At 38.9% G+C, this 121922-nt stretch overlaps 10 protein-coding genes, 3 long non-coding RNA genes and 1 other non-coding gene across 17 annotated transcripts; 8 read left to right on the top strand and 6 right to left on the bottom strand.

Annotated features, from left to right (window-relative positions):
- Positions 1 to 6447: 6447 nt before the first annotated feature.
- Positions 6448 to 18563, top strand: LOC103718418 (uncharacterized). The gene is made up of 16 exons (XM_008807232.6): positions 6448 to 6762; positions 6990 to 7146; positions 7742 to 7846; positions 7953 to 8024; positions 8110 to 8181; positions 8266 to 8502; positions 9507 to 9617; positions 9705 to 9818; positions 9955 to 10074; positions 13196 to 13264; positions 13459 to 13565; positions 15067 to 15150; positions 15248 to 15344; positions 16335 to 16454; positions 17247 to 17431; positions 17885 to 18563. Exons 2-16 carry the CDS (start codon positions 7030 to 7032, stop codon positions 18153 to 18155), a joined length of 1881 nt encoding a protein of 626 aa, XP_008805454.2. The 5' UTR covers positions 6448 to 6762; positions 6990 to 7029; the 3' UTR covers positions 18156 to 18563.
- A 1707-nt stretch (positions 18564 to 20270) lies between these two features.
- On the top strand, positions 20271 to 22374 carry EXPA20 (expansin A20). 2 transcript variants are annotated; one of them, XM_026809008.4, is made up of 3 exons: positions 20271 to 20448; positions 20775 to 21093; positions 21688 to 22374. In XM_026809008.4, the coding sequence occupies exons 1-3, from the start codon at positions 20271 to 20273 to the stop codon at positions 21995 to 21997; spliced, it is 807 nt and encodes a 268-aa protein (XP_026664809.3). In that variant the 3' UTR covers positions 21998 to 22374. The 2 variants fall into 2 exon arrangements, with proteins under 2 accessions (XP_026664809.3, XP_038984003.2); XM_039128075.3 differs by having other exon boundaries at positions 20613 to 21093.
- On the bottom strand, positions 20938 to 22616 carry LOC148714788 (uncharacterized). Its single transcript, XR_015975464.2, has 4 exons — positions 22512 to 22616; positions 22298 to 22406; positions 21828 to 21988; positions 20938 to 21077 (listed from the first exon to the last, which is right to left on the bottom strand). It is a non-coding gene; the product is annotated as an uncharacterized LOC148714788 (long non-coding RNA).
- Positions 22617 to 26686: 4070 nt separating this feature from the next.
- On the bottom strand, positions 26687 to 33927 carry SWI3B (switch subunit 3). The gene is made up of 6 exons (XM_008807261.6): positions 33667 to 33927; positions 33173 to 33549; positions 29104 to 29511; positions 27580 to 27715; positions 27034 to 27161; positions 26687 to 26916 (listed from the first exon to the last, which is right to left on the bottom strand). Exons 1-6 carry the CDS (start codon positions 33887 to 33889, stop codon positions 26722 to 26724), a joined length of 1467 nt encoding a protein of 488 aa, XP_008805483.2. The 5' UTR covers positions 33890 to 33927; the 3' UTR covers positions 26687 to 26721.
- A 1123-nt stretch (positions 33928 to 35050) lies between these two features.
- Positions 35051 to 38442, top strand: LOC103718417 (cyclin-dependent kinase B2-2-like). The gene is made up of 8 exons (XM_039128085.3): positions 35051 to 35422; positions 36490 to 36631; positions 36940 to 37001; positions 37091 to 37202; positions 37356 to 37449; positions 37580 to 37649; positions 37738 to 37876; positions 38095 to 38442. Exons 1-8 carry the CDS (start codon positions 35211 to 35213, stop codon positions 38185 to 38187), a joined length of 924 nt encoding a protein of 307 aa, XP_038984013.1. The 5' UTR covers positions 35051 to 35210; the 3' UTR covers positions 38188 to 38442.
- A 1232-nt stretch (positions 38443 to 39674) lies between these two features.
- LOC103718434 (protein PIN-LIKES 3-like) lies at positions 39675 to 50482 on the bottom strand. Its single transcript, XM_088714674.2, has 10 exons — positions 49735 to 50482; positions 47621 to 47792; positions 45968 to 46047; positions 45607 to 45731; positions 44636 to 44757; positions 44018 to 44416; positions 41255 to 41355; positions 40456 to 40508; positions 40188 to 40373; positions 39675 to 40063 (listed from the first exon to the last, which is right to left on the bottom strand). Exons 2-10 carry the CDS (start codon positions 47753 to 47755, stop codon positions 39939 to 39941), a joined length of 1326 nt encoding a protein of 441 aa, XP_088570800.2. The 5' UTR covers positions 47756 to 47792; positions 49735 to 50482; the 3' UTR covers positions 39675 to 39938.
- Positions 50483 to 53201: 2719 nt separating this feature from the next.
- On the top strand, positions 53202 to 69224 carry LOC103718415 (AT-rich interactive domain-containing protein 6-like). 3 transcript variants are annotated; one of them, XM_026809001.4, is made up of 12 exons: positions 53202 to 54892; positions 54986 to 55025; positions 57094 to 57146; positions 58401 to 58446; positions 60696 to 60788; positions 64488 to 64610; positions 64706 to 64898; positions 67888 to 67954; positions 68142 to 68192; positions 68384 to 68476; positions 68558 to 68775; positions 68856 to 69224. In XM_026809001.4, exons 1-7 carry the CDS (start codon positions 53925 to 53927, stop codon positions 64820 to 64822), a joined length of 1440 nt encoding a protein of 479 aa, XP_026664802.2. In that variant the 5' UTR covers positions 53202 to 53924; the 3' UTR covers positions 64823 to 64898; positions 67888 to 67954; positions 68142 to 68192; positions 68384 to 68476; positions 68558 to 68775; positions 68856 to 69224. The 3 variants fall into 3 exon arrangements, with proteins under 3 accessions (XP_026664802.2, XP_088572413.2, XP_026664801.2); XM_088716287.2 differs by having other exon boundaries at positions 64488 to 64611; positions 64823 to 64898; positions 68558 to 68746; XM_026809000.4 differs by having other exon boundaries at positions 64488 to 64611; positions 64823 to 64898.
- LOC113463482 (small nucleolar RNA R71) lies at positions 56639 to 56744 on the bottom strand. Its single transcript, XR_003387771.1, has one exon. It is a non-coding gene; the product is annotated as a small nucleolar RNA R71 (small nucleolar RNA).
- A 1653-nt stretch (positions 69225 to 70877) lies between the features above and the next one.
- Positions 70878 to 74919, bottom strand: CSLD4 (cellulose synthase like D4). The gene is made up of 6 exons (XM_026808997.4): positions 74444 to 74919; positions 73921 to 74334; positions 72970 to 73774; positions 72484 to 72891; positions 72015 to 72391; positions 70878 to 71949 (listed from the first exon to the last, which is right to left on the bottom strand). Exons 1-6 carry the CDS (start codon positions 74917 to 74919, stop codon positions 70986 to 70988), a joined length of 3444 nt encoding a protein of 1147 aa, XP_026664798.1. The 3' UTR covers positions 70878 to 70985.
- Positions 74920 to 80795: 5876 nt separating this feature from the next.
- LOC113463481 (uncharacterized) lies at positions 80796 to 81246 on the top strand. Its single transcript, XR_003387770.3, has 2 exons — positions 80796 to 80926; positions 81052 to 81246. It is a non-coding gene; the product is annotated as an uncharacterized LOC113463481 (long non-coding RNA).
- Positions 81247 to 82984: 1738 nt separating this feature from the next.
- Positions 82985 to 100862, bottom strand: HBT (CDC27 family protein). Its single transcript, XM_039128113.2, has 16 exons — positions 100574 to 100862; positions 99991 to 100063; positions 99444 to 99553; positions 98049 to 98095; positions 93559 to 93656; positions 92673 to 92971; positions 90833 to 90979; positions 89497 to 89737; positions 88667 to 88851; positions 88517 to 88582; positions 87597 to 87716; positions 85941 to 86017; positions 84536 to 84655; positions 84165 to 84384; positions 83671 to 83952; positions 82985 to 83456 (listed from the first exon to the last, which is right to left on the bottom strand). Exons 1-16 carry the CDS (start codon positions 100676 to 100678, stop codon positions 83406 to 83408), a joined length of 2241 nt encoding a protein of 746 aa, XP_038984041.1. The 5' UTR covers positions 100679 to 100862; the 3' UTR covers positions 82985 to 83405.
- On the top strand, positions 95775 to 96117 carry LOC149768305 (uncharacterized). Its single transcript, XR_016399315.1, has 2 exons — positions 95775 to 95913; positions 96009 to 96117. It is a non-coding gene; the product is annotated as an uncharacterized LOC149768305 (long non-coding RNA).
- Positions 100863 to 105847: 4985 nt separating the features above from the next.
- Positions 105848 to 108064, top strand: BZIP60 (basic region/leucine zipper motif 60). Its single transcript, XM_008777258.4, has 3 exons — positions 105848 to 106393; positions 106746 to 106966; positions 107723 to 108064. Exons 1-3 carry the CDS (start codon positions 105915 to 105917, stop codon positions 107986 to 107988), a joined length of 966 nt encoding a protein of 321 aa, XP_008775480.1. The 5' UTR covers positions 105848 to 105914; the 3' UTR covers positions 107989 to 108064.
- Positions 108065 to 114448: 6384 nt separating this feature from the next.
- Positions 114449 to 121573, top strand: LOC148714787 (protein SPA1-RELATED 3-like). The gene is made up of 2 exons (XM_088714673.2): positions 114449 to 114472; positions 115552 to 121573. Exons 1-2 carry the CDS (start codon positions 114449 to 114451, stop codon positions 116149 to 116151), a joined length of 624 nt encoding a protein of 207 aa, XP_088570799.1. The 3' UTR covers positions 116152 to 121573.
- Positions 121574 to 121922: the final 349 nt, after the last annotated feature.

Genomic DNA, 121922 nt, shown 5'->3' with positions numbered 1-121922 from the left:
GAGCAGAGTGTGGATGGCGGTTGAATTTCTTTTAACAAGGTGTTCTTGGCAATTTGAGAGATAACAGAGGCAGCTGGATGTCCAAGACGAAGATGCCATGAGGGGATAGGAGAAGAGAGCAGCGCTTTGGTTGTTGAAGTGGAGAGCGAACCATGTTGAACAAAGGTGAAGGGAATTCTATAGAGCCCCTCAGTGCAACGCCCCTGAAAAAGGATCTGATTGCTTTGTTTGTCCTTTATAACACAGCCATCAGAATCAAATATCAGAATACAGTTATCATCAGTAGCAAGTTTGTGTACAGATAGGAGATTATGTGAGATGTGAGGTACATGAAGGATTTGAGAGAGATGAAAAGAATGAGCTGAAGTGTGAAGGGTACCGTCCCCTATATGACTGATGGGGATAGAATCCCCATTACCAATGGTAACCAGTTCATTTCCCCGATATGAAGTTGAGTTTTGAATGGCGGAGGAATCAGCTGTTAGATGAGTGGTCGCTCCGCTATCAACAATCCATTCATTCGAGGGAGGAGGCATGGAAGAAGCTGTGAGGTAAGCTTGATGACCAGAAGAAGACTGCTGAATTTCCGTATAATTGGTGTCCAGTCGATACCAACAAGTTGCTGCAGAGTGTCCTCGCTTGCCACATATTTAACATTCGATGAAGCCTTTGTTCGATCCCCCGCATCCAGAATTGCGCCAGACGTCTGGTCGAGAGTCAGATCTCACCCGACCTCTGCCTCTATGTGGAGAGAAGAGGCGACCACCTCGTCCCCTCCCACGTATGGCAGATAAAGCGAAGGAGGAGTCAGTAGCTAAATTTTGCCTTTCTTTGGTAGATAAGATGATTTCCTCACTGCATAGAAGGGCATACAGTTCATCCAAACAGAGTATGGAGGGACGTGTCCAAATTGCTGTGGCAAATGAATCATAGGAAGCGGGTAGTCCATTAAGAACATGAAGTATAACATCCTCTGGATCAATTAAATAACCAGCAGCTGCCAGAGCATCAACTTTGATACGAATGTCATGTAGATATTGTGACATTGATAATCCCTGTTTCTTGATATTGTGAAGCTCATTTTTGAGCTGAATAATATGAGTTCTTGTTGCAGAATTTAATCTGCAATCCAAGGCTGTCCATATTTGATGGCAGTGCTCTAGACTAATGACATAAGGTAGGATGGTGGGGGAGATAGTAGAGTTTAGAGCTGTGGCCAGATATTGATCTGTTAGTAGCCAAGCATCATATGCAGAGGAGTCTGAAGTATCAGACGACTGGGTGTAGGTGGTTGAACCATCCAGGAAACCCAGATAGCCACTGGCTTTGAAAATTCTTGTGATTTGAGCTCTCCATGTGAGAAAGTTATCGGGTGTAAGTTGAGTTGTTACCAGGGATTGAACTCGATTTATCAAGAATTTCAGCTTAGGTGAAATGCTGTGATCTTCCGCTGCCTGTATAGCTTCATTGGATCTGGTAGCATTCACCGATCCTGGGGAAGTCATGGTAGTCGAGTTTCTAAATCAATCAGATGATCACTCATGGGATGCTGAACCACTATATTCGAAGGAGAATGGAATTCAAAGTATCAGGCAGGATCTCCTGCTCTGATACCATAAAGAAGTTACCATGAAAATAGAGGAAGAATGATAGAGAAGAAAGTTGTATATATTTTCCACACAGATGACTCTCAGACGATAGCTTTATATAGAGCTATGTCTGAGAGATTGTTGAATTTGTTAGAGTCTAACAGACTCTGTTATAAACCCCGTTACATTACTAGGAATCAGTTGTGATTGTTATAGTTGGTTTGAAGCGTTTCAACTGAAACGTTCTGAAATGGTATCCGATGGTATGGTAGAGCGCCTGGAAGATTCATCTGATGATATTTCTTTTGAGGCTCCGACGCTATGCTTCGAGACTGGTGAGCTAATACTAATATCTAATATTATTCTTATCCAAGGAATCTAAATTCCAATGTCCAAGGTCTAGTCTCTAATCAATCAAACTATAGGGTGATTCTCATAATCAAAGAGTCCCTAGTTTATGGATGATAAATGATAATTAAAAATGTCAAAACTAGTAAAACACTTCTTCGGGCCAAAGACTACATATTGTTAGAAGAAGATTATGAGCATTCTCAACACATTGAACACAAATAACAGACATGAACACTAATTGTAATACCCCAGAAAGAAAAAGAAAAAAAAATCTCTTGGGCACGTGGGCCGGCCCGGAGTGGTCAGGCCCAATCTGACCCATGACCAGCCTAGTCCCGTGGGCTTGTGGGCCGGCTCGAAAGGGGCCAGGCCCAGCCCAACTATGCCTACGACACGATGAAGCGGAGAAGAAGACTTCGAGGATGCCTAGGCAGTCCGAGTTCGAATCGAACTCAAGGACCTTGCCTATTTAAGGCTCATTCCTCCTCCTAGTTCCATCGACGAAAACCCAAGATATCGCTGCCGATTCTCAAGCTCTTCTTTTGAGTCTCCTCCTTGAATCATCGCCAGAAAGTCATCGAATCTTCGTCGGGATGAGGTAATACCCAATCCAATCCTCCTCTCTTCTTCTTCGGGTCATCTAGCTATGTTTTCACCTTGAATAAAGTCGGCAAGTCACCAGATTTCTGTCTGAAATAGGGGTGCCCTGTTTTGCCTTCTTCTTCCGAGCCTCGCCGCCACCAGCCGTCGTGTTTGGCTGAGCTTCACCACCTCCCGAGAGCTTTGAGTTCATGTGGCCATCAGTCGGAGAGATCGGCCATGATCAGGCTAAGTTTGATTGGTTCTTTAATGGTCTTCTTCCTCTTTTATTCCCTTCTTCTCGCTAGACGACCACCTTTGCCGGTGGTGCCGTGGTTGAAGGCCACCGTCGCCGAAGCTCTACCACCTTGGGCTGCCACCCTTCGTGATCTGAGGAATAGAGGGAGAGAACAGCTCTCCTCTATTTTGGAAGAAGAAGATAGCCCTCTCTTCTCTCTCTTGGTTTTCGCTCTCTTATTTATCTCTCTATCTGGATTGTCTCTCTCTAGGATTATTGGACCTAGTAAGGGTGTCTCTCAATGACTTTTTGTCGGCCTTGGTGAAGGGCCCCGGTCTATAGTCGTCGGGCAATGTACCAGTCTCCCACCATGGCACTTACTGAGCACATTTGAATTTCATCAACATTAATCTTTGTTGAGCTATATATTGTAACCCGACTCTTGTTATTGAGTTGACTTGTTAGATTACCCGAATCTGATCAATCCGAGTACCCAGATGTTACTACGTAGTTGACCTTAATAAAGGGTCTTAGACTAGTGTCGTTGCGACTATCCGTCGTGCTAGTCTTACCTCGACTATTGTCGAGTACTATTGGACACCAGTATCATTAGTTTTTATTATATTATCTATATCGTAGTTTGATTCTTGTTTCATGAGTTGAGTTAACTAATTTGATTAGCCAGAATGGACCAACTTGGATTGTCGAACACTGCTACCTAGTCGATCCTATTTGTCCTATACTAGATTGTTGTCAGCCACTATTGGACCCATAATTAATAATTTTTGATCTATTCTCTTGATTTGATATATGGTTCTTGATCAGATGAATTGGATTATGTTGATCATTGTTATCTAGTTGGTCTCGTATATCTTTCTATACGAATCTATTGTCATAGTCAAGCCCTGATTTTATATAGGGATACAGTAATCTGGGTAGGAAGAAGCCCAATGAGATCTTATACTCGAGTTTCTCTTTCTTTCCGATTCCTTCTCTTAGTACTTTCTCTCTCTAGCTTGATCTAGGGAAATCTTTGGTTGAGAGGGCTGCTGGATAGTTCTGGGTTGCTACGTAATAGTGGATCTCTTTAGAGGATGGTTCTCAGTTGTCGGACACCTCGGATAATTTTTGATATTGATTGATCGTATGATGGATGCATGTATGAGCATAACTTACACTTGCATAAGCGGACTAATAGATGTGGTGCTTTGGACTAACCATGTTATTATTGATTGCCCTGTCACGGGTCAGAAACATGATCGTAGTTAGTCTAAAGTTGAAAATAAATAGAAATTGATTTGTGGTTGTGAACTTGATTGAATAATCAAGGACTTTCAGCTTATCTCGTTATTATGGCAGGCCTCGTCACAGGCTGGAAATGTAACACTTTGGCAGGCTCCATCATAGGCTAGAAATGTGAAACTATAGTTGGCAGGCTCCATCACAGGCTAAAAATATGATACTTTGGCAAACTCCATCACAGGCTGGAAAATATGTCCGAGATTTGGCCCAAAGTCGATAAGATAATTGATCCAGATCAAATTAAAAAGGAATGGAATGAAAAGCATTGAAAACACTAATAAAGATGTATAATTTATCATATGATATATCACTCTTGAGTGACTGGATTTCTATTGATATTTGATGTATATATTTATACTGATTAGTCAAGCATTATTGATAGCCAATTTGTGATTTCATCGTGTGTGCAACGATTTCTTGCTGTTTTTAAAGTTATATTATTATTGTATTGGTGTGGATGTGTGGAAATTCTTACTGGGTTGTAAAGCTCACAACCCCTTCCTCTTTCTCTTTTTCAAAGTTGCAGGTTGCATAGTACATAGCTATGGTTGAGATCACAGGTGAAGAGGATGATTAGATAGAGCATTACTAATACTAGTTGGATGATCAAATCTTGTAATTAGACCAACTTTGTTGTTTAGTATAAATTGAAATCATTGTTGATTACGAATATTGAGGTTGTAATATATTTTTAGGCCTTGCATATTTTCTAAGGCTCTGCCCTAGGAAATGTGTGGCCGTGTTGCGTGACGGACCCGAATGTGGGTTCAGGGCGTGACACTAATAATATTAAAGGATCTAAAAGAGAGGGTCCTTCTTCTATATTAATGTTGGATTCAATATCAAATACAAACCAGAACAGAAAAACTATCCATCCAAATATGCAAAATACTAGCTTGTGTAGAATATTATGAACGAGTTTGCATTTGATAATATTCTTGCTTTAAAAGCACTTTAAAGTAACGTCCCTAAAATGCTATACGATATACTACAGCTATAGAAATTATGTTGTGAAATTTCATTTATTATATAACACTTTTTTTTAAATAATATATATATATATATATGTGTGTGTGTGTGTGTGTGTTTCATACACCCAATGATATCTGGATGGGTGCATTACGCTACATTCTCTCAAATATATATATATATATATATATATATATATATATATATATATATATATATATATATATATATTAAAATCAAGATATAAAAGAGGTCTTGATATGTTGAGCTATTGAAGCATTTTGTTTGGAAGCAAACAGAAGGAAAAGTTCGATAAAAAACTTACACTTAGGATTTGTTTGGTTCGTAGGAAAAATTTTCTCTCACTAAAATATTTTTTCTTGGAAACTGATGCCTAGATATACAATACCTAAGAAAACAGTTTTTGCATGTTTAGTCGATCATAGTTAAATGGCACATTTTAGAGTGGTTTATGTTTGGTTGAGCATCTACTTTTATGAAAAAAATTATGCAAAATACATATTATGCCCTTAATAAAAAAAAAGATCTTACCGCATTCTATCTAAAAATGTACGTATATCTTTGGAAAAAAAATATCCTATTTTTCAGTCAATGGGAATTGGATTTTTTTTATCCACATGGGTTTTTTTTCTTATAAAATATGAAAATCTTATTCCCACATAAAAGTTACTTTTTCCATCTTTCTTTTTTTTTTAAACTCTAATCAAACATAATGTGTTTCTCTATTTTTATGTTGACTCTATTTTTCTTCTCCTCTTTCTGTGAATGAAACAAGTCCTTAATATTTTGCATAGCAGGAAGGCCAAATTTAAATGAATAGGTTTTATTTGGGGAGAAGATGATACTGGAACCTAGTATGGGTCTTTGTAGACTAGATGCTGCAGCCTCGATATGAACTGTAGGAATTGTACATGGTTATCCTCCTGGTAAATTTCTGATGATTTTGTAGAACTCATTTGATTCACGGAAAAAAAAAAGTTTGTCATCAGAATATTTTTTCTGACAAGCTAATTCTTGAGAACATGATTAATGAAAAAATGGTTTTGGATGTTTGGTTGATGGTACATTATATAGTGGCTTATGTTTGGTCGAACATCTACTTTTTATATTTTTAATTAAAAAAAAAATCTTATCCATAAATTTTGATGGCTTAAAAGTAGTTTTGAAAAAAAAAATTATAATTTCCAACTGCTAAAAAAAATAACTTTCTCATTTTTCTCATAATTTTTTTTCATAAAATTTAAAAATTTTATTTCTATAAAAATACTACTTTTTCATCATCCGTGTGAAAACTCAAGCTAAATAAATATTCTTTTCGTTCCCCGCAGACCAAACGAGTCTACCTCATAGCAAAGATATTGCCATATTTTAAAGTTCTCTGGACCCAAATAATCCGGTATCAGCGTACCGCAGTTCATCTCGGCGTTTCCACCCGTGCGATCCAGACCGGCGGCCGGATTCGGGTTAATGGACTCGTATCGGGCTTGAGGGGTTTTGTTGACCCGATCCGAAACCTCGTGCATCCCGAAGTCATCCCTGCTGCTGCTACTACTAAAACCCTAATCGCCTTCCTTGCTCGCCCCCTCTTTCGCGCTTCCCAGGCGGCGGTAACTCCTCTCCCTTCCGTCTGTGGAGGCCGAATTAGGGCGGAGACGGGCGGCTTTTATTCATCCAGTAGCGATTTGCTTCGCCGCCACCATCTTAGTCTTCCAAGTATTTCGCCCTGCTTTGCCAATTTTTCCTTCTTATAAGCTTTAATTCGCTTCCTAATAAGCTCTTCTTTTTATCTTTGCAAATACCTGAAAGAGTCTCAATTTTTCTTGTGATTCTTCTAATATTTGGAAGTTTGGGAATTTCTTGTTCTTGTGGGAATAATTATAGGGTTTTGTGGGTTATTTTTTTGGACGAATTCTTGTTGCTAAACCTCTGCGCAAAAGCAGGAAGGATTAAAGAAACTCCAGCGAATTCGGGGGAGAGAATATGGGGGTGGAATTGATGAGTAACAACGACATGGCTATTTATGAGATGGAGGACGGCTACCTCAGCGACACCGAGGCGTTTTACTCTGTTGTACAAGTCCTCGACGGTGTTCGGATGGTAAGAGGTTTGGGGAAACTTGAAAGCTGTGAAATTGATCATAAGTCATGCCTTAATTTGTTTTAATAATATTGTATTGCACTTTTATGCACTTATCGATTCCAAGAAAGGGACAAAATCAAATTATCAGTTTTGATCCTTTTTAAAGCGAGATGTTGAATATCCCACAATGTAATAATTCACCTTCAGGAACGAATTTCCAGCTACATTGAACATGGAAACATATTTCAGCCTCTGTGTGCATTAAAGATATAGCTTTGTTACCTTTGTAGTTCCATGCGATCCTTTTTATTCCAATTCCCTCTCCCATTTGAGAACACCCTTGTAGCAAGCAGATGCAGCATATCTATGCCTGATTCATGTAGTTATGGAGAATGATTGCCTGATTTATGTATTTTGCTAACAATGATTCATCTGTGTATATTGTTTACTTGTAGTACTCTTTGATATAGTTCTGAATCCACATCATTGATATGTTGGATCAATCATTTTTTATGCAAGCAGATTAGCTTCTGCTCGCATAGCAGCTTTATAATCCTTGAATTGCATCTGTAAAGTACTTAGTAACTGTGCATGGATTTTTTCCCCCCTCAAGGCTCCAAATTTGATAGCTGAAAGTGATAGAGATCAGTATGCCAACCTGCTTAGCATTGTTGATCCGGGCAAGAAAATGGGTCCTGATGAGGAAGCCTTGCTAGTGGTAGGTCATTTATGTCTGATAATTCTTTTCAGATTCATCTGAAATTTGTTTGCTTGTTGGTTTATTTGTTTTTGGTGTCTGACTTTCTTCCCTGGTGATTTTCCAGACGGCTTTGAAGGCACTTTCAGGAGCTGTCTCCAAGATAGACACTGTATTCCATGGCTCTCTATTGAATAATGTATGTGTTGGCATGTCCAACTGTAGATCCTGTTTCTTCCGCCCCTTGATAGTGAACCTGTAAACTCATAAAAGATGTTTTCCAGATATTCTCCATGTCCGTTTGGAACTATGGCTTGGATGCTAGAAATGCAATGTTAGAACTAATCACTACCTTGGTATGCACCTTGATGACTGAGATTTCTTTTCTATTGGCCTGATTGAATGTTCATTTATTTATTTATTTATTTTGTTAATATCAGGCTGCTGTACCTGACAAGTTCCTTGATGGTTGTCTGCACATGCTTGTTAGCAATTTTCTTCCGCCTCGAAGGCTACGAGAATCAATAAGCCAGTCACGGTGGCTCACAAGAAAGAAAGAAGTTCATAGTCAGCTGCACCTGGCTTTGCATTATATTGCTGATTTGGTGCCTCTTGCTCCAATGAAGCTGAAGGATGTCATTGATAAAAGAATGCCAAGATGTACTGATCCCAAAGATGTAAGATATGAAACTGTTGGAACTTCAACTTCTGCTTTTACTACACCTTGATTACTATAAGATTAATAAAATAGATTTTTGAGTATAATTTTGGCTAAGATAAAATAAAGTTTTAGAAGTAATATTAACTTGGTCAAACTTAAAGCTAGTTAGAGTGTATGAACTTGCGATACTATTAGCTGGTGGTGTGGACATGAGAAAGTTTGTAAATGTCCTGATAATGAAACTAGAGTTGTATTGACACTCCAACAAGAATGTTCTCACTGCTAAAATTTATACTAACGACTATGTTGTATTTGCAAGATGTTTGAGGAATGAAAGTTGCATGAAACTTATCTATCAGAAACCATATGATGTCTGTGGAATGTGGCCTAAGAAAAGAAAGTACTTATAAACGGAAGTACTTAAATGCACAGAGTGTTCGATCTCTTTTGTATAGATGAGGTAAGTCAATATGATCCAATCAGGTGCACTTATCTGTCCATACATTTTTCAGATGCACATAAACTTGTCATTCACAAGTCACTGCTTGACCCATGACATGACATTTCCCAATTTGACCAAGGTGTTTAGGTTGTAGGTACCCTTGACATCTAGTGAAATGCTGATTGTTTACTTATTATTTCTGAGGTCAGCACCTCCTACCGAGCTGCCTAGTTTGCTTGCATTTAGGTGCTTCTATTCCTCATTGCTTATGTCTGGTTAGCTTGGCCGTGTGGCATGGACTGTTCTTGTCACAAATAGTATTAGTCTTTGCTATATTTGATGTATTTAAGTCTATTTAATAAAGATGTAATGTTTACTCGTTTAATTGAAGAAGCTTTTTGTCCATCTGAACACGTGACTTTTATCAGAAGTTATACCCTACTATCATTACCTTCTGACTATTTTAGGATCAGCGTTAAATTTTGTTCATATACTTGTGCAACCAAGGTGCTACAAGATAATATTTTTAGCTAATCTTTGTTAGACAAGCTCATGACGTTGTGAATTACTGCCTGCAGGTGATTGTGGTGTTTGTAGAATGCATGCTGGGACTGGAGAGAGATGAAATTGGAGAATTCCTTGGAAACATATTGTTTGCAAAGGTGGTGGACCTGCTTACAGACATAGATGTAAGTTATGATCTTGTTGGTACTTACATTAGAATGATTATCTTGCAATAACTTATTGATCTTACAGATTCATCTTCAATGTTGCAGGTAAACATAAGCTGGGAAGACATTTTACAGGAAGACCATAACAAAGGCATATTTGACATGGAACTTGAAGAGAGGGAGGAGAATACAGATAGCATTGGGAAAGATAGCACAAAGGTCTGCATTATCATAAAATAGCTTGCAGAATGTAGTCTACTTTTTTTTTTTGAGGGCAAAAAATAGCCTACTAGTTGAGATATGTTAATTTGTTTTCTGAACTTTAATGTTCTGAGTTGACATAGTCCATTTTCAGAACCTGGAAGAAGCTAACAGAGTTCTCAATGGCAATGTATTTGCTGAGAAATTGGACAGTCTGATGGTGATTATGTGTGAGCATCTCAAATCATGTGCAGATGGTGGCCATTTGTTAAAGGTGAGTTTACTGGGAATATTTCTTTTTTCTTAAGTAAAAAGGATTAACATGATATGCAGTAAATTTTGCATGATCTCTCTCTCTCTCTCTCTCTCTCTCTCCCCCTCCCCCCCCCCCCCCCCCCTCTTCCGTCTCTATGTGTGTGCCTTAGAAACAGGATCTGAGGTTATCAGAAGTTTCAAGAAAAAAAGCTCAAAGATTTGAGCCTTTCTAGGACAAGATGTAGATCTATGTAGTTTGGGTATGTATATCAGACTTTGTTATTGTTGTTAAAATGATACTGAAAAAGGCTTGTATTGATTATAGCCTAAGGGTGGGAATAGAGAAGGGTGGGAATAGAGAAAAAAGGCTTGTGATTAGACAAGCTTATTAAGAGCTAGAGAAATGTGTGTGTATAACTTTATCTTGTCACATTCCTTTCATGGGTTAAAATTTAAATCGTGGTTGGGTCAGGCCAAGTCAACTTTCTATGTAGGCAGACTTAGACTTGGCCCAAACCCAATATGACCTACAAGCAAGGTTCGTCGTTTTAGTATCGGACTCCGTATCGTTACCATCCTATTATAGTGTCAATATAGCTGGTATGGAGGCCGGTTCGGCATACTAAATGTCAGTACGCCTTCCATACTTTATACTGATTCGATTACGGTATGGTACAATCAGAATCGATCGATGCAGCAAACCTTGCCTGCAAGTATGTTACTGTCCTGTATTATGTACTGCCTGCACTTTGATTTTACTTGATCCAAAATGACCCAACAAAATGTAGCTACTGCAGCTCTGTAAATGATGGGACTGCATCCAATTTGAAGCAAGTTAAATTGAAGTGTTCCAATGATCATTTACAAAAAAAGAATAAAAGTTGTCTTGGCAATTTTGTTCCCAATCCCCTTCCAAGGTGCAGAGATATTGTTGAGGAGCACTGGAGAATGGTGGTACAAAAAAGTGGACCATTATCGAGTTTTTTTAGGATGTATTTTCTCAATGTGATTTGGATATTCAACCTAAAATGTTCTAGGCATTCTATCTACCTTTATGTGTAGTGAGTAGATTGAATTTCTTTGGGGAGCATTTAGTGTCACGATTAACCATTTAATGGCATTCCTCTTTTAAATCTGATACAAAGAAATTTGCTTCCTTTAGGTGCTGTTTGGTTTCTGCATATTTGTATATTTGTTACTGGCATAAGTGGAGAAAGTGGAGTTCAAAATTGAGGGATAGATCTGAGCTAACTATTCAACCATTTTGGTTAAGTTTTATTGAGTCCGAATAATACTATTCAACCATTTGGGTTAGTGGGTCAAGAGAATTAAGTGAATTCAATTACTACTAATAGTGGGTTCCAAGATTTCTTATTGGCATAGTTATCTCAGGTAGTTTAGTCTTATAGTTTTCCATTATCCGCATATGGTCTTTTTTTATCTCATGTGCTCATTTTATCTAGGCTTTCAGTTTAATGATTCTATTCAGTGGCCACGGTTAGAAAGTAGGCTGTCAGCTTTTCCCAACTTACGCTTCTTTTTTTTTTTGCTTAAACAAAAGGAAAGAGGGGGGTGAGGAGAACCTCACCCGCATAGCAACCCCCATTGGGCTCCCTTTCCGCTGGAGAGTGTTCGATACGGGTAGAACATTTTTTACTCATACCCTCCCCACTCGTGGCGGAGCCCCACCAGCGCGGCAGCCCCTTCCACGTGTGAGTACGTCACACCAGCACCACCTAAGTACCGGCGAACTAGATGGCGACTTCATCGGGCAAACTAAGCGGAGGGCATCCGATCCTCGCATTTAATCGACACCCGCACGTTTCGAACCTGGGCCACTCCGGTGGAATCTTTGCCCCGTTTCAACCGTGCTACCACCTCGGTGGTTACTTACGCTTCCTTTGATATGCTTTATTCTGGTGCTGAATTGGTTGTTCAGATGAATAAATCTAGATAAGTGGAAAAGTTCATGCCAAAATGGAGGGATAGGTCTGAATAGGACTAGTTGACCATTTTGGTCGAACTGTATGAGTCTGAATAAACTCAACCATTTGGGTTATTGGGTCAAGAGGAGTAAGTGAGTAAAAAGTAGCCTGAGCTTTTCTGAGTTCATATTTACGTAAACCTGCTTTATTCAGGTTCCGATTTGGTTGTCTGGATGAATAAATCTAGATAAGTGACTTTTGTTCTGGTTTTGTTCCGGATTACTTGTGGGTGAAATGGGCCTTTTGCAAATTAGCAATAGCATTGCCTTGAATTGGGGCATATTACTTACCCAAACCCATTACAACTTTGAATAGGATGATTCTGTTTGAACTTTGACTTGAACTTAAAGCATGTTATAATGGTTATGACCTACAGACAGCAAAATTGGGTCAGGCTAAATTAGGTTGTCTAGGGGGAGTAAAATTGCCACCCTTGGAGAAAGTTCCATTACTGTCTGTTTATAGCTCAAGCAGCCCCTGTTTGTAGCTCAAGTAGCCCCCACACTTCAGTTGTCATCCCGCTGAAAGCAAGTAAAATACAGATGAATGGATCTGTCGTAAAAATAACAAGCTGTTGCAAATAGCTGGTCGTAAATGGTTTGCGCATGCATTCCTCACTCTTAATACCACAAATTGGTAATCCTAGTTCATGTTGGCATTTATGGAGATGTTTTATAGATTCTTACTGTAGCGGTAATAGTCAAATGTGAAATTAATCAGATGTTAGATTAGCCCACTCGAGCATACCATCTGCTAAAACATGCATTTGTTGCTTTCTGGTAATTATTCTTTTAATAAACGAGCACTCATCGGGAAGGAGATTGACTAATTTTCATTTTGTGTACAATGCAAAGTGGCAGTAGTCAAGCTGCCCTCAAGCTCCTTGTTGTAAATTTTAAAAAGGAATTACTCACAAACACTTTTGATGGTAGAAGCCCTACAATATCCCATCTCATGCTTTAGGGATTAAAATCTTTCTTGCATAGGCATAGCCAACTCTTTTTTTTTCCGTACTACATGTTTTTTCTTGCTGAAGAAAGTAACTGATCAATGACCTGCTTGCTGGCTTTTGCTTAATGTGCTAAAGCGAATTATTCTTATACTTAATTTTTCAACTCATATATCCTTCAACCTATTTTTTCTTTGGTGAAATAGGTATTTGAAACACTTACGGAGATCTTTCGGAGAACTGTAATGAACGCTCACAAGTCAAAGTTTTCTCAGGTTATCATGATTTTACTTACCATTTCCTTTTATAGATGATAGTATCTGTAAACCCTTTTACTTCCCCTGTTTTGACTGCAATTATGAGTTCTTACTTTTGCCATGACACAATCAGTGGCTTGCCATCTGCTATATCTATCTGATACAACATATGGTTATTTCCCCTTATACTTTGACTTGGTGGTTGCATGCAGTTTGTGATGTTCTATGCCTGTTCATTGGATCCTGAAATCTGTGGTCTGAAGTTTGCTGTTCTGCTGACAGATATTTTTGTTTCAAAAACAGAGAGTCCACTTTCCAGGTAATCGAGAATAACTATAAGATTGTTACTTTGAGCTATCAAATTGATTTTATAGCTTCTTATATATCCTCCCTCTTAAATAAGTTGAATCACCTCCATCTGTTGTTTACAGCTAATTTGATGGTAGATGTTAATGTTAATTACTGATCCATTAAAATGGCGTACACTAGAACTTGATTTACCTTTTTTAGTAGCTAAAACGAACATATATTTTTTCATGTAGAACAACCACATCTATCTATTGATGACTTCCATTGGTTTGTACTTCTGTGGTCAAGTTGGTCCTTCTAAGCTTTAACACTTAGTTTTATTGGCTTCTGTTATCAGACTTATTAAGAGAAACTGGAGCAAGGTTGGAAGGTTTAACTCGATGTAGTAACTTGTATTCTGCAAATTGATGGAAAAAAAATTAAATACATGGTGCTTTCAGGAATGAGCCTCTTCACTAAGTACTATCAGGCTTCATAAAACATGTGGATGGGTTGTCAGTCCTTGATCTCTATACTTTTCAACCTCTGATGCCTTATAGGCAATTGTTCAAAGGCTCCTTTCTTGCCAAAGGTGCCAAGGATTGCTTATTTGGACTCCACAAGTGTGTCTGTGCTAATTACTATCTATTCATTCCTTGACCTTGTTTTACATGCACGTTTCCATTAATTGCATCTTTGTGCTTATGATTGTCTTCTTGTTGAACTACTGACAATCTATGCTTATTACCATCTATTCATTCCTTGACCTTGTTTTACATGCATGTTTCCATTAATTCCATCTTTGTGCTTATGATTGTCTTCTTGTTGAATTATCGACAATCTATTATGTAAATACTATTTCATGAACTTCTCATACAAATATTTGTGTACCAATAATTTTTTTTTGAGTTTATGCTTGCTTGCTAGATAATGTTTGACGTTGCGTAGATTGTTGGGTTACCACTCTTACATGGATCTATCTATCAGCTTGCCCTACCAGTGTCAGACATGTATCAGTACGTGACTCTTTCGGAACGAATCAGAATTTTCACTGAGCATGTATTTAGAAATAAAACTTATAACTCTGTATCTGTCAGCTTCTTCCAGCTGCTTTCCATGTGAATGTCGGTATGTGCCTGTCCAACATAACAAGAGTAAGACATTTAGAGTATCCTATTGATCCTTTTTGCACATGCATTTCTGCAAGTCATACATGCATCTGTATTTGCGGAAGCCAATTGGCTGAAATGGACACCTCAGTATATTATTAAATCAAGCAGTCTTATAAGTGGTGCATAACATAGATATTTGAGTATCAGAGAGCTGGATATTGCTGTAAATGTATTTGCTTAGTTTTTTTTCCTCCTGTATATATTCAAAACCTTAAGTTTCATGTACCGTTCACTTGCTTTGATAAGTGCAAATATCAGTGCATCTTAAAATCATCACTGATACATGCGGGTTCATATTTTCACTTCTATCATTATTATACCAAGAAAGCACTGTGCATGATTTTTTGTCTGTCAATGCAGAATGAGTGCTGTTTCATATCTTGCGAGTTATCTGTCCCGAGCTAAGTTTATTTCATCTTCCCTGGTCACAAGTATACTTAAAAGGTTAGTAGGTATACTATTCAACCTCCTTTTTGCATCTTTTTCTGTTCATTCAATTTTATTTTTATCTGATTCATGATATTGTATCTTCTTTTCCCAGATTAGTGGACTGGTGTTTTGAGTATTGCCAGCTGCACGGCATTCAGGAGAAAATGGTAAAGCCTGAAGCTCATCGAGTCTTTTATTCTGGATGTCAGGTAAATTATGTATCTCCTAAGATATTATTTGTAAATTTACAGCATTCTAGATGAGTTCAGGATCTGTGCTTAGCTTGGAATTCATCACATAGCTGCACTAAAAACAAATCATGAGGTCTTATTGTTGATGATCTTGACATTTTGGGGTTATAGGATGCCTGGTTGTGATACCTGATGAAACCCCGTACATAGATGGGAGTAATAGCTGGTAACTGCACTGGGGTAATACTCTGGTATTTGAGTAGGAGTTACTCTCCAACTACATCCATGTCTGAAATATCACAATCCTTCAGAAAGGCGACATACAATTTTTTGAAGAATTGTGGATATTTCTCAGCGCCTGTTAAATCTTTTCAACCTTTCCCAGGTTATTTACGAAATGGAAGGCTTTGTGTTATATTTTCCCTCTACTAGATATTGTGTTACGGTCCAAGGGAGTTTGTGTGCTCTCTTTAAGGCCATTTGTAGCAGTTGATTTTTCAACTTCTGTGAATATGAATTGAACAAGATCCTTGGTTGTCAAAGCACAAAGATTTGTACTATATCCTATAAAATAACTTGATTAAGGGCAGAGAGAAGGTTAAAATAGTGGCTGCCATTTTTCTAATGGCCGTTGTAATAGTCATAGGGCACCTCTCTTGCACCATTAAGATTCATAAAACCCTTTCAGCAACAGTATACATGCATGATGACCATTATAATGCCATTACATGACAATTATGATGGCATTATTTGAAATTTTTGCTGTTTCTAGAATTTCATACTAATTTTTATACTAAATAACATTATTACTAAAATATAAAGTACTTTCCAAATAAACAAAATAGTCATTTCTTAGTCATTTTGCTGTGATGTATATGTATTGTCTTATTCTCCCTCACTTCTGTAAATATGCTGATAGCTTTATGAATCTGGTTTATCTGTTTGCCATCAGGTTCCAGTGCTTCCTAGTCCTCCTAAAATCTCTCCTGTTTGTTTTTCCTACTGTAGGCTGTGATGTATGTCCTCTGCTTTCGCATGAGGTCAATAATGGATGTTCCCCATCTCAAATCACTGCTTTTTCATATGCCTCTAAGTTCTATCTTGTGTCATCCCTTGGATCCTCTAAAGGTGAGTGAAAGTTTGGACCTATTAACTTGCTATTTAAGTTATCATTATAGTATCTGTACATGTTTCTATGAAATTCACAAGTAACTGAAATATGTCGACTCTGTGAATGCTCAAGGAATGAAGTTTCTGATAACATAGTTTGTAACTTAATGATATAGGGTCGGATGATATTGATAAGATCACATAAATATTTTCTGGACCTGCACTAGGGTTCAGAAAGTTTAGTCTTCTCTTTACCACCCAAGGACTGCTGTGCCGGAACCGGGGCTCAAACCGGTTGCCCGGCGGCATGGTGTCGTTCCATGTCAGGCCTGTACCGATATAGTAGTGGGGGCGGGAGAGAGGGAGAACGGAAGAGGGGAAAGAAAGAGAAAGAGAGGGAGAGAGGAGGGTGGCAGAGGCCGGTAGAGGGTCGGGGAGCCACACGAAGAAGGCGGAGGAGAGGCTCCGCTGCCCTCCACCAGCTGGCCTCCACCTCTCTCTCTCTCTCTCTCTCTCTGCCTTCCTCGCCTTCACCCCCTCCCCCCCTCTCTCTCTCTCTCTCTCTCTTCTTCTATCTCCTTCTCCTTCTCCCCCTCCATGGCAAGTTTCTCATTTTGGTTGCTGGACCCGTTCCGGTCTACCGCCGGTACGGCTCGGTATGCTCCGAACCAGATGGTTCGGGATGGTTCTGCCGACCATGCTACCACCTTTGTCAACAAAAAATTGGTGCAATCCTACAAAATTTTCTGTATCAACAACATAATTTACTTCTGGTCAATCTGGAGGTCATTCTGAATCCTTTGCCTACAGGTGTGCTTGCCTTCGATAGTGCAGGAGTTCCTGAGGCAGGCAAAGGCTGCTAGATTGTTCAACAAGTCAGTGCCTTCCCTCTGTGACAACTTGCTCGAGTCTGATTTCTCGAAGGCTTTTGGGGGGATTGAGAGGTTGGACATGTTCTTCCCATTTGATCCATATTTGCTAAAAGAATCTGACAGGTTTGTTCTCTCCTCCTTCCAATTATTAGACAATGTGCAAGTATCTTTGAAAAACACAGTGGTCCAATGGTTTTGACAGAAATTATTGTAATTACCTTGCAAAAAAGTATGCATGTTTTAACAATTATAGTTGATCGTAATGCCCCTCTCAACTGAAGTTAAATAAGTTTTAAGGTCTACATTTGCCTTGATTTATTGTTTTATGGGACTGACATTATTTTGAGTATCTCAAAAGAGTTTCTGAACTTCCTTGCTTGAATGACTTCTCCATGTTTCTCGCATTGAAATTTGCATTAAATAAAGATTGTTGAATAATTTGTCAGCAATTCAAGTTTTAAACGTTATTCTCCATTTTTTTTCTTCTTCAAAAACTTCCCTTGATATACCAAACTAACTGTTTCTATGTTTCTTCAACATATATATTGATTCAACGGTTACTTATCTGTTTTGAAGGTTTGTGAGACCGCATTTTGAGTTCTGGTCCATGGTGAAGACAACATATATTAACTGCAACAGTGAAGACGAGGACGAGTATGAGGATCTTGATGGCCCAGATTTTGCAGACAATGTGGGGAGCTCTGATAGTGAGGATGATCTTGAGTGCTCGATGAATAAGATGTCGATAACTCCCAAGCCTGCCTTCCAATATCATATGGCTGCCAATTCCCATACAGCCTCTCGAATGCCTGCTAGAATCAGACCATCCATGAGCCCTACATGGTAGATGCATTCGATATTTTGTTTGATTTACTGTTCTCCTCAAGACACAGTAGAGTCGCCAAGCTCTGGCAATCGCAAGTAGCTGTTGGGAGGCAGCTTCACTTGTAGCAGATGGCGGAGCTTGTACAACTATTTTGATACTGCAAACCAGTCCAATTCTTCTGCAATTTGTTGCAGTCGATTAGGTACTTGTCTTAAACATGTAAAGTAGGAAGATGGTAGTGATGTTAATAGGAAATGCATTCTTCTGAAATGTATACGTAGTTGATTTTGTTTTCTGTAACCACTCAGGATCAAGGACAAGCTCTGCAAGTGAGAAAATGTCTCTAAGAGAATTGGGGTATACCTATCTTCCGTGCATTAACATGTTTCCCGACTTTAATGGAATTTAATGTAGTTGTGAATTGGGGTATCACCTATCTTCCGTGCTGCGCTCGGAGCATTTTGTGTGAAGTTGTTTTCTCCAAGATTTCCATAAGAAAAGTGGTTAATTCAAAAAATGTAACTCCAATGAGCCGACTTTTTTGAATGATTTTGAGTTTTACATCAAGAAAGAATGATTTTATGGGGAACCATACCATTGCTTTGTAGGGTCTTGTGGATTGAAAACATGAAATCCAGAAGCTGAGTGTATCTAGCCATCCGACCAGAATAATCTCAAAGCATTGTGGTCGGGTCATGTAATGATGTAATGCTGCATTGCCCTATGATAACAAAAGGAAAAGAAATTGTAGTGGAACGAGCAGGAAATATTTTCCAAAGTAAAAGAAATAAAGAAAAGATAAAGAAAACAAAGAAGCCTCTACTGATTACTGGGTCTTGACTTGTGCACAAAATAATTTATTCATACCATTTGATGAAAGGGAAGAAAAAGGTACTAAAGAAATTTGATGAAAGGGAAGAAAAAGGTACTAAAGAAAGAGGAAAATAAGGAAACCCGACCAGTACCAAGGCGCTTGTCCCCGACCTGTCCATCATTTCCCGGTCCTCAAAAGAATAGCCAAAACTTTGGTGGAAACACAATATACGCAGAGATGTTCCTCAGGAGCAAGACATTTCTTTGAGTTTTCACATACTGTGTCACATTCCGAGCAAAGAAGATACTTCTCAGGACCAGGACATTGTTCGAGTCTTATACATTTGACCAAAGGAAAGGAGGAAGTCAAAAAAAAAAAAAAAAACCCGAGGCCTATGCCATGACTCTCGTCGCCGATGACCCATCCCTCTCGTTCTGGTCCTCGGAAGGAGAGCCTAAACAATGGAGACGAAGCAGAAAGCAGAGGTGTTCCTCGGGACCAAAAACAACTTTTTCAGTTATATATATATATATATATATATATATATATATATATATATATATATATATATATATATATATATATATATATATATATGTCACAGTCTATGCAAAGAAGATAGACAATACTTCCTGTTCCTTTTTTTTTAAAAAAAAAAGCAGGCATTGATTGCTATTGGCATCTTTTTCTGTTAAAATTACCAGTTGTTTCGAGAAAAGAAAGCAGTAAAATTTTTAATAATAAAATTAAAAAAAAAGAGGGGAGGGTTGAAACTTGGAACTTTTACTCTGATACCATATTACAACTACAGTCTATCCCAAAAACTTAAACTAATAAAATAAAATAAATTTATTTATATATCTTTATATTTTTTTACACTATCTTCTACGCCAGCAAATCGATGCACGAGTTTGGTGGGGCTCGCATCCATCGCAGCCCAGCAGCCCGGCAGCCCTCATGATTTAATGACCCCTGCCGTCCACCGGACTGCTCCCGCGACAACTCGCCATGATCCGTGAACAAGATAAATGTCTTTAAAGAGAAGAGAGAAAGAAATCTCAATAAGCAGTTTTACCAAAATAAATATATAAAAAATTTAAAAATGAATGAATGGCATCAAAATAGCGATGTGATCGTTTTTGGATACAACTTACTTTGCTCGTTGGCAATTTAAAATCTGACGAGGGATCATTTAGATTCACTACAATCCCCATAAAAAAGAGCCCCTCCACTGTCTCACAGCTCGGCCTTCTAAAAAGAGCTTCTTGGTGAAAAGAAGCGCCTGAAAACATACTAGTCCTCCCGTTTCCCAGACTAACCAGATGGATCTCGTGCTCCACCACGCAAGGCTCTTCTTCTTCTTCGTCGTCGTCTTCGTCTTCTGCTGGATATTAGCAGCAGCAGCAGCAGCAGCAGCAGCAGGCATCAGCATTACAGGAGAGGAATGGAGGTCTGCCACAGCAACCTACAGCAAAGGAGCACAAAGCCCCACCATTGCTGGTATTTCCCTACACAAATACATGCACCATTTTCCATTTCAATCCGAACGGAGATACCAAACATAGTCGACAACATTAGCTAAAGGGCTTTTATTAATCAACATATTTTGCTCTTAGCAGCAGTAAAAGCAACCTAATCCTACTTATATGATATATTGCTCCTAGAAGTACAGCACCGAGGAATGAAGAGCCAAACAGCACCAGCATGGGGAAATGGGACTCGTGCCATCTCTTCTTCCTGGTGTTTGTTGCAAGAAGTTGCAGGTCCGAGAGTGTTTTTATCTGTGCTAATGCTTCGCTTCTGGGTTTTGTCTCGATGTGCTGAAGGTGGCGCTTGTGGATATGGGGACCTGGAGAAGTCGGGCTACGGGAAGAGCAGCGCTGGGCTGAGCAGCGCGTTGTTTGAGAGGGGGAGCGCCTGCGGGGCGTGCTTCGAACTCAGGTGTGTGGATCATATCCTCTGGTGCCTGCAGGGGAGCCCTTCTGTTGTTGTTACTGCCGCGGATTTCTGCGCTCCCAACTACGGGCTTCCAGGGGATTACGGAGGGTGGTGCAATTACCCCAGAGAGCACTTTGAGATGTCGGAAGCTGCTTTCGTGCAGATTGCGAGGAGAAAAGCTGATATCATACCTGTTCAATTCAGGAGGTAAAGATTCTTATAAAACCTGTCAGGATTTTATGTCCTCGGTTGGACCTGCTACAAGTGTTTATTAATCGATTTGGTTGAGCATTCACTCGCTTGGAATCTATAGATAGAATTGCAGCTCTCTTTGATTTAGAGCTGCACTCGGTCTAATTCCATATCGAGATGACGTTTTCTTGCATCACTTTATTGATTTCTCAAAATTTTTGAAGAAAGTTTTTTTTTTTTTGTAAGATTTTTCCATATGCAGGAGCTAACAAAGAATATTATTATGCGTCGCAGGGGAAACTTACAAATATTTAAATTTCTAAGCTAGTTTGAAGTTTTAAAAGCCGAATATTAAAACCACAAGTTGCTGTTTCTTTTTTATTCCACAATCACAAGAAGACTAATCATCATGACATCTCAGTGCTGAACTAGTATATCTTAATTTTTAGGAACTCACCAAATGAGCAGATGAATGTTGCATCTTTTCTTTCTCTCTTTTTTTTTTTAAAGAGAGAGAGAGAGAGCAATTGCACTTTGCTTGAATCATATTTGTTTAGCTCTTTCAAGTATCAATAAACTGGTTTTTGTGGATATGAATGCTCGGTGCAGGGTGAACTGCGACAGATATGGAGGGATGAGGTTCACAGTTACTGGGGGCTCCTACTTCTATCAAGTCCTAATTGCCAATGTGGGTTCAGATGGAGAGGTGATAGCAGTTAAAGTAAAAGGGTCAAGAACAGGATGGATACCAATGGCAAGAAACTGGGGCCAGAATTGGCAGTGCAGTGCGGACCTGCGCGGCCAGCCTTTGTCTTTCGAAGTCACTGCCAGCAGTGGAAGAACAGTAACATCATATAATGTTGCTTCCTCAAACTGGAGCTTTGGTCAGACATTTGAAGGAAAACAGTTCCTGAATTAGATGGAAAAAGATTAATGTCATCATTTTTTTCGCTTTGAGGGAAACATTTAAAGATAAAGAAATCTACGATCGCATTTCTGAATCATGAGCAGTCGTAGTTCCGTTGGATTGAAGGAAACTCCATGCTGGATCATGTGGAAATATTTTTTACTGTATCGCAGAGATCTTGTCTAAAAGAAGATGATGGGGGTGGGATGATGAAGTTAACAATTGAGAAAGTCTGATAATCTGAAAAGAGATTATTTTGCAGCATGCATATAATGACATGATGTAAGTATATGGGAGGAGAAACTTTCATACCATCAGGACCTTCTTTGGCCATATATACACTTTGTAATCATTCTTCATGCTTTCTATGGAAACCGTTCATGCTGCCATCACTTTTCTAAAGACAACTTAGTTATTGATGCTGCATTCAGATGAAAAATGATACATAAGACATATGTATATATGTATGCATGAAGGAAGCCATGAACCAAAGATGGATTCGTATTAAGCAGAAGTTCAGTGGTACCAGATATCCAGCTATATGAGATTCAAAATTGTGCAAATGTCGACCGTCTCTTCAATGCTAAATAGAGGAAGCCATGTTGTTAAAAGGTCATGGAGGAGAACTTTTATGGTCTTGATTGCTTACTTTAACTCTGTAACCAAATTTTCCAAAATTATCAAGTGACATAAAGATATAGCATTAAATTTTATGTGAACTCAACCCAGATATTGAGCTTAGAGTGAATTTTTCCAATACTGTGTTTTAGTATTTATCTTCATTCTTCAACTGTTGATTTCGTTAGGTCCTATCGAATTTAAATTATGGTGGTTTTGGTGGGGCTTTTTTTTTTGTGTGTATGACTTGCTGTCAAAAAAAAATCCAAAAAGTTGAGAAAGCAATCAAGAAAATAGCAAGAAGTAATTCGAGTCAAAAATGGAAAAAAATATTGCATAAATTGAGAGTATCTTTCATTGTTTTGGATCTTTTAATGCATGGTTTCTGTTTATTCAGGTTGAAAACTTAAAAACTTCCAGAAAGTATAAGAATCTATTAGTAACTGATGGAGATGAAGAAGAATGATGCTGCAGATCGACTAAAGTGTAATATATCTTTGAATTATTTATGTCAATTTACAAGATAAAACAAAAGAATCTAAATATCTTTAAAAGTAAAATTAAGAAACAGAAACTGCACATAAATATAAGTTTGATATGATGGTATAATAACTAGCATCATTTCACATGCCAATTCAAAATCCTTATATGAATTATAACATTTGAAGCAGTAGCAAAGTAGGTAAGGTTATTCTTTTCCTCTGGAAAATGGTTCAGTGTAAATCTGTAGACCCTTAACCTTTCAAGCCACAAAAAGCAAAACTTTGTGGTTTAATGAAATTAAAAATATTAATTTTTATTTTTCTCCTCGATTGAAAGATCTCAATTTCAAACCTTAGTGGTGGTTATTGGTGAATAACCACCGTATCCTCAAAAAAAAAAAAGAGTCAATATCCATAGCAAGGGTATCTTTGAACATTTTGCAGACTTGTTGAAAAAAAGCTAACGGCTACATTTTCATGACTAGGAATGTGGATCAATCAGTCTGTTAGAAAACAGAGTATTTGACTAGGAACAATTTATTTACTACTTGGATTGGCGATGCAAGAGGCGTCATTTTTTGTTAGAAAACAGAGTATTTGATGATGCGAAAGTCATTCAATCAGTCTGTTGGTTCAAAATAAATATGACTTCTAACCTGGCTTCTGGAGAGTATAGAGATTCCTTTCTTCTTTTTTTTTTTTCTTCTGATGAAATATAGAGGAATTTCTTATTAGAAGATAAAGAATGCAGTTTATGATATGAAGAAAAGAAATTGCAAAAGAAGTTAATGTACAAGAACAAGGGACAAGCCTGTTGGAGGTGGCTTTGTGGCTGTCTAAAGTCCTAACCGAATATAAGTTGCCCCTGGAGGACCAAGTGAGGCCTTTCTTTTCAGGAGACACTTGAGCGTTTCTTTCATGCCAGATGTACCACATAAGTGCCATGTACAGCCGATCCCAAGCCAAAACTACTACTCAAGCAATAGGCTGTATTGAATTGTCTCCTCCATAGAGCCACCTCGTTATCAAAATTGGCTATTTGGCTAAAAGTAAGATATTTAGGTTTCTGAGATTTTTTTTTTTTAATTCTCAATCTACCTTCTCTGCACACCATATCCTAATCCACCAAGCAATGAAACCTATTGATATTTTCTTTGCCCTTCCAAAGAAAAGCTCTTCTCATCTTATCAAGCTTGTTCATCACCCATCTGGGGAATCAAAGATGGACATATAATAGGAAAGAAGGGCTAAAAGCACAACATTGATTAGGCATAAGCAGCCACCCACCAAAAGCAATCTGCCCTTCCATGAAGCAAGTCTCCTGCTGATCTTTTTTCAATTAGAAGCATCCAACATTACTTTAGAAGTTTCTTGTTATAAAGCGGCAATCCAAGGTGACGAATTACCTAGGCTCTCCTCTTTCAATTCATCGTGTGGCAAAAGATGAAGCTTCAATGTCGATACAGATAATCAAGCTGTAGTGGAAGTTGATTTTGAGCCCCGTCGGCTCCTCAAAAATAAACAGAAGATTCTTGGTTGCAATGAGACTTCTTTTTTCATGCACAAAATAGAAGAGAATTATTGGCAATGTACAAGCTCGTAAATATTTTGAGAACAACAAGGAATATCACCGATACCTTCAAGACGATCTCTTTTCTTCGACACCTTTTGCTTTGGTTACTGATGATGTCCTCTCTGTATTGCTCAAGCAGCCAGACAAGGCCATCGAAGCTGAACAGAGAACGCAAAGATCCGTGCGGGCGTATGTTTGGTCCAATATCAATTATTCGCTGAGGAGATCTTGGTGCTTATATAGGATCAAGAAAATCTAGAAAATACTTTTTGGCTAGCCTTTTTGGATGATATATTGGGTTGTGGCAGGGAAGGGCATCAATTCAACTACACCACTTTAGAGTAAAGCCCCAACCTCACTCACATTAAGGAGAACAAGAAATCTCACAAGGGTTTTTTTAAAGTCTTGCAACTCTGGAAACCATGATCTTGAACAAGCTGTTAAGAGGACTGTAGGACGAAGATCACGGACTGTATGCAAGCTTTCTTTCTCAGGAATAAGAGTCACATAAGCATAGTTGAACCTGTTGAGATCAAGGACCCCATTGTGGAAATCTTCCAGGATAGCCCTGCTATCATCCTTCTGTGGATTCTATTACCTCTGAAAGAATCACAAGGCGAAGCTATCTGGGCCCGGAGCCTTTGATGCACCCAAGGAAAACACTGCACATTTAATTTCTTCCTATGTAAAATCGGCTACTAAGCGCTCAAGATCAGTAGAAGGACAGCCATATAGAAGATTTCCGATCAATGGAAATAGATGAGGTGGCCAAAAAGAGCCAAAGAGGTTCCTGAAGAAATCATGAAGCTTTGAAGTGATCCTCTCCTGATCTGCGTATTCCACGCCATTATCAACAAGTGATGCGATAAATTTCCTTCTTTTCCTGCCGGATGCCATTGTGGAGAGAGAGGGAAAAAAAAACTCTATTCCTGTCTCCTTTCAGCCACGTAATTCTTGGCCTCGTCTCCAATAAAGCTCCTCCTTTTTAATCAATAGCTTAAGGCAGGAAAACAGAAGATCTTGGAGCAACAGAACCCAGTAATTGTGCATATGGTGAAGTTTATTCACTAAAATTAGTGAAAAAGCTGAGTTGAACATAGCAATTGATTAGTCCTCATTAATCAAAGTTTTGTTAACGCTACTCTCTGGGGAGACACAATTTTACCCAGCAAACCTTGAGAAGTTTCCTCAAGACTGTAGATAGCCCAGGAACTGCATTCAAGGTTAGCATCACTAGATGGAAAGTCCACGCCCACTGCTTGAGGCTCAGATCCAACACTCCCATCCTTCAGCAATGTCCAGTTCGGCCTTGAGTGACCAGAATCATTTGATGGATGCTGACCGGTTGGGTCGCACTGCATCCCGAGCTTGCACATTTCTTTTTCAACAAAATATAGAGTTCCATACTAGACCAGCTTGGCGGCCAATGGATTGCAACTCTGAAGTCTATTTGACAAATATTATGAGTTTTATGAAGATCATTTGATGTCTGTACTTTCAAATTAATGTTTTAAACTACACTCTCTCTTGCTATTTTAGTTTGACTGGAGACGACCGTGTCCATAATTTGTAATTATGTTTTAACAATTCTTATCATAATCTTTCTGAGTGTCAGTCAGTGGGATTGGTTGAGTAATTGAGGATCCGCATCCGCTGCACGAGCAATGCTACACTAACCAACAGTCTGAACGGTTCTCCACAGTTGGCTAGTTTAGTTATGATTGATATGATGGGTTCATTTTTATTTCCTCGATGTAGTGGATTGCACATGCATGTCGCTGGTTCAGACCTCATTCATTCTGCAACAATTACCTAAATCCTGTGATTTTTAAGAATCCCATTTAAGAATGACCCTTTCTCTACATTTTAGCTGCAACAAATTCAAAGAAATGACCATGGAATCCTGGTTATGTCTGTGTTTCTTGCGTGAGCACCCTAAACGTTGGAGCTGCACTTGAACAGGAGATTAGTGTAACCTAATATCAGAAGTGGGGTGAAAGAAGAAAATGGGTAGGAAGCAGAGAGAAATTGTTACATATGTAGTAGATTAATCTGTTAGACGGTCAAGTTACATTACTGTCAAGTCTAAACTTCTCCAAATCATCATTTCCCTTAAACATGAGCCGAGCATTGTGCTGAGAAACTGTTGACTGATCAGCAAATAGTAGATCCTTCATGTACCGCAGCTGCAGCCGCTCTCTCTCCAACTGCAATTCAACCTCCTCAAAATGTACAATCTTATCCTGGACATCTTTCATCTGCAGATGTATATATGAAACATTTTTTAATCATTTCCCATAAAAGAATAAATGAATAAACAAACATAGGATTAAGCTCTCAAAATAAACATGGAGATGGCGGATGAAAAAGACCACCTGAACTTCCACAATGTCAGATATGGATCGCTCCACATCTTGGTGTTCCCTCTCAAGCTGTGAATGCGCCTCTGCAGCAGCCTCTTTAATGGCTTCTTCAACAGGTTGATCATTTGGGCAGAAAGCCTCTGCACAAGAAGAATACCACCCTTAATACTATCATAGAAAATATTAATGAGATGCCCAGATAAGAACGCAATAAAAAGAATCCAAATGAAATCCATGAGGCATAGGTGGTGCTCCATACATGATTACTCATTGAATTACGTTTCTAACAAAACAAAAACAGGTGTCAAAACCTATCTAACGACTTTGACATCTTTAAAGCATTTTTTCCTTCTTCAGTATCTACTCAATCAATACTGAAATAACTGCAAGTACTAAATTACGTCTGCACAATCTTATCAATGGAAATGGAAGACTATCCATTATTAACTTTCATCACAGTAGTATCAGTTATGGACAGCTTACAAGACTGGTTGTACGCTAACAAATATAAACAAGAGAACTTTATTTTAATGTAATCCTAGTTAATATAGCTTTTACCTTTTTCATCTATTCCAATGTTTTTACCATTCAAACTGCTCATGCTGGCCAGGTCCACCTCATGTAATGCTGAAATGGCAGCTTGGGCTGCAGCTTTGACAACATCTGAACCAGCCATGGCAGATAAGAAAGCAACCTGAGAAAGCACAACTGTTAATGTTCAGCTCCAAAACATTCATCAGGTACACACATTTAGTGTAATTAACTAATTAAGCAAAAAAAGCAGGACCTTGCATGCTTCTATGGATTCCTAAGGATTAACAACAAAAAGAGAATGCACTCATTTGATAGCTTGTGAACAGCCAAAAAGAATTGAACATTGGACATATATTCCAGGGTTCATCCTAATCTTATGCATAAAACTAGCAGGGACTCAACTTACCAGCTCTAGGGGGGCGGGGTAAATAAGGTGCTAGGAGGTGTACAGTTTAGTAGGACACTTCAGAAATCTAGCCCATATATACCTTAGCAGGGTGTCACTCTTCTAAGCTGTAAAACCCTTAACATGTGCCAGACCCAACGACAAGCGGCACCACCAGCATGAACCCATACCTATACCGTGGCTTCACACAGAGATCTCATATTGGAGGTAGGTCGAAGTGTCAATAATCACTTAATGCTCAGCTAAATTCCCACCGGACCCCCTGTTGTTGAATTAGCAGGGAGCACTGTGATTCAAAAACATATTACATCCTAGGACTCCAACTTTAAAATCTACACAGAAAGAGAGATGATTATCCTCTCTTTAAAAGTTGACTAGGCATGATCGTAATTCTTTAACTGTCCAAAATGCAAGCTATTTGATTGAAATGCATAAGCTGACTGTAACCACAAAGTGTCAACAGTGAACTAAATTAAGGGCTTGAGACTACAATTGAAACTACTATCCTAGGGCAACTGCAATCAATGAACCACTGATTTGAGAGAGGCTGTGATGATTGATTAGGTGAAAAAATTTAGCTTTGATGCATAGTTCATAACCCATTGAGGGAGAAAAGATGCTGCTTGATGAGCTGTCAATGGTGGGCAGCTTTAGTTTTTTTCAGATTACAAGGGATAGATTGGGCATGCATTAAGGATTGAGAGCACAAGCCTTACAACGCATTGGCATCACAATATCATATAGCAAAGTAAATGATGGATCATAATGACTCGAACAAGCTCCTAGGCCTTTCAAGGGTCTACTTTCTGAATATGAAGTTTCAAAAAAGACCTGAACCATCTACCAATTAAGCACCCTGTTGTTTAGCTACGTTGATGTGATTTCATGTAAATGAGGCAGAAGAATCACACAAGCAGACCCATCTAAATGAGATATACAGAGCATTTAAAGCATAAATAAACATATAAATGCATAAGGAAATAAATAAACACGTTTCCATAGATGTATTATCAAGGTGAAGTACTTAACGACATTTCCTAAGATTACTAGGATTTAAAATGAGCGTTTTGAGGGGGGTAATAACCATATGCTGCAGCTGACCTACAGATTAACCGACTCCAAGTACAAAGTTCAGTGTAAACCTGAGCCATGATTGGGTTGCTTGCATCTGTTAATGGTGTAAGATGCCTTCGCTTTGTAGGACATGACACTGCAACATTTGTCTCTTCATGCCCAGCACTCACGTGATCATTTTTCTCATACTGCTTACCATCTTCCCCAATTTCTGGAGGCCCCAAGAACTGCTCTCCAAAAGGCAACTTGATGAATCTAGCAACACAGTCTTTCTCACTTCTACTACCAACATGTTCAGCCACCTTTTTCCAGTCTTCACCATAGTGCAAAATGGCCTCAAGTAGGTGAAGAGTCTCTTTGTCAGTCCAGTCAGTTTTCGTTTCTTCACTGATATCAACCCGTTTGAAATCTGTTGAACTAAGGCCAGGCCTATAGTTGCCACGAACAAAGCATCTTGCGCAGAGAATAATGTCTGCCTGATAAACAAAAAAAGTTACAATCAGCTCTAAAAAATTTCTCTCTCCTGCAAAATTGGTTATTTAATATATCTCAGAGACAATTGTACTGAAAAGACAAAAAAAATAAAAGTAAAACTCAATAATTTGAATTAAATTACAAATTTTTATATTTAGTGCATTGTTTTAAGTCTTTATCACCTTCAAGTTTTGGTGACATATCGCCATGGCAACTTGGCATCTAAATCATCAGCTGTGAGATATTAGACTCGAGTAGACCTAATACATTGTATAATCATATGAGCCAAACCAGAAAGGCCACAAAAGATTTATAGAGCCAAATTGAAACCAAGTTAACAAAGATTCAAAAAAGCAGACCCAAGTCCAAGTCTAACCATTGGGTTTCAAGCCTAAGACAGCCAAAGCTCAAATCAATTGACCACCAGCCAAGGTTTTCAAACTGCCAAGATGGTCATACATGGTGAACCCCTTCAGAGTCTAGGTGTAGTGCCTAGCCAGCAACATGGGTCCTTAGAGATGAAATCAAGGTTTGCCATCTCGATACTGGACCCCATATCGGTTATAGTATCAATACGCCCGATATGGAGGCCGGTTTGGCGTACCAAGTGTCAATACACCCCTTGCACCACATACTGGTTCGATACCAGGCGGTACGATCAGTCGCACTGGTACCGACGGATATGGCAAACCTCGGTTGGAATTGTATAATAAGCTTAGTTTCCCAACATTAAATGTCACCAACTCATATTAATGGAACAATAAAATCGCATTGCTCCATCAATCATTCAAATAGGGGAAGAAATATTTGATGGATGGTAGGTACACGTGGTTGATTCATGGGCAAACAAGTATCTATTAGATTGTTGTATTAGAAATTAGAATAAAGTATGAATTAGATGGTGATCAACTCGTCTGATGTGATTAATAACCCATAAGTCGCTCATTCCTTGGTTTTTTATAGGTGTGTTTTGTTCTCTTTTTTCCATCTGTGTTGGGTGGCGGGCTGCAAAATCTAAACTTGTATTATAGACCATTTAGTAAATGGAGCGTTGCCTGTACAAGTATCAACAAAGGCATTGTGCATGTAAGATTTGAGGTGGGTAAAACTACAAAAGTATCTGCTCTTCTATATCGAGCACCTTATTGGATTCATAAACATACTCTCTTATTGGCAAAAAAATAGTTTTTATATATGTCTCTATATCATCTTTAAGGCAACGATAAACCAAAATGGGTGCTTACAAAAAAGAAAAGGTATTTATCAAGGATGTAGACTTCACGTCAAGCTATGCTTTATGCACAAATTGTGCATGTCAGATCTGATTGAGGTAAACCACGAAAAAGTTAATTCTTCTGTAAAAGAGACCATTCTTAGATTCACATATAGGCGCCCTTTTTTGGCAAAAACAGTTCCTATGTCTATCCCTTGCTAATTCCTATATCATATTTTGGAAAGCAATAGAGCAAAGCTGGATGCATCTATGGAAAGGAAAGTCTGCTTATCAAGGATATGGATTTTACACCAAGAAAGACATAATGGCTAGTGCATGATGAGGGAATTCCAGTCATATATAGAATAGGTGTAGGTAAATTCTGCATAACTGCCTCTCTAGTGTATCACAAAAAATTGATACATGTGTGCATTTATGAAATGTTAGCACTAAATACATTGAAATGCATGTGCAATTCCAAATTGAAATATAAATAAAATAATTGATGTAAGAAACGTTATGGACGCTCTAGCGGTTTCAGGCTGAAACTGCTAAGTAGCATGTTGTATTAAGCACCTGATATATCAAATAAAAACCTGCTTCCACTACGCTATAGGATCAAAGTGGAATGGATTAGTTTCCAATTGGATGATTTGGATACCTCTAGTTCTGATGCTCAAAGAGCAAACCTCTTAAAATAGCAAATGACAATTGATCATTGAGATAGTTAATCATCAATTTGTCATTTGACTTTTGTATCTAGACTCAAGTGGAGTCCATTATCTATTGCTAATAATATTTTGTTTGGTGAATTATGTTATATGATTATCCATATCTTTCTTCAATAGTTAATGTTGTATAATTCTGTACATTTTCATCTTATGAGTGGTATTATCATGTTTAGCGGATGATGATATTTATCATTAGATTGTGGACCTGTATGTTATATAGATATCGGTGTGATATCATGATGTTAGGTGGTGATGTTTTAAAACTTTGCTCCTCATACTTTTCCATTAATTTTGGAGTGAAGTTGATGTAAAATATTTATTTTTGATACTTAGTAACAAAAAACATTGATATGTTTTGGCAGCCCACTTTGGGCATATAGCACCTGTTATAGTGCCAGCTATCCACTATTTGCTCTGAAACCTCCCAGCAACTGCATACCTACTACAGGCTTTATAACAGATTGACTATAAATTGAATCAAAGGAATGTAATCATATATGGTAATACAAAATGGTGCTCATATTAGATGGAAACATTGAAAAAAATTTCATCAAAATGAATGTCTTATGGACTACGACGAACTTCTCATATGAGTTATGAGAGGAAGCATAAGTTTGACTTAATAAGGAGAAACTGACAAAGAATAATTCAAAATTATATTGGTATATGTAATTTAAATTTGAGGCAGCTCAGTATGTTGAGCAACTTAACTTTGTACTTGGAAGCTACCAAAAAAGAATGGTAGAATGTTGCCCTTAATAGGAGTTATTGGATAAGGATCAATTAGTCAATCATTAATAGTCAGGATGAGCCTTTGGTGATAACTATGGTTTATATATGCTGTTATCAACATTAGAAATCTCAATCTACAAAATATCTTGACCCCACATCAACACCATATCACTTGTTGTACAACTAATATTGACATGGGGGTATTGTCTGATTTGGCAAACTGTGAGTAGATACAGGGGGCATACCACACCTCGTCCTGTACTAGTATGTGACCAGTACATGACTGTGTACCATGAGATTTCATACTTCATCATCATCTGTATGCAGCTAATGAGACCATGGACCCATGGGACAATGACAGTAATCATATATGAAAACACATAAAAGGTAAGTATATGAGCATCTAAGCAATGCATTCGAACAGACTATAACACATCAAGTTTTAGAATGGCACATGGCATTAACAGCCAGAGAAAGTTACATAGTTCAAATGAAAGGTAAAAAGATTGTTAGGTACATAAGTAGTTGCAAATTCTATATGCTTCTGGGAATGTCTTAGACATGCCTTATGGAGAGATATGACACAGGAGAAAGGAGAAAGAACAGGCATTAGACTATGTTAGCACAAACTAGACTGTATACTATAAGTTACCCACCTAGATGTCAAGTGAAACTACAATAAAAGCAGTCACCAATCACAAGCAATTTGGACTTGTAAAAGCTATGGCATTTGAAGATTTATTAGCAGTCGATCAAATTTAGAAAAAGAATTATAAGCATTTTTAAATTCTTACTAACTGATTTATACTACTCAATATTCACTAATTTATATCCATGACCTAAATCAACAAACAACTACTAACTCTTTGTTGTAATCTCCCGTAAGTACAGCAATTTGGAAATGTTGCTTTGTAGTCAAAAATATACCCAAAAGGAACACTAAATTTCAAAAAGAAAATTACTCAAGCCAAGAAATCAATCACCAACCTTATCAGTAGCAAAGCAAGCGATGCTACAGACTGACTTGCAGTTGCTGCACAGCTTCTTGGGGCTCTCCTTCTTTTCTAAAGCTCCCTCAGTCTCTCGCTTCTCCTTCAAGCTGGGCTTTGCGGATGGAGCATAATTGATCAAACCCCACTCCTCGAGGAAATCAAACACCCTTCGGATCGACCCTACGTCCCCGATCAGCCCTCGCCGGGCCTCGGTGAAGGTGATCTTCCTCGAAGGGTTTCTCCTGAACCGTCTGATGATCGAGTCCCTGTAGTACTTGTAAACCCTTGGGTTCCTTGAAACTGACTTCCCGTCGAAGAACTCCGGCAGGATCTTCCGCTCTGTCTCGTGGATCTCTCCGAAAGAAAACCACCCTGGACAAAGGGGGAAAAACAATAAAACTGCTGAAAAGGAGACAAAGCTAGGGTTTTGGAAGGGTGAAAAGAATGCTCCGAGGGGAAAATTAGGGATTTCGAGGGACTTTGAGTTACCGGAGCAGCTGGGGATGGTGATGGTGTAGGAGGGCGCGGGCGCGGGCGCGGGGGAAGGTTCCGGCGTCCGGGGGCTGGCGGCGGGGAGGAGTTCGGCGGGGTCGGCGGCCGGAGTCTCAGATTTGACAGCGGGAGTGACCGGAAGAAGGGGGGTTTGCAGCGGCCGGGGGGGATTTGCCGGCGACGGGGCGGGGGTCTGGGCGGGCGGCGGAGGCGTCGCCATGGGGACGGAGAGGGAAAGGTGTGGACGAGGATTCAAGTACCAACGGGATGGCCAATTTACCCCCACTGCACATATGAATTCCGAAACTTGTCCTGCCGAGGGACGCGTGGTTTCGTCAGGTATATCCGGCAATGCATTTACCGACTTAATTATTTTCCAGTTTTCACCGTTTTCTTGAAGAAGACGAGCATGCAAGAGCAGGTTCTACCACATGGGAGGATGAAGGATGAATTACAAACAGGGGTTCAAGTTTTTTCGATTATCATAATTTTATGACAAAGTTCACATTTAGAGATAATCAATAAGAGTAATTATAGTGCTAACCTATCAAGTTCACCATCCTTGTCTCTACTGGGGACTAAAATATAACATGAAAATGATGACTCATTATCTCTCACACTCTTCTTTTTTAGATACACCGGCAGCTCATACTAATCTCGCATGAGCATTATCTCTCACATTCTTTAAAAGGCTATCAAATAGAAATAAATTTAACTGTAGCTTAATACTTTTCTAAGCCATGATCATTTGCAGAGGACCTTCTTTGATTGGTACAAGGAGGTAGGGTTGCAAGCCAATTGAATTTAGCTGCTTCCGATTTGAAACTAATTTTAAATCAATCTAAACAATCTAAACCAAAGTTTTTGAGATTAGGCTTGGAGTCAAAAAAAAATATGGTTTCATATCGAACTGATCCTATACTAGTATAATACATACACTCCTGCGTGAATATAACAAATTTGATTTTTTTTTGTTTATCATAAAATGCATCAATAAAATTAATAATTATAACTATATGTATTTATGAATCAAATGTTGTAGATTATATTATATCTACATATTGTATAGTAAATTTTATTGTATAATATTTATCATTAATGATCCGATTTAATCCTAAAAATAATAGATCAATAAAATTAGTTGCAGTTCAATCCAACCTGACGTGCTTGCAGTTGTACAAGAGGTGGTGCAGATTTTTTTTTGGTTGTAATATGCGGGATCCAAACCCTTTCTTTTATCAGAATAAGTAAATAATAAAATTAGAATATAATTTTCTATTAGTTTACACATAATTCGAGGGTTGCAATAGCAAAATGTACAATGCCAGGGTTGGATTTATAAATTCGATGTTTAAGGCAGCCAATCTCCCGTCTGGCATTTGAATTTTGAAAAAATAACGTTCGGCACCCCGCAAGCCCCAAGAAACCCCAGCCGATACACAGCCGATAGAAACCCACTGCCAAACCAAACCCCTCTCCTTCATCAAATCCTCTCCCCCCCTTCCGAATCTTTCTTGCTGCCCTTTCCCCGGAGAGGGAGGATGGGCGAGAGAGCCATGGATCTCTACGAGAAGCTGGAGAAGGTGGGAGAAGGGACCTATGGGAAGGTGTACAAGGCCCGAGAGAAGGCGACGGGAAGGATCGTCGCTCTCAAGAAGACCCGCCTTCCCGAGGACCACGAAGGGGTCCCTCCCACCACTCTCCGAGAGGTCTCCCTCCTCCACATGCTCTCCATCGATCCCCATGTCGTCAGGTCGTCCCTTCAACTTAACCCCCCATCCCTCCCCCGCCCCCCCCCCCCCCCCCCACCACCCAAAAAAAAAAAAGACTCTCGGTTTTATCTCCTCCCTATCAAGGGGCATTCATCTGGAGAACTTCTTAAATTTCCATTTCTGGTGTCCTAATTCATATAGATGGGTTTTGGTTCTTTCCAATTTTCTTGGTTTAAGATCCTTTGATGATCTCTGTTCTTGTGATCGCTAAAAGTGCACTCTTTTGGGGTTTGTACAGCTCGAGGCTACGATTCTAAGGATTTTATTTGGTATATCTTTTCTTGGTTATGAGATCCATGATTTTTGTTTCCATGATTGATGAAAGTGCTTTCTTTTGGGGTTTTACTACTCGATGCTACAATTATAAGGGTTTTAGCTGTGGTTTTGGTTTATTTATTCATGTTAATATATTTATAATGATTCTTTTTCATATGTGATGAGATGAAGTCTAGAGAATGGGCTTTCTTTTCATCCATTAAGATTTTCTTGATTTCTTGAACTGAAGATTTTTCTACCTTCTTTAAGGGAAAAAATCAACAGCAGTTTTATCTGGCATGCTTGTTTTGTAGGACATAGGCGGGTTTTGATTATGCAAATTTGAACTTTATTTAATGGTTTATCATTCCAAATTTCCTATATTATTTGTTTTATTCTCTTTTGTTGGTATTATTTGCTTTTAATGTTTGTGTTTCTTCCCATATACCAACTTATCTTTAATTTTTGCTCAAGATGTTATTTGGATATTATCAGAGAGATGCATTTCTAATCTATCTTGCACTCTGTTTTCTTTCTCCGTGATTGGCTGTGATAATATTTCAATGCATGGGTTTTATTTTAATTTCGCTAACTGGGCTATCTTGAATTGCATCTATATTTTATTGTTTTCTTATGTTGAATTACTGTTGATTCATGTCCAAAGAATTCTAGTTTACTACTCTCGACAAGCACATGCTCCATCAGAAATAGATCATTCCTCTTAGGACGAGGTGATGTAAACCTTTCTTTTAAGGTTGGTGTGATGGTTTATTTTGTTGACATGTTACTGTAGGCTGCTGGATCTCAAGCAAGGTGAAAATAAAGAGGGGAAGTCAATACTGTATCTGGTATTTGAATACATGGACACTGATCTCAGAAAATACATCAAAAGCTTTCGTCGTATGGGCAAGATGATTCCACCAAAAGTCGTGAAGGTAGCTTTTTCGTGGATATTGATATATACTACATCAAAATAATTAAAGTTATGTGTGATGTGTATGAAATTTGTGGCAATAGAAGCAATTTTTTTTAATAATTGAAATCTTTGATAATGTGACCAGGATGATAGTTTGTCCATGAACAATCTACATACCTTCTTATCGAAGAACCGGTGTTATTAATCTTAGAAAAGAATAAATTCTGCATTAGTAATATTCTGATGATTTTATTTGTTCTGCTGAGATCTCTTTTTCTTTGAGACAAGTTCGGCTGAGATTTCAGAAGCTGATAATTGTTGGTGCAGGCTTTGATGTATCAACTTTGCAAAGGTGTTGCATTCTGCCATGGTCATGGCATACTTCATAGGTACATATAAGTTGGCTCCAATTTTGCTTTAATCATAGCCACCCAAAACATTGTCTCATTTTCTGCTGGTAATTCTTCAATCAATATAGGGATTTGAAACCTCACAATCTCTTAATGGATCGCAAGAGAATGATGCTTAAGATAGCAGACCTTGGACTCAGTCGAGCATTCACTATTCCTGTTAAGAAGTACACTCATGAGGTTTGGCTCGTGAACTTAGAAGCTTAATATGTTTGTGTTTTGAAAGTAATGTCTCATTAATCACCTTACAAGAATCTCTTTCACCTTCAATTCCATGTCTGTTTATAAGATTCTTTGATCATTATCAATCTGTTGTGTGATCCATTCATTCAGATTCTGACACTGTGGTATAGAGCTCCTGAGGTACTTCTTGGGGCCACACGCTATTCCACGCCAGTTGATATCTGGTCTGTTGGCTGCATATTTGGTAGGAAATCTTGCTTTCTTTGTATGCGGAATTTATATTATAAGCAGCATAGTTTTCTTCCTTAAAAAATATTATAAACAGCACAGTATATATGCAATAAGCTTTTTATCCTGGGCTTTCTGAATTTCAGCTGAGCTAGTTACAACTCAAGCTCTATTTGCTGGAGACTCAGAACTGCAGCAGCTCCTTCACATTTTCAGGTTCAGTAGTTTGTTGATCTTCTGCTCTCTCCCTCTTTTTGTCAGCCATTGAATTGTCTTTATAAGGTCAATCTTCTTTCTGGTACAGATTGTTGGGTACCCCAAATGAAGAAGTGTGGCCAGGAGTCAGCAAATTAGCAAATTGGCATGAGTATCCTCAATGGAGCCCAAAGAGTCTGTTGTCTGTTGTCCCTAACTTAGATTCTAAGGGGATTGATCTACTCACGGTGAGTTGGTTCTTTTGTGAGTTCTGAGACAATCAGTCTGGATCTATGCAGCAGCCACTATATAAAATATCAAGTGGCTAATGTACTAGAGGAATCATTTTATATTTGTGTGCTTTCATGCAAATATTTTTTTATTGGTTGCTTTTAGCCTTCTCTCCTTTATTCTCAGTCTTGCATGACATGCATGCCCCTAAGCTAGGTGTTTTTCTCCCTTGCAGAAAATGCTGCAATATGATCCTTCAAAGCGAATTTCTGCAAAGAAAGCTATGGAGCACCCATATTTTGATGATCTGGATATAACAAATTTGTAAAATGGTGCTGCTATATTTCTTGAAAAATTGGAGCCTTACTTTCTGACAAATTGTGGCTGATGTCAGCTGTTGTTTTTCTGTTTTACATGCTTTCCTCAAGCAATGGTAGTCTGTGATAGCATTTTACTACAGGTAATGAGTATAGCCTGTATCAGTAAATTGCTTATCTGCAAAATTCAGTATTGTGCAAATTGTTTGGATGCAAGGTTAGGATATTATGATTTACATGCTTTAGTATGATCTTTATTTGGCCAAGGTAAGCTCGGAACAAATGCAATGCCGTTGTTTTTCTCTATTTATGGCTTCTATTTGGAAATATTGCCATTTTATGTACTAGTCTGTGATTGCATTTTACTACAGGTAATGAGTATAGCCTGTATCAGTAAATTGCTTGTCTGCAAAATTCAGTATTGTGCAAATTGTTTGGATGCAAGGTTAGGATATTATGATTTACATGCTTGAGTATGATCTTTATTTGGCCAAGGTAAGCTCGGAACAAATGCAATGCTGTGTTTTTTCTCTATTTATGGCTTCTATTTGGAAATATTGCCATTTTGTGTAGCACAACTCCAAGATGAGTTTGGTTGCCAGAGATCCCTTTCTAGGTGGAGGGCAATGAAAATAAACTCTTTAAGACTGACAAAAGTAGGAGTCCTGAGTTTGTTTACTTGCATATGGAACAAGCTCACACTTGACAGATTATTCAGTTTTACATAAGGCAATCAAGCACATGATCATGATAAGTATTTTACAAACTTAAAAGAGGACAGGTAACCACTAATAATTTTCAATAGGTTTTGAGTTTTGACAGATCAACAGCATTTAGCTGTAGGAATATGTCATCAGCTATACTAGGTATTCACAGCACCATCTATATAAGTTAACACTTTGGTCAAAACCAGTACGTAATCAGCATAAGACCATGAATGATAAGGACAGCATTGCCTGATTAATATAAGCCTTGCTCGATTATGATGATTTATCAGCGTAATTTTTTTGTATTCTTTGAGTTTGTCTTTATGGTGAAAATTGTACTAGGCTCGGAGAGGTTGGATGCAAGAAACAAAATGTTATTTTAATGGTCTAGAGATTTTATACAGTGAGACCCTTCCCAGTTTTAGAGTCGCAACAACACCAAGAACAATGACAATTGCATTCTAATTTCTAAAACCACAAATATTGCACCACCAAAATGAATAATGCACAGGTCACTCATCTGTATTTTCCTGGTGAGCTGTAAAGAGCACATTTCTCTGAAGTTTCCATTGAAAGAAAGGTATTCCTTTTCTGCTCCACTAAAATTGCAAGTATGTACAACCCAAGATTGAAAATTTGAATCCTTTCCCTTGCTAGCTGAAGTACCCTTTGATTATTGTCGATATGTGATTAATAACTTTTATGCTATACTTTTCAGAATATATCACAAACTCGGAGGAATATTCCACTTTACTATCCCAGTAATCAATATTTGAATTGTCACAATGTGTATAGGAAATAGAAGTATTGGTTACTCCAATGCAAATCCCAAACAAACATGTCAATTAACTGGGTGCATTAGATCAAGCAGTAGGTGAAACTTTTTTCTTATTCCTCTGATTGTCATAACTGTCTGCTTTAATTCCACGGTCATCCCATGCCGCATCCTGTTATAGCACAATCAGCAAATTGTAGAAATGTCAACTTATGGAATTCCCTGCTGAATATGTTGTATGGTTAAGAGAAGACCCCTTGCCAAGGTTAAGAGAAGACCATCATGACACAAGCCACAAGAAGAGTGTCAACCAGAGGGTGAGTGCCACTGAAGCCACAGCATATGTCCATAGAAAAATAACAGATAGTTCTCCTTCACCAGCCTCAAACATTTGGATCATGGAAGCTGCCAGTCCACAAAGAATTCTCAGAAATTACAAAAGAAACAGCTACATAGACTTTGATGTAATTTTAGGGATGTTAGTTAAATGCTAACAGAAACCAGGATATAGGGGGGCTGAGCATATTACCAATGTTCATTGCAGGTGGAACAGCATGCTGAAGCAGAAGAATAAACTGATATAAAGGATCTGGGTGCACAAGACCTAGATGAATTGCCCCCTTTACTATGGCTGCCCCAAATAAGGGCAGTGCAATATAGCGAACAACTGCAACTCCAAGAATGAGGGTGGATTTGACACCGGGACCATGTAAGCCTGGATAATTGCATTGAAGATTTATTAAAAACTACTTGCAAGGACAATGAGCATGAATAAAGCATAACCAAAGAATCATGACCTTTGGTAAGGTTTCCTCCTGTTATCAAGATGAGACTTGGAATCGTGCCATTACTGCAAGCAAACACAAATATATATATATATATATATATATATATATATATATATAGAAAGGGTGATTCGATTAGTCTTAGAAGAAGCAGGCATGTCATCTAAGCTGACGCTGTTTAGAAGTGGAATATGTAGAAGAGGTTTTGACATATAAATTATAACCTCAGAGCATAGAAAAGGGTACTAAAAAATTGATTAGCCCTCCAAGCAATCCAATTCTGTAGCATGGCCCTTTCCAAATCACCCTCTATGTGCTCAATGGTTCAGGACAAAAGAAAGAAGGAAAAAAAGAAAAAAGAAAAAAAATGTAAGCACATATAAACTTGATGGTGATCATTAGCCACCGAGATCCAGTTTTTGACTTTGGTCCAGTTAAAAATTAAAAACAATATAGTTCCATTACGTTGGGTGTAAAAAATGTTTTCTAGTAAATGTGTTCTGTAACAAAAAACAATTTGATTCCTCCACGAAGAGCTTTGGTCAAAAATATTGAATCCATTCCTGGTACTAACTAAATGTAATACTCATGGTTTACAGCATTTGTTTGATTAAATTATAACTCTTTATTAGTTCCTAAGAATGCTAACAAAAGTTGCTACTTGCAAAATTTAAAGATGCTATCTTCAAAAATGTTGTCATCATATTGGCACAATTTACCTGGCAAGTGCATGTCATAGAGAACATTGACATCTATAATGTAAGTGTTCAATAGACATAATATTATTTGGATATAAAATTAAGGATCGTACCCCAACAAAGCAGCTGAATCTTGAATAACACGAAGTGGAGCATCTTGACCTACAATTGCTTCTCTTATTTGGGGGATCACACCGATAATAAATCCAATGATCTAGTAAGAAAGATGCAAAAAATAATAATAATAGTTTGGGGACAGAACGATCAATGTCCAATGTCAAAGCTAGACTTGAGTTCACAGAGTAATCAAGTTTTAATTAAGAGATTTACACTACCCTGTCTTTATGCGGTATGTCAGAGACAATCATCTTTCTTTCTTAGATTTCAGGATCAACTGAACATTTAACGAAGATCAGGTCAATGACCATGCACAAAATAAACTGCCCTCACAATAAGTTAATCAAGATTAATTTAGTTTTTTTCCCTTATTTTTGTAATGATAGGAGACATTTAACTTGCTAATCTTGATTTGACACAAAGATCTTGACATTGTAAATTAGCAATGAGAGTTCTTATTAGATTGTCAGTGCACCATTGATATTCCAACCTGCCTTTCTTGCTTTGCAAAAATATCTAGCTTTTCTTGGAAACCAAAAAAAAGAAACAAGAAAACAAAATGGAGGGTGGAATCGTGACCAACATATTATTCTGGAGAAAATGGCATGTTAAGGTAAAGTTTTTTGTTATTAAGCTTTCAGGAAAAATGACTGTAATTGTCCTTCAAGAGATATGTCACATTGTGGTATCATATGCGCCAAGAAACTTTGCAAAATGTTTTTAGGTATCATGGTAGATTCGTGTCATCTAAGTTATCATTTACAAAATTATTATAGTTCAGGGTTCTCAAAGTACTATCATAGGGACCAAATTATGGCTGAAGGCAGGAATAATGTTGCCAAAGGTCACTTCGAAGGGTATGCACTTTCATTGAGTTATCTATAAGTGAAATATCGAATAAACAATGATAGTCCTTTTGCAAATAGTCATCAATTAAGTGAAGTACAAAGCATATCAAGATGTGATGAAACAATTTAGATACATATAATATAAAAATGTGGCATGACATTAGTGTTTAGCATGTAAATAATATATTATAAGGTAGTTAATTAAATTATATTGAGGCCAGTAAATGAAAGAGAGAAGGGCTTTTATTAGGCCAGTAAATGATTTAATCAAAACTCAGTCAAGAACAAATCAAAAACCTTGAACTGAAGAGCATGCTATCTGCTGAACCAATTTATTAGGTGCACCAAATGGATACTGACCCATTGCAAGTTAACTTGATCCATGGTACAGGATATGGCCGGATTGCTCCTACATCACTTAATTGTTCCATATAGTTTTATATTATCTTAGACAGCATATCAGAGTTATTAAGGAAAAAATTACTGATTTAATTTACTAACTTGATATTGCTCTCCTCAACAAGAAATGACACACCCACTTTTCAGAAAAATAAGCATACCACTCCGATGGTTGCAGGCGCAAACATCCTTTTAAGGTGAACTACTCCTGATAATTTGCTCATAAGATTTTTAATCTTATTTAATCTTGGTGCCTGTAAGAGATCGTAGATATGGTTAAAATTTGATAAAAAGGTAGAACATGAATATATGATAAAAGTTTTCCAGCAGTTTCTCATCTGACATCTATCCACAAATAAATATGAAACTCATAAATAAGAAAAGAAAGGTAATAATTTTTCTCTTGATATTGTTGCAATATTCATATTATTTCATTTGATGAGACAAACACTGGCAAGATCAAAGTTCAGATTAATACTTATGAACAAGTTGAAGTGTTAAACTAATCAAGGATGAAGGATTACAAATTGTCCTTGACTCCTTGCATCAATCAGGGCTCATATGCTATTTACAAGAGGCAGAAACACCATTTATCATAATGTCAAATTAGATACTAACAAGATGGTATTTTCCCCCCAATTTAGATAACAGAAAATTGCAGACAACAGCTGCGCGCAGGGCCCCTCACCAGACATCGCAGGGGCCCTTTTTGAGATAACAGAAAGCCATCAGATACTTCAGAATTTAGTTTAAGATTTGTAAAAACATCAAACGCGCTGAAACACATTATGCTGCAGTGACAACTGAAAAACACATTAAGGAAAACCGTTTTCTTTAGAAAGCAAATGCAACAAAAACGTGAAAGGAAACTGTGGGTTCAGTCATCCATAATAGAGTGTAATGCACATAACTCCGTTCTGTTTGTGATCTAGAATGTCAGCTGCACCTTGTGAAATGAGGAAATATTATTCATGAGAGGTTTTGTGTTGTAGGGAATACTATGTACTTTTCTCCCTGCATTTTTTCCCCATGAATACTTAAATTCAGAATTAGTGCTGCCGATGATAATGATACCTGAAATTAGAAGTTTTGATAGTCACGAAATGTTCTCGAATTTTGATGGGTTATGCTTTGACACTAAAATTGATACCTGAAGCGACTTGCAAATTAACCCCTAGTTTTTGTGTTTGAATGCAAAGATGGGAAGGCATCTATTACCTGACAACAGCATAACATCAAATCAATTTGGAAAACATTAATTGCAAATCTGTATATTAATGTTTTACCCCAATTGAAGGAAAACAAAGCTTTACAAATATGGCATTACATCATTTACAATTGCAATATCATGAAATAGGTAAATGGTAACAAACAAACAACTTCTGGGACATTGGAATACTTAGAGGGTTTTACCCTATGATTTTCCAAAAGCTAGCTCGAAGCTTTTCTTTTTCAGTTTGTACATGTATATTCTGATAATTGATCATATTTTCAACTGCAACTCTCATCAACCATCAGATATTGCCACTTGTGTCTAAAATGATTGTTGTAATGCTTTGTATGGGAAATATCAAGAAACAATAAATAACTAGCATGGAACTTGTTAGTTAAGATCTGGCTTGAAGTGCAACAAATAAAGGAGCAATGCATGGAAACAATCTCCCCTTTTGCATTATATTCCTCAGATTTAACTTGAAGAGTTGCACATTCATCTGAAGAAAGATAAGTTACCATGCAGCCACTAGTTGATGCTTCCTCAGGTGTGCTGCGTGTGCAGCTATGAGGGAGTAAACTTTTAGTTTCTTCTGGAAACTCCACTTTTGGTAGGTTGTTGTTCATTTTGCCTTCTTCACCACACAAAGATATTCTCACAATATTGTAGACATAAGACCACTGCAGAATAGTGCCTATCTGCATTATTAAAATAATCAATAACAATTAGCACTAGCTTGTGGACAGTTGATTGTTTTGAAGTTGCTGATTACTGATCAGTAACTCATGAACATGCTATCGAACAAGTTTATCTGCACATGTAAGTCACTTTAATAGAATATCGCATGAAGACAATCCACATGTATTGCACAATGGAAAAAGGTCACCCATTTGGTCAACTAAAGTCCAAAAACTTACCGCCATTGAAAGGGATGCATATGCTAATCCATATGTACCACAAACATCAGGACTTCCTAATGGGGTACCTTTCTCTTTGCACATTGCAGGGACCAGGATGAGAAGTAAATTGCCCACATTTCCTGTAATGAAAATTTACTAAATTATAATCTAGTTCCTCTCTGAATTACACTAATGACAGGTAGAGTTGTTGCAGCATATAACATGAATCCAGAAGTAATCTAGATTTTCAACAAAAATTCTTTTAGTTTACGGAAAGAAGTCAGAAACTAGAGATGCATCTAGTATTCACTATGGTGTAAATACCTTGAAAAATCTAAAGGAATGATATAGAACACCAATACGACAATGCTAAGTCACTCATATTATTAGGAGTGGTGAAAGCTTGTCAACACTATGATAAGACATCGAGCAAAAAGACACTTGCGGAATTAAATGTTCCCATGGATACGTATCTATGACATTGTTTGGTGTTTGCAATCCATATGGTCAGCATAGAGCTACAAAAGAGCATAACTAACTTGCACGTATTTGACAAATGTCTCTTTGAATATCTAAAATTTCATATAAGTAATAGGGGATGCAAGAACTTTGCAAGCTCATTTGGAGACATAGAATAACTAAAATTTTACTAGTTCATTATTAAGAATCTAATAGTGATAATTGTTCGCAACTTCTTTAAAGAATTTTGCATTTGACAAGCTTAATTGCTATTGCAATTATGGATGTCTGGATGTTGAATGTCTGCTTCAGCCCCGATCATCTCTTTTATCCCATAAGCAGCAGTAATGGAAGAGGAAAACAGGCTTTAAGTGTGAATTAGCATCCCAGACCAAAAGCTCGTAAGCAAAAACCAAAAGGACCCATAGTTGCGTAGTTATATAGGAACTTTATCGGGTGACATTAAAAATTTTACATTATTAAAATACTGAAGAATTCGAGAATGTTGATGAACCCAACATTATATTTACCAGCAGAACAAGATGCCAAGATGACGCCCCTCAAGTAGGTAGGAGCATTAGTGATTTGGATAACAATCCATCCAAGTGCAGAACCAATTACAAAATTTAGCAAGAGATTGACTGGCATAAACCACCTGCATGATTTAAAAAATTAGTATTTTCTCAAACACTCTTCCTCTCTCCGAATAAACTTAATCACATATATGATTGGATAGGCTGTGTATCCAATCCATTTAGATAGAGTCTCTAGGAAGACAGATATTATAATCTTTGTAAGTGTTGCTAATGCTTAGAGGGGTACACCTTGTGAAACCATGTAAACAAAACTTTGCACTTTAGAATGATTTCAGATAGAGGAGAAGGAACTCACAATAAAACCATGCTCTCCAGTGTGATAGTTTGAGATAAATTAGTGGCTACAAGAGCTGGATTGAACACAAAGAATACAACCTGCTCATAGACAACAGCAAACTTGATTCTGGATATTCAGAAATGAATGAAAACAAGTCTGCACTTACAAAATTGTCTTATTAAACCTAAAAGATCGCATAAGACAGTAGAAGTATACAAGGTTTAGGAGATTAAGCGAAGATGAAATTGATGATATGAAGCAATGCGAGTAAAAAGAGAAGGGAGAAACAGATCAATCAGATAGAAGTCTTTAGTACATTGAGCAAAAGGGACATTGATTAGGAACTGGACTTCCAGAAAGAACACACGCTTATTATTGATAGTGATGAATGTTAGAATATAAGAAACAAGAAAATCTTTTAACCATAAGACTACCAAGATCAACTTTGGTAATGCTAGAAATTTGATCTCATATTAGCACTTCTGTTAAGCTACTTTTTAGTGCATCTTAATCCAACTCCATCCTAGAAACAACCTCCAACCATATGATCCATGGTTTTGCTCCAAATAAGAAATAAACAGGTTCAAGAATACTTCTGAATTGAACTTCTTTGTGTATGAAATACTAACCACTTATGAGAATATCCGGAGAATAATAAGTGCAGAAAGTTCCTAATCTTGATAATGTGACTATTCAAGTAACTATCCATAGTTCCTAATCTTGATAGTGTCCGTAAGTATGTACGTAACTTGAGTAAACCTAAACCATAATTTTGATGCTCTAACCAATTAATTTTCTATAGCTTAAACTTGAAAAAGTGAGCTTCTTTATTCTGTATGCAGCAACACTATCTTGTAGGTGAACCAGAAGAAAAACAAAAGAAAACTAACTATTCGAGTCTTTGATTTAACCTAATCAAAAGTCCTGCCAATGTAGCCAATTTGGAAGCACATAAGTAGTATTAATGCAACCTAACCGACCGATGTTTTTTGTGCAATACTGTAATCAGGTTTGTCTAGAAATAACGAAATTATATTAGCTATGACCTATGAGTATACCATGCTCCTACTCTATACGAATTCAGATTGACAAAAACTGTTATTCTCTCATGCATGTCGTATTAGAGATATTTATGTGAAACAATTCTGTGAATTTGTACCATAATCGTATTTAATTTAAACCCACCCCTACTAACATGGTTGGTGGACCAAGGAATTAGTGTGGGAAGCAGTTCGGTAAACAAACATGGCATTCTGCACGTAAACTTCAGATAGCAGAGTTATTGTTGGGAGGTTCGAGGGAAAGATAGGTAGAATAAAGGGGGCACCTTCTGTAGTTTGTCTACGAAAGATCTTGATGGACAAGAAAAAATTGTAAGGGAGGTCTTGCAAAATAGCATGGATAACAGAGTCAACGCAAGGAGATGCACCCTCAGTCATTGAATGGAATGCAAGATAAAGATGCTGGAGACCTATTATATGGAAGCACCAATGATATTTGCAATTGCATCCACATATTTGTGATGCAAGCTGCTATGATGAGTTCAAGAGTTAAAACAGCCAATAAGAAAAGGGAATAAACCCTAAAGACCCTAATTTTTTCCTTCTAATATTCATTACGATAAATTAAGAAATCAAGAGATCTTATGAATTTCACACTGATATAACTTACATTGTTCAAATGCTTCGTTGCATCCTTGCCTATAATGCCAATGCGGCGCGTTGCAGTAATTGATCCAACACCAGTCAAGAGAAGTACATTTAGGACTGGTACTGATGCAGTGATGAAAAGATTGAAGAGGCCCATATGGAAATCAGCTTCAAGAGTTTCCCAACTAATTCTTCTGGAGAAAAGGATCCTGATCAGCTACTGTGGTAAAATTTCAACTACTGGAGAAAAAGAAATTGATCATTTTGTCAGTTAAAAGTGGTTCTTTTAGTTGAATGTATGAAAAAATTCTCTGATGAATCATGTCTAATTACATATTTTTCGTCCTTTTTCCCTGATGGCCAAGCTTATCTTTGCTGATTTCTGCCGTTTTAAGTTCCTCACTACCATTGCAACCCATTCTTAGCTAACTCATTGATAACCCCAACCATATTCCTCGGCTTCACAGACACAGCATAGAGCTTTCGAGTTCTGTTCTTTCATAAACACGCATCACACCAAGTATTGATCTCCAATATGGGCTTCCATTCAGTCGAAACAATGTTTCTTATTTCAAGGACATGTTACACAAGAGCACAGATCATCTATGGGGCGTTTGGCATGGGATGATCGTCCCAGGATCAAGAATGATGTGGATAGAGGTGATGAGATCACCGTATTTGGTTGCACCACGGTGATCCTACGTGGCGGTGATCGTAAGTCACCTTCACTCCTCAAATCACCGCCCAACCCGATGATAAGATACCCATTCTGGAGGTCGGAAATTCAAGATCACCCCAGAATAGTGATTCTGGGTTGAAAGTTAAAGACAAAAATACTTCTCAATTTAGCAAAAAAATTGATATATTAATATACCATCAATATATTATGTCAATGATATATATATATATATTATTATGTTGATATTATATATTATATTAATGATATATATTATATCATAATATATTACTAATCATATTATTATTGAAGGATAATTTTAAATTATAGTAGAAATATATTATTATATTTTATATTTATATAATGAAAATATTTAATATATTACTTCTATTTATCTTATTTTCCTAATCAAAATAATTATTAGTATTAAAAAATAATCCATAAATTGCATTCAAGGTTAAAGATTAATAATTTATAGGATTAATAAATATATTTTTATAGAATATATTAATAATTAATATATTGATAAATATATTAATATTTTATTATATTATATTTTATATGATTAATAAATATATGATAAGGGCTACTAAAAGTAGAATATGTGACAAAATTATGGAGCTATTATAGGAATTAGCATATTGACTTACATTTTTGATTCATGAGAATTAAAAACATATAAAAAATCCATGTAAGATATATCAGGGATATTTGTAATATTATGTAGTCGGTGATCTTGGATCTCTGTACCATACCAAACAAGTTACTCACGGATATTCGAAATTTTTAATCACTGGACTATGGTATTCGGATTACCGAAAATCTTAGATCACCATGGTAATCTTGTTGGGGTTACCAAACGCCCCTATAGGGCGCGGGCCATACCGTAGAGTGCTATGCAGCCCTCGATGGCCGCCATTAAGAGGTGGACGGCCATCAGACAATGCAATCCACAAGCACATGCCGTGTCATCTCTTGATGGCCCTCCATCTCCTGATGGCGGCCGTTGAGAGCTGAACACAATTCTATGGTGTGGCGCATGCATCGCAGAGGATCTTGGTTAGTTACAAGAGTAGTTCAATATGCCCTTGCCTTTTCCTTTTAATAATTTTTTTTTTTGGTTAGAAGTTGTCCATTAATATAGAGCACACAAGAAACTCAAAGGATAACATAACATGTCCGGCTATATTGGATTTTCTTTCTTCCTTCTTAAGAAAGTCCATTCCACTCTTCTTCTTCTCGACTCCTTCCTTCAAAGAGAACCATCTAAAAAGACTGCTCTCTTACATGGAGATGATATTATTACAAAAAATAAAAATAAAAAAAAATCAGAGATGGACTTTGATTTGAAATAGAAAATGCAGCAAGAACTGATCAAGAATATGGAACAAATGAACATGTAAAGCTATCATGAGATGGAAGGAAAATAAAAAGAAAGGAAAAATAACATAAACAATTACCTGCTATCACTCACTGGTTGTTGCAGTTGGCTCCAACTCCAATCGACTCTTCTTCTCCTGCTTTCTTTGCATTCCCTTCTCTTTTCATTCAACTCGAACCCTTCAACAATGGGATCATTCTTGAAGATAGGTTTCTAAAGTTCATGAACTTTGAGTTCTTCCATCACATGTTCACGTCTCAATGATCTGATAGAGATCTGGACTTAGGATGCTAATTTGTGGTAGGTCCAAGCAGCATATCAAGCCAAGCCACGGTAAACCAATCAGGACCATATAATCATTGGGTTTCCAAGGCCCCTCTCCACCTAGAACCCTGTTATGTAGTCCATTCTCCTATTTTATCGTATTTTATTATTTTGTATAGTTTGCTGGAACTCACAATTAACATGAGGCATCTTGAACGAGAATGGTGTTTTATGGAAGCCATGATTGATTGGCTACTGATGGTAGAATGGAGATAGCTAGGGACATCCATGACTCCTCGTCTGCACTTGAAATGATATTTGTTACCTGGAAGCCCTCACCCCTAAATTTTATCAAAGTCGGCTTAGATGGTAGGAGTAGCGGGATTTATCATTCGATGATCTGAATCGCTCTTTGTACCTATTGGAAGGAAACAATTATTTGACATCTTAGTTCCTAAGGCAGAGCTACAAGAAGCTTGGGAGGGACTTAGATATAATGTAACCGTGTTGAGGGCTACTCATATTCCTTTTGAAGTTCGCTCATCAACGGTGATTAAATGAATTACCCATCATTTACGGCCTATGGTTGAGCATTTTTTGCTATTGGATATTCGAAGGCTCTCCAGAAGCTGCATCGCATTTCATGCTTCTCATATGTATTGAGAGACGAACTGAGTAGCGGACTAGATGGCATCTTATATTGCAGATCACTTCAACGATATATTATGGACTCATTATTCTAGCACTCTTTTACAATATCGTTTTACTTTATTTTTTAAGTTTGTTGGATATACTCGGATGGATATAAACATTCCGTTTTATCAAAAAGGGTTTTTATATTTTTTGAGAAAAATAGGGAATTTGTCTCAATTCAAAAGGATTGTAGTTAGATTCTAGAGAAGATGGTAGGAAGGTCTCTCTCGCTTATGCATCGCTTTTAAAGCAGCACTTATTGGCCAATAATTAGAGCCAGTTTTGTATTCCTTTTAATTTCTGTTTTTGTTTTTAAAAAAAAAAGAAAAATGAACCAGAATGATCAATATGGACAATTTTTTTGTCTTTGGAAAATAGTCTCTAAAATTTAGGAGCTTTTGGCAGTAAATATTTATGGCATCCAAAAAAGAGCAAAGATAAAAGCAACAAATAGGAAAAAAATCTAGAAATGCTATCTCTAAGATCAATCTCTACTTAATGTTTTATTACTTTGTTGATAGATGAAAAATTCAAAAACAATAACAATGTTAAACAGATGCTTATCATAGTTGATTGAATATTGCTACACCTTCTGATCATTTATCCTCTCTTCTCTTAGAAATAAACTATCTAGATGTGTTCGAAGTATCTCATTGCTTGTTCTACATGATGAACATGCTTGCAAAACTTTGCATGGACTGTTACATGATATATATAGAATAATAAAAGAATTTTTTTAAAAAACATGCAAGAGTAATATTAGCTCAGGTGCTATCCGTCAGTAAAACTCAGATGCTAGTATAGCTTGTGTAACTAGAAGAAATTAATCGATCAACTTATTGATGAATCCTTGCGAAACATGCATCTAATGCTACGGTCCTCTTTTGCAAGATGGGCAACAATAAGTTGAAGTTAGCTCAATTATAAAGCCTCTACAGCTTTAGGTTATGAGTCGCCGAACTTTTTGCTTGTTAAATCTACCAGCCATTGAGCATTAAGGTAATTTCTTTCATAGCTGACTTTGACTTAAAACTTAAGCAACTACTTTGGGCGATGAGTCACGTCCATTACTGCATTTATGCCTGATTAAATTTTGGCATATGCATTGATTGTATTACAATTTGTTCAAATCTCTCAATCCATATTCGAAATGCATCAATTTATATGTTTTAACTTTTTGGAATTAGGAAGATGGTGTCATTTGCATTTATGCTTATATCGAGTAAAATAAATGTAATACCAAGGACCGGAATCCAATATTTGTAATGTATCTGCGAGATAACATGGATGACTATGATCATATATAACCTCACAACTCCCTCGCAATTGAAGAAATGTTGTTGATGTTATAAAGAATTTTAACCAACAGAGAATAAACAAAAAAGAGACGATAGAAATCTACAACAAAGCTATGCATCAAGTAGGGTTGAAGTTGCAACATATAATTTGTATAACGAGCGATCAAAGAAAACTAATATTATTTGGATTTGGTGTTGCTTGGGCTTCTCTTCCCAACATTTTTTTACCAAAGGTGAATGCTTGTGCCATCAAGATTTCAAATGACTTCGAAGGCAAAATGGTGAAAGCTTGTAGAATTTTGAAAAGAAAGAATATATACTAACATCTAAAGAAGATCTAAACTAACCATGTGTACAAATAGACAGATGCAACAATTTGTCTCTTGTAAATAAGTATCATCATGGAATATATGCAAAACCTTAAAAGTAAGAATATAAGACACATCTGGTCCAAACATCGCATCGAGAGCTAGATGCTTTCGTTAGCCGACCATCTCTTGATGCAAAAATATATATTTCAAACACATCACGATCCACTATTGACTCCATTCCTCGTACCCCAATTGTTAGAATGCTTGATAGCCAAAATTACGTTGGTACTCAATGAATTAAATTATCTTGATATTTATTTAATCAAAAATTATCTAGAGTCATTTTAAGGTCTCCATCCCTCGTTGGGCTCTATTGCAAGGCTACATCCTTGATTATTTGAGAAACATGAAGATGAAAAATTCTAGCACTACCATACAAATATGGATTGCTAAGATCTTGTGTTTATGTGGAGCCTCACAAGTATCTAATGACTAATTGAGTCACCCTCAACCCCTGTAACTCTCGTTGATGTGTTCACATTCGCAAGAGATAAGAGGCTGATTTTAAGGCAAAGCTTTGATTATTTCAGAAGTGATAAAAAAAATAGTTGTGAAACTAAAAAAAAGAAAAATCCAATAAAGAAATATTTGGCTCAAAAAGGCATCACTTGTCAATGATTTGGGTCAATCCTTAGGCCTCACGAACTTCTTGGCGTTCCACATCAAAACTCCGTACGCTCGTGATCACTCATCGGACGGTGGAGAAGCACAAATACCATTTGACTGCAGTCTCGAGCTGGGCCGCCCTCGACACATGTAGTTGCAAGTCGGAGCTCACCGCCCGGGCCCCGATCGCGTGAGCGGTTACGATCACTCGCGGTGAACGAAATCACGGACTGGTTTCACCGTCATACCACTCCGATCCCCGGAGCCCGTTTGCTGCTCAGTATGATAAAGCCGGTCGTCATGGGTCTGGTCTCGGACTCAGGATAACCTGGTGGAGGGGGGAGGTCGGCTTACCGGACGGTGCCCGGACTTTCACATATTGCCGGGTTTTAAAAGCCCTGGCGCCCGGATTCGTATTTTTCCGATCTCTTCCCACTTCGACGAAAAGAAGGAAAAAAAAAAGTTAGGGTTCTTGGAGCAGAACCCTAAACACCATTAGAGCGCGCTTCAATCTCCGTTCCTCCAAGGGTATCTAGAGTCCAGGTTTCGGCCGGGCCCAAGGCGGCTGGTGAGAGCATCGCGTGGGACGGCATCTCGAGAAAGCTAAGTTATTTTCTCTTCTTCTCTTCTGCGAGCTAGGGTTTTCCTGCAAGTAAACGTTTGGGTTCAATTACTATCGGGGGCATTTGTTTCGATCTTCGGGAATTGGGGCCCTTGGAAAAGCCGTTAGGTCTTTATCGGTCTTGGAAGCGGGTAGTTTGGAAGAGTGAAAAATTAGGGTTTTGGTTGAAATTGAGCATCACTAGAGGGCTAAATTTGTGGAGTTTCCCTGTTTCATCAAGGAAGTTAGAATTTCGTTGCCAGGCCTTTGCAGGATTGGAAAGAAAGAGGGGGTAAAGAAAGAACTTTACAGAGAAGAATGCAAAACAAATTTCTTGGTTCCTATAAAAGTTCCTTTCTTCTTTGCTAAGGTTTTGTTAGTGCCTGCAAATTTCTTGTTTTCTTGGTCTGACCTGTTGAAGATTTGAGTAATCAAGATGAGCGAGCCAAAAGATCACAATGATCTGGAGCAAGGAATGCCAGGAATTTCTGGCAGTGGGCAGATAGGTGCGGATGTTGAAGACGATGACCTCCGGTCTCTGCTGCAAAATCATGCTGACGAGCAGAACTATCAGTTTCAAACAGAGGTTAATTTCCATAACGACTCTGGATTTGCAGCGAATCCCCTAGAAGCTGGTTCAGCCGAGCAGAACATCAAAGAGACCGCCATACCATCAGAGTTGCAACCTGGTGCTGAAGTTGCTGTTTTTACGAATCAGACCAAGGATGGTTCTGAAGAACCTGGTGCTGGAGTTCCTGTTTCTATGAATCAGACAGAGAATGGTTCTGAAAAACCTGATGATGAAGTTCCTGTTTCTATGAATCAGAAAGAGAATTATTCTGAAAAACCTGGTGATGAAGTTCCTGCTTGTATTAATCAGGCAGAGGATGATTCTGAAAAAGTTGCTAATCAAGTTCCTGCTTTTATGAATCAAACAGAGAATGAGTCTGAAAGAGATGATGATCATGTTCCTGCTTGTATGAATCAGACAGAGAATGACTCTGAAAAAGCTGGCGATCAAGTTCCTGCTTTTTTGAATGAGACAGAGAGTAATTCTGAACAAAATGGTGCTCTAGATGTCAAGACCAAAATGGAGAGTGAGACAGTGAACACACATACAGAGAATGGCAGCAACTCATTAGAGTCAGATGTGAAGATGGCTCATTTGGAAGATAATCGCATCATTGAGACCCCCTTGAAACAGGAAAAGGCTGAGGGAGAACAACCAGCTCGCATTGAGGGTCCTAAGCAGTCTTTTACATTTGACCACTACTTGGATGGTGGTGATTCTGGAACTGAGGAGGAACAGGCTGCTTTCATAAAGGAGCTGGAGAATTTCTTTAGGGAGAGGGGCATCGAGTTCAAGCCACCAAAGTTTTATGGGGAAGGACTGAATTGCCTCAAGTAAGTCTCAAATAATCATCTTTAGCCTTTCTCTTGAACATCTTTGCGCAAGTTTTTACTGAAATAAGTTTCTTTGAACTTTTTCTTTGCCAGGTTGTGGAGATCAGTAACTAAATTGGGTGGTTATGACAGGGTATGAATGCTACTGTTTCTTCTATGAATTATTTACCATAAAAATTTTCTGCAGACTGTATAGCATAACTTGCCTTTACCAATCATCATTCCACCATCTGAGATTGAGGTATTTGTATAAGGTGCTATTATGATAAGTTTTTGGAAGCAATGGCATATTGTTTCACAAAGAATCTACCTGTTAATGATATTGTGGGGAATGCCACTGGAGTAAAAGATGAGTTACCTGGGTCTCGGTGGCTTTGTTTAAGAGTTTTCTTTTGCATTAAAACTTTTCTTATCAATAGGAGGTTTCAGTGGTAATGTTTCTATTTGATTTTGATTATGTGAAGCACTGAATGCCAATCAGTTTTTTCGTTAGTGCTTAGCCATTAGTTGTTGGACCTTTAAAGTTGTTTTTAACTTTTTATTGGCTTATGCGTTGGTAGAGGCAAGTGGATAGTCTGGTCATCAAAGAATTTCCAGTTCCTGAGTATTGGTTGGATGTGCAGATATAGCACCATGATTCTATAGATGAAATACATGGAATGCTGAGGGGCATTACTTATGATCCATAGCTGGATTTGTGGCATACTCATAAATTTGTGTAAATGCATGTGTCCCGTCCTGCCAGCCAGAAGCCTCATCAGTGGTTTTTTAACCCTCTTAATGTGTTTTTTTTCCATTAATAGTAAGGGCAATCACCCCAACAAGATAAGAACGGGGTTTCATCACCAGATTCTTGCCAAAATTAGGTGAATCAATTCTCACATAGCTATCACTTTAATTAAAATCAATTGGATGTTGGCCCCTAGGGACATTCGAGCTCAATAGGACGAAGATCACCGAAAGTTGCACCAATTTTGCTCTGTGGCTCAGTTGATGTCTAGGCAAACTTTGTTCCTTAAGGGAGACAGTTCATCTGTTCGAGGCAAGTGGTTTTTAAGTGGGATCTTTGCGAACGCATCGTGACCCCCCCACTTAACTGGGAGCTTACCTGATCAACTCAGTTCATTAGACCGGATTGGAGGCTTAGGTGCCCTCTTCAAGCCAGTTAGGAGCTGTTTAGTGATTTTAGGGCAAATACAAGGATTTGATGTGTTTTTCTTTTATTGCATGCTTGACTGATCAAGTATTAGTTTATGCAAGGGAGTCGTTCTAGAGTGCGTGACCTATTACCTTTTGACCCTGAAATAGAACGGACCCTTAGGAATATTCGAGCTAAGATCAGAACATTAGAATCATCCCCACCTCCTGAGATGGCTAAAGAACAACCCAAACTCTTGAGGGAGTAATTTACTCCCACCATTTACACTTCCCCATCTTGCATTCGATTACCTGAGGTAGCAGCTGTACAATATAAAATAAAGTCTAATGTGATCCAAATGCTCCCATCTTTTTATGGGCTCACCAACGAAGACCCAGATAAACACCTAGATGAATTCCTTGAGATTTGCACCACTGTCAAGATTCAGAACTTCACTGATGATGCTCTAAAACTTAGATTATTCCCTTTCTCTCTTAAAGATAGAGCCAAGCAATGGCTGAATTCTTTAGAAGCCAATTCGATTCGTTCCTGAGATCAAATGCAACAAAATTTTTTTAAAAAATACTTTTCCATAGGAAGAACGAACCAGTTTAGACGTGCCATCACAAGCTTCTCCCAAACTGAGGGAGAAGAATTTCATGAAACCTGGGAGAGATTTCGGGACCTAATCCGTAAATGCCCACATCATCAAATACCTAAATGGCAGCTAGTGCTAGCCATTGTTCATGCATTCATCGCACATTTCTAGGTAGCAGCACTATGCTGCTTAGTGGCATTCTCTTTCTTTTGGCAACATCTGCCTCCTTTGTGTGCTCTTCTCTTTATGATTCTCATTCCTGTGGAAATGTGACAACATGTGTCTATATTTTAGAGAAACTATCGAACAAACATGAAAATTCAGGAAGGTAAATAACTGTCTCTGGACATACATGGGCTGTCATTTGCTATAGGATGTTCAGTGTTCAATGATTTATCTTGCACTCACTTAGTTACTCTTTTGTGATTTTTGGCTAATATTATTTCTGTCAAATTGTTTCTCTAGGTGACATCATGCAAGTTATGGCGTCAAGTGGGAGAGTCCTTCAAACCTCCAAAGTAAGATTTTATCATTCTTCGTTTCCTTTGTCTGGGCGCGCATGTGTGTGCACCGTAGATGTGCATGTTCTAAATATTCACAAGTGAATATGAATAATATAAACCATGTAATAGCTGAAACTGGTCCAAACTGCATTTTTAAAAATCCTGCTAGCATTCAAGTCCTTGTTCTACATGTATAGTCTTCTTCATTGTTTGCTGGTTGATATCAACTGGTCAAACCAATAAAACTAGAATTCTTCCACCAAGTGGAGTGACAAAAATCAGTTTGCTGTTTCTGGGTTTGTTACTCAATTATGTCGTTAGTTGCTAATATATTGGGCAGGAGGAACAGATGACAAGAGTGTTCCCCCCTTTTTCCCTTTTTTTTCCTGAAAGTTCTTTGTTGCTTCTATGAGTATATTTATAACTTGGAAACAGTCCTAAAGTACTATACCCATGTTTGATATTCGAAATTTTGAAAATTACATATAATACAATTCAAGTGGCAAAAAATGTCATAAATTACCAGAAACAATATTCTGACCATAATAGAAATGACATGAGCAACATCTAAAATGATTCACTAATAAGACATTTTTACTGCTAGTTTGTGTGATATTTGATTGATAAAAACTATTAAATAGGGGATAAACAAATGCAACAAGGAACAAGAAGGAAGAGCATCAGAAGTTCGTACATCTTATCATGATGCTTGAACTTTTGTGTGCATAACCAAGTAAATGGAGGCTTAACCGAAGGTATAATGACTTTCATATAGTGCTATGCTCAGGGTGATAGAATTGATTCTTTGGTTGCTTCTTCCAATAAAGATCACAACTTGTGATTCACAAGTCTATCTTTCTGAAATGTTCTGGTTCCAAATCCTACAGCAGCGGGACTGAGAAGTGCCTGAATAGTTCAATTAACTTCCACTCTCAGTGCCTGAATAGTTCAATTAACTTCCAATAAAAAGGGTAAAATGATTTTTTTTCCAATTATATCTTAGTATATATATCTCTACACTAGTTGAGAAATCCAGCCACTCTCATCCATTCAGATGTTTGTTCTCATCTGAACCGCAGTCAACAAGATGAGTACCAGGATGGTGATATATGTTTTCTCATGGTTGACAGTGTATAGTTTGTCGCACATGGTTGTTGTCCTCAAGTCTGCTACAGGATAAGCGAAACTCAGAATCTTGAACAAAGTAGTTACATTAGCTATAATTGATGTCATGTTCCACTGATCTCCTGGATGGCATTGTTTATGCAGGACATGTACAACAGTCTCTTGGTCATTTCGAGGTTTTTATGAGAAGGTAATTTCGGAAACTTTTTGGATACTAAATTATTGTGTATTATGCTTTCATTAAGATATATTTTCATGATGTTTCCTTCTTTTTCCCTTCTAATATAAGATGCAAAGGTTGATTTGTTTTCTGTGGAATTCTTGTGCACCTGCTTGTTGAGATGATAGTGATATTCACGATGTGGGCAAAATCTTTAGTTGCTGCTCTATGAGCATGAAGTGATCCATAGAAAATTTGAGTAAATGATTGAAGTTTTGAATAAAATGGAATTTAGCAACTCAGTGAGAAGCATCTGGTGTTAGAGATGTTTCTTCTTGTGGGAGTAATGATTCATCATCAATATAATGCTACACTAGCTATACAAACTGTTTGTTGTTTTAATGCCTAGACATATTTTTGTTTGTAAGGTGAATGTGCAAGAAGAATTTGAAAAGTTAGTTGGTTAACAAATGTCAGGAAACCTAATAAACAAAATTTTGACATGAATTCATAACAATATATGGCTAATATTGGATGACCGAGAGTGCTATGAATCCATGATTGTGCATAATTGACTTTGTCACTATTAAAGCCGCTTTGCCAAATGCTTGGAGCTAGAACTCCCGCTGAACTCTTATCTGTACAACTAACCTGATCCTAACCTGCATTTTGTTTAGTTGTGCCTCAAAGATGGTACAAGTACAGCTGCCTTGTGCTTTGCATCAAAGGACAAATTTAGGGGTTAGCTTGCCTTCTTTCAGATAGTTATAATATTGAGAAATTTTGAAGATTTTTAGTGCATAGTCCCCAAGATTTTTCATTCAACATTTTCAGTATGACTTGCAAATATATTGAATTCAGGCTGTTCTTTGTCATATTCTTGAGTTACCATGAACTATTTAGACATCCACATTTGTGTTCCTAAAAATATTTTAGGAGGGGCCTTTTTATTTAGGATTTCACTCATCAAGGGTCATTCATGTTTTATCATTATGAGCAATACTCCTCTTTTAGCTTGAGAAAAAAGAAGAGCACCAACAATGAACACAATCCAGACTGCACTTAAAGAAATGACTAGAATACCAAATTTGATAATAAATCCCCAAAGAAAAATTATTTAAAAAGGCATGTAGGCTAGTTTTGTTTAGCTTTGGTCAAAACTGACCGTATCTAACTAAACTGCTGGAACTGATCAAAACTGAGTTTCAGGAGTGGATTTTGGTTAAAACTTCAGACCTTGCTTACATACTATTTAGATAACCTTAAAAATGACGTCAATCCAATTGTGCCTCAAAGATGCTTTAAGTATGGTCATCCTAGGTTCCCCTCAGTAAGCAAATGTAAAGCTTCAGGTTCTGGTGGTTGAGATCAAGGCGTTTGCATGCTTCAGCATGAAGTGAGCTGTAAACAAATCAATTAAATGACATGAATTAATTGGGGGCACATGAAAAGTAGTAATTCAATAAGAATATCTCCTTAGAGATTTTTGTCCTTGCATGGGTCATGATCTACCATTGATGTTATGCCACAACCTTAGGGGTATCTAAAATGTATTTTAAGTTAAACAACTTATATTTTAAGTCAAAAAACTTATTAAGAGGTTGAATGGACATCATGATTTAAGATGATAACCTATAGCTGGCTATAGTTGACCATGCTAGACCACCATGAAACCCACCTTCGCTGTGCCACCAAACACTTAGTGGGCTTGCCTCAGTTAACATAAGGCTTAGAGTTGCCTTGGGTGGGACAGTGGGTTTAGATTTGCTCCTGCATGCTTTAGCACATTAACAGCCCTTGTATAAATAGCATCACTGCTAGGCAGTTGAGTGTTTTTTAGGTGTGTCGTTGTTGGTAGTCATGCTGCATCACTGTTATCAATTATCAGCAGTATAACTCATTCTTGCATTTCAATTTTCAGGCAGTTATCGAACTGTCCAATCAGGACATTCATGTAGTTACACGTTAGTTTTCATTTTTATATCGCTTTTAGACTGTATAATATTCATACATGTTGTCATCAAGCCTGAGCATGTGGATTTGAGTTCACAATTCATCAGTTCTGGCGGTTGTTTTTCCTTGTAATGTGTGATTAACTCTACATCATTATGAATCAAATGTACTGCATGATCATCAGTAACTTCTGTTGATCCTCTTTTTCTTTGTTAAGTACACTGTAGCTTGTGCTATGCCTTTTTATGATCCTGCAGTGTTCCTATGATCTCCTTGTGGTTTATCCTCTTATTGCCTTTCACATATATTTTACCCTTATTCTACAGGCTCTACTTGAGTATGAAAAACATAAAATTCGTACTGGTGAGCTCCAAATACCTCTATCTGATCTTCCTGAGGCTATGGTTATTGAGAATCAGGTGAATTCCTTTCTTTTTGTATTGCTATAGTCCTGCTTTTCAATGTTTTAGTATAAAGTATTATGATGCTATTGTTGCTGCTCTTGTTATTTATTATTGTTATTCCAACAATATGAGGCTACCATTATGGATCCTTCTTCACCCTTTTCCTTGCTTCAAAAATTGGGCTTTTTGGCATAGTAAACCTTTTTAAATTATTCACTTTGAGCTTTCATCCAGAGAAACATGACTTCCCTCTCTTTTTGTTCTTTCCTCAGAAATTCAGGCCCATCATTTGACCAGGGTCTCTTCTGGTTGCTGTCAAGACTTTATCATCTCAATTGTTTTTCCATTTTTTTTCTCCTGAGAATAACTTTTAAAGCAACTTTTGTTGCATATAACTTAACTATTTCTTCTGGTTTTATAAGCAGTCTGTCTGAGCATGTTCATTTATCATTTGCCATAATTTCATGTGCTTCACTTTATTGTACACTGCTTCATATAAAATTGTTTTCATTTATCTTATATCAAACTTTCTAGATTTTTACCAGTACAATGTGTTCATGTAGTTGCTGTGGTGTGTAAAACAATTGCATTAGCTGTTGAAACTGCCTCTCCCTTCCTTTTCGATGCCATGGAATGCCAATCTGCATATGTTGCGCCCTAAAGCCCTTAACATGAATGGGGATGTTGTATAAATAACAGGTCAAAAATTGACCTACCTGGTCAAGCTGTTGAGCAAGCATTTACATGTTAGTATATCCATTCAGATTTCTTTCGAAAGAAACAGATGGCTACTGCAAGAATCATTTCAGCAGAAAATGAGATCAAGGCCATGTTTAGGATCATCCAACGGTGCCAGATGTCCTTGTCTGGACATTGTTTCTCCTGTTTCCTTCTTTGTTTTTTTCTATATTATTAATAGTTGTATGGAATATGTTTGTGCCTATGCTTGAACTTGAAGGTTGTCAATGTAATAATCAAAATTTAAGTAGGTTATCATAGTATCTCCATTAAAAATGAAGCTAGGCATCTAGTTCTTGAACTGTCATTTGAATCTTTAGAATTTTCAGGTATCATGTTAGTTGAATCGTTGTAAGAAAATCCTAGAAAAAACATATATCATTACAAGAGTACTCACATTAATCACTGGCGTATATGTTTGGATATAACTGACTCTCTGATTAGAGGTTTTTCCACTTGATATTACCTGAATAACCTTGTAGTTTAGAATTTCAGCAGAAAATGAGATCAAGGCCATGTTTAGGGTCGTCCAACGGTGCCAGATGTCCTCGTCTGGACATTGTTTCTCCTGTTTCTTTCTTTGTTTTTTCTATATTATTAATAGTTGTATGGAATATGTTTGTGCTTATGCTTGAACTTGATGGTTGTCAATGTAATAGTCAAAATTTAAGTAGGTTATCATAGTATCTTCATTAAAAATGAAGCTAGGCATCTAGTTCTTGAACTGTCATTTGAATCTTTAGAATTTTCAGGCTTCATGTTAGTTGAATCGTTGAAAGAAAATCCTAGAAAAAACACATCATCACAATAGTACTCACATTAATCACTGGCGTATATGTTTGGATATAACTGACTCTCTGATTACAGGTTTTTCCATTTGATATTACCTAAATAATCTTGTAGTTTAGAATTTGGTTAAAATTAATTGAAGGTGTTGTACAATTTTTCTAAGCCCTAGTTATGGTGCCTTTTTGAAGTCAGAAACAAAGACATGAGATGATTGTCAGATCATTGTGAAGGTGGGAAATTTTATTCGTTCTAATGTCAGTAATTTTAGCTGCAGCATTACACATATTGTACATATATATGTGGAGTTGTTGAACTTTAACCTAGTTGTTTAACAAATTATGCTTATATGTACACGTAGAAGTGCCTTTGCTGCCTATCTTGTTAGTGCAGCCAACTGAACTAGTTGGATCAAATATAGCGGATTTTCATCTTGTTTTTGAAGAAGTTGAACATCCAGCGAGGCTTTAAGAAGCTTCTTTTATTATGGAGAAAGAATAAGCAGAACATATGTAGGACAATATGTTGAGGAAGGTGATGAAAAGGTATTGAATTGGAAAATAAATATCACATTTTCCAAATTTACAAACTGAAGTTAAACTGGCAGCTATTCAGACTAATGTCATTTGTTAAAGGAAATGTTATATTTTAAACATCAATTAAGGGTACATAATGTTAGGCTGTTAGAAAACAATATATGCACAAGATAAGTGTGGCCAAAGTGAGAATGTTGAGATGAATATGTAGTAATACAAGAAAAGATAGAATAGAAAATGAAGTCATTTGTAAAAAGGTAGGGGTAGGCGCTAGCTAAGGACAATTAAAGATTAAGACTTAGTTGAGTTGAGTTGTAAGGAAAATGCTTAGTTGTTACCTGTTAGTCTTAAAGAGAGAACTTGTACCATATCCCTTGTCCTTGTCAAAGATGCTTTTTGAGTGTGATTGCTTAGATTTGGGACTTCTTCTCAGGTTAAAGGGTTTTTTAGTGGTCGGTGGTTCCTTTTTAACTATGACAAGTGCTTCCCCCACCTTCCCAAAGTGTTTTTGGCTCACATAAAATCTGCATCGTGTATTGAAGATGATACCTCTTTTCTGTACTGTTTGTTGGATATGTTGAGCTTGTAGGATCCTTTTCTCTTTTTCTCTTTTTGTGTTTCGAAGGTCAGGTCACTTATCACATTGCCATCAAAATAGTGTATTCCTTGGAAATTAGTCTAAGATATGTGCCATGACACATAAATCATTTGATACAAAGACCTATCAAAAAGCCTTTCATCTATCTACTTTAAAATTATAAGTAGTGTGTAATTGTTTGGGAAAGGTCTTAGTTGATTATAAGTCATGGAAAAGGGAAGGAGCTCATTTTAGTTAGTTCTTTGGAACAAAATTGATCGAAACCCCCTTTTCTGCCCCAACCCCCCTAAAAAAAAGAAAAGAGAAAAAAAGAAACACTGGAAAGAGTTAACGGTTCTATGTTGAGGAATCCACAGCTGGTCATGAATTCAACTTTTTGAATGTGAAGATTCTTCCCCCTTCAACCTAAATTACAAATAGATTCTGTTCCAGTTACAGAATGGTCCTGTGGAGATAACCATAACTATAACCGCCAATGACGAAACCGTATCCCAACAGTATAATCCCTTATAAATGTGATTCTAATCACACCTTTTATTTCATGTGCTAACATGGTTTGACTTTTGGAAACTGTCAGTCTTCCATTTTATGCATCTGTTTCCATGTGGCATTCTTCTTCTATCTTGTTCACTTAGTCGATAAACTAAAATGCTGCCACAAAAAAAAAGAAAAAGAAAAGAGAATAACTGCCATATGAGAAATCACATTATTAGTTTACTATGGTTGTAGAAGTAATTAACTTATATAGTATGGTTGGATTGAATGGTGTTATCTCTTCCCTTTTCTTAATGAAAGTAACATCAGTAATTTTTTTGGTACAAATTGATACTTGTAAATTGCAGGGTGTAAAATACTGTGTCATGCCCATGTTTGCATGATGATTGCCTAGCTATCATACTGTATTGTCCTGGGCATTGGCACTCAGGGATGAGTATTGGTTGCATATATACAAATTATTGTTGAAGATACACTAGATTCAACATAAATAGATCCAACGGAAGTTTTAAAGAGATGCATGAATTTTAACTGGTTTCATGATTCTTGTCATCTTTTCAGGGGGGTGGGAATCAGGCATCAGGATCAGGTAGAGCCAGAAGAGATGCTGCAGCTCGTGCTATGCAGGGCTGGCACTCTCAGCGACTGCTTGGTAATGGTGAAGTTGGTGACCCAATAATTAAGGTGCATGGACATTCATTTGTGTGTCAAAACACTTCTGTGCCCATACTCTTGTTGATTTCTTTATATATCTAATCTTTTTGTTTGTCTGTGTGTAGGGTAAGAGTTCAGATTCTCTTCTGAATCAGGATAAAAATCTTAAAAGCATCAGTATGTTTTGCTTCTTGATATCGTCAGTTTCTTTGAATATTTATGTGTTCCTACAATTTGTTTAGGTGGAGCCAAGAGGAAAAAACCATCTAACCTGGAGCCTGCAGTTAAAGTTGCACGAATGAAAGATATTCAGCCACAGTTAAGTTTCTTTCTTTCCATAGATTAGCTTTTTTTCTCCCTTTTACTTAAAGAACTACTTATGTGTGCCACTTTCATAGCTAGATAATAAGAATCTGAGAGTTCTCACCAAACAGAAGTAAATTTAGAGGACTGCTGTGCCAGTTACATAGCTAGATACAAGATTGAAGACACCTAAGTTTTCCACCTGACTATTTTCTGGATATGGTCAATAATGTAGGGCACCATAAATTGTTTGTTAAATTTACTACCTAGTATAAATTTTATTTTTCGAGGTCAATATTTTTAAATCTTTGATCTTTTTACCCGTTGTTAATTTATTTAAATCTTGTATACTCTAATATGCATTTTCTTTATATTAGGTGATATTTGTGTAACTCAAGTCATATATTTACGTCAGGGAAGAGTTGCGACAAGCTTGATTTTTGCATGTCAATATCATTGCTTTACCATGAATCTGAGTATGAGGTTCTTGTTATGTTAGCATTGTTCTTGATTTTTTAGGATTAAGGCCTAGCATGGGAAAAGACAATCATTCTCGCATAGCATGTTGTCTTTATTTATTCAAGGTTTCACATGGGTGGGAGCATGTTTGGGCGAACCATGCGTCTGACTCGAGCTCCCGAGTGTTCTTAGATTTCTGGTCCTCACTCTATTTATTTGAGCTCTATTAGGTTGGGTCTTGTTTTTCTTCTAATTGGATGGCATCTAGTCATTGATGCCTCTTCTAAGCTCTTGATTTTTGCCTTTGGACCTGATGCAAAGTTAACAGGTCTGACACTTTCATGCAGCTTTGTTTATGCATTCATCAGTTCTTAGTTGGATGACAAGTCATTTTTGCCCTGGTAAACCCAATCCTTTTGTAGCCTAACCTTTTGGTTAGGTTAAGAAGTGACATTGAAAATTTCATGGCAATCTGTGTGAAATATGATCTCTAGTTCGATAGTTTAGCAGAGATGAAAGAAAAGCTAGATGATTTTCCCCCCTTCCAATAACAATCATAGTTGATTGGAACTTTGGTTGGAGTTATGAAGGCTATTACTTTGTTGATGCTTTGCTTTTCCAAGGAGATAAAGTTTCATCATCTTGCTGACAATACAGTGCAATCACAAGCTGTGGCAATCAATAACTCTTCTTAAACTCTTCATTATAGTCCGTTGTTAAGAATGCCGAGTTTGAATATTGGTAATTACTTAGTATATGGGTAGATGAAAACACTCAAGTCGTTGAGGGATGATAGTGACATAGATGAAAACACTTAAGTTGTCGAGGGAAGATAGTGGCATGGAATTCCGCCGCAGTTAAATGAAGCGTACCTTCTTTCTAAAGCAATAGAGGAATAAATAGGAGCATTACTATTGCTATGAGCTAGAAGGCTTTGGTGTCCGCTATAGGCTAGGTCTATATCTGCTTATGGCCCTTCGGAGGCCGACTAATGCTTATTTGAAATGTTAAAGTATTCCAATGCACATATCAATTTATCAAAAATTACCCAGCATACACTTCGGCTGCTAATAGGAGGACAAGACCTTACAACTAAATTGGAGATGATCCCTTCTCTCTAGTGAGTGCAGTGAAGGACTCGCGCCAAATCTTGTGCTTTTGTATATAATGAAGCAAGTGCATGAACAACTCTAGAATGAGATGTGGTCTATGACTTTTTGTAGGTTGAATGTGAAGGGCTAGTAATGATACTTCAAATCACATGCCTTGTCCTTCTCTGATACATATTGTATATTCATACCCTTTAGAAACTTCCTAGATACATGTTTGATAACTGTGTAAAGTATCCTGGTCAAGGTCTGCTTTGACTGTGCGATACCATACTGGTAAGGTAAAGGGGTGGTACTAAGATTCGGTTCGGTATATGAGTCAAATTGGTCTGAACCAAGCAGAACCACCTCGTACCGCCTGAAATTAGGGGTGTACCATACCATACCGCCTTGCATTGCTCAGTTTTAGATGGTACTTTGATATAAAAAAACAAGAAAAGGCATTGGGAGCTGTCTTGGTACGAGGTGTGTACCGTACTATTTAACGTACCGGTGCACTACCCACTACTGAGAATGCAGACCTTGATCCGATTTTTCAAAATTTTAAGAGAACACTTTGAAGACTTCTTGGATATACTTGAGATACTTCCCAACGCTTCCAAAAAAATAAGGGTAGGGTGTTTTCTTTCTTCTTTTAATATTAACCTTTTAATGATAAATGATCAATTTTATAGTCTATGATGTTAATATTAAATTTTGAAGTATAGATTGTAGTCAGGATTGTTGATACTATTATTTTGATAGCTTGCTATGCTTTTTGGATACTTTGAGTGTAAACACATTCGTATATACTTGTGTGTGTATGTAGCCATATATGAATACTATATATATATATATATATTCGTTGATTTATCTTAGCTGTATCATGTCCTACCTTTTCAAGATTTGCTCTATTGGTGTATCTCTATCATGTCCTATTCGTATTCGGTGTCCGGTGTTTGTGCTTCATAGGCTGAGGGTTGCTTTGGACATTTGCTTGCTTGAGATGTTGATGAAGTTGTTGATATCTTTTCTGATGTCTATAGGGCTGCCAATGAACAGGCAGATAATATTGCTAGGGAGGGTGTGGGGTGACAATCTTCTTGATGTGAGCATATAGCTTCATTTTTCCTTTTTATGTCCTCGTGTGATTTTTCCATTCGAACTAAATTACATTTTTATAGATATCCCGGTTATTTTTGGGTTAAAAAAGGCTGTCTAGAGACTTAGTTTGCACTGGATTCATAGGGTTGCTGAGTCTTCATTTCTTTGATACTTGAGAGGGGAATGTGTACATGTCTCATCCTAACAGTTGTTGACAACATGCTTGTTGTATTTTTTCATTGATGCTTTCCCAGTTTTTATGTTTCTGCTATATTATTTTACTGTTTGACAATCTATTGCCTTACCTTTTGATGTAAGGTTAAGTATAATAAATTCTGGCTCTCTGTTGGCAGAGGGGATACAGCAGTTGTGGATGTTGGGGCTCCTGCTGATTGGGTGAAAATAAATGTGCGGCAAACTGTAAGTTCAGCTTATAAGAAGAGGGACTCCAATTCATTCTTATTTTCATATGTACTATTTTATGAACTGCACGATGCACCAGATTCTTCTGCAATCAATGTGTAATTAGCAACAAGAGCATTCTGAGCACTTTGATTTCAATCAACTTTTTATTTATTGAAAGCAAATTTTTTTTTTTTTTGTGTAGAAAGATTGCTTTGAAGTCTATGCTTTAGTTCCTGGGCTTCTTCGTGAAGAGGTAATGAATGAATACTGTTATTTTTAAAGTTATTTTTATGCATTGCTGGTGTGTTTGTATCACTAATATGTCATGATACAGACAGACGATATAATAGTTTGTAATGAGCAAAAATTTATGAATTTGTTGCTTGAATCTTTTGCAAGCCGATCTTCTAGTTCTTAACATAGCTCATTCTTGGATGAACTCAGGTACAAGTTCAATCAGATCCTGCTGGCCGTTTAATCATATCTGGAGATCCAGAGCAGCCTGATAATCCTTGGGGTGTCACCCCCTTTAAAAAGGTTGGTATATTTATATTTTCCAGGCAATCTGGACCATAACATTCGGCAATGTCTGGTAAATGAAATTAACATCTTTTGCAGGTCATAACTTTGCCTTCACGAATTGATCCATACCAGACTTCAGCAGTGGTCACCCTTCATGGCCAGCTGTTTGTACGCGCGCCCTTTGATCAGTCAGATCTATAGCACTCCTGGTCTCGCTTCCCAAAGTCCATCATCTACTCATATATAATAAAGAAATGGAAGGAAACGCATGGGGATGTTCTGCAGGTTTTGCGTACTGACTTGTGGGAAACCTGGTTAGAAATAGTTTTTAATACTCTAAGGCATGTTAAATTGGTAACTTCTTTCTGAGTACTTTCAATTTTTCTTTTCTCAGGCCTTTGAACTTGTCGTGTTGCTGAGATGATACTTGTGCTATTGGAGTTCATGCACTAATTTGAACATGCTAATCTGATGTTTGATCCAACAGCAAGGTGGTGTCTCGCTCATTAACCTTGTCACGGAAACTTGCGAGTGCAACTAAGGGAGAAGAAAGTAGATTTACCAGTCCTTGAGCCAAGCGTGCTTCCCTGTAGTCATATATTGTAAATATAGTCAGATTCTAGTTATGATCCTCTATTGGCTGATGGTTCGAATGCAACAGTTCCGTCATAATATGATTTTCTCTGTTCTGGACAAGCTACTAGAGTTGATCTCTGAGTGTATTCTGCTTTGCAATTAAAGATTCTGGAGATTGTTTTGTTTAGAGTGGGGGATTTGTAGATGACTGAAGAATCGACAGCTCAACGGACTGGTTCCCTGATCCAGGGCTTTCTGCTGCGGTAGCAACACTTTCCTTGCTGATCTCTGGGATTGTGTTTCTTCTGATGCCCGAGGGGTTTGCTTTGAAGGGATTGATGTGGTAGGACCTGTGGTTTAATCCGTTTGAATGCGATAGCTGTAGGTCGAGGAACTTCGTTATAACTAAATAGCGGTCTTAAATACAGTCAATATATTGAGTTTGATGGGTCTTGATGGCTGTTGAATGAGATGTCAATTTGATGGTAGATGAAGATGCAATTCGAATCTACTTTAGTAAGTTATATGCTAGATGATTGTGTCATAACGGTGGGACTTCAGGATGAGTAACCTCAGGCTAGTTTTAACAAAATTTATTAACCTCAAACGCGGTTTGAGTGTGGTGGAGGGTGGATAACCCAACTTGTTCGTGAAATGAGGGATCAAACCCTTGCAAAGTTCTTTGGGCATGTAATCGGTGAGATCGTTCTTGAAGTGGAGTGTAGTCTTCAACCTCCAAATGTCTAGTTTCTTGGTTAACCAGTCTTTTTTTGATAAATTACAGACTTCTAGTATTATTCTACATGTTGGGCTATTATTTTCTTTGCGCTTTGAACTAAAACTGGTGCTGTCCAGCTTATGCATGAGTTCAGCTGCGGGGTGGAACCAGGAATGAAAAAGGTGCGAAATGTAAATTATTATGTACCTTGAAGCGGCATTTGGCGGGAGCATATATCTACGCTAGGTTTTTATGTCAAATTTTATTTGGCTGTCAAAATTTTTGAAATAGACTGAAATTGAAACAAATTATTAATTTTTGAAGTGGCAAAAACTTCAAGTATATTATAGTATTTTACAAACATAACATACATATGTTGTATGGTGATATATTTGACACCATAATATCAATATTTTAAAAGATTACATTGATATTAAATAATAAAACAATGATATTATTTTACACTATTATACTATTTTATATTCTTAAAATAATATAGTAATACTAATATTGTTATAATCTAATAATCTTATCAATAGTTATCATGTTATATTTAGATATTATAGATTTATTCTTACATTGCATAACATTATAGTAATAAAAGATAATAATATTTTTATGTTAGGAACGATATGTGTAATTTATTGATTATCATACTATAATGTTTATATAATATTATAGATAATATAAAATTAATTTTAGAGGTGCAGGTAAAATGGGCAGAATGGATATAAGCCAATTTCTTGTGATCCGTTTTACTGACTAATGTTTTACCTTCGCTAGTGCTGTGCGTGCAACTCACAGGTCTAGTTCCCTCTACGCCACAATAGATTACCTGCAGTATTATTTCACATACCAGATGCTTGCCGACCCCAAGAAGTCTAGAAAAAGATGTCTTCATAGTTACAATCTTACATTAATAGACCTTCAAAAGGAGGGGAAAAGAATATACATGCATACCCTATGCTTCGTAAAAGCAAAAACTCTGGAACGAGGAGTACAAAATCAATAAATTGTTCACAGAGAGTTTTCCTAAGTGTTCCCCTGATCTGATCTGTAGCGGGCAAAATCATCCATGCTGATCTAAAAAAATATTTCATTTGCTGCGATCCAATCCTGACCATCTCCGACGCAAAACAACGATCGAAAGCCCATCGATCTGCGATGGTTCGTCCATTTCTTTCAGAACAGAGCAAAGAGATGGAAAAAGCTCCACGCTACGAATGGGATTCATGGAAACTGAAAGGTTGCACCTGCCGCTGCCGCCCCCCCGCCCTGGGGTGGGCTGATCGAAATCCAAAGCAGGGACAGGGTGATGGCTATCAGCCCTGACCACACGAACACAATGGTGGGTGTCTTCCCTCGTCTTCCCATCAATCCCTTGGCGAAGGGGTAGAGATGGGCGAGCACCCAGAAGCTGAAGAAAGCCCCTCCCATGAGCTTGCTCCAGTTGGGCACCTCGCTGTACACGGTCCTGGCAAACCCGAAAGCAATCGCGATGATGTTCACCATCATGATGGTGATGGGCGGTATCATGAGCGACGTCCACCTGACGATGTAGAGGTCGGCATAGATGTCCTCCGCGTCGTCCCCCGCCGATTTGGAGGTGAGGGTGAAGGAGATCTCGATCCCAGCAATGACCTTGAGGAGGCCTTGGACGACGGCGTAGAGGTGGGCGCTGGTGCCGGAGATGAGCCAGAACTGCTCGTTCCGCCAGAACTCCTCCAGGCCGACGCCGGACCACTTGACCTCCAGAATGGCGATGCAGATGAGGAAGACGGTGATGATCAGGAGGTAGACGAGGAAGGCGACGCTGAGGGTCTGGACGATGAAGTGGCCGGTGAAGAGGGAGAGGGCGGGGAGGAAGCAGTAGACGAGGAGGAAGATGGAGGTGAATGGGTAGATGCCGACGTTGAGGTAGGCGATGCGCTGGAGGAACTTGAGCCGGGAGGAGGCGAGGAGGGCGTTGTTGCGTGAGAAGAAGATCTCCACGGAGCCGGTGGCCCAGCGGAGCACCTGGTGCAGCCGGTCCGTCAGGTTGATGGGGGCCGACCCTCGGAAGGCGTCGCGCTTGGTGACGCAGTACACGGACCGCCACCCCCGGTTGTGCATCCTGAACCCCGTCACGACGTCCTCCGTCACCGACCCGTAGATCCACCCCACGCGGTCTCCCCACTCCGTCTTGTCCTCGTACCTGCACCGATGTGTCAACGGAGTCCAGAAAACGACGAGCCAGAAAACATCAGAAAACACACGAACCAGCAGGAAATGACCGAGACAGCCTCGGCAACGGTGTGAGGATCGAGGGTTGGGCGAGGGACCCTGAGGGCACCGGGTGGGCGGCCATACTTGATCCCTGGGTGATCTGCGAGCGGCCGGCCCTGGAACTCGGCGATCGGAATGGACTCCGCAAGGGCTTCCGAGTTGCCGAAGCGCTTAGGCATGAGGGCTGCATTGAGCTCCCCGTCAAAATCCTCCGCCCTCAATGACTGCGTCTCCGCCTCCGCGTCCGCGGGATACATATCTTTCCTTCCTTTCTTGATGAACCACCCTTTGTACTCCACCGTACTTGGAGGGTCGAATCCATACAACGCAAACCGCCGGAACATGCAGCCAGTTCCCACGTACACTGGGCCCTGCAATCATGCATGTTTCAATTATAATACCACTAATGGCTAGCTAGATTATGATGATGAACCAAAGCAGCCGTGGCATGGCGGCCGGATACCTGGATTCCATCCAGGGCGCGCATGTTGCCGTCGAAGAAGACGGTGTTGTGGTTGGCGTAGCGGTCGGAGGGGTCGATGCCCTCGAACCGCTGGGGGAACTGGATGTAGCAGATGCGCTCGCCGCCGCGGTCCATCATGAAGCACATCCCCTCGCGGATGGCCTGGCAATTGTGGATGTAGTGGTCGCAGTCCAGGTTGAGGATGAAGGGGCCATTGGACATGACGGCCGACGCACGCACCAGCGCGTTCATCGCCCCTGCCTTCTTGTTGTGGTCGTACCCTGGCCGCTTCTCCCGCGACACGTACACCATCATCGGCAGCCGGATGTCCACGTCGCTGAAGTCGATCATCTGCTCCTCGTCCGGCAGCCCGAACAGTGGATCAGCTGAGGGCGGCTTCAGCATCACCTGCGGCGGCGGGCGGTTAAATCCAATAAAAATCTCAGTATTCGGCTGCAGCCGGAGGAAATGAGCCAATTAATTCACCTGGAGGATGCCGGCATGATCTCCTTTGGAGTGCTCGGGGGAGGAAATGGCCCAGGTCCCAGGCCAGTGTGTCCCGTCGGCCATCCACGTGGCTTTCTGGACCTTGATCGGCTCGAGCGGGTCGCCGCCGCCCTCCCTCATGTGCTTCAACATCTTCATCTCCTCCCGGGCATTGAACGCCTCGGACCGCCTCCGGATGGAATCCGGCAGTCCATTGACCCTCACCTTGAACTCGTCGTACTCCCTCTTCACCTTCCTCCGATCCTTCACGAAGTCCGTCCGCCGCTTGTTCTTGGTCGGATCGCCCTTCACGTTGAAGTAACTGTCCGGGTTCCTCGGCTCGACGTCATGCTTCCGGCAGAAGGGAACCCAGATGTTCGCAAAGCTGGCAGCCTCCGCCATGGCCTCGAAGGTGAGGAGAGCCCCTCCATCATCTGATACGTAGCATGCTAGCTTCTCCACCGGGTAGTCCACGGCCAGGATTGATAGGATGGTGTTCGCAGTGACAAGCGGGGGCTCCTTCTCCGGGTCGGCTGTCGACACGAAGACATCGACTCCGGGGAGGTCAGACCGCCCGTTGGGGTTGTCCGGGGACGGCGTCTCGAACTTGTCCTTGAGGACCGACAGGTTCGTCTCCCTGTTAATCGGGCGCAGCTTGGGGAGCACATCGAGCAGCCACGAGAAGGCGAACCAAATCTCGCACACAATCGACATTCCCCAAAGCCACATCGCTTCTTCATTTGGATGCTTCACTCTCCACCCCAGGAAGAAGAAGAGGGCGACCAGCCGACCAAATATAAGCAGCCTGAGTCATTAAAAACAGCAAGAACCCCAGCCCCTTCTTCTTCTAATTAGAGGCACAAGCATGTATATATATATAATAGGTAACTGAGACGACGACAACATTTTCGCAACTATATATATATATATATATATCTACAGAACACCAACCTGTAAGGGCTGATGACGGCAGCGGGCATCGGAATTTTTCTAGTGAGGGGCTTCCAAGGCTTGTCCGTGGTGTCGGGGATGCCGTCGCCGATGCCCTCGTCGATGTCATCTTCGTAGATGCCGTCCTTGGGCCAGAAGGCGTTGCCGTAGCCGTAGGTTCCCTTGGTCTCGAACAGCCAGCGATTGTGGTCGAACTCGCCCGTCTGGCTCCGCATCAGCAGCGACTTGCTCGAGTTCATCACCGACATGCGGCCGTCGGCCTTGGCATTGCCGGGGGCGGGGAGAGGGAGGGCGCCGGCGCTGAAGTCGGGCACATCGTCCTCGAGGTCTCCTATCTTGTAGGGCTCCTTGCAGCCAGGGCATGCGCCTCCGTCCTTCTGGGCATCCATGTAGCAGTCTCTGCATATCTTGAACCTGACATCGTACGTGGCGTTCATGCTTCTTCAAGAACTCTTCATCGCAGGATATACCGAAGCGCTCTTTAGCCAAAAGCAAGAAGCAAAGGAGGAGGAGGCGTATATACCTGCATTCACAAGGATCGATGTCCTCCCCCCGCTCGTCCCGCATGACCTTGCCATCGCAGGCAGGCATGGCGCACTTGGAGCCTTTGGCGCCGGCCATCTGGGGGTGGCTCACCTCCGAATCGATCACCTTGTCCATGAGGTGTGCCCTCGTGACGCTGTTGAATCCCCCAGTGAAGAGCGAGTTCGACACGTACTGCTCCTCGGCCTTCATCGCCACGGATTGCGCCTCCGTTCCATCCATTGGCTGGTTGTCCGGCGTCGGCGGAATCTGGACCGTGTAGTTCGTGTAGTCCCCCGACAGCTCGCCCGACATGTCGATATCCTCCCTTGAGAGGCTCACATACCGTCCGCTTGACGTCCTCCTGGCGAACTTCACCGTCTGCCCGGTCGTGTTCCGGCTGCTCTGAGAGCCAGCACCTCCTCCCGGGCTGCGGATCGCCTTCTTCGATGGATTGTGTGCTTGATTTGATGCCATCTTTCTGGGCTGTTCTTTTCCTCCGCTCTTCTAATCTCTGATCATTCTTTTGATTTCCAGGCTTTCATTATCGATTTCTGTTTCAGCAAACCTGAAAATTTGGCACTGGGCATATCGATTCCAACCACTGGCGTGTTGCATTAAAACATGGTATTCTAAGAAACAAATTTCAAAAGTTGATGCTGCAAAATGTAAATCTGAACTTGCCGATGCCTCATGGCGCCTTGGGAAACATAGCATATCAAGATAGGTAGCTCTAAAAATCTAAATTCTAATGTTGCGCTTTGGTTGCAAATTTTCTTGTAAACGAAGTGCAAGTGTGCGAGAAAGTATGGTGCAAAGACGTGGGCTGAGTCAGAAGGAGCTTAATGCGAACCATCACGAGCTCGGAAGAAGAGAGAGATGAGGAGGAAGAGAAAAGACGGGGGCTGAGTCAGAAGGAAGGGTTGGTATGTTGAGAAGTTGATGGCGGGAGACTAGGTCCATACTAATTTAAAGGGGAAGAATTCTTTGGCCGGTATTTAAGCAGGGTGTTATAAGAGTGATTGGTGTTGGAATCAAGCACAAAGCGAGGCTCGCGGCCCTTCATTTCTTTCTAGTTTCTACACAGTAGAGGCTCACACGACACTCGATCGGTAAGCCATTGAATCCTGTCGGAACAATAATTAACAGCCGTCAATGCCACAGGGCGAAAGACTAGGAGAAGAAAGAAACTAACTACACCTTTCGTTGGGCATGCAAAAGGAGTGATTTGATTTTATTTCTAGTTATTGCCAGATTACGAGTCTAGAAGCGTTCTCTCTAGCATCCAGAACGTCAAGGTCCATTAGTTGGATCCTTATCTTTCAAAGGCTTTAGACCGAATAGCTTCATATATGTATAATCCAGGAGCTTGATCAGAATTGGCAGTCCATGGAACGGATACTCAGGAGCTGCTTCATGTACTGGATTTTGAATCTTTGGCGAGTTACATGGAGCGTCCTGTGTAGTTACTGAATAGCAGATCTTGTTGCCAGTAAAATAAATAATTAAATAAATGAATAAAGTGCAATGAGTAATTCATTTTATTGCTGGATATTTTCTTTAAAAATCACATTTATTATAAATTTTCTTACTACAATTGATTGGCAGGAAGACAATTTTATTTGATATGTCAGTGACATCCAACTTAATTTTGTAGATAGCCAATCCACTGGAAATTTGGAACCACAACTCAGCACTACTCTCCATACCCAGAAAACCAAATATCTGCTTCATATTCTAGACTTTGATCATCACTTTGCCAATGATCTATAGAGATATACCTAGGAAACCTACATAATTCCATACCACAGAACAGAGCTTTTTCTCAGTTCTATTATTACCTTCAGACGTCAACCAGACTTCGTATAGGAATATACCATGCGTGTGAATATGGCGACCGCTCCTTGTTTTTCCATACCACCATAACCTCCCCTGCCTATACCGATGGACACTGCAGGCACCATATTTGCCATGACCACCATCACTACCACCTTTTTTACAATTACCAATCTCTACCACCCCCAGCACCATGGTCATTACTGCTACTGCTGCCACTTTCTTTTTTGCGACCACTATTACTACCACTGCCACTACCACCATCGCTACTATCTTTTCATCTTTTGTCGTTACCACTACCATGTTTACTACCATTATCTTTGCTACTATTACCAGCATCACTATCTTTACCACTATCAATAATATTGCCGTTGCCGCCACTATTGTCACTTCTAATGTCTTTGCCGCCACCATTGGTACCACTATTATCATTAAGGCCATCGCCACCCCAAGCACCACTACCACCATCTCCACCACTGTCATTGCTATTGCCGTTGCTGTTGTTAGAGTCACTGTGAACTATATAAAACTAATCTTGTAATGGAACTATATTTTGTCTTGCAATGGGTGTGGTGTCTGAAGTTTGGTAGAACTAAACCTCCCGCTATGCTTTTTTTAAAGAGACCTTCTAGCGCCCCCCCTTTGGTGTATTGGCATGAGAGAGAGAGAGAGAGAGAGAGAGAGAGAGAGAGAGAGAGAAGGAGAGTTTTGGCAAGATATTTTTTTGTTGTAGGAAGACTTTTCATGAGGCTTCTTGTAAGTTAGGCATATTATTTTGGCCTTTTTTGAATAAATTTAGCTTTTGTCCTCCCAATTTTTTCTTCCACTATTTTTAGTTGATTTAATTAGTGTTTGTTATAAATCTTAAATCGACACAATTAATCTGCTCTAGATAGCTTGCTGTTCTACATGCCGCAGTCACCTCCACACCACCACCAGCTCTTCCCCATCCATAACCCCCACCATCTCCACCGCCGCAACCACCTCCACATCTTTCACCACCACTGCCACCCACACCATTACCACCACCATATTGGTTGTGACCACCAACCTCCAAATCCATTACATTGTTTGATTGACTTTCAATTCTAATGTCTAGGCTGCTACTTCTGGTGCTGGTGGTAACAATGTCATCATATTCTCATAGAAGATGGTTTCTCTTCTACACAAGCCATAATAGCACAGACCATCAGAAGGGAGGCAGCAAAAGTTGCAACAAAGACTAAACCCCGCCAGGGGATCCTCCGAAGGAGACCCCCATTGTCCTCTCACTACAGGAAATTGGCAAATTTCCGACTCTGTATTGCCGATGCTAGATAGAGACGTTGACAATTTCTCCTCGAGCGACAAACCTTTCCAACACTTTTTAGAAGCATTGAAAAATAAAGGGCTCCGCCAACGCTTTTCTTAACATCGTTGGAAGCCGTCAATTACCGATGCTTATAAGCATTGGCGGAAGCCAAAATTCGACAACGCTCTCCATTTATCTCCCCCCACCCCACACCGACCTCCTCCATCAGCCCCAAATTCTTAATTCACCCCGACCACCCCCCTTCTCAACCCCTTTCACTATCTCAGCCCCAAATTACCCACCTCCGTCTCTCTCCACCGCATCTCTTTCTCCTCCTCCCCCTCCGACCCCCTCCATCAACCCCAAATCTCTAACCCACCCTGACTGCCCCCCTCCTCAGCCCTTTCACCATCTCAGCCCCAAATCGCCTCTCTCCGCCATTCCTCCCCCCTCTGCTAGCCTCCTCTCCTTGGCCAACTTCCTCCTATTCTTCTCCTCCTCCTCCTCCTGCACAGACCCCCCCCCCCCCCCCCCCGCCGCCCGCCCGCGCCAATCCACGGTGTTAGCGACGGAAGCTCTGACCGCCCGCCCTCCTCCAGCCGATTGTCGATCTCAACCATGCGTCCTATCTCCAGGTGATTTTCTTTGCTTACTTAAAGCATTGTTCTACTTGGCATTGTCCTACCCCGACTTGAGGCATTGCTCATATTTTTTAACTCCATACCGGAAGGCCTTTTAGTTCTCCACATTTGGAAGTGCCAAATATGATTGTTTTAATGCATCAGCACACTCCAAGTGAAGTGCCAAAATATTTACTTGGTGATATCCTACCTAAAATTTTACTTCATATCAATATGGGTGCATATACTTATGGATTTTCTTGCTCTATACAACACGTTCTTATGTTTTTTTTTAAAAAAAAGATACTAGTGTCAGGACATCTTGATGCTTAGCTATTATGACAATAAAAGTCTAGCTACTGTTTTAAAAAAAAATGACCATAAAAAACTCTAGATTATATGTTGATTTTGCTAGATTGCTGCACAATTTTTCACTTAGTGTCTAATTTTATTATCTTTTGTAGTCAAGTTGCAATTCAATCATTATTCTAATATAATGGACAAAAGTTGGTTAAATAAGTCGAGATCTAGCAACGAATATTTGAAAGAAGTTCAAAATTTTATTAAATTTGTTTTTGAGAAATCTAACATGAATGGAAAGATTTTCTGTCCATGTCAAAAATATGTAAATTGTTCTTCTCTCGCTCCAAAAATTGTTGAAGAATATTTGGTGTGGAATGGTTTTCTAAAAGGTTATACTAAATGGGTATTTCATAGAAAGTCCATATTGTCATCTTCATGTAACCAACCTTCATATATAGAACACACTTCTAGTTTTGGATCCAGTAATCCGAAAAAAAATTCTGTAGGAAAAGATGATATAACGGGCTTACTCAGAGATACTCTTGAACATAATATTAGAAATTTAACAGATTTTAATAGAGTACAAGAAGCAACTGCAATACATAATGAGCGAATAGTTACTAATTCTATGCATATTGAAGAACCTATACATTCTGATGACACAGCTCGGTATCATAACTTACTAAAAGATTGTAATTAAAAATTATATTCGGGTTGTAAGAATTTTATGAAGATTTCTTTTCTTGTGCATTTATTCCATTTGAAATATTTGAATGGATGGTCTCGCAAGCTTTCACTATGCTGCTTCAATTATTAAAGGATGCATTTCCGAAAGGTGTTACTTTGTCATTATTTTCTAATGAAGCCAAAAAATAGTACAACAATTAGATCTTAGATACGAAAGATACATAGTTATCCGAATGACTGTATTTTATACCATAGTGAAAATGTTAACCAAGAGCTGGGCCGAATATATAGATCTTTACGATAGAAAAAACATAAAGAAGACGAGCATGACTTGTTGAATGAAGTAGATGACTTGTAGATCCAGGATAATTTAATTGAAAGTTTATATATTAAGTTTTGTTGCAGTCTAATTATTTTAATTCATTTGCCTTCAATGTTTTAATGCATATTTTATTACATCTTCATAGATGGACAGAGGAGAGTGAGGACGAGACGGGGACCCACTCAAGCAAGGGAAGTGTGGCAACTCATGAGGGTAAGAAGACGTCATCCAATGCAACGAACTGGGGCATCCCGTCAAGAGGACTCGAAGCGTTTTATCAATTTTTTTAGGATCGGTTGCACGTAAGGGTCAGTTGTACCCGCTCAACTATGAAAAGTAAAACGATATGCTTTTTTCATGTAAAGTTGAACTTCTTAGAGTTGTATAGGTAAAGAATTGAATTTGATATTGTTTGTAACGAGGATCGCGAATCACGCGCAGTGAGAGTGAAAGAGCTGTGTGATAGGCAAAGGATTTAACCAAGAGAAGATACGTTAATTTACTTGCCGTCATAATTTTAATTTTCAATTTAACATTGTTATAACATTCTTTAGTTTAATATAGAGTAAGTTTGTGCTCTCTTTAGAGAGCTATGATTAGGTGTTAAAGTCCCTCAACCGCAAATGGAAATAATATATGACGAAGTTGAAGACGAACTACAAGGGCGAGGGTGTGATGGTGGAGGAAATTGCTCGTGTTTGTCCTCCTGATGTATACCCTTATCAGTGAAGGGAGCTTGTTCACTACTAGTTTTTCGAAAGAATACAAGTTATGTATATTCTCTTAGTACTTTATATTGTATTTATTATTAATATAGATTGCAAATATATACATCCAATATATTAAATTGTTTACTTTTTTTGGCAGATATATTCTGACATTAGTAGAGTTGTACGAGCATCTTAGTCAGTTTCTCACACTTTAGGCTCGAAGAGTTATGCGAGGCGTAGAGATGAATTCATAAGTTTTTTTGAAACTCTTTACAATTCTTAAAACTTATCATATATCATGTATCATAATATATAGCTTGCCAATATACTATTTGTTGTAGATGGAAGAGCATGGAAGGGAGCTTGGTGGGGTGGAGTTCTATAGAATGACTCACACCCACCGAGGTGGCATCATCATCGAATAAGACCAGTCGTGTCGAAGCTCAGATGTTCGCCGAATTGATGGGCCCGGAGCGTTATAGTCGAGTGAGGGGTTATGGTGTTGGATTTACCCCCATTTAATTATCTATAGTGAGCAGAAATACACAAGATGTCCAACAAGGTAGTAGCATTTAGAAGTTTGTAGACTGAAGGCAGCAATAGAGAAGATGAGGCAGAGGCATCATACAAGGATAGAGCATATGACGCAGAGCTATCAAACAAAGATACAATCTTTGAAAGCTCGGCTTGACCAGATTGCATCTATGTTGCATAGGTTTGTCCCTCCTTAGACAAATAACTACAACTATTTGAAAATTTTACATAATTATCATGTATTTTTGTATGAGCTTAATGATTTTCGTATTCTTAACTTCTAAACTTTCTATTTTTTTCTTGTAGGTTCGTGATACTTCATCTACTCATAGATATGATTATGATGATGCCATTGACCCCAAGATACCTCATAGACTATTTATTTAGGAGTTTTTTATGTGTATTTTTTTATGTTTTTGAATCCATTGTAAATGTAAATCGACAATGTAAATGTAATCATATTTGATAATATGAACAAAATTTTAAAATTTGTTAAAATAATTTTATTTTAAAAAATAACTCTAACGCTTTAAAGCGTTGTTAAAAGAAGCAACTGTCGATGCTTAAAAGCAACGCTTTTACAAGACGTCAGTAATTAAAATTTCGACACTTACATTGTCGACGCTTTTACAACGCTTTAGAAAGCGTCGGCAATAAAAATACGAACACTTTATAAGTGTCGGTATATGCATTAAAAAGTGTCAGTTTTTTTTTTTTTTTCCTCCTCCTGCTGCTGCTGCTGCTGTAGTGTCTCTTACTCCTTTCCTGATCCAATCTAGTACTTCTTCCTTTAGTTAGCTCGTGGTACTTTCTTGAAGCCATGAGCACTCCCCATATTCTTTTATGCCACCCAATGGTGGCAGCAGTTGTGGTGGCAATGATTGGAAGAGCTGGGCAAGAGAGACAGGGAGAGGTGGTGGTGGTAGAATTGGAGGCTTGAAGCATGGTATAGCTCGCACTGCGCTTCATCCCTAGAAACTGGATGCATGACGTCCCCGTGAAATACCGAACCACGTAAATACCAAACAACGAACTTGTGAAGCCAGCGTTAGGATGACAGATTTGGAGAACCAAGACAGTCTATATTCTAAAGTATATTCTGGTTGAAAAAGAGAAAAGACAAACACAAGTACATGAGTGCATCCAATGACTGGTAGAAAGAGATGTAAATTAAGCTTCGATCTTGCCAGAAAATTAAATCCACTATTCCTAGTGCAAGCAATTCATATTCCAAGATTCCTAGAAGATCACAAAAACTTTTAAATATGCAAATAATCCCTAGTTGTAAAGAAAAACAACAGTACAGCCGACAATTTACCAGTAGAATGAATAATCCTAAGCAGATAGAACAGAGGCATAATCTGAAAAACATACAAGATGGTTGTATCATGAAAACTAGTAAAGTTGGCACAGAAATGACGACTAAAAAAAGCAAGAGCTACCAAAATCGAGGATAACGTTGTTAGAGAATCCACTGAAATTAACATTGAAACACGTGCGAAGGATAAGACTTGCAAAGGTGAGGAGAAGCCTTGGAACGAAAAAAAGAGACAAACATCACAGTTCAGCACCCAAGCTGTAGCCCTCGGGCTGGAGAAAGCAGTAAGTATTTGGAAAGCTGGAGGAGATTGCCTGGATTGAGCTTCGCTCCCTGTGACTGCTTGAACCGATAATCCAGTTAGCATCGACCCTGTGCATACTTGAACACAGTCATGCTAAAGCACACCCCTATTTTGAACTGGAAGATCGACATAACTTCAGATGTTACAACTAAGATGCCATGGTCTTAAACTTCTGAACAAAATCTTCGACCACTACGAGTACTGATGCAAAGCATTACCTGCTCATTAGTTCACAATCCTTCCCATATCCATGTTTTTCACAGGTTACACCCTTTAGACTACTCTGCCCATTTACCTGCTCACCTTCTTAGCCCACAGGACATAATCAGCATAATACTTTACTACATGTCAGTCATGAAATATCTTTCTTTGCATCAGCCGCGAAAAAGGTGTACTTCCAGCAGCAGAAGTATCCCAAGACTTGAACCAAAAAACATAATGTGGTAATGAGTTGATGAATGCTCTTTCCAAATTCTTTGGGAAGGGAGTAAACTCTAACGGTGTCAGCCCACCCTATTTGACAATTGTGCTTGTGAAATCTGGCTTTATTGCCTAAAAAGGTGCAGCACCACAAGCAGCAGGAGCATCATAAGATGATAAGCAAAAACACCATAATATGGTACCGAGAAGTGATGAACGCTCATCTTTACAAATTCCTTTGTTGTGGGAGTACCCTAACAGTGTCAGCTCACCATGTCTTGCAATTCTGCTAGCGAGCGAGCACTGCTGTTCTTTAAATGTGTTCTTTATTGCCTACAATGAGATTTCTATTATGAAACAATGATACAAGCATTTCAGGCACAATCACAAAACTATTTTCCTCGTACAAGTTTTTTGGATGTTTCAGCTCCTCCATCTGAATCTCTCAATCCTTTTCTGAAAACTAAATCGACAAAACTGGAGATTAATGTTACACTCGCACAGGAAACCCATGCAAATAAGTTGCTGGGAGCTGCTTTCTTCTTCTAGGCTACTCGAAAGCACAAGCAGGCTGAGCTAGCGCAGTGAACTCTTGCCGCTCCTTTTTAAATAGACAATCTAAAGAGTGTCCTCCAATTCATCTGGTAAGTATAGCTTCTCCATTGCCGACTGCCAAAAAAATAAGTACAAAGGGGCAAATTCATAAGATACCAGCATCAAAAGAAAATTTTTGGTGTTTCACAGCAAGAATAATTTGCACTGCATCAATTGAAGACCGCAGCAAGTTTGAATGGCTTCTGCATATTCATTTCTTGCATGCTATCGGCACCTTAATATTATCATTAAAAAAAAAAAAACTAACATGAGCAATCGAGATGAATACCTTAATGGTAGCAACATCAGCTGCAGGAGGCTTTAAATCCAAGGCAAGACCAAAATAGAACATTGCCTTCTCATGCATGTTAAGTCTCTTATAGATCTTGCCCATCAATGCATAGACACTGCTCTCACGAGGAGCGCACTCCTTCAGCTGCTCCAACTCTTTCAAAGCTTCATCAAATCTTTCAAGACTTGAAAGTATGTTAGCCTTCTGATACACAGGAAGTGGATTCTTCTTATCAGCTGAGATAGCCTTCTCCATAACCTCTAGGGCATCCTCATCTCTCTGCAAAAAATTTACAAACACGAAAGACATCGACATGAGTCTAGACAGAGCCTAAATATTCACTGAACAAGGAAGCATCATTGTAACTTAGACACAAACGCAACTCATTATGTGATGCTCGATGCCAAATCATAAGCAACAGACATAATGGGATGCAAAGGAAAATTGTAATATTAGGATTTTCAAAGTTTGATAAAGCATCAGAGCTAGACCTTCAGTGAATGCAGCGCCATTCCCAGATAGCACATAAGAACAGAGGAACGTGGGTTTATATGGAAAGCTTTTCGGAAATGATGCTCTGCAAACTCAAACTTCTCTTGGCGGAGGTACACAATCCCAAGACCATACCATGCGTTATAATGCCTTTCATCTACTTGAAGTGAGCTTTGGTAGCATTTTATTCCATTCTCAAAATCCTCCAGGGCAACATACCTGTTAACAGAAATTTAGGTCTAAGCCATACTTAAGCTGATGCAGTAAAGTAACAACTGGCATTTGCTACAAATGCCAAAATATCTATGGACAATATTATCAAAGTAGGGGGGAAAACGAGGAAGAATCCAGAAGGTAACAAGGAGCATACTCATGGCCACAAAGTGTGTGAGCATATGCAAATCTTGGGTCTAGATGCACTGCACGCTGGAAATTTTTCAGTGCAGTTTCATGATCATTCTGCCGGCCATAACAGTTTCCCATTGCACACCTGCATGTTCATTCCATTAAAAAAAACCGTTAAATAACCAAATTGTACTCTTTCTTTGAATCAAATGATGGTGACAAAAGAGAACAAAACCAGAACATGAAAGAAACACTTATCCTACGAAAGAAGAAACAAATTCCAAAACAGATGGCTGCTAAAGAATGTCAAAGAATATAAGTTAAATCATTTGATAGCAACATAGACTAAGCCACCTATACATGAGGCTGCTAGCAAGTCTAGCTTACAGAAACACCTTTTTCTTCACTAAAAAGAGATTCTGTGATGGCAACGGTTGCTGCAATAGAAGTGGCTGCAAACAGTAGTTACGGCAAATTGGGAACAATCACAATGCAAGCGGTTGAGGGTGAGACCATTATTAGGGCTGGCAAAAGTGATATGTTCCAGCTTACCCAACCCAGAACTGACCCACATAAGCCAAACAATTAGGATCATGGATCAGGTATGGATCAGGCATCCTTGACTTGCCAGCCAATCTAGGTGGTTTTGCATCAATAACTTCTGACACATCATGTCATGGCACCTTACAAAGTTCACAATTTTCAAGCTATTGGCTCGATACTAAACTTGTTCTTATACTGAGATTTAGAGTAAACAAAAACTTCTTTGGCCCCTCTACACTTAAGCCCCCCCACCCCGCGAAACCCCCAAAATTTTCTCCTAGAATTGGTCGGTCTTCTAACCAGCCTCATCGAACAGCAACACTGCCATCTATCAATACCATATCCCACCTATCAGCAGATTTCATCACGCTGGATCCATATGTCCCAATTAGGGCATACCTTTTTGGCTAGAAGACATCCCTAACATTTTTAACAAAGAATACATGCTATTTGTCTTTAAAACAACAATGAAATTTTGATTATTGATTGCATTTTTTAATACCATAATTGTTTATTGAACTATCGAAAATTTCTTTAGATTTCTCTTTATTCAGATAACTTAGATGAGCCCACAAGATCCAAGAACTTCATGCATTTCTTGCATGCAGGATATGACACAAGTTACATGGTGATTGATTATACAAATGATTAAAACCAGCAAGCATTTGACCTCATTTATAGAAGGACGTGTTCACCTTTTCTGTCTATGTAAATCCAAAATATTTGAGAGAACCTCAGCACCAAGACATTGTGCAACCCATATCTTTGACCTACTCTAATACGTTATTAAACACAAGACTTCCTATTCCAACAATTACTACATATATGTATCAAAGTTGTAACAAAATACTTTTGAACAAGTTTTCACTTTAAAGAAGAAAGCATACCAAGCTTGAGGTGATAATCGATCAACCGAGATAAGCTCCTGAGCAAGGTAACTTAACTTCATTTCCTCCTTCAAATGCTGCCAAAAAAGACAAGTGCAATAGTTAAATTATGAGATCACCTACCCAATTTACTGGGCTCCTTTTATTTATCCTATTTAAGTAAAAAATTATATCACTGATAGGAGTTAACAGATTAGACCAAATGGGAGATTTGGAGAAGAAACGCCTTCATAAGATCTTAACTCAATTAAAATAATCTGCTAACTCATTGGCCTGCCTACAATGTAATTTAGATGCCTCCACTAACATCATTACCAATCTACCTAAAATTACCCAAAAGGCCCCAGGAGGTTTTCTGTGACTGGCCCAAGCAATGATGTCTCCCAAATGTCCTTCCACAAAAGTTGCTATGAAAAGGCACAATATTGTCCAATGGTGCCTTGACATCTAATTCGTCACAAATGAGCAAACAATGACAGGCATTACTGAAAAAAAAAATCTACTCATTATGGTCCCTACAGATGTTACAATGAGCCATATTTGTTGATATGCTAAAATCAAAGTTGAGTAACCTCACTTGAGTTTTTTCAATAATAAGACCAGGATCTCGAGTGTGTTCGATCAATCTTATCCTTTCCAAGTTCGACATGCTGTCATACATTAAATCTGAAAAATCACTTGATGAAATTCCCTAATTGAATCTCATTTGCCCTAGAAAAAATGTACACGTTCTTCTAAGGTCACAACCAAGGCCTACCCATTAATCGTGTGAAATGACAGTACTCAGCTAGCCATATTACAATTAAGATAAAGAAGACGAGTGGGTTCCCAATCATTCATGCACATAAGCAAAATGTGAGCTAGACTTCCAAGCGGGTCACAATTTTTTTGATAGCAGTCACAAGTCAAGATGCTCTTATAAGCAACCAGTAAGATAAACCAGCTCCACCTATGTTCATCTTACTGACTTATAAATTAACCTAATGCTTCTAAGCATCCAAGATCTAAAGACAGCAAGAGTGATAAGAATTTTATCTAAGTCTTAAATGATGCTGATGAACTTCTCCTCTGTCCAATTGATTAGCAGGCTAAAATGTTCAGCATTTCATCAAAGAAAATACATTAGTAAAGCACAAACCAAGCACACATAAATACATGCATATTTGTGCAAGGTGTTTATGTTCACACAATGTGAAAAGAGAGAATTTTATACCCACTGCTACATTCAAACATGATGGTCACAAAATGAAAATTTAAAGCATCAGATATTGTCTATTACATCTTCAATGCCTATAAACAAAAGATTAGTATTATGAAGATCCCCTTGTTTATGCATCAAATTGTCACAACCAAAGCATTCCATCATGTCGTTAAAACTATTAACTGAGGATGATTATTGCATGGGCGAGGCATTTCCAGATTTTTTTTTCTTCAGGCATTTTGGACATTGTACATCATATGCGATGGTTTAAATTTTCATTTTACGCCCCCCCCCCCCCCCCCCCCCCCCCCCCCCCCCCCGCGCAAAAAAAAAAAGGCATATCTGCATATGTTATGTTTATATGCATATATGTACATATATTTTGTGCATGTATATGTTTCTAAGTATATATATGATCAATAATACACACCATCCAAGAACTGATGTTGACTTACATAAAGAACAGTAGAGTAGATATCCATTCCCTCTAAAGTGTATGGTGACACCCGGCGCGCCAAATCGAAGAAGCGATCAGCCTCAAAATAATCTACCAATTCAAAATGTGCTTTACCTACCTGCATTGAACATTCTTAAATTCATAGATGTCTAAATCAGATAGATGCATAAAGTGTTAATATATACATATAATCCTGCTGTTCTGAAGGTCAAAAGAATGTGAACGCTCTTTCAGAAAGAGGTACAAATGGTTGTCACATAAAATGCATAATGGAATCTTGCAAGATGAAAATGATAACGGAAGGAGACTTGCAGCAAGGATGCCTCAGAAGACTATATATGGTCATAGTAATTCAACAATGTTCTTCCCAGTTCTCCAAGAAGGTCGAGGAATTACTATGCCAAATGTGCCTTGTGAATACCACAAATAAGACATTCAGTGAACTTGTAAATATATAAGACCAAATAATTTGGGCATTTTAACTCCATCACAATCTGATATCTTAATCTTCTCATCCAGTGTCTAATGAGTCGCATTGGTACCTGACTAACTCCCACTTTACAGTCTCAGAAAATGTCAATATGAAAAAATTAAATTGCCATTCAGAAGTTTATCCTTTTCTTAAACATGACTCATCCAGAAAATTTACTAGCATGCCTAGATGAATTTTCATCAAGAAGGTTAATTCACCTTTTTCCACCAATTCTTAAGCTGCTTTTGGATGTGGAGACAATGAAAGTATAGAAAGATGAATCAGCAGAAAAAAAGAAAAGAAAATTGAGTAATTTCTCATATTAAGCTTCATTAAAATATGGCAACAGTTCTGGAGAACATTCATAGTTACTAGCCATCAAATCAGCTCACATAGATAAAAGAAAGAAAAAAAATCCAAAAAACAGTTTTAAGAGGCAAAAGTACCTGGGATAGCACCCATCCAGTATTAAACTGATGTTGTGAAAGTCTTAGATAAACTTCCAGTGCTTCCTGTTCAAATCAGAAGTGTTGCTTAGATAATATGACATTTCCAAGAAAAGAAACATCTTCTCTGTGACAACATCACTAGCATACCTGGGATCTGTACAAACAGGAAAGCCTGTAACCTTCTCCAAGAGTCCGCAAGAGGCCCAAAAACTCCCGGATACCACTTGTCAGTCTTGAGTCATGTGCCAAAATTCCACAGCCCATCTTATCTTGCTCGAGGCATTTACCATCAGGTAAGGCTGACATAGAAGATGAAGTTGTTACTGTATTATCTGCACAGAAATCATCAAAAATCTGAGCCTCCCTACAAGTAGACAAATTTCCATAAAGTTTGTATTTGTGTTATTTATAGCAACCAAACAGAGAACATCAAAAGGATAATTAGGAAAAGATTGACATTGTGTGTAACAAAAACAACTAAAGCATAAAGTTTATGAGCTGAGGCAGCGACCAAATACACTCATGCAGAAAGCGTTACACGGAGACAGACGTGAGTCAAATATCTCTTTGTATCCAAGAGTATGATTTCCAAGAGGTAGAAATCTAGATATGAGGACTGGTTAATATTTAAAAATAAATAAATTAAGCTATACATGTCAATTTTTAAAAAAAAATGTGACTTTTTTTAAAAAAAAAAGATGATATTTGTCAAGGTGTTTCATCTTCTATAGATAATTGAGAAAGTGCATCTTTCTTGTTGAGTGCTAGCTTATTGCCCTGCACATACATCTATGAATGGTAACATAATAATGAGAGAGATAATTGCATCATAAATTCCATTAGCTCACTAGAATATCCACTTCTGTCAAACAGCATCAACAAATCTCTGATTAATATATCAAGTTCAAGAATTCAATTTAATACGCTATATGAGCTTCCTAGGACTATAATCAACTTCTCAGAATTGTGTTTGGCACCTTCATCAAAATTTTCATTAGCCCATGGTTGTCCCCTTCTAAGCGTCACAGAACGTAAGACTGTTGAATTTGTTTTTGATGATGATGATGAAGAATAGAGTCCTCCAAGATACTTAGCAGAAGAATGATTTGTTCCATTCCCTCCAAGTTGTGAGGCATTTGAGTTTGTATTGGCAGCTGCTTCACCAGAGAGTCTTGTACTTCGTCGAGGTCCTGAATCAGAAAATAATCTCCCCGATACCTGTGAAGAGGTGCATGGGTGAATTTTTTTTATAAAAAAAATGTTGATGAAGTATGTCTGAGAAAGATATTGCAAGCATCACAAGGAAGATGAACAATTTCAATATCTGGAATTTCAGAAGTTTCCCAAGTAAAAGAATAATTATCAGGAAGAGAAGGAAATAACACATGGTGCGGCAATCCACATTGCAGATAGAAAAATCCTATAACATAAAGAGAACAGACAGGACTATCTTCAGGCATAGAAAAAGACATGAGCATGAACCTGAGCATAAGCAACACATGCAGGACATGAACGAAGGGTCTTAACCCAAGTAGAACCATGAAATACTAAGACAGGACCACAACCAGTCTATCAAATTGATGACGGCAAAGATAAGCACGATCAAATTTCCATGCCCACAGAACAATGAAAATATAGTTTGCAGGATATGGCATGTGCAGAAAAAGATTTTTTTGAATAACGAAAAGCTGACAGTATGCAGATTCAGAAGGATTGCAAAGAGGATACAGATCAAAATAACATGGCATGAGCTGTGCAACAGAGACACCATAGCCAAAAAAATTCCAAATGTCTGAAAGATCTATAGGTCAAAATCTACTATGATAAACATTCTTGCTTCATGCTAGGATAAAAATGAAAACTCAGGAAGCATGTGGCAATGATAATGACTACACTATCCAACCAGAAAAATCAAGCAAACAAAACTATTGTCTCCCAAGGCAAAACAAACAATCTTATGTGTTACCACATTAACAAAAATAATTTCCTATCACAGTATCAGCATTGACTCTTTATGTGCTGTAAAGAAGTTACCCCTTGGTTTAATACATAACTTCAAGGGAATATCATACTATCCTACACAAGTAAGCATGTTAACTGGCAACTAACGTGATCTTCACTGTTCCATAATATAAAGTCATGTTCATGCATAAGCAACATTCGAAATCCAATAACATAAGCAGAGGATTGATTGTTCTACAGACAGAATACTAAATACATAAAAAAGCTTATTTCATGTAGTTCTGTAGTTTCCCTTCATTAACAGTCGAAATTCAAGTAAAAGAGATGAAACATGAATAAGAAAAAAAAAACCTTCCGTAGTTTCCCTTCATCCACAAACTTTCTCCTGGGGGCTTGAATTGCTGCATTTACGTTGGACTTCGTAGAGCCATCGCCACCAATTGCATTTAAGTATAGGTGTGCATTTCTACAAAGAGGTGGTGGAGCTACCCCAGATAGCTGTAGAAATAATGACAATATCAATGGTTAGCTTGCAGCAAAGTGTTACTTAAATTAGATCTGCTATTATAAAGGAAAATCATTTTTTATACTCTGACTCAAAGTGGCACAAAAACACTTCCTATGAAATAAACATCTCAGGACAGATGATGTTTTCTACTTCAAGTAGGGATTCAACTGAGCTGAGCCAATTCAAGCATCGGGCTGCTCATGCTCACATCAGCGTATTAAATAGCCATTCAAGCTCATCTTGAGCTCGAGCCGAGCTTCACATAATCTGCTCAAGCTTCGCTCGAGCGAAGATTTGAGCTGAGTTTCAGTGGAGCCAAGCTGAGCTTATCCACTGTTTTCGCATGGAAAATGTATTCAGGGTCAGCTTGCTTATAAGCTGTGCTCTGATATATGTTTGAGATCAGCTTGTTTCCTAGCTGAGCCGAGTTCAAACAAGCTATCAACGAAGCAAGCCCGAGCTGCCCATGAGCAGCTCAGATCATTTGCAGCCCTAACTTCAAGGACAGTCAAATGACAGGGACAATATAAAATTAAGATCATGAACTACATGGAAAGGGCAAGACTAATTCTCTTTTCTGACATCATGATAAGAAAAAGCATGAATGAATCTTCAACAGCATCTTCATTTTTTAGTAACAAAGAAGTAAAGAACACCTATTATAAGAGCATCTTGTTAAATTTAAACCAAATCAATATTTGCTATTTAGAGACAACTAGAAAATAGTTGTGTACAGCTAAGGTTTAAAACAATAGGCATTATAACAGTTTATGAGGCCTCCCATTACATTTATTATATACATCATGAATTTTGAAAATGCAAATGTTATTTTAGCTGTTATCCCATTATATGACAGGATTAATGGCTGCTATTTGGTATTTCACTATTTATCAGATTCAAAAAACTTTTTTTTGGAAAAAAAAACTGTGACAGCTCAAAGAATTATTTTCTTCTGCAAACAGTGACATTATCAACATATCAACATCCTTGCATGAAAGAACAGTTTAATAAATTTTCATTAAAGAAAATACTAGTGTATCTACGACTTGTATACGTTTTGCAACGTCTATATACGAAACTTCACAATCCTTTCTAAGGAAAAATGCAAATCCCCAATCAACTCTGTCATTGGCCATCCAAAGTTGAATACACAGCAACAGGAAAATGCATCATTGGTACCAATAATTGACACCATGTTCATGCTGTGAATGCAACTTCATGACAGTCTTATAAAGCCCATCTAGTGAAAAGGTTAGACGGGGCATTTTTCTTCATAATAATAAGCATCCGAAAAGGTTCAGACGTTTGCAGTTCCCTCAAATCCAGAAGGAAAGGGGAAAAGAAAGGAGATTCCCTCCCCTTAAACATGCTTTAGTAGGGCAGGTAAAATTATGGAAACCATCAAAATCAGTGATAACATTGCTTCAAAGCCTGGTGGCATGGGTTTCACTTTTCAGAGTTCCGGAGTCCAAGATTCTGAAGCATGATAGTATTAACAAGGAACGAATTAGGTTTCAACTGGAAGAGTAGCAAAAAAATGCCAGTCAATGTAAGTAATGTCTATCTCACTAAAATGGTGAAAAAAATAATAAAGCAGTGATTGACTTCCATGAACTGTAATATGATTTTACCAGTCCAAGAGAAAAGGTTCATGTAGCAATGTTTTAAGGAGATTGCATTGACCTGCGCAACTGCTGGAGGAGTGTAATACTGTGATATATTAGATGGCCCGCTAATTGTAGGATGCCCTGCTGCCATTACTGTGCCATGAGGATGACTCAGGGTCTCTCTTGTGTTGTTAGCATGCAGTTGTTTTGAGTGCCTTGGACTTGTATCCCCTGAGCCCAATGCCATACTAGAAGGTAGACTTTGATACTCAGTGCCAATGGTCAAGTTCTGAGAACTTGATTCAGATAACTGCTGCTGCTGGACACGAAAAGCAGCCGCATCATTAAAATATTCACTTGCCTCTTCTGCAGCACCTGGACAAAATGATCACCCATGTTTCCATGCAAAACCATGACATAAATTTCACTTACGATGAAGAAGTAGTTTTTGGAGTTAATTCAAGAATATTCGAGAAGTTTGGAGCGGAAGAACAATATATTAGCTTAATATAGACAGGAACCAAAGGCAATAAACTCATACAAATCAATAATTCTCCACAAAAAAGCATGCCCAATATGAATGTGCATAATGGCCAAATACAGACAAGATATTTTTTTAATTACAAATGATAAATATCACTAAAACTGAATGGATGCACTTGCATCAGACAAGATGTGGCCCAACTCAAGGTTAATAGGCACCATATCATATCAATATCCATGTCAAGCATGTCACTGCTGCTCCTTGACCTCCATGGAGAATTATCTCCAAAGTTCCCACTCTAGATTTTCTCAAATAATAACAAGAGTGCAATAGATTACAAACTGGCAAAAAAAAGAAAAGAAAAAAAAGGTAAAATGACACAGATATGCACAAATATTAGTACACATTCGAAAAGCCCAAAGTTACCAGTATAAAGTTATCATTCTACTAAGTCCACATAAGCATCCACCACACTGACCTAGTATACACAGTTCCTCGTATGCAGCCCATAAAAGAGGATCTATGCCCAAAGCTTGCACAAAGTGGTCAACTGCACATGTCCTCCTACCAGTGTACCTAAAGGGGCAAAAAAAGAATGGCAACTTAAAGCTTAAAACATGACTACAAACTTATATGACAACGAAAAATAATGAGCAAGTGACATGTAGTTATCTTTCCAAGAACAAAATGTCAATATTGCAAGTGCAATTATTACAGGAAAAAGGGAAAGAAATGATGGACCATATCACACCGATATGGCATGAGGACACGGCCAAAGTTACATTTCAAAATCACAAACAATTGATATATTCAAATATTACCAAAGAAAATAATTATTATCTTACCATGATCTCTAAACTTTTCCAAACAAGTCCAATAAAATCATTGAAAACTTTTTGTGTCAAAGCAGGAATTGAGCATTTCATTTTAGTCTCCAAGTCTTCATTATTTTAAAATCATCCATCATGATCTGAAAGAAGCTATTCAAGAAACAGTTATATACATTTCCACACCCATGCAGATTTTAGTATATTTAAAAACATTTTAGTATTGCATCATATAATGACAATTACACACAACATGAAAAATTTAGCACCTACAAAAGGTCGTTGTAAACCAAATCACAGTCTCTGGGTGGGCATTAAAAGATATCATTTTATGCCCTGTATTGGATGAATCAAAAGCTCTAGACTTACATAAGTTTTAAGAGTGGGATCTCCATAGATAATGCCTCAGAATAAAAGCCAGCAAAGACAAGTCAAGAATATGATTTTGATGATATAGTCTATAAATCCATACCATGCAGTTGTAGAGGACCAAAGAATCGATCTAACATCCTGTTTAGGGATGATGTTCAACCTTCTAGAGATGAAATGTTAAATTGTGATGTTTTAAGCTTCTTGGTTCATTTTTACTCTCTATACTGACTGAAACATGTCAAGGAACTTATAGCATTGAAATGATATAGGTAAACTGCCTATTCAAAGTTAAATTGCATCTCAAACCCAACCATTATGTGAGCCTGCCAGTGTTCACGAACCTGACATAAGAATCAGATTCATACACGTCTAAGTGACTTACTTGGCAAGAAAAGAAAAAAGGGATAAGGACATGTAGAAAAAAAAAACTAAAATATATACATCTAAATATCTTATAAAAGGATATATTAAAAGATATTATTTGTTAAGGTCTTCTTATATGCATGTTTCTCATCCAAACATGGAAGTTAGCTTAAATATTTTGGAAAAATGACAATTTGTAAAATTATTTTACCATGTACATTCTTAACCATCTCTGAAAAAGAACAAAACCTCACTTTAACCATTATCATAGTGCATCAAGCCAAGGTTCCCAAAACTGGTACTGGGTGATGTGCCTGTCACAAACCAGATTGGTACTAAGGCTGCAAATGGGTCGGGTCGACCCGGGACCCGACCCGACCCGACCCGCTTTAGACCCGACCCGATCCGAATTTTAGGACCCGCGGGGCCGGGTCGGGTCCTAAATTTAGACCCGATCTATTTTTCGGGTCGGGTCGGGTCCACCCAATCTTGATCCGGGACCCGACCCGACCCGTTACTATATAAAGCTAAATGCCTAAATCCTGCCTTCTCGCCTTCGGCCGCCCACGTGGTCCTACTCAGGCGCCGTACTGCATTCTCCAGTCCACTGTCCATTCTCCATCAGTCCGTCGTTGTCCGTCTCCATTCTCTCGATCTCTTCTCTAGAGACTTCTTCCCTGGACGCTGGTTCTCTTCCCCTGTTCCACTTACCATCCGATCTTTCATCCTTGAGGGTTTTGAGGTTCTTCGGTTCTTCCATCCACCGATCACTATAGGTACTCCATGAGTCTGTCCATCTCTATTCTCTTCTCTAGCAACTTCTTCTCTGGTTCTCCGCCACATTCCATCTAGTCTTTGAGGGTTTTGAGGTTCTTCAGTTCTTCCATCCACCGACCCCCGTTCCTTAGGGTTTCCAGGTTTTCTTCTATTGACTAAACTACTAGCCTACCCATTCACACCTTTGCCGCTTCCATCAACTGATCAACCAACTCCGAGCGGTGAGAGCCTGAAATCTTGCTGCATGGGAAAGATTGACCTCTAAGGCTCTAAATCCCTCTAGATCGACAGACTCCGAGCTTCTTTCCTCAACGATCTAGTCTTCCTCAAACCCTAACTCCCTCAAAAGTTAAAACCTCCATCAGCTTCTTCAAGATACCTCATCTCAAAGACTAAAACCCTTTCTATTCCGATTTCTCTCCTCTGTCTCTTGATTTTCCATCCTTTCAGCAAGAACTAGAGAATCTCCAAGGAAGAGAAGAAGAAGATGCACGGTAAGATCAACTTCTTTTTTATTTTTCATCTTTTTATATTTTTTCTCTCTCTTTTTTTTTCTCAATATAGTTTTGATTTGCTCGATCTACTGCAGTGTGGTGTGGATCCCTCTGCGAAGAAAGACTGGTAAGAGTGGTGCTGCAGCAGCCACTGTGGCTCCTTCCATTTCCACTGCCCTGCAGCCCAAAAAACCAAAAGAAAAAGCTAAGCCACTATCTCTTTTTTTTTTAGTTCGTTTTCTCTTAAAAAAATAATCTTACTATTTATGAAAATGTTAATTAATTAATTTGAGTTTTTTATCCGATTTCGGATGGGAAAGGGGAGGGGGGCCGCCCATATCTTTAGCCGTCCCATCATCATTAAGGGCGACATGATATTCGCCACGTGTCATAGATGCCATTTACCCGGACCCGACCAGATCCGGACCCGACCCGACCCGAATGACCCATCGGGGTAGGTATGGACCCGACCCGACCCGATCCGTTTTTCAACCGGGTCGGGTCTGGGTCCAAAATTAGGACCCGAACATGCAACCGGGTCGGATCGGGGTCACCTAGGACCCGACCCAACCCGACCCATTTGCAGCCCTAATTGGTACAGTACTTTACCGCACTAATATAAAATACGCTGCTCAAGAGTCGATACTCTTACCAAGAGAGAGATGAGGGGGGGAGGAAAGAGGGAGGAAGGTCAGCAAAGGACCGAAGAGGGCTTTTGACAAAGGTGAATGACTAAGGCGATTGGCGAACGCAACCGAAAAGAGTGTTTTGACGAGGCAGTTCGGCATGGGTGACTGACAGAGGAGCTGCTCAAGGTCAGCAGCGGCAACATCAGAGTAAAGAAGGGGGTTAGTATTTCGAAGATGAGAAAATGAGAGAGATTAGGACTCATGAGGTGGGGGGATTTCATATTAAAATACTGGTTTATCCCAGGTTGATCAAATAGAACCAGTCCAAACCAAGTGGAACCAACCAATCCCACTCAATTTGAACTCGTTCCAACCAATTCTGGCTCTACCTCAAACCAACCCTGCATACCTATCTGGTTACACACCGGTTTGGTTCGTATGACCCGAACCGAGCGATTCTAATCGGTATTGCAAACCTTGAATCAAACTCATTGTTGGAGTCAACTCTCTACAATTTCTAAAAATTGAAATTGAGAAATATCTATAAGTATTTAAGTTTTCGATGCGTATCTGACACAGATGTATCCAACAGGGATTCTAGGGGCTTGATGCAAGTGTCCAAGTAACACAAGGGCCTACACAAGATGTTGATAGATTGCTAGGCTTGTGCTTTGATTTGCTAGAGGAAAGTTCTTACAAGATTATCAATCTACATGAAAGTTGATTCAAATAGAATAGATATGTAAGAATGTATTAGAGCACACTATAACAGAAAATATACAAATTTAGTTATTGAAATTTAATCTCGTATTCACATTCAGTATAGTTCAGCGAAATAACAATTCAAGATTTTGAACACATTATCAGTCGATCAGTTCAAGCATCCTCGAGCAAGAATGTATCAAAGCATCACCAGCATATACTACAATATTTCATCAGAGAATTTCTAAATCCAAATAAAGTACTAGAAAAGTATTACAACAATGTTACTTCATCCTCTAGTTTCCAACAAGTAGCATATCCTATCTATTAACAACATATCCCTCAATTGAAAACTAAAAGACAATATGAAAGTACATGACATCCAGCATGTCTGTCAATCATGAGAATCTGCACAGAGTCAATCATGATATGACTATCTTATCTATTTATCTTTTCCCTATCAATATCATACATAACCACCTCAATAGTATCCAAATAACTTGGTAAAGGGAAAAAGAGTACCAGAGTACAACCTACAAACTACAAAGACCAGCAGTAAATTGATGCACAGACAAAGCATAGTAGATAGGAGAATGCTAATGACACTATGCACTAAAGATCTTTCCACGAGAGAACTATCAGTAGTTATTTCAACTACCATTATTATTTAAAGTGCAATAATAAACTTGATCTTAGTTGTGGATATGGAGCACATGATTTACATAATAAAAAAGGTGTCATATAGTCTCAAGTTTAGAATAATCATATGCAATTGATAATATTAGATTGAAGAAAACTGGAAACCTATAAATGAGACCAAGAAGATAGTGGCCTGCTGCTCCATTTGGAACCTGCGTAGAGGAAGAAAACAGAAACAAGAGTCATTCTTTTGCACATGCTGATATGAAGCTGGATGTTACAAAAGCCAAAGGAGTGGTCAACTGAAGTGAAAGTGAACCAAATAAACAGCAACGAGCCAATGCACACTCAAACCCCTCCAGTCTCCAGTTAAGTAGATAAAGTCAAACGCGCACAGTATACATTATAATAACAAAGCACAAAATATTTCAACAGGAGGTCCAGAGCAACTGCTAGATTGCTACTCTAAAAACATAAAGATAGTGATCATTGCTGATTTTAAATTTTGGTTCAGCCAAATAGAAATTTAACAGCACTATAACTGCATGATTCTCGAAAAAGAGAGAAAATTATTCAATGATCATATTTTTGGTTCTCTTTTAGATATAGTACTATTTTTTTATATATAATGAAATAATCAACACAAGAGTATACTCTAGGTAAGGCATTATAGTACAAATTGCCAGTAAAAGTTCAGGCCTCCCAACTACTTAACAAAATATTCTACACAATATTTGATCATTTTAATTAAATGGATTACAAAAGTGTGGCACTCCTAATAGCATCCTTAATATAATCAGAGCTGTACCTTATGCTTCTAAGGATGTCATCCTCCACCAGTCCAAGAAGGGAACTTGGTTAATTTATCTTCCCATAATATATACGTGATGGAAGTTTGATTGTGCTCTTCCAGGAGTTCCAATGAGGCCTAGCGTTGCTAGACTGAGGTGCTACTTAAGTATCTGACGAAATAACATTGTTACAATCTCCAATATATCATGTGTACTCCAAGCCTATGGAGCTCAACCTAGTTCCCACATTGCTACAAGGCTAAATAGCTAGAATTTTCCACCTAGGGTGAAGCACCTGCTTTGAAATCTGTCAAAAATCATTTCCTGTACCCACATTTTCCTTGCTCTAAATTTTTTAGAATAGCACTTCAATGCTCCTGCACTTGAATTAATTTTCTCACATACTCTATACAGGTAACCAAGCTAAAGATTTATCCTGTCAAATACAACATTTGTTAGCTACTATTGCCATTCTATTTTCAGTTCATTACATGGAATAAGGCCACAATTCAATAGATTAGAACTGAATTTGTTTCCTTATGTGTTTCTCCCATTCATGAATGCTCGAACGGCCCAGATGCTCAATACATTCATTACTGCACGAGTGCTATCATTTACTAGCGTTCATGTGAAATACTAGACTATTGCAGATTCTGATGTGTTTCTACCTATATTATTTCTTATTTCACAACTTTCTGGTTTAATGAATGAACGGATAGTAAACCATTATGGCTAAGTTCAATCATCTGTATTCAGGAGAATTCCATACCTCTGCATTAGGCTCATTGGCTGGACACAGTGCTGCTTCAGCTTCACGAAGAAGATTCATCTGAAAGCATGACATTGCAAACAAGTAGCGGGACTGAGGCATTTTTGACCCTTCATATCATTAAAAACAAAAGGAGAATGAGATTGTTGAACAAGCATAACTTCCAACTGCAAGCAGCACCTCAAGAAACAAGATAGAGAAGTACATTATTGTAAAAGACCAAGCCTTTCAATACGCACATAAGAACACAGATATCTACTGAAGTTACAATCACAAGTTGCATTAAGAATTTGCCACCCATGCCACTGACCCAATACCCATTCAATTTGATCAGAACACCATTCTCTCCCATATTACAGCATAATGGTCAAAAGCATGAACAGATTGAAACTAATCAAACTACATGGGTACACAGACCATATTTACCGACCATGGACCGCCACTTGCATGAGCGAAATACCAATGGTTAAGTTATTTGCTCAACTGGTGCATTGTCAAATACCTTGATAAGTAAAGTGTCCAAGACGACATTACATGTGTAGCTTACCTTTCAAAATATGGTATGCGCAATAAGCCTGGTTGTTTCTCAGATAACAAGTGGCCAGCAGTTGCAAATTAAGCTGCATTCAAAAGTTTCCACCGGAATAATCAGTACAGACACTCCAACAAAAAGATCAAGAACTCCCAATGAATTAGCCTAGTAAAAACCCTAACTTGCAGTGAGAACTCAAATTAACATCCCTTCAAATTACAAAATTCCGGCAATTTCCAACGAAAACCAGAACAGAAATAACCCCAGGTATCAAACACAAAAAACTCTTCGGCTTCGAAATCAAAAATCTCGCTTTTCTTCTTTTGCACACCCAAAAATTCACAATTTTCTTCAGAAACCATAATTTTCTCCAAGAAATTTCATAAAACTCCACGAAACGATCTAAAAGCAGCGGGAGCTCCAGAGCAAGAAATCACAAGAACCGAAAGATCTCAAACAGCGGGAGCTCCAGAGCAAGAAATCACAATAACCCGAAGATCTCAAACAGCGACCGATCATCCCAAAAGTAAAGAAAAGAAAAGATCTAAAAAAGAAAAGGTAGCGAGCGAACAAAAAGAGATCGGGAGGCCGGCCAAACCTCGGAGGGGAACTCGGCACAGAGGCGCTCGCAGAGGAAAATGGCGTTTCGATTCATGAAGAGGCGGAGACTGCTCTGAACTCGATCCACCATTAGGGTTTCCATGGCTCCTCTCTCTTTCTCTCTCTCGCTCGCTCGCTCGCTCTCCCTTCTCTCTGAGATCCCTCTGGGCTTCTTCTTCTTGTCTCCGGGGAAGAGAGGAAGAAAAGAAGGGAGGAGCGAGGAGGAAGATGCCGAGAGCTTGTTCGCACCAGGGGAAGGAAGTGGGAGGCTCTGGATTTGGGGGTTCTTCGCCGAATTCGAATCGATTTAAAAATGATCCGTTCATGAGAATCGGTTCGGACCGTCTGATCGTGGGATTTCTTTCGGTCCGATAACATGATGACCGTTGGATCTGAAAGTTTCGATCCGTGGATGGGTCTGGGGTTCGAGATCCAGCGCTTGGGGACCGTCGAATGGATGGGTATTAGGGGGCTATTCGCATGGCCAGGGAGGAGGAACGTTGTTTGATTGCTTTTGTTTTCGTGTGCGTGTACACTGTTTCAAAAATTTAGCCGCGCAATAGGTTGAGAAAAAAAACGAAATTGACTTCTACTCGTGCTTTGCATTCAGTGCTATATTCTTAATTTCGCTGCTTGCGTGCAAAGATACGGTGAGAGAGAGAAGAGGTGCATGAGGTGGTAGCCCAATGAAACTGGGCCTTTACTTTTACCTGCACAGTCCGAATTCGAAATGCATGGGCGTCAATTAAATATAGAGACCGTATGCTTTCCACTCGGACACATAGGGTGGGAAGATTTATTGGTCCGCTGATAGCCTCGGTGGTGCCGGATATAACGTACTCACACGAAGAGGTCGTGCCGAAGCCCAGAGAGATAGCCGAGCCGATCTTATGGGTGAAAAGGATATGAATAAAAACAGCCGGCGTGCCCAACACACGGTCAGTTCTGCCCGCATCAAACATTATCCAGGCGGAGTGAGGGCCTATTATGGTTTGCTACGCGGGGATGGGCTTGTCCCTTTCTCCTCTTCCCCTTTATCCTATTTTAAAATGATCGTTTAGTCGGAAGATTTAAATAATATGAAATGGATGCAAAGAAAGAATTGCATAAATGAATATTTACTAAAAAAAGAATTTCATGAGAAATTAAGCTTTAAGTTTTCTTTTTATTTTTTTGTAAAATGAAAAATTACATTAAAATGTTTATTTTCTTAGTAGATGTAATTTATTTTTCTTGTTTAGATTTGCAGCAAAGGTGTTAAATTTTGTTTTTGTTTTTTGTAAAATGAAAAATTACATGAAAATGTTTATTTTCTTGGTAGATGTAATTTATTTTTTTGCTTTCGATGTGCAGCAAAGATGTTTATGCCAACATATGGAAAGCAATTTATGATTTTCTATTTTAAGTTACTGAATCTTGGCTATAAATAACAACACTATATTGAAGTTTTACTGATAACGGTGATAAAAGTGAAAGCACTCTCTTTTCCTATTTTTTTAAAAAAATAACAAAGAAAAGAGCTAATGTGCTGATGGTTGTCAATTTTTTTCCTATTTTTTATTTTTAAAGATAAAACTATGAAATCTGATGCAATGAAAATGTTTGATAAAATATAATTTTCCTAATTTATTCAGAGAGTATAAGTGAAAATTTTTACTTATATTATTTCTAAAATAATTTTTAGAGTCATGAAATCAAATCGAATCTCAGCTCCTATAATTTATTTCTCTCTCCAGTCTTTAGCGACTACTACCGCGATGTTTCCACACTCACCTACTTCACCGAGAAGTTTCTCTCTATTTCTTCATCCCGCCTCTTCCACCTCACCATTCTCTCAATCAATAACAACTCTTCTGCCAATAGTAAAATCAATAGCTTTGACAGCAACAACATCCCGCATCGCGGAGAAATATGTGATGGTAAGGGCTACACTACTCTCACTAGCATTCATTCGGCGGTATCCATAAGATGAAATTAGTACTGCAATTCATGATATATCTCACGTATCCTCCACATGATGATCGCCAAATTACTGTATATCTTGATGGAATGATTAATGTTAATGAATCATAAACCATATCTTGACTCGCTAAATTCATCTTGAATTGAACTCGAAGATGCGTGCAATCTGATCTGCAGCCGCGATCAAACGAGATTTTGTTTTGATTTAGACAGAGATTAGCGAGAGATCTTCTGGAGAGAGAGCTCCTAATGCGTGCTTTAGAGAAGGGGTCTAACAGGCTATTTATAGCCCTCTCCAGGGACCAAACGCCGTGCTTAGTTACACTCGTGAAGAGTCACCCTCCATCAAGGCAACATTTCACTGCCGTGTAATTATCTCAATACCCTTGTGATTATCAGGACTTATAAGTGACATTTGTCAAGATGTGGGTTCTAATTAAACGGGATCCAACATTCTCCCACTTGGACCATATTGACGCCATTTGTCAATGTGGGCCACAACTTGATGGGATCCCAACATATCTAACATCTGCGGTAGGAAAAACATTGCAGAAAGACTTTCTATTTGACTTACCAAACATGTTTTCTATTTTTTATTATGAAAAAAAAACTCATGACTACCAAACAAGTTTTGCCAGCTCTTGGCCTCTGGCTAACTATTTCGCAAATACAACTAATGAAACAAATTCATTTGGACAAGATCTTGCAACAAGAAATGCAAAACAATTATCCATGTCATTTTTTGGACACCCTCCATCCAGTGCCAATCAACTAGTTGATTGTCTTGCTAAAAAAATATGCGAAACTTTGAAGTCTTTGACTAGATCTATGATCATATAATTATTATAGCAGTGTGAGGATTAAGGAATTAAAGGAGGGCATCAGGGCAATCATTCTCCAAATCCATAAGATAATCCAGATACAAGCATAGTATCCATTGTTTGCTGATAATTGCCCCGACCAAATGGTGTTGATCAAGATGGTAACGATTTTAATTTTTTCCTTAATTTTTTTTTTAGAACTCTTTTGACCATTATTAATAAATGTTCACTCAATAAACCTAAAGAATCAAGACTTTATCTAACCATAAAAGGAAGCTGATAACCTATGTGTTGATTGTTGTGGGATACTTGCTAGTCCTAGTTTCTAAGCTACCTCATCTACTTACCATGTATTGTATCTTGCTATCATGTGTAATAACAGCAAAATAGGGGATATATATTTCAACATACAGATACAGTGGAATCTCCTTCTCTCTCTCATGAGACATGTGGAATACCTATTTATTTCAGACAAAAGAAAAAAAGAAAAAAAGGAAAAAAAAACTTTGCATATATCAAAAAAAGCCGCGCGATAGAGTAGAAACAATAATTAGCTAATTAACAAACCAGGCCATGCCCTATATCAAACTTACTCTCCACAACCACATTGCATTGCAAAGGCTTCGAGCGGCTTATGATATGTTTTCAAGCATTTGAACAAATTTTGGTTCAACACTACTCCATATAGATGAAAATAATGCTCTTTGAGCTATGCTCTTTTGGTATATAACATGGATAGAGGGTTGCCTCTGTAAGATTTTATTTAAAATGTAGGCTACCATTAATTGCGTGTTTTATACTATGCCACCTATTCTTATCCTGGGAGTACTGCTTTAGCAAAGCTAACGGTAGGTCAGACAGGTCTGGAACCATCCTTTCATAGCCTTCTATCAGTTAGACGTTCAAAATATGCCTTCCACAATAGTGATCTTCATGAGGAGGTGTACATGCAGCCTCCCCCTGGACAACACTCCGCTCCTTCCCCTTTTGTCTTGTCTGCCCCTTACGCAAAGCGATCTATGGTCTCTTCAAGTCCCTCGAGCGTCGGTTCTTGCCTACTTTCAAGAAAAAAAGAAAAAAGCCTGATTGCCTAATGAATTTGTTGACTGCAACTATGGTGGGTACCACCCCTCCCCCGCAATATCCAAAATTCTTGTGCATGCTCCCGAGGCAAAAGGGGCAATCAATAGGTCTGGGTCGTTCCCAAATAAATTGAATGGTAAAGCCCAAATAAAATTGTGATCCATAAAGTTTTGGGCTATGGTCCATCTTAGTATTTTTTCAGCATATATATACATATGGGAATGTGGTATGGAGGTGTAGAGCCTGGTTCTTGATTATTTGGGTACCTTAATCAGAGGGCCCAATAATTGTTTTATTTATTTTGGCCTGGTCACCTCTTCCATCCAAAATTCTACTCTGACTCAATATTATATATATGAGCTAGAGAGTTGTTTGCTCCATTGTATGACAACATAAACTAAGGAGAGGGAGAGGAAGAACTGACCCTAGAGTTTCTCCTATATGTGAGGACTGCTTTAGATGAAAAACTGTATCAGAATGGGTGGACTAATCGGTATGTGATTAAACTTATTTTTATATATATATTTAAATTAAATTCTATAGTGTTTTAATTTCTAGTATAATGATCTAGAAATTCTAACATATGGTATTAGAGTCAGGTTACTACTAGGATTAAAACCCTAAAAAAATCATAATTAACAAAAGAGTATTTTGTTCTTGTAAATCGATATGCTAAGACTGAATTCGAGTTACAATAATTTGAGGAGTTTTGTTCTTCCAGTCAATACGAGTTTATAGGATCAGAAATCATTGAAATCTAATTTGTATAATAAGAGTGATTGCATTTTGAAATTTTTATAACAAAATCATTTTATATTACAAATAAATCAAAAATTAATCAAATGTGTATCATTACAAAAATAAGATAATTTGATATATATATATAGAGGGAGAGTAATTTTTCAAAAAATAAATATCTATTGTCGGGATGCATAATATATGTATATATATATATATATATATGTATGTATGTGTATAAATACATACATAAATATATATATATACATACATAAATATATATATATATATATATATATATATATATATATATATATATATATATATATATATATATATATATATATATATATATATATATATATATATATATATATATATATATATATATATATGCATAGGTGTGGATATATCTAGGTTACGGTAGGAGGGCAGCGGTCAAAACCCATTTTATATCAAACTTTATCCGATTTTGTTTTATCTAAACTCCTAGTGGTTGAGTGACGACGAAAACCTCCCCCGTTGAAGGAAGCCACAAGGAAGTGTCTCGATTCCTTCCCACCGAAGGAAAGGAAACGCGTTCTACCAAAAAAAAAAAAAAAAAAAAAAAAGGAAAGGAAACGCGTTCGTTCTCTGACGCCTTCCTATATATATATATATATATATATCCCCAAATCCACCCCGGCCGGTTCCGGGCTGTCACCTAATTCCAGCTCTCCTCTTCTTCCTCTCGCAATGGGAGACGTGGTGGAAGCTCCAGCGCCGGACATTCTCGGCGACCTAGATCTCGACTGCCTCCTGGGGGGGTTCTCCGATGATCCGGCTCTCGATCTCTCCCCCGAGCTGTGGAACTCGGAGCCATCGCCGGAGGAATCCAAGTTCGAGGGTTCCATCAACTCCGGCCCCTCCGCCGAGCCCTGGATCCCGTATCCACCGTCGGAGTGGTCGGATTCGCCGAATTCCATGTCTTCGTTCGTGAATGAGATCGAGAAGTTTCTCATGGAGGATGCCGAGGGAGGTGAAGATGCCATCGACGATGAGTTCTTGGCGGGGTTCTTTTGTGATGTATCGGCGGACTCCGGGAGGAGCGAGGTTGCCAGCCCCGAGGCGGAGCCTGTGCGTGCTGTGGTGGAAAGCGAGGCGACGGAGAAAAGTGAGGCTTCGGCAGGGGTTGATGTGGAAGACGACGATCCGATCAGCAAGAAACGGAGAAGGTACGAGTAGTTAGGGTATTTGCTCTTGGTATTACTAAGTTAAAGTTAGGACCTTTAAGCCCATTACTCTTCAAAAAATTAGGGTTTGAACTTAGATTAAGATTAAGCCGTTTCTATGCTTTCTGAATCAGGTTTTGTACATATAAGATTATCTCCAATCATGTACTGGATATTAGAAATAAGACTGGAAGAATAAATCTCCAGAAGAATTATGTGAAAAAAATGCGTTTTGAATTAGCCTGGAGAAGGCTATGGACTAAACTAACAAGGGAAGGCTTTTCTTTTTTTGTGTGTGTGAGTAGCTTGTTATTGGGTTGATGTGATATTGTCTATTGTTCTTGGAATTCCTCAGGCAGATAAGAAATAGGGATTCTGCCATGAAATCAAGGGAGAGGAAAAAGACGTACGTAAAGGAGCTGGAGATGAAGAACAAGTACATGGAAGCGGAGTGCCGGCGTCTCAATTACGCCCTCCAGTGCTGTGCGGCGGAGAATCTGGCACTCCACCAGCGCTTGCAGGCACGGACTCTCGGTGTTCCCGTGGCCAAACAGGAGTCTGCCGTACTCTTCGTGGGTAAGATATTTCGCAACTTGGACGGTTGCTTCCATCTCTGCTTCCTACTCTGTTGTAGCTTCATGAAATTGTGGGTTTGGTTACTTCTTTGCCTCGTCCCTGCTGACTGGTTGTATCTTTCTGCTGGAATTTTGGGTTATATAATCTTATGGGCTGTATCGATGGATCGATTGATATATGTGTTTATGTGTTTGATTCATGATGGGTGGATTGCTTGTGTGTTTTTTCTTGGTGTCATATACGTGCATTACTACTTATTGGACTTCATGCAACCTATTTCTTATTGGTTTGCTCAGCGATCTCAACATTTATAGAACTATATATAATTATTAAACAACTCAAATTTATCTTGATCGATAGCTTTCTTAGGTAGGTCTTGAGGCTTTTATAATGCAGCTTCCACTATGGGAGCTACTGAAATTCTAGGATTATAAACTACTTGGTTTTAGTCTGCACCATCCTTCCTCGCGTATCTTTTGGATGCTTAGATGGGTGGACAAGGCATGACATCCAACTGCGCCAGTGTGATATTACTTTTATGACTTTTAATTCAGCACTAATAGTATTGCGGAATGTTAAGCAGTCTCTTGTCATTGCTCCTGCTGCATGATAATCTCTGCAGCTTTTCTTGGCCCCTGGAAGGACTTATTATTACTGGAATCCAACTGAATAATAATTTTTGCTATGTTTCTTCACAAGTGGAGCAATGTTTGGTTACTAAGGCTATTTTCTCTCCTGCTATTTTTCTTTTGCCAGAATCCCTGCTGCTGGGTTCCCTGTTTTGGCTCGTGAGCATCATGTTCCTGTTCCTTGTGCCCGGCCTGGCCCAGCCAAGAAAGGTTGCAAGCAGACTGGGAAGAGGTCACGCTCATCAGGAAATGGTGGTGGCCCGAAGGGGAGCAAATGAGAGAGTAGTAGAGACATATTTGGGATGGGATTTGTTTATTATGAGAAGGCGATGCAGGGGTAGTAGGCGTAGGATGAAATTCTGTTTCTCCCTTTTGCGTGCTGTTTCTGCCTAGTAGGTCTTGGTACTATTGCATTAGACTCCTGTTTAGTTAATATATTAATATCTATGGTGTCTTACTTATTTCTGAATGGAACTATGTACTTATATTTGGGCCCTATGTTTCGCCATGACTGCATTATCTTGCCTCGGGTCTCCCTTTTTCTTTCTGAAGAGAAGCCACAGCAGGAGTTCCTACAGCTATCATGCAAGCCATGTTATTTCTCTGGGATATTAATGAGTGCCTCAGGCAACTTGAGTGATGGTTGTAAGAAACTCTTACCCTGGCTTCTCTTTTGGGGAAAAAAGGACTTCGTACTGCACCTTTCGCTATTGTATTAGTAAGGACTTGGTACGCTCCATAGGTGGCGTTTGGTTGCATTCTTAAAATCGTGCTAATTAGTTATCCTGTATCACCCTTAAATTCCATCCAATCTAGTGATCTGAAACTTGCCCTTGAGGACAAGTTTCCAAAATCAGCCTAGGACATTGATATTAGACTGAAATTTGTGGATAAAATGTCCTTCCAGTTCAGCGGGAAAAAATTGTTTCCGAGAGTTCTTTTGAGTGGGAAGGGTCAAAATTTCTTATAGTTGGAGTAATCTAATAATCTTCTAGAGTTATTCTTGATAATTTTTAATTAATTCTTGGTTTTGTTGAATTGTTTTGGAACAGCAGATTTTGATAATTTAATTTATGTTCATTTATATTGTTTTATTATTTATTTAAGATTTCTGTTTAATAGTTATAAAATATATGAAATATATCAAGAATAGTCATGGTATTACATGGTCAGTGATTTTGAATTTTCATGACATACCAAACAGATTAAACATGGATATTTAAGAATCTTTAATTACCGAAATATAATATGTTAAATACAATAATTTTAGATCACCAGAGATCATATTATTCTGAAATGAGGATCATCGTTGATCCGAGCGTAGTGGAATCATTTGGGTCATGCATCATATCTTGAAAGATCATGAAGAAAGAGGCAACTTTGGATTTTTGCACCTCGAAAAGGAGGGTTGCTAAAATTTGCTGGAAGAGAGAAGCATTTTGTTCCTTGGAACTTTATTATGCAACTTCTGCTGGCTATTTCTGCTTGTCAAAGTACCTTTGATTTTGCTAGAGCTGCAATTAAGGTGATGGAGCAGGGTCGGTTTTGCAATCCATCATTTGTCACATGGTTGGATTGTGCCAAACCTAATTGGATTGAGTTTTAGGTTCATCTCAGCATGCCCAACTCATTTGTATCCCCTGTTTTGAACCATACAGTTGGGAAACAAATGCAAAACTGTTGTTGGGAGCCTAGAGGGTGTGATACGCCACCCACTATAGAATGGCATTGTTGTGAAGGACTGATGATGTAATAACGACACGGTCCTACACTTTTTAATGAAAACCTTGGTGAAGGTAAAGAAAAGAGTTTTTTTTTTAATCAATTGAGGAATATAATATGTTTAATGTTCAGCACCGACCTTTCGTTGTTATGTTGACGCATTCCTTTATCATGTGGAACCAAATTCTTCAACAGCCTTTAGGAAGGACTTAGCCACCTTAAAAACGTTGTGCATGACCTCTTATTCTTGGTAACGCGTTGCATGCGGTCCTGGCGCGAAGGGTGACATTTTTTTTTTCTTCCAAATTTTGAAACGCATACCGCCTGTCTTTGTTTGGGCGGCCTTGGTGCCCAAGCCATGCAAGGCATGAAAGGCATGCCTTTTCTTTGTTTTTTTTTTTTTGTGGCCCCTGTGGAAGATGAAAGATATTATTTATGATCTGAATAATGAACAGAAGAAAAGAATGATACATCAAATTTTCAATTTGAATTTGAACAAACAACCATAATCTATAATATCAACATTAAGTCCATAATCGCCTCACCCCTCTATTATATATATATATATATATATATATATATATATATATATATATATATATATATATATATATATATATATATATATATATATATATATATATATATAATCATGTTCGGATAGCGGTACTCAAGAGTCAAACCCTAAATCGTTCTCAAATCCTTCCTAAACCCCATAGGGTCTTGCTAGAGAGATCCTACTACAATTCTGGATGGGTTGGATATCCGAAAATATTCGCCCAACTGCCATTCATGGAGTTGGTGCCCAAGCCATGCAGGGGATGAGAGGCATGCATTTTTTCCTCTCTTTTTTGCCCCATAGAAGATGGAAGGTATTATTTATGGGGGCCGAGAAACGTAAAAATCTGGTGCATCACTCTAAGAGTGTTTCCTCTCCCCCAACTCAGAAAATTTTGATGAGAGCTATGAACCATCCAAGGTTTGAGAAGCAGACCATACTATATTTGAGCTAACCACCAAATATACTCCTCCAAATGATGTGATCTAACTGGATTTCAAAGAAGGGTACCAATCTTTCAGAGTCAATAAGCTCATGATACTCAGGATCCTTCGTGGGGCGCTGTTTGCACAAACGCCATTTTGTTTGATGACTGTTCATTTTCTGAGGGCGGCACTCGATCCGTTGTCCAAGGTTTGAGAAGCAGATTATACTGATGTTTGAGCTAACTACCAATTATGTAACTTATATTCCTCTGATGATGCGGCCGAACTGGTTTTCAAATAACGATACAAAGCTTCAAAAGTCAACAAGCCCATGATTTGCATTTTCTAACACCTAGATTCTTTGTGGTGCGTTGTTTGCACCGCAAGCCGTGACCGTTTTATTTGATGGCCATTTATTTTTTTGATGGTGTCCATCGGGTGCTATATAACATTTTGCCATGCAAACCATGTACTGCAGAGGACCAATGCTTATTTTCTAACCAATCTAACCAGTCTCATCATCTTGTGTCATGCCCCGAATCCAAAACCTAGGTCTGGCACGCGACATAGCCACATACTCTCTAAAGCATAGCCTTAAAAAATATGCAAAGTCTAAAAATATATTACAACTCCAACATCTGTAATCAATAATGATCTCAATTCATACGAAACAATAAAGTTGGTCCAATTATAAAATTTGATCATTTAACCAGTATCAGTAATGCTCCATCTAATCATCCCCTCCGCCTGTTATCTCAACCATAGCCATATACTATGCAACCTACAATTTTAAAAAAGAGAAAGAGAAAGGAGTTATGAGTTTTACAATCCAGTAAGAATCCCCACACATCCACACCAACACAATAATAATATAAATTTGAAAACCACAAGAAATCGTTACATACATCATGAAATCACAAACCGGCTATCAATATTGCTCGAATAATCAATATAAAATATGTACATGAAATATCAATAGAAATTCAGCCACATAAGAATAGTATAACATATGACATCTCATAAACCTTCAATAGTGTTTTCAATACTTTTCATTTCATTCTTTTTAACTTGATCCGGATCAATTATCTTTTCAATTTTAGGCTAAATTCCGATCATGTTTTCAGCCCATGATGGGACAATCGATAGTATAACATTTTCAGCCTATGATGGGGCAATCGATAGCATCATTTTTCCAACCTATAATGGGGCAATCGATAGTATCACATTTCCAACATGTGACAGGGCAATCGATAGTATCACATTTTTCAGCCTGTGATGAGGCAATCAAAAATAACGTGATAGCCCAAAGCCTATGTTTATTTAATCAAGTTCACATCCACACATCATTTTCTTTTTATTTTTGGCTTTAGACTAACCACGATTACATTTCCTGTCACGCCCCGGACCCGGATCCGTGACACGGCCGTGCTATTGCCGACTATCGCCCACAGTAGCACGCAGCCTCATACAGGGGTAACAGGTAGCCAAAAGGATTCAAACTTATATATATATTAAAAGTTTTGCAGTACAACCTTGAAGTTTGATGCCAAAAATACAGAACTTCTATGCTATTCAAATGTACAAAAGTATATAAACTTCTCCAAAAATAACGAAGCTCTGTAGCAAAATAAAAACATATCTGATGGCGATCACTGGTGAGGATCTGAAAGAAAAACGAGGCATAAACAGACGTGAGCTACACGGCTCAGTAAGTAATCCTGCATAATCCTACCGGATCAACTAGTAGGCTAAACATGTAAATCAGGGTTTGAGAAGCTGGCATGCATATTTATCTAATAATCATGGCATAATATGTATGCAATTTTAAACAAAGCAGTAGTGCAAATCACAAAAATTTTCATAGAATATGCATATGAAACCGTGCCCCCGGCATGCCGTGGTCCATTCTCTCGGATGCTACTGCGAAGTCAGTCTTGACCACTGGCGGGGCCAGCTCAGTTACTATTCAGCCACTGGCGGGGCAGGCCCAGTTACTATTCAGCCACTGGCGGGGCAGGCCCAGTTACTATTCAGCCACTGGCGGGGCAGACTCAGTTACTATTCAGCCACTGGCGGGGCAAGCTCAGTCATTCTCAGTAGCATCTTTGAGCCCATTATAGTGTCTCTGGGCTAGCTAAGACTTTATAAACTTACATGCATGATTAAAATATCAGCATCATCATGTTGCATACATAGCCATAACTTCTGGGATCATGCAAGTTACTTATGCATTGTAACATATCATGCATGAAACATATATACTTAAAAAAAATGCTGAGGGAACATTAATAACATGACATGATCCATAACAGGATTAGAACAGGTTACTTAATTTCTTCACTAATCATGCATACAATTCAAATTATATGAAAAACACTGGTTCATCTTATAAAACGTAATACAAGATCTACGATAAGATTAAGACAGATTACTTACCTCAATTCGCTTTCCAAATTTCTCAAGTCCATGTGACAAATCCTTAATCACCTAAAACAACACCATAGGGATCACATTATTCCCCATTTATTTATTATAAAATTTCTTAGTTCATCATACTATGAATTTACTTGCTTGGATCCCATCCAAGGATCTAGCCCAAGTCCAATTTACCCAATTTAGAGCCTTCGGGGCTCGATTTAAAACCAGATCAGGTCCACATGAGTTGATTGGGTTTTTAATTAAAGGATTGGGCCTCGTTTATAATTGGGTCCAACCTTTTCTAGCCAATTGGGTCCTCTGATTGGGTCAATGTGGCTCATTTGGGCCTGAGTCAAGGTTAGCCCAAGGTCAATTCGACCTTCTGTCAGTTGAATTGGGCTTGAATTGGGCCTGATTCACAATCAATTAGGTCTGCTGAGACCAACTCAGCTTAATTGGGTTCGGACCTATTTCAATTTAACTTAAAATTAGCTCGGATTTAACCCAATTTATAGTTTGGGCTCGTCCAAACTTAGCCCAATCTGATTGAGCTCGGATTTAGACTTAGCCCAGTCTAATTGGGCTTGGGTTAGTCAAATTTGGCTAAACCCATTTTATTTTTTTTTTCTTTTTTTTTCTTCTCTTTTCCTTATTTTTTTCTTTTTCTTTTTCTTTCCCTTTTTCTTTCCTTTTCTTCTCTTCTCCTTTTTCTTTTCTTCTCCTTCCCGAAGCTTCCTCTCCTCCCTTCTTCTTTCATCCCGATCTCCCCCTTCCTCTCTTCTCCGACGATGGGAGCACGACGAGCGGAAAGGGAGGACGGCGAGCGGAAGAAGGCCGGGCCACAACCGGCGGCGTCCACGGCTAGGCCCCGCGGCGTCCTCGGCCGAGCCTGTGACGACGGTGCTCGCGGCCGAAGCCGGCGGCCGCCGCACACGATGAGGAGGATGAGTCCCCTCTTCCTCTCTTCTTTTCCCTCTTCCTTTCTTTCTTTTATTCTTCTTCTTTTCTTCAACCTCCCTTCACCAACCCCATATTCTCTCTCTCTCACTCCCAAACCCTCTCTCTTCCTCTCTTCATTCTTCCCCTGTGAAGAAAGAAGGGGGTTTGGGAGGGCCGAGCCACAGTCGGCGGTGCCACGGCCGGGCTCGCGGCGTCCACAGCCGCGCCTGCGGCTGAGCCCACGGCCGCACCTGCGGCGGCCTTCTCTTCTCCCACGGGGAAGAGAGGCCGGGAGAAGCCGGCGGCACTGCGGGATGCCTGCGGCCGCTCCCTTGGTCTGCCAGCAGCCGACGCCCGCGCCGACGGGATCACGGCTGAAGCCGATGGCCGTCGCCGGTGGCTCTCGGCCTGCCAACAATCCCCTTCCTCCCTTCTTTCTTTGTTTCTTTTTTGTCTTGCACAAAACAGGGGGAGAGAAGGCAGGGGGCTTACCTGGCTTCCGAAGGGGATTGCAGTGCCCCGTGCTCCAGTGCCTCCACTCCATCGCCTTTGCCGATTTAGGGGTTCCTCAGATTTTTGGAGAGAGAGCCAGTAGGGTTTAATAGATACTCTTAAGAAGAAGGTGGGGGGGGGGGGACGAGTGTCACGCCCAGCTTCTTCTTGGTGAGGAGCTTGAACAGCTGGATCCTCCTCTGATCCCCACCTGTCCCTAGTCACATCCATGCATAAAGCATGAGGTGGCAGCCATCAACAATGGGCCCCAGTTAGGTCCATTAGGTATCCTGGCCCAATGCTCGAGTACGGGCCCAAAAAGGTATTGGGCCCAGTTAATTTTTGGGCCCAGATATTACATTTCCAGCCCGCAACGGAGCAATTAATATAACATGGTTAGTCCAGGGCACCATATCCATTAGTCCGATTATGCAAGTATAAGTTATGCTCATATCAATCATACCATCAATCACAAACATACTTGATCAAAAAACAATTTAATACATAAACCATCATAAAATTATTCTTGCTTCTTACTTATCTTGATCATTAGTACATCATATATATATAGGTGCAAAAATATTTATATTATGTAGGTCGATGTACAAGAATTCTTATCTCTTTGCCGAGAACCTAGATAGACTAATACCTGCCCACACCACGATCTATCTTAGAACCATGCTCAACGTCCTCTTGTCTAAAAGATTGTTATCCTATAGAACCAAGTCAACATAAAAAGTTATCTGAGATATCCGACAACCACCCCTCTCCTAATCCACTAAAGAGGTCCACCATCACGTACCAACCCAGGACTATCCAGCAGCCCTCTTAACCAAAGATTTTTCTAGATCAAGCTAGCGAGAGAAAATACTAACAAAAAAAGAGAGAAACTAGAATATAAGATCACGTTCGACTTCTTTCTACCTAGATGACCGTGGCCCCATATAAAACTAGGGGTGACTGTGAAAATAGATTCATGGAAGATTAGGCTTGTTAACAAGATGAGCCGAGCCCGAGGCTCGGGCTCCGCTCGTTTCATAGAAGCTCAGGCTCGAGCTTGGTATCGAGCTTTGTATTGGGCTCGAGCTCGGATTTGCTCGGCAAAGCAAAGGCTCGAGGCTTGCTCGTTTCAATTACAAGCTCGGGCCACGTAACCCCTTCGTTTTTTTTTGGCAAGTGTAACCCCTCTGTTCTAAAAGCAACAGAGCGAGAAGAGACGACTACGTTGCCTCAAGCGATAGCTTGGGCCCGACGGCGGTGGCAGCAGCGGCCGGCTGGGAAGGCAAGTCGATGGAAGAGGGAGAGGAGGAGGAGATGGGCCGCTTTCTGTCCTGCACCGAGGATGGGAGCTTTTGGCTGGCCGGCGCGGCGGTGGCATCTATGGTGGCGGAGGAGGAATAGGAGCGTGGGGAGGTGAGCCTGAGGGAGTGGGCGGACTGGCTGGGGCGGCCGGTGGACCTCATCGGGAGCCTCGACGTCTTCCGGCAGATTGTCGAGGTGGTGACCCTCGCCCACTCGCAGGGTGTCATCGTCGGCGACGTCTGCCCCTCCTGCTTCGTTCTATTGTCCTTCAACCGCGTCTCCTTCATCGAGTCTGCCTCCTGCTCCACCTTCGGCTCTGACTCCTGCGAGGACACTAGCGGCGGCACCGACGATAAGCTCACAAGGAGTCGGCTCGTAGAGCAAGAGAGCACACCCGAGGAGGACATTTTCGAGAAGGCGTCGGACACCAGCTGCCTACGTTCGGGCTCGGCGTACGCCGAGGAGGTGGACGGTGGTGGAAGGGAGGTGGAGGTGCTGGGGGAGGAGAAAAAGGCATTTCCTTTGAAGCTGCTTATGGAGTTAAATTGGTATACGAGCCCAGAGGAAGCCGGCGGCAGTCCAAGCATACACGGTTTAGGGGAGACTCAAAAAGAATCCCAGGCAGTGTTAAGTCACGAGCCCAAACGGTCACATGAGCTGCTCGGGCTCGAGCTCGGATTTAAACGGGCCTCATTTTAGGCTCGGGCTCGTTTGACTAATGAGCCGAGCTCCAGCCGAGCCTGAACAGCTCAGCTCGTTAACAGGCCTAGGGAAGATATACGAGGCCAGCTAGAGGATAATGCCTAATTGTTTGAATCGGCCAGCACAATGAAATTCAATTAATCTAATCAAGAAACATATATCGAATCAAGGCAATAGATCAGGGATTATCAATTATAGGTCCAATGGTGGCTGACAATAGTCTGGTGAAAGATGGATAGGATCGATTAGGTAACAACGTCCGACGATCTGGGTTGGTCCGCTCTGGCCAATCCAACTAGTCAACTCATGAAACAAGAATTAGGACATGGTACAAATAATATAATAGAGATTCATATGATAGAGTTTAATGGTACTCGGCGATGGTCAGGATAAGGCTAGCACGACGGATGGTCGTAGCGACACTAGACCAGGACCCTCTACTAGGTTTAATCAAGTAGTAACATCCGAGTGCTTGGATTGATCAGATTCAATTAGTCTGACAGGTCAACTCAAGAGTCACGCTGCAATATAGATAACTCAATAAAGATTGATGATGATGAAATTTAAACATGCTCAGTCAGTGTCGTAGTGAGGGGGCTAGCATACTACCCGACGACTATGGACCGGGGTCCTTCACCAGAGCCGACCAAAAGTCACTGAGAGATGCCCTTACCATGTCCAACAATTCTAGAGAGAAATAATTCAGGTAAAGAGAGAAACAAGAGAGAGAGGAGAGAGAAGGAGAAAAGGAGAGAGAAGACTCTCTTCTTTCTTCTCAAAATGGGGGAGAGCCTACACTTCCTCTCTTCTCGAAATAGGGGTGACGACCATCAGGCGGCCCAGCCCCGTGATGACAGCTGGCCCATCGACGACAACTGAGGTGGATCGAATGGAAAGAAAATGATGACTAAGGATGGCTGGACGAAAGGAAAGAGGAAAGAATGAAGGGCTCATTCCTTCTTTTCCTCCTTCCCTTTCAACCACGGTGGGCGGCCGTTCGCTCGCTGTGCAGTCAAGAGACAACCAAGGGTGATGGTGGCCGGCGGCGGTCGGCAAAAACAAAGAAAAAAGAAGAAGAAAATAGGCAATGCCTGTTTCAAACTATTCCAGCAGCTCGTCGACCTATATCCACGGTGACAGTGACCATCGAACCAAGAGACAAAAAGGAAGAAGAAGTTCGACCCTTTACCGCAATCCAGTGAGGATCTGGCAATGATCCAATAACCCCTTTCCGGCAGAAACCAAAGAAGAAATTCGACGAAAAGGGTAAGAAATTGGAGGCGATTCTCATGATTTCTGACAGTGGAGTTCGTAGGAGGGATGAGGATTGCTTAAATAGATATAGAGGCTAGGAAGCCTCTGATGGAGTAGAAGAGAAGCCGGAGTCGGTCTCCTCTTCCGACTCAAACAGGGGAACTCTGAGTTCTCCCTTTTTTTTCATTCATTTGGGCCAAAAGACTGGGCCCGTCAAGTGGACCGGCCCAGCCGTGCTTGTTCGTTAAGTAAGGTGTGGCAAGTGGATGCCAACCTTAAAAGTGCAGCGAGCTATGAACCAAGTTCAGAGTGGGCCTACTATTTCTTTTGCCACGCTCCAAATGGGCCTTTGCTTCCAGCGACTGTGGAGCTAACAAATTTTCGAGCATAACCTTGCATGGTTTGCGCCCAAGCAGCTGGCCGGGACTTGTCATTTATGTTCTATATATTGATGCTTTAACTTCACATCTGAAATGCCCCACCACCTAATAAATAACTCACCTCCAGAACACGCAATCTTCGTTCAATCCCACCGATTTCGCAGGCAAACAAGCGAAAACAAGAACATGAGAAGGAGAGGGCTCAACTTGCAGGTAGCATTTAAACCTCTTGTAGTGATAAGGACTCATGTGGATAAGATGAAGCAAAATTAAAGGAAAAACAATACGTTAGAAGAACAATATAGTGTATGGCCACAATTCGTTGCAATCAACGCCATCATCCCCTCTCTGGGTTGCCTTTACCACATCGACCCAGAACCAATTAGTTTTGGAAACAAATTCGTTTTGCACCAATGCATTTGATGGTATGTAGCAAAGGTGGCATTGGTGAAGGGTTCTTATCTTCTTGACGGTGATGGAACAAGAAGAGATGTCGCAGTTACCATCGATCATCTTATATGATTTTTCTCTTCGGATGTCCAATCGGAAAATTTCAGATATTACCCCTTCTTTAAATTATTTTCAAACTATTATTGTCACGACCAGAGCCTCACCTAAAATGGCTTGTCCGAAAGTATTTTTTGGGTTTCTTAGTCTGTGTATAAATACCCAAGTTCTCTCTGGCGAATAACTAATGTGGGATTAGACATATGCCCGCACGGATCCTCACTATCATAATGATGGCATCTGATATGGAGACAAGCTTTGCATTTAGAAATACTCTGGCTAAAGGGGAAAACTCATGCATGTTCGAATGATTTATGAATATCCAATTGTTGGATTGCAACCAGCAATTTTATTTGTTTGGTGAGAGCTCAAATAGTTCTATAATTTGGAGATTGTTTTCAGTCACGCTGACTTTTCTCTCCTGGAGAGGGTTGCATTGCTTGAGCACCTAGGGTTGAAGAAAATGGCAAGAACAAGACTCAGTGTTCAACTCTGGCTGCTAAGAGAATATTATGTTTGGGCATCTTCTCTAGAGCTCTTGATTTGAATACAGACGTTTATGGTGCGCCTATTGAATATGCTTGTCTTTAAAAAGTTCTTTACCAAGATTCTTTATGTTTAGTATAAAGAGTCTCATTGATTGTTCTTTTTTCTCTTTGATAATAATGCTGCCATTGAATTAAAGCATCTAGAAGTGATGGTACAATGACTTGTGTATGGTTGACAAGAGATGCTTTTCTCTCTTTTTCTTCCATGACTTTGCCATTGAACACTAACGTAAGAAAATTAACATTCCATAATTCCACGCCTCTCAGCTGATTCTTGGGGTTGGAGAGGGAGAAAAATTTACTGCCTTCTTGCCATCAGTGGCAGAAGATAATAGGCACAATTCTCCAGCAAAGCAGCAAGAGGAAGTTTTTGAAGCTACCAAGGGAAAAAATGATCCATGACTGATTCAGTAAATTCCAGCTCATCTGATGGAATTCTAAACTAAAATGCACTTTAAAATTACAATGCTCTGTAGGCATAAATTTTGAGCTAAACAATAAAGATAAGCTAAAAGTTCTCCAAATTTCTGAAAAATAGTCGGTCAAAGAGAAGCAGCTGCAGTTGCCCACCCCCAAGGATTGCAAGAGAAGGAAAAGAAGGACCAACTACATGTTGCATCATGGAAATTGCTTGCAGTGGCTTGAAATGGGATGCTGATCTACCCTTGTGGTATTAACTGAGGGGGAGAAGTATGAGCACTTGAAGTTTGTTTTTATGCTTTCATTAAAAAAAAAAAAAGAAGAGGAAGAGATATCTGTTATGGCTTGTCAGCTTCTGTTCCAAGGTTTTAAGCTTTAAGCATTGGCTGATTAATGCGAATTGGAGGTATGCTGCAAATGAAATCATAACATGAGTAGCTGCATCAAGGTACTCTAGTAATTGGGGAAACAAATTTAAAAAAGAGCTATGCTGGAGTTGAAACTGCTCAATAAGAAGGAGAACATCCTGAAACCATGAAATTTCTAATACAGATTTAATTAATTAACTTGTCTATTCATAACTTCTGACTATTCTTCCATTGATGTCATGGTCTTCTTTCTCGGGCTAATAGGGAACCACAACATTCTTTTTTTTTGTGTTACCATTATGTGGTACAGGTCTTTCATAGATAATTCACTAAAATCAATGTATCAAATTGAAAACAAAGTCTTCTTTTTTCATTTTTTTCATTTGATCAAGCACACAGATCCTCCATGCACCTCTAAGGAAGTTTACCATATCGAGCAGAGCCTATGTGAAAAAGAAAAAGATTAAAAAACGGACCGGATCCTAAAAGGTCATCAACCTTAATCAGCTTCATTTCTTTAAAAAAAAATCAAGAGACAGGATTAATCAATCCGACATATCAGGTTTTGTATGAGCAGTTTATGAAACTGAAAAATCTAAGAGATGACGTGGAACAATCTTTTCATTATTATAACATCATCAGGATAGTGTGTGTGTGTATATATATTGAATGGAAAGGTCTTCAAGATAATATAATATTTTAAATCTACGGGGAAGCCTATCTTTTTTTTCTTTTATTTATTTATTTATTTATTTATTTTTGGTACAACGGCGGCTCATACATAATAGGTATAGATGCGGTCAACAAAGTCAAAAAATAAAAAGACTACATAAAGGTTCGAGCACGGATCCATCGTCCAACCAAATAAACCTACCAGAGTAATGAACTGCAAAGAAGGTAACCCAATCAGTAGCCCCACTAGAGAAAGCCTTTCTCTGTAATGATTTAGAAGCAGGGCTCAATTTCTCTGTTCCTGATGGATTGGGTTCAACAAAAGGGTCTAATGTCTAGACCTGGACTTGATCCATCGTACCAAATTCCAAGGTTGAGAAGTGGGAATTTTTGCAGGCATCCTCGGATGACTTTGGCTGGCATATTTGGCCTCTTATTCTTATCCTTTGCCGTCTCTATCATGGTTCTGTTGCATCAGTTATTACAGGGCTCCAAAGGCTATATTTGTGCGATAAGAAAAAGACGCCCATGGTGTTGACGCTTTCCCCCCTGGAATTATTTTATTACCCAAGTATCAGTATATTAAGGATAAAGAAGAAAATTTAAAATTACAATTACACTTTGCAAATATTCCTACATCAATGAGCACGTTAAAAGTTAGCGAAGTGGATTCAATTCTTGGACTCTGTGGATCTGCCGAACAAAAAAAATATGAAATAACATAATTGGAAAACACTATCTTTATGAACCAAATTGTCTCCTCGATATTCTACATTAGGTAATATAGATGAAGGGTGGACCTTTTGCGATAAATTGTTATCAAAGGTGGCAATATTAGTAAGCAGGTTCTTTAAGAAGTATTTATCGTAATCGTCGTCAGCAGAACAATAACAATATCAAACTTATACATTGGTATAGTAGTGCTCATCATCGGGTCCAATAACAACAACAACACGTTTAACTTGTTACTGGTTCCATAATAATAACAACAACATTAAACTTATACATTGGTGGAAGGCTCATAATCGCGGATAATGAACCACGATATTATTATAAATTGTTGATAATGAACCGCAACATCATTTTTTTTCCCTTTTCATTTAATTTGTTTCCCCCTTGGTCGATGATGGACGTAATCGCCATTTGTCCCTCCATTACTTTATTACTAATTTCTACATATTTGTGCTCTTGGAAAGTTGAAATGTCGTCCCACAGGAGGAGGACTGAATGGAGAACCTTCACGGTAGGAAGCAGACGTGAAAGCCAATCTTGAGACAGAAACGTCGAAACTTCTTCGCACTATGGGCAAAGTTTCTTTCACTTGGACTCGGAGCATGATCTATGTCCGGTCCATTTGGGCGATGGGTTTTGGTCAAAGAAATGATTCAATGGGAACATGGCTTGGATTGGGGTCAAACCCCATGGTCTTTTTTTCTGACCATAGTGTATGAAAATTAGTTGTGAATCTTCTCGGATTTGAAATAGCTAACAGTTTAAGTGTCCATATTTGGTCGTGTAGCTTCGACTCCAGGTGAATCAGGCCAAAAAAAGGTTAGTCCAGGTGATTCTTGAGTGCATGGTAATTGTGGCTTGCATCTTTTGATTAGGCTGCCCAAAAA

The sequence above is a fragment of the Phoenix dactylifera genome, chromosome 2, assembly GCF_051530095.1.
Source record: "Phoenix dactylifera cultivar Ajwa chromosome 2, Ajwa_hap1_PhDact_Kaust_v1.1, whole genome shotgun sequence".
Classification (NCBI taxonomy): domain Eukaryota; kingdom Viridiplantae; phylum Streptophyta; class Magnoliopsida; order Arecales; family Arecaceae; genus Phoenix; species Phoenix dactylifera.
This window is presented reverse-complemented; position numbering and strand designations above follow the sequence as displayed.

Coding starts and splice junctions, on each gene's coding strand:
- LOC103718418 (XM_008807232.6), top strand. CDS start 7,030: ATGGGGGTGGAATTGATGAGTAACAACGACATGGCTATTTATGAGATG. Junction 7,147..7,741: donor TCCTCGACGGTGTTCGGATG/GTAAGAGGTTTG, acceptor TCCCCCCTCAAG/GCTCCAAATTTGATAGCTGA. Junction 13,566..15,066: donor ACAGAGAGTCCACTTTCCAG/GTAATCGAGAAT, acceptor CTGTCAATGCAG/AATGAGTGCTGTTTCATATC.
- EXPA20 (XM_039128075.3), top strand. CDS start 20,271: ATGGATCTCGTGCTCCACCACGCAAGGCTCTTCTTCTTCTTCGTCGTC. Junction 20,449..20,612: donor ACAAAGCCCCACCATTGCTG/GTATTTCCCTAC, acceptor TATTGCTCCTAG/AAGTACAGCACCGAGGAATG. Junction 21,094..21,687: donor ATACCTGTTCAATTCAGGAG/GTAAAGATTCTT, acceptor TGCTCGGTGCAG/GGTGAACTGCGACAGATATG.
- SWI3B (XM_008807261.6), bottom strand. CDS start 33,889: ATGGCGACGCCTCCGCCGCCCGCCCAGACCCCCGCCCCGTCGCCGGCA. Junction 29,512..33,172: donor CTTGCTTTGCTACTGATAAG/GTTGGTGATTGA, acceptor TTTGTTTATCAG/GCAGACATTATTCTCTGCGC. Junction 26,917..27,033: donor CTGACATTGTGGAAGTTCAG/GTGGTCTTTTTC, acceptor ATACATCTGCAG/ATGAAAGATGTCCAGGATAA.
- LOC103718417 (XM_039128085.3), top strand. CDS start 35,211: ATGGGCGAGAGAGCCATGGATCTCTACGAGAAGCTGGAGAAGGTGGGA. Junction 36,632..36,939: donor TTCCACCAAAAGTCGTGAAG/GTAGCTTTTTCG, acceptor TTGTTGGTGCAG/GCTTTGATGTATCAACTTTG. Junction 37,203..37,355: donor TTAAGAAGTACACTCATGAG/GTTTGGCTCGTG, acceptor CCATTCATTCAG/ATTCTGACACTGTGGTATAG.
- LOC103718434 (XM_088714674.2), bottom strand. CDS start 47,755: ATGGGCCTCTTCAATCTTTTCATCACTGCATCAGTACCAGTCCTAAAT. Junction 44,758..45,606: donor CTTGGCATCTTGTTCTGCTG/GTAAATATAATG, acceptor TTTTCATTACAG/GAAATGTGGGCAATTTACTT. Junction 40,509..41,254: donor GATTCAGCTGCTTTGTTGGG/GTACGATCCTTA, acceptor GTTTGCTTGCAG/TAATGGCACGATTCCAAGTC.
- LOC103718415 (XM_088716287.2), top strand. CDS start 53,925: ATGAGCGAGCCAAAAGATCACAATGATCTGGAGCAAGGAATGCCAGGA. Junction 54,893..54,985: donor GAAGGACTGAATTGCCTCAA/GTAAGTCTCAAA, acceptor TTTCTTTGCCAG/GTTGTGGAGATCAGTAACTA. Junction 55,026..57,093: donor AATTGGGTGGTTATGACAGG/GTATGAATGCTA, acceptor TTGTTTCTCTAG/GTGACATCATGCAAGTTATG.
- CSLD4 (XM_026808997.4), bottom strand. CDS start 74,919: ATGGCATCAAATCAAGCACACAATCCATCGAAGAAGGCGATCCGCAGC. Junction 74,335..74,443: donor ATCGATCCTTGTGAATGCAG/GTATATACGCCT, acceptor GTACGATGTCAG/GTTCAAGATATGCAGAGACT. Junction 71,950..72,014: donor GTCTCGGTCATTTCCTGCTG/GTTCGTGTGTTT, acceptor ACATCGGTGCAG/GTACGAGGACAAGACGGAGT.
- HBT (XM_039128113.2), bottom strand. CDS start 100,678: ATGGAAACCCTAATGGTGGATCGAGTTCAGAGCAGTCTCCGCCTCTTC. Junction 88,852..89,496: donor TAATGAAAATTTTGATGAAG/GTGCCAAACACA, acceptor ATTTCTGTGCAG/ATAATACAGTAACAACTTCA. Junction 84,385..84,535: donor CACACACTTTGTGGCCATGA/GTATGCTCCTTG, acceptor TTCTGTTAACAG/GTATGTTGCCCTGGAGGATT.
- BZIP60 (XM_008777258.4), top strand. CDS start 105,915: ATGGGAGACGTGGTGGAAGCTCCAGCGCCGGACATTCTCGGCGACCTA. Junction 106,394..106,745: donor ATCAGCAAGAAACGGAGAAG/GTACGAGTAGTT, acceptor GGAATTCCTCAG/GCAGATAAGAAATAGGGATT. Junction 106,967..107,722: donor GTCTGCCGTACTCTTCGTGG/GTAAGATATTTC, acceptor TTCTTTTGCCAG/AATCCCTGCTGCTGGGTTCC.
- LOC148714787 (XM_088714673.2), top strand. CDS start 114,449: ATGCTCGAGTACGGGCCCAAAAAG. Junction 114,473..115,551: donor TCGAGTACGGGCCCAAAAAG/GTATTGGGCCCA, acceptor GAGGAGGAATAG/GAGCGTGGGGAGGTGAGCCT.